The 101532-nt window shown below is 43.3% G+C and overlaps 1 protein-coding gene across 6 annotated transcripts; it reads right to left on the bottom strand.

Moving 5' to 3' along the window:
• Positions 1 to 6692: 6692 nt before the first annotated feature.
• Positions 6693 to 96482, bottom strand: PRDM11 (PR/SET domain 11). 6 transcript variants are annotated; one of them, XM_031942812.1, is made up of 9 exons: positions 80857 to 83681; positions 79688 to 79783; positions 47218 to 47339; positions 45383 to 45486; positions 41610 to 41872; positions 35547 to 35614; positions 19650 to 19837; positions 12507 to 13148; positions 6693 to 8928 (listed from the first exon to the last, which is right to left on the bottom strand). In XM_031942812.1, the coding sequence occupies exons 1-9, from the start codon at positions 81049 to 81051 to the stop codon at positions 6764 to 6766; spliced, it is 3843 nt and encodes a 1280-aa protein (XP_031798672.1). In that variant the 5' UTR covers positions 81052 to 83681; the 3' UTR covers positions 6693 to 6763. The 6 variants fall into 6 exon arrangements, with proteins under 6 accessions (XP_031798672.1, XP_031798676.1, XP_031798673.1 ...); XM_031942813.1 differs by lacking the exon at positions 80857 to 83681 and adding an exon at positions 96024 to 96482 and having other exon boundaries at positions 6764 to 8928; positions 47218 to 47334; XM_031942817.1 differs by lacking the exon at positions 80857 to 83681 and adding an exon at positions 96024 to 96143 and having other exon boundaries at positions 6764 to 8928.
• Positions 96483 to 101532: the final 5050 nt, after the last annotated feature.

Below are 101532 nucleotides of genomic sequence, written 5' to 3'. Positions count from 1 at the left end.
AGATAAGCCTTGGGAAGTCGGCAAGCGGCTCCCTCTCCTCCTCCACCCTGAGGACCCTCCCCACAAAGTCGTGTGGGATAAGAACGTCGCTCGGATCCCAGAGCTCCAGAAGGAGCATGCTTTCTTCCCCCCACACCTCCTTCTGCCCCCCAGAGATAGGCATTCTGCAGGGCTGCCTCAGCTCTCAATAGAATCTATTTTTATATCTATTCAAAACATAGAAATGTATAAATATATAGGATATTATTTATAGATATATAGACACGATTTAATCTGTTCCTCTGCATGTATACATACGGCATATGTCCATATATACTCTCTCTATATATGTATATATATGTATGTATGTATGCACCTATAGTATACACCGATATAACCCCTGCGTCCATGTACACACTCTATGCGTCTCCGAGGGAGACTGGAATTGCATAGGTCTTAAGGGGGTGATACCATTCTAAAGATCTGGGAGGGAAGGCTCTAGAAAAAGAGGCACGTACCATTTCCTCCTTCCCCAAGAGGACATCGTTCTTTAGGTTAACATGCAAAGGCGAACCGCCTGTCCCCTTCTCTACTCTATCCAAGAAAAGCATACTGGCCAATAGGGCAAAGGAACCCCTCCTCCCTCAGAAGCAGGGAGAGGCTCTGTGTGATCTCACTGATGAGTTTTCTTCCACTCTGAGGATTCTGAGTGATAGAATCTCCAGAGCAGCCTCTGGGAGGCTGGAATGTGGCATAGGGCAGGTGGGGAGAAGCACTCGGGTCTCCCGGGTCCACGAAGGACCCTGCTCTTCTCTCGGAAAGTCTGACCTCAGCCTAGGGCATTCTGCTTGGGGCAGGATGGCCAGTCAGAGCTTGAGGCAGAGCCCCCTACCCAAAATACCAGGTGGGAAGGCTCAGAAGAAATGGGGACGGGGGACTAGCTTAGTGTTTAGAGGGGAAAAAAATCAAGACATTTTTCAAACTGAAAAAAAAAAAATATTCTAATTCAGATTTCCAAGTCAGAAACCTGGATCTGATGGTGTTAGAAATAAAAAATTAAAAAAAAATTTAAAAAAGGTGTGTGGGGAGGGAATAGGGGGGAGTGGGAGTTGGATGTTCCTAGTCCAAAAACTGAAGGTTGGATGTAGAACATGAAGAGAAAAGATGGGATCAAACAGAAAAGCCAAGAGGTAAGAAGGTAGGGAACAGAAAAGAGAAAAATGAAAGGAAGGTAACCCAAGTTCGCATTTGGAGTTGCCCCAGCTCCTAATGCTGCTTCTCAGGACAAGGGAACATCATCAGATGTCTTTCTGACATCTTCTCCCACTGAGAGGGAACCTGGCCTCCTGCCTCATTCCCTCAGGCCACCGGGGAAAGGATGGGAGACATCCTGGCCTCCCATGAAGGCTAAGCCATCAACTCCATCATCCCATCCGCTGCTCTACAGTCCCCCATGTCCTTCCTCTTGGTATACTTTTGAAAAAACACACACAAACGCATCACAAAATCAAAATCAAAAAGTCCTTTTCAAAAAAAAAAAACAAAGAAATCGGCACCAATTGCTATGACACTGGCGGGGACACTGGTCAAAGATGACACAGAAGTACATGGCAAGGATCCAAGTCACAGACATGCAACCCTGAACAGTATTAACGGGATGGTGCTCCTTGTGAACACCTTGGAGGCAACGGAACAGGGAGGGCCCCATTCCCAGATGAGGATGAGAGTAAAAGGATGGGAGACCGTGAGGTCTGAGGGCTAGATGCGACCCTGGATAATGGAACATAGAATTAAGAACCAGAAAGAACTTCAGAATACAGAACAAGGAATGTGAAAGCTGGAAGAAAGCTCAGAACATAGAATATTGGATTTTGGAAGCACCTTAGAACATGTAGAGTTGAATAGAACCCCATCCTGCATCAAAAAGCTTAATATGACAATAGGAAAGTCTACAATACATACTATGAAACATATGAACATAGTGACCAGAAAGTCAAAGCCGGAAAGAATTTCACTCCAAAACTAGAATGCAAAATGTCAGAACGTGATGACTCTAGAGAACACAGAATGTCAGAACTGGAAGGGAACCTAGAACTCAGAATTCAGAGGTAGAAGGAATTTTAAAACATAACACATTAAAGTGAAGAGACTTTAGACCACAGACTGTCTGAGCTACAATGGATCTTAGAACCTAAAAAATAGAATGTCAGAGCTGGAAGGAATTGTAGAGCATAGAATCTCTGAGGTAGAAGGGATATTAGAACATTAGAACTAAAAGGAACTTTAGAACATAGACTGAGCTATAATGGACCTTAGAATCTAGAAGACAGAATATCTGAGCTGGAAGGAACCTTAGAACATAGAATGTCTGAGGTAGAAGGGATCTTAGAATATGAAAATTAAAAGGAACTTCAGAACAGGTTGTCTGAGCCATGATGGACTTTAGAACCGAGAAAACGATGTCTGATCTGGAAGGAATCTTAGAACATAGACTCTTGAAAGTGAACATGACCTTAGAATTTTGAATGCCAGAGCTAGACTGAACCTTGGATAGATTATAGAATGTTGGAGCAGGAAGAGACCTTACAAACTAGAATATTCAAGTTGAAAAAGGCTTTGGGAATATAGAATGTCAGAGCTAGAAGAGACCTGAGAACACAGAAAATTCGATCTTCAGAGATCATCTAGTCCAATTCCATCATTTTTCAGATGATGAAACTGAGGGCCACAGAATGGGGGCAGGGATATGATTTTCCCAATTCGTACAGGCCCTTCCATCTTGAAACTTTTGGGAAGAGCTCTTATGAACAACCCAACCTAGAACATCAGTGGGACATTAAAAGACATTGTTTACTTATCTAGAAATTGGGAATCCATCTGGATTTTATCAAGGGTGAGGGGATCATTCAGAGAAGTCGTTTCTCAAGTGCTTCTGCTGAAGACCACATTAGATAGTTCTCCCAACAGATATTCAATGGCAACAACGGACCCCAGTTTAAAAGCACGTCATGTCTCAGTCACTGGGGCTTCTCTCTTTGTCATGTTTCTATTGCACCCACTTGACCTGTTTTCAAATGAAATCGGTGCTCTGAGCTTGCCCAAGCACAAGAGACTGCATTTTCCTCCATGAGCCTAGAAGGAGAGAGGTCATTCTTGATTAGGTAGAGATAGAAGCGCTTAATTCCAAGCCCATTGTTCTCACATGGAAGCCTAAAGCTGGGAGAAGGGTCCTGCTCTGGACTAAAGTGACAGTAACTGGGAGGCCTGAGGCCCCAAGAAAATAGGAGAGCATCGGTGGTGACTCAGAGAGGAGGAGGTCTGAGGATCCGCTTGAATGCATAAGAAATATGGTATTCCGGCGGTTCACCTGAAAGTGCTACCCACCCAAAGACCCCTTTCAAGGAGGCTGAAAGGGAAGATCAGCTTGGGAGTACAAGAATCCACAGGTTCTGGAGGAGGTTCAGACCGCTTGGAACTAAATGACAGGTGAGAGAAAGCCCATAACTCTGAGCTGGGGTTACCCAGGATGCTGCCGTGGGCCTTTTCTGCCAAGGGGTCCACGTCCCCCTGGAAGTCTAGTCTGGGGCAGCCCAAAGTTCCCACTTCCTCGGGTGCCCCAGCACATTCTACTAGCCCTAGGCCTGGCTAAGCCAGGTCAACCCAACAAGTCTGGAGAGACTCCTGTCCCTTGCTGGTATACTGTTTCCACAGGCTGGAAGGCCATTGAAGGAGGGCTTAGGACGGAATGCTGAGCAAAGAATTCTGGGGACACATGTGTCTGCCCTTCCAGAGTCAGAGCCCAGCGCTGCAACCCCAAAGGGTCAGTCCTTGAGGTCCAGATATGGAACCTCCCCTCCCGATTCTACATTGAGTGGTTTCCAGATGAGGGAAAGAACGCCCATCCTGGGGGGTGGGCTAGAAGGAGCATGGGGCCAGTTGGCCTGGAGGCCCGTGCAGCTTTGGGACTACCTTGGCACTAATCTTAGGAAAGTCCAGCCCTGCCTTCATACATTTCTCCCTGTCTTGTCCAGCCTTTCCGAGCTGCCTCCAGGGAAATCTTACTGCCAGATATGCTTGTGGTCTGAGCGTGGTCCAAGTGGGGAAGCGAAGGAATGAAGGGAGGGGTCAGTCTAGTGCTTTCCGGTAGTACCCGACTTGGGTAAAGACCTAGAGCTGGAAGAGACCTTAGAGGTCATGGACTCCAGCGTGCCCACTGGACAGAGGAGGAGGCCAGGAGTGAGTGACTTGCCCAGTCACAAAGGGATTAAGTGGTAGAGTCAGAATTTGAATCCAGGTCTCCCGGCTCTGAATTTAGTGCTATTTCCATCACTGGTTCCTGTCACCGTGCCTACATCACTAACGTAGGGGAGTCAGGAGTCGGTGAGAAGCCAGGTAAGTGGGCCTTCTCTTTGGGGGTAAGGCAGGAAGTGCTTGGGTCCTTAGGTACGGGTCCTGCCCACCTCCCTCCTGGGCTAGAGCAGGGAAGGGCTCGAGGGAGCTGGGGGGGACACTGAGTGAGAGCCAGGCAAGGTTGCTTAGTTTCATCGTAGAAGGCAGCTTATGAGACCCGGCAGTGGAACAAGTAAGTGGGAAAGACTGGATTTTGACAACATGCTACATCACTGTTGAAAACAAACAAACAAACAAAGTTTCAAAAATAATATATAATATATATATATATATAATATATAATATATTTATATAATGAAAAGCTATCGACTAGCAGCAATGGTTCTAGAGTTCTCTTAGCACCAAGACCAAGGGGAACGAGGGATGGGGATGGGGACAGGAGAGAGTGGAAGGACAGGGAAGGGAGAATGTGAAAGGTTCAGTGTTGATGACCTCGACACTATGGGTTCTGGGTGGCCAGCCTCTGGTAAGGGACCAGGTCCTCTGAGATGGGAGAAAGCGAAAGAGGAAATCTTCCCAGCCCCGGCGTTTCTCAACGAGCCAGGCTAAGGATGCTGGTGACCCGACCGGGCTGTTCCCCAGCTGACCCATTCCGCTGCCTAGGATGAGGGGGATGAAATGCGAACGGTTCCCACCCCCACCCAACGTCTGTATTACAGGGAACTGGATTTTGATTTAAATACACATATATGTCATCCTTATAAATAAGTACAAAAGTTTTATCAGCCCACACAATTATTTGTGACTCCCTTAGGAGGTACAGTGGTAGCAAATGAATGAAACAGCCCGAATTTAGACTTTCTTGGTCTAAATTGGTACATGTCGGAGAGGGAAGGTGAGTGGCTATTTCTAAAGCTTATGACATTTCCATTTGTCAGTGTGTGAGTGTGTGTGTGTGTGTGTGTGTGTGTGTGTGTGTGTGACTATGCATCTGTATGCAATCAACTATGTTTTGCTTGGACTCACAGCCAAGCACGTAAGCATGTGAATGTCTGTGTGTCCAGGGCTGTGCAATGTGAAAGTGCATTTGTGTGACCATGTGCGCAACCAGAGAAGTGTGGCTGTGTGTAAGCTAATTCACTGAGAGGCCTTTTGCTTGTTTTTGCATCTCTTTAGAACATTTTTACTCTTCAAAGAAGAAAGATTTCACAGGGATAGACAAAGCATCCAGCTTCCTGCCAGGCTGTGGACTGACTGTGTGATCACCTTGGTCACAAGAGAAAGAGTGAACCTCTGGGAAGTCCCGGATAGGACCGACCAGAACTCACCTTGCATTGATAGCCCCTGCTACTGAAGAAGAGCAGGTATTCTGTGACTCTATTATGAAACAATAATAACACCGTCCCACCCCACCCCCCAATACATCAATCTATGCCTAGTGAATATAAATAATTAAAATATCTTTTTGTTATCATTTTCTTATTTTCAGCCCCAAATCTTTGCCTCTTTTGGGGAATGGATTTGAAGGCTTGTTGGCTGTTCCCAAGGGCGCTGGAACTGAAAAAAAAAAGTCTTACTGTCTTATCCCCTATGACATCACAACAGAAGTGCAAAAAGTTGACCCTCTTCCACTTGGTTCAAACCCCAAGAACTATTGCCACTGGAGACCATGTATCGAGAGGTCCCTGGGTGGAGCCCAGGGAAGGAGCAAGGGGAGATGAACCACTTGGATTTCCTCCTCCTCCGAGGAGATAGATGAAAGTGTCACATTTAGCTGACACTTTTGCTTCTAAGACAATGAGAAACTTAAAATCAGGAAGCGGATTCCCAAATTGAAGTAAATGGAGGAAGGGGAAGGGAGGAAACACTCTGTTTTACAAATTGCCATCGGAAATAAGAAACCCAACTCCAACTGGGTCAGAACCAGCGAACAAAGCCACTTTCCCCCAAAATAAACATACAAATAAACAACAACCTTTCCGACCAACCAGAGGAACCAAAAGATAAACAAACGAACGAACAAAAACAACAACAAAAACACCAAAACCCCAAACGAGAACATACATGAGGTGAGCTACCAGAGAGGTGGTTGACAGAGACCCGTCATTTTAGCTTATACTGTTGGTTGATAGTTAGACTGGAACCCCAGTGGCCCCCAGATGGGCCATGATGAGTAAGAGTGAATTGCCATGGATATTGCAGCTGCCAAGTTTTGTAGATAAGAGGAAAGTGTTAGACATCATCCCATTCTGAAAACTCCAAGTAGCTTCAGTCAGATGCATGTCTCCTTAATTTTTTTTAAATTTTCAGTGTGGGTTTATATATATATAATATATATATATATATTTATATAATATATCAAAGCTTAGGAGTATAGATATTTTTCTTTAAAAAAATTATTCAACAGCTTGGTAAAATCTGAGGCAATGACTTCCTAAAGATCCGAGTAAAATTCTGACCCGTGGTCCATGCTTGGAAGCATTGGCTTCTGGTCCAGGGCAGACATCCTACTGAGGACTTCAGCAGACAGTGTGTAACTATTGCCAGACTTCTCCTCGAACCAGCTATCCAGTGCCCTCTTGGCATCAAAATTGGCAATGGGGGGACCATTTACAGCAATTGTCAAAAGGTCACTGAGCTGTTCCAAGGTCAGGCGGGAGCGGTTGTTTTTGCGCACTCGCTGGAGGGCTACCCGCCCTTTCTCGCAGCAGGCCGTGGAGGTGGGGAGGACCTTAAGGATCTGGATGATTTTATTCAACAGGGGAAACCTCTGTTTGTACTTGCAGATATGGCTGATCAAGTCTTTGAAACCATTTTTGGTATAGTAGTCCGCCTTGAGTTCCCGCCACTCCATCAACAAGCTTCCCCTGGGGTCCATCCCTTCTCGGCAGATCTCCCTGGAGAAGGATGGGATGGCTTCCAGATGGTCGAAGATCTGGACCATGTCCTCTTTGCCGTAGCTCATGAGCTCCTCGGTGCTCCTGGGCCAGGCTGCCAGGTCGAACACCTGGCAGGCTTTCACAAAGGTCCGGCTGCGGGAATCGAACCTCTGGGCCAAGATCACCTGCGTTTTCTGGCAGATCTTCTCCCGGATGGACTGGAATTTGGCTTCGGCCACCCGCAGGTTCTTCACCGCGACTCCGTTGAAGCTCTCTCGGAAATTCTCCTCGAACTCTTGCAGGTACTCCCCCGGAGAGTCGGCCAGCCGACTGATCTCCTGGATGGCCTCCTCGATCTTGTCGTCCACCTGGGACACGAGGAGGTATTCGCCCTGGAAGATGTAGGCCAGGCGGGAAAGCACGGCGATCACATCGAGTAAGAAGTAAATCAGCTTGATGGACTGATAGTCCATGAGAAACTGCAGCAGGGCCAGAGCGATGGCCGAGGCGTCGGCGCGCTGCGTCTGTCCGCTGACGTCCTTGAGGTGGGCCACCACCTCCAGGTAGTCCTTGATTAGTGCATTGAGAACGTTTTGCTCCCCGATGATCCACCTCACGGCGCGGATGTCCCCCAGGAACTCCGTCTCCTCGCAGAGGGTGGAGGCTGTTAACCGGAGCTCGCACATCAGGCGGGGGGAGTAGCGGTAGAAGCTCAGCAGCTGCTTCAGGTTGTTCTCCAGCTCCTCCAGGCACGGGAGCTCCTTTCCGCTGATGGCGTCCAGGATTTCCAGGTGGGGCCGGTGCACCATGAAGGGCAGACAGAGCAGCCAAGGCAGAGTCTTCCTGATGGTCATGAACATGCTGGCGCGCAAACTGGCCGTGATGTTGGCCCCGTCCACCCCCAGGCCGATGGTCGGCTTCTCGTCCTGCAGCCTGATCCCCAGGGAGGAGAAGGCGCGATCCAGCGCTTGGAGGTAACTGTCCGTGGTGGAGAAACCCAGCTCCTGCAGGGACAGGAACTCAGTGGCCGGGGGCCCGTCGCTGCTGGTGTACTGCACGTAGACAGCCACGGTGTCGGCCAGCACGTCGTCGCTCTGCCCGTCCAGGATGATGCTGAGGAACGGGGACTGGCGGATGCGCTCCACCAGGTCCTCCCGCAGAGCCCGCGCGATGTGGTGGATCAGAATCTGGCAGTCGCCTTCGTTCATGTACTGGTCCACCACCTTGAGCTCGCACTTCCTCAGCAGCTCCGCCAAGGGCCGGAAATCAAAATAGGGCCGGCCCTCCAGGGCCAGGTGGTAGGCGGTGTTGAAGAGCAGAGTCATGTTCCGGCACATCTCCTCCGTTTTCTCGGGGTGCATGCGGAGCTTGTAGAGCTGCAGGCATTTCTTGTGCAGGTTGCTTTGGCTGTGGAGCTTGATGGTGTGGATCTTGAACTGCTTGGAGCCGATGATGAAGGCCGAGGTCCGGGAAGACTGCACCGTGTACTGGCGGCACACGTGGCACCACATCTCGTTGAGCGTGGGGGAGTACCGTAGGAACCAGAACTTCTTCAGCCACTCCTGCTTGAAGCGCCGGATGCGGCGCCCCGTGGCGGAGGACATCTTGGAAGGCTCGTCCGTGGCGGCGATCATCTCGTTGGAGACGGACTCGTCGGCCGAGTCCACCTCCTGGTCGTCGTCCTCCAGCATGGTTGGGACAGAGACCACGCTCTCTGAGGCTGCAAGACAAACGGAAAGGGAAGTTTACGACATGTTGGAGCGACGGTAGAATCTCCCAAAGCTGATGCAGAACAAGTTAACGTCTCAAATTTGAATCCCATTTTGGATCTAATTTTATTTTATTTCAAAATTGTCTCGTTAAATATCTCCAAATTACTTTGTTTCAAAACATTTTAAATACTCGTCTTTGGAAATTTTGAGCTCCAAGTTCTCCCCTCCCTTTCCCCCACTCATTGAGAAGGTAAACCATGGGATATCGATTAAGGCACGCAAAACATACTTCCGTATTAATAATAAGGGACACTAGTGACTCATGTCCATCTGGGACATACCTAAAAATACCGACCTGGCTAGCTCCCACCAGCCAGAGCCAGGCCGTGCTCTTCAAATCCAAATTAACTTCCATTATCCTGGCTTTCATGACTAGGTAGCGAGAGGTAACTAAGTGCCTTTCCCCCTCTAGATCTTAACTTCCTCACCTGTAAATCGGGGGTGATAAAGATGTATAGCACTCACCTCTCAGAGCTGTTGTACAGCAAATTCTTAAAGCATTAGGCTCCTGAGGAGTACAAAGAGCTGTAGTTTCTGCAGATCACAAACCTCCCTGCCTTAGGGGACACTGTTTTGTCTATCACATTGTCGAGCAACAACAAAGAAACCTATTGCCCAGAGACCAAACTGGAGATGAGCTGATATGTGGCGAGCAAGGCCCGTCCTCAGAAGGCAGATACATGCCATCTGTTGCTGGGACCAACTTAGGAGACTCTGTCACAGCTAAATCCAATTCTCTTAATCTGTGACAGCCCGAGCTTCTTTATTTAATTTGATGAGATATTAAAGTAGAATTGAGAGAAGGAAAAGAATAGCTAATACATTATAGGCGAGGTAATTCAGCTTGGCAAACTGGATGTCAGTGCACAGAATCAGAGACAGAACAACGACTTCTGGGTGTTCTGGGTCACTGTTCCCTACCATGCCTATGGCCAACTAATAGCTAACAGACCTGGAGACAGATGTTCCACAAGAGCTCGATGAGATTTAGCTAATACTCCATCTCCACCCACCAAATCAATATCCTTTCCACAAGTGACTTTGAATTTATTTTTAAATACACAGCATGGTATAGGGGATCAATATTCAGCTTTAAATCCAGAAGACCCAGAAGTTGAAGTGCTGCCTCTGGCGCGGATTGGCCGGGGGATCCCAGACAACCCATGGAACCTCACTGTCATTTGGTAATTTTCTAAGATTTATAAATAATAAATCAGTTGATATTAGTTAATAAATGCAATTTGCATACTAATCTGCACTGATAAGAGAGAGTTTCTGAAGTCATAAGCTTATACTTATGGCAACACAAATCAGATAAAACCCAACATTTTGCATCTGTATGCATTGTCTCCCCAAATAAAGATAAGCTTCCAGAGAGCAGGGCTTGCTTTATTTCCTTCCTTCTAATCCCCTATAGCTAGCACACAATAGATACTTAATAAATGCTTGTTGACTGACTGACTGCTTATTTCATTGGGTAGGTAAATAGGTACTTCTGGTGAGCCAGAGGTGGCCATTCGGTTGCATGATTAGCCAGGGCTAATAGATAAAGGTATTTAAAGGGAAGAGAAACCAAATTTGGCTACCAGAGGCTCTGCAACTTACCACCCAAGGACAGTCTGACTCTCTTGTCACTTTAATGGATGGATGGAAAGATGAAAGAATGGTAATAGGTGGGAAGGTGGGGGAAAGTTAGGGATATGGGTCAGACAGTTCCCTTGGGAGCAGTATTCTTGGGCCAGCCCTCCATCTCAGTCTCTGGGGTTTTGAAAAGGCTTCATAAATGCATAAATGCACAAATAGCAAACAGCTTCTGCAAACTGAATAAATATGTCTCATACATCTTTACACCACTATTCTATCTGTAGATGCAGATGTATATATATGTGTATGTGTGTGTGTGTGTGTGTGTGTGTATATATATATATATATATACAGATATAGATATAAATATCTATCTATATATATATATCCCTACATATTCATGTGACTGTGATTAAAAAAATACACATTTCTTTCTTTCTTTCTTATAGATTTCTGTCAATTTCTTTTCAGTTTTAAATGTTCAACTTCTGTCAGAGATATTTATTTCAAAGGTGGTTTTCTTTTAACCCATTCTATATCTTTCTTTCTGATGTTATCAATGCTGATTTTAATTATGCAAAACCCTTTAAATTTTATGTAATTAAATCTGTTGATCTTGGCATTTGTGATCTCTCCTAATTCTAGTTATTCATTTTTCCTCTATCCCTAATCATAAGAGATTTAACCTTCCATCATTTTCAACTTCTCAAACAGATAAATGTTGGGTATAGATTCACAGTATCTTTTTGTCAGATTGGGAGTTTTTTTTTTTTTTTTAACGGAACAGCTAGTATCAGATATCTAATGTTAGAAAAAAGTCTTCATGGAATCAGTTACACCCAGAGAAGGAACACTGGGAAATGAGTGTGAACTGTTTGCAATTTTTGTTTTCCTTCCCAGGTTATCTTTACTTTCTCAATCCAATTCTTCCTGTGCAACAAGAAAACTGTTCGACTCTGCATACATATGTTGTATCTAGGATATACTGTAACATATTTAACTGCTTGCCATTCGGGGGAGGGGGTGGAAGAAGGGAAGGGAAAAGTTGGAACAGAAGTGAGTGCAAGGGATAATGTAAAAAATTACCCAGGCATGGGTTCTGTCAATAAAAAGTCATAATAATAATTAAAAAGATTCTTCATATCCCAAAAGCTGGGAACCACTACTCCTACTGATAAGTAGCATTTATGTAGCACTTTAACATTTGCAAAGTGCCTTACAAATATCTCATTTTATTCTCACAAGCCTAGGAGGTAGGTGCTATCTTTATCCTTAGTTTACAGATGAGGAAACTGAGGCAGCCAGGGTGAAGTGATTTGTCCAGGATCACACAGCTAATAAGTGTCTAAGTCTGGATTTAAACTCATGAAGATGAATCTTCCTGATTCCAAGCCCAGTGCACTATCCATTCTGTCACCTAGCTGGGCAGGGATTACTCCTTATTTATATTTCCTCCTGCACTTAATATTGGTGAGTATTAATTCAATATGAATATAATCTTGGTGAATATTAATAGGTGCATGTAGGTTATGCCAGAGGAAACAAGGCAACGTGTCTCCTCACTCTCTGAAGACCCACCCCCCTCTGGGCATAGCCTCAAATTGGGAATGGAGATCGGCTAGACTCAGGGGCCAAGCTCTGGGACAATCTTCACTGGGTTCCACCACAAAGAGGTCAAGAACACAGCACACACCCCCTTCTTGTGGTGGAACTTGCTTTATTGACAAGGGCTCGGGGTACAACGGGAAGTCACAAAGCTGTCCACCCACTGGACACAGCGCTACAGATCTGGAGCTCTCCACCCTGAGGTCCCGGATGCCCTCTGCCCAATGTCCGCCACATTTCCCTTTGGAACGCTCAAGCTGAGGCATTTCTGGCCACCCTCTGTACTGCCTACTGTGCGCTCCTCCCTCTAGCCATCATCTCAACCAGACCAACTCACCTGTGGGGTCTGAAAACTCTGGGAGCTCCGGTACCTGGGGTGGCAGCAGAGGGGGCTCGGGCAGCTTCCCAGACTTGAGCATATCCAGTTCAGCCTGCAGCTCCCTTATCTTCTTCTTCAGGCGGATACAGTTAGGGCAGAAGGAGGTGGTGGGGAGCTCGTGAAGGTCGGACGCCAGGGAAGCCTCGGCAGGGCTGTCTGCCTTGAATGACGAAGGCTCTTCCTCCTCATCCTCCAGCAAACTTGTGTCCTTGGAGGGACCATAGGAAGCCCCTTGGGGAGCCTTCCACTCCTTCTCCCCCTGGTTCCTGGAGAGATCCTGGGGCTCGTGGGGCACGGCCATCCCACACTGATCATACACGTCTTCCGCGTGGAACTTGGGAGCTTTCCTGAGAACAAGGGGGGTGCCTGGGGCCAGAGGGGGCTCCTCTATCTTTGCTGTCTCCAGGGAAGCCTCCAAAACGTCCTTGAAGATGAGGTCGATCTTCTTCTTCTTGGGCGGAGGATGAGCATCCACCTCATCAAAGCCACGCTTGTAGGCGCTCTTGCCGTGCCTCAAGACCGTGAGTTGGAGAGGGCCCCGAAGGTCCTCCGGGTGGTCCAGAGCCTTCTCAGGCTTCTCTCGCGGCAGCTTTTTATCTCCTAGGAAGGAAAACCAGGGTGTGAGGAGGTGGGGAGAAAAGATCAAACGGGAAACACCAAGCTAGATTAACACAACTGTCCTCTGGCCAGCCGTGGCTGGGGCTGGCTTCCAGATCCTACCCAAAATGGCAGATGGATCACCCAGAGGAAGATGGATGGAGGGCCCTAGGAGCAGGTGTGAAGATGGAGGCTTATGGGGAGAGCAGAGTTCTGTAATGGAAAGAAACCCAGAACTGGAATTGGCGGACATGGGTTCAATTGTTAGCTCTTCTACTTACTCTCCACTTATTACAGATAATAATAACAACCACAGTAGTAGCCAGCATTTATATTTATATTCACAAAGGAATATTATCTCATTTGATAATTTGGTCTGAAGAAGTCCTCAGTTTCCTCTGTAAAATGAGAGGTTTACGCTAAATGAGTTCTAAGGTAACTTCCCACTGGAGATCCCAAGACCTTGTGAGTTATTCATTGATTCATTAACAAAGGAAAGAAATAATCTTTAAGATCACTACCAGGCCCAGGAGCCCAGAGGATGGCTCACATGGTCAAGCTAGGGGAAGATACAAGGCCAGCCAAGTGATGTCACTCATCACCCCCCCATTCCCAAGGACTCCTTCTTCCTCCCTCCTCCCACCTTCCCTCCTAAGGACCTGAGGATTTCAGCTTCAACTTGGTAAAAGGTGTCAGGCGCACAACATGACTTTCCTGTTCTCCATTCCAAGACAACCTGTTTTTAATAAGACTTTTCTTATAAATGCCTCTCTAGTGGAAATTCTCCCTCAAAAACAAACAAACAAACAAACAACCACACTGGTTCTGGAGTTAAAGGATTTGGATTCAAATCCTACCGTAGACACTACCCTTGTGACTTTTAGCCATTTAATCCTCTGTGCCTCAATTTCCTCATCAGTAAAATGAGGTCGTTGAACTAGAAGACTTCTAAGGTCCCTTCCATTTAAGATCTAAGGTCTAAGAATCTTTTTCTTGGTTAAAAAGCTAGATGAAATAAGAGCAAGTAAGGTTTTTTCTCGTCCTCATAGCTGTTAGTATTCTTTTTGCCAAAATCCTTCCCTAGAATGTGTGTACACACATATACTCGCTCTCTCTCTCACTTGCACACACACACACACACACATACATACATACACATACAGAGAGGAGGAAAGGAGGGGGAGAGAGAGAGAAGGGGAGAAGTTACTTTAGATATAGTGTGGTGCAGAAGAAAAGAATGAGTATGCACAGATATGAAGAAAAAAAGATGAAAGGAAGGAAAAAAGAAGGAAAGGAAAGAGAAAGAAAGGGAAAAGGAAGAAGAAAGAAGAGGAGAGAGAAGAAACAGAGAGTGTGTGAGAGAGAGAGAGAAAGAAAGAGAGAGAGAGAGAAGAAATGAGGGAGAAGTACTTTAGAAATAGTGTGGTACAGAAGGAAAGGGAGGTTTAGAGCTTGGCCTCTGTATCTGTAAAATGAGGGGGTGGGTTAGATGGACTCTGGGGCCCCTTCCAGCTCTCAATCTATGAAATTTTGTGTATATCTTACATTTACTTATCCATGTTATGTCTCTTTCCCTGGAAAGGAATCATTTCACTTTTGTCCTTGTATCCAGTTTTGCAACCCCATTTTACAAATTAAGAAACTGACTCAGGGAAATTAAATCTTTTCTTTCCCATGCTACAGATAACAAAATTGAGGTACAGAGATATGATGTGATTTGCTTAAAATCCTGTAGCTAATAGGCAGCAGAGCTAGGATTTGAACTCATGACAATCAGTCAATATGCATTTATTTAAAAACCAAATCGAGGACTCATGTATTATGTCCAGGATTAGACACCAGGAATCAAAAGATAAACATTGCTCATTGCCCTTATGGGGGCTTCCGTTGTATTGCCAGTTATCTGACTCCTAATCCAATGTAGTTTCCATTATACCATACTCTAATAGAAGGAATTTTTAACACTCCTTCCAGCCAAAGACATTTGAATCTATGATCCCCAAACCACTTTTATCAAATGAGAGAGTCTGTCAGCAATCTAGCTGTCTGTCTGTTTGTCTATGTTAACATATTGTTATAGATATTTGTGAATGAACATATGCGTGTATAGAAATGTGTGTGTGTGTGTGTGTGTGTGTGTGTGTGTGTGTGTGTGTAATTAAACACATAGATGCGATGATTGTCCTGATAGTGTTTAAGCTGCAACAAGATTTTGGGGATGTCCTGTGTATATACGAAATGGGTTGCATTCTCCCTTGCCTCTGAAACCTTGCTTCACAGGATCACAGGACATTTGTCTGGAACGGACCTTTGTTCCAGTCATTTTTTCAATCTTGTCTGACTCTTCGTGACCCCATTTGGGGCTTTTTTTTGGCAGAGATACCGGAGTGGTTTTCCACTTCCTTCTCAAGCTCATTTTCCAAATGAGGAAATTGAGGCAAATAGGTTGAGGTGATTTGTCCAGGGTCATACAACGAATAAGTGTCCGAGGTGAGATTCGAACTTAGAAAAACGAGTCTTCTGGACTCCAAGCCAGCACTCTATGCACTATGGCACCCCCTAGTGGCCGATGAATGGCCCTTACAAGTCTAGAAAATGTTAAGGACTCCTGCAGTGGAAAGACCTTAAAGATCTTTGTAATCCAGGAGTCCTTAACCTTTTCTGTGTCCTGGAACCCCTTGATGGTCAGCCTGGTGAAGCCTATGGACATCTCAGAAACATGGTTTTTGAATGTTTTAAAATGAAAGACACTGGATCACAAAGAAAATTGTTTCCATTGAAATAGTTATCAAAATATCTTTTTTTTTCCCCCTGAAAATAACAAGTCCAATTTATATTTAAAAACAAGAGGAATGGAATAGAGATTCATGGTTTCATATACATCAAAATAATTTTAAAAACTAATTCATGGATGCCCAAGTTAAGAAATCTTGACCAAAGCAACTTCCTTCACCTTATAGATAAAAGGACTGTAGCTCGGAGATAGGGAGTGAGAGGTCCAGTTCATACTGAGATGGCAGAAGCAAGATTCAAATAAGAGATTCTGGCTCCAAATCTAGAGAGTTTTCTCTGAGGCCACAAAGATAAGGAGAAAGGAGATAGGATTTTTAAGAGATCAGATTCTCATTTTCTTAAATCTTTTCACATGCCTGAGTGACTTCAGAACTATGGGGAAACTGAGTCAGAAGGGAGTAAGGAGAGGTACAATAAGCCTCTTCATAACAGCACCATTCCCTACTTAATGGTCCAGAAGAAACATCTGATTTTATGGGGTCCTTAGAGACCAGGGACTTCTTTCTCTCTAGCTAAACCGAGACTGCATTATCTCTTTCTCTGTCTATCTTTCTCTCTTAGTTCTCTGTCTGTCTGTCTGTCTGTCTCTCTCTCTCCACACACACACACACACACACACACACACACACACACACACATTTTCCCCACAATACTACAGGATCACAACTTTGGGGAACAATGGGACCTCATAAGCCATTTAATCTATGTATCTTATTTTAGAATTGCCATCTGTTTGTGCTGTGGGGAAGTGTGTGTAATAAGTCCCCAGCATTGAACTCTCTCTATTGCCAAGTTGGGGCTTATCTGTTTTTTGAGGCTGTCCCTTCAGCCTTAGGATTACATGAAAAACCACTGTGGTCATGGAATATATCCCCTGGTTATCAGGAAGGCTTAAAACCCCCGCAATAAATCAATAGAATCTTACAGTCAGAAAGGAAAGTGGAAAGAGAAATCAGGTCAAATCTTAACTCCGCCACTGAGCAGGTCATTTTCCCAGCCTGAGCCTCTGTTGGTTTGCTCATCAGAAAAACGAAGGTGCGGGAAAAGATCTCAAAGGTCCTTCTAGTTCCGACATTCTGGGATCTCAGAAGTCATTCTAATTTCTTCTATGTCATCTCCAACATCAGCTCCGACATGTGGGTCATCCAGGTTGAAGTTGAAGACTTTTAGTGACAGGGAACTCACTCCCTTATGAGTTGCTGGGAAATTCAAATAGTTGGAAATCCTTTCTTATTCTCAGCCCAAATAAGCCTCTGTAACTCCCCCTATCAAATGGTGAATGAACTTCGTTGAACACGAAGTCACAGAGATATCCCAGATCACAGAGATCTACAGAGAAAAAGATCCTGACGTACTCAGACAACAATGAGATCTCCAGTTTTCTGATGAATAAGCCAGAAGCTTAGAGCTGGAAAGAGCTTACAAATCATCCAATCCTACATCCTCATTTCAGAAATGAGGAAATCAAAGATGAATCCCATATTCTAGGTCACAGGGTTGAGGAAGAGTTGAGGTGGCATTCAAAGCAAGGACCTCTGAGACCAGAGTCAGATCTCTTTCCACTATGGAACACTGATCAAAAGTCACTAAAAGACAGTGGGATCTCTGGCCATGGAGTGTCTGGTCTCCGCCGACCTCATTTCTAAGAAGCTTGAGCTGCTGTATCCTTCTAAAAGGAGTAAAAGGCTTCCAAATCCGGCATTTAATAAACGGTTGCTGAATTGAAGTGAATTAAAGAGGCAAATCCATGAGGAAGAACAGCCTCTAAGCACATCCAGTCATGGATTATCTGTGTGACCTGTGTCAGCTCCATGGGAATCTCTGCATCCCAATGTGGGCACATCCAGGAGAAGGAGGTTTTAGCCAAACACACACACACACACACACACACACACACACACACACACAATGCCATGGTCCAAAAAAATTAAATATATCAACGCTTCTGGACTTTTGATCCAAGCTCATCCATTTCTTTCATCCTTCCTCTGCAGTTCTTAAAAAATTCAAAATTTCTTTGGTGAAGATCTCCATGATAGGGCCCTCCCTACCATCTTTTGTAGATCAAAGCCTGTGGTTCTCTTCTCTCTTACTGTTTTCCTCTGGATAGGAATATCATCTTGCATTCCCACTTGTCTTTGCATCTTTTCCCATGTGGGCTTCGGGATCACCTTCTACGAAAGCTCTCTCCCAAATGGCTCCCTATCACTCACTCCCTTAAACAAGCTCTTCCCTTATTTCTCTCAGCCTCTCCTCACAATGATGGATATTTGAGAAGCCACCAGGAAAATCTCTCCCAAAACATTGTAAACCTTCCTGGGGGGGGATCCAAGAAAGCTGAAACTGAGAATTGAAACTTTGCTGGCCCCAGACAAGAATTCTCCTTGCGTTCTTTTCTTCTGGCCCCATGCTGCCTTCAGTATTGCTTCACTCCATTGTGTAGCCCCTAGTGCATGACTGATGTTCAAGAGAAGCTCCATGACGATATTCAGGTCTCTCCGAAGGTCAGATTGAATCCCACTGAGGAACTGTTCACCAGGAAAGTGCTAACATCCCCAAACCCAGGAGCTAGGACATTCAGGAAATGAACTTAGCCAGAATTTCCCTTACCAACATCCACTGAGTCATGAGACACCTTTTACCAAGCTGTGTAGCTGCTGCGTGCTTAATGGAATTCCAGAATTTCAAAACTGAAAGGGACCTCTGAGAACATCTAGTCCAAATGTACCTGAACAAGGAGCTTGATGAACCCCAATGAAGTAGGATTCACTACCTTTTAAAGTAGCCTACTTCACTTGTTAACTGCTGTGATGGTTGGTAGTTTTAATTTTTTTTCTTTAAAAACTTAATTTCCATGGATCACTTTCATCCCTTCCCATACCCTCCATTCTTTCATTAGTTGTCAGGTTCATGATCTACTGAGTTTGAATTTATTCCCTATGGTTTGTGGTTGGACCAAATAGACTCTAGATCTACTGGACAAATTCCATGGACTAGGAAGACTAAGGAATTAATCTGAAGGTGATATTGGAAAAAACTTGGTTTTCACAGTTGATCAGTAAGTCCGAATGTGGCTCGACTTGTGGTAATGAGGATATTCTAAATTACTTTCTTGTAGTATACATATTGTCCCTATGGACAGAGACCCATTGCCCTTCTCTCTCTGGACCTCCTTATTTATATAAGTTTTCCCACCTTCCCTCAAATTATCTTTTGGACAGGCTTAATGGCCAAGGAAGAAGAGGGAGCCATTAGCTCAGCAAAATATAAAGCTTGGGAGTAGTGAGAGTTTAGCCTTAGTAGGAAATAGAGAAATAGGTCCTAATAAGGTCCTTTCCCTCTTCCCCTCACTGAGTCTCCATTTCTCCTTTTCTAATATGTGATCAAGGTCTCTGTTCCTCTGGTTACTCAGAAATCTAGAGGATGGGTTTTTGCAAATGTTCAACCAAATAATCTAAAATCTCCTCACTTGGTTTCATTCATCCTTCCTCTTAAAAAAATTAACTTCTCGCTAGTTTCCCATGAGAAATTTATTAATTTTTCCTTTCTTTCATCCCAGAGATAGTGGCAATCTGAGTAGTATATTGAGGTAGTGAGAACTGTGAAGAAGACTGGGACATCTGCTCAGTATCTTCAGTTAGGCAATATTCCATTAACCAGGAAGGAGGCAGTAGGGGCAGGGAGAAGGTCCCTAGGCAGGGAAAGACTCACCTCTGGTCAGATTGCGCTGTATTGTTTCCTGGGACATGCTGTGTAGACGTTTCATATAATCCTCACTGTACCACACTCGTAACCGCTCCCCAGGTCGGATATCACGGCACACTCGGAAGTAGATTTTCTCACTATGCTGGAAGGCCATCAGATTTTGCTCTCTCTCTTCTCGTGAGATGATCACATATCTGGGGAACAAAAGTAAAAATGACACGAACTAAGGCAACAGGTCCTTAACACATCCTCAACCCATGTGCATCCTCATGTACGTACTCACATAGAGACAAAGGGAAAGAACACTAGAATAGGGGCTGGAGGACAAGAGTTCAAATCCCAGATCTCTCTATGTGATCTTGGAGAAGTCAATTTGATTTAGGCAACTCTAGGTAATTCTGGGTTACTCTGAATGCCAAAATACTCATCTGTAAAATGAGACAGTTGGACTAGATTATCTATCTGGTTCTTTCTAGAGTTCTATGAGCTCTAGGCTCTTATCACCAAGTACCTAGTATATAATTCCAGTTATTTCCCTTATAGACATCCTAACTTCAATAGGTTCAAAATCCACTTCCTTCCAAAAATTCCCCCTTTGTTTTGTTTTGGGATTTTTGCACTTAGGAGTATTTTATTCCCCCCCCCCCCATTACATATAAAGATAGTTTTCACCATTCATTTTGGTAAGATTTTACGTTCCATATTTTTCTTTCTCCCTCCCTTCCCTCCCTCCTCCTCAAGATAGCAAGGACTCTGATATAGGTTGTACACATACAATCATGTTACACCTATTTCCATATTAGTCTCATTGTGAAAGAAGAATCAGAACAAAAGGAGAAAACCATGAGAAAGAAAAAAAAACAAACTGTAAAAAGTGAAAATTGTACGCTTCGATCTGCATTCAGACTTTACAAGTCCTTTAGAATTGGCTTAGATCATTGTATTGCTGAAAAGAGCCAAGTCTATCATAGCTGATCATTGCACAATGTTGCTGTTACTGCGTACAATATTTTCCTGTTCTGCTCATTTCACATCTGATGCTGATCAGATCTCTAAGCCTCTTCAGGCATTTCTGAAATCAGTCCGCTTTATCATTTCTTACAGAACAATAATATTTTAAGACATTCATGTATCATAACTTGTTCATTGTTTTTTCCAATTGATGATGTCCCTTTTTGTTGAGGGACTCCATCCTTCTGGCCATTCAGGTTCACGAACGTCATCTTTTACTTCCCTCAATTTCACTATCATTATCTGATCGCTTATCAAATCTGCTTAATTCTAGCTCAACATCTCTCACACTTGTCATCCTTTCTCCACTTAAAGGTCAGCCCTCTAGTTCAAACTTTCATCACCTCTTGCCTCAGCTGTTTTAATGGCTTTAAAATTGGATTTCTGATTTCTGGTCTCTGCCCCTCCAGTCTCTCCTCCATACAGTTGCCAAAATAGTTTTCTAAAAGCTGTCCTTGCCAAGTAATTCCTTTGCTCATAAAATTTTAGTAGCTTTCACTTTCTAGTGCCTTTAGGACAAAATGCAAATTTCTCAGCTTGTCACTGAAAGCTCCAACATCCCTTTCTCGGGTCATTGCATATTATACCTCCTCACATTGTGAACCAAAAGGATACTGGGTATCTCATCTCCCACGTGTACACATTTGCTAGGCAGTTCTTTATGCGTAGAATATACTTCTCTTCTTCTCCATCTCTTAGAATCTCTAGTTCCCTTGAAGATTAAGCTCATATAGCATCTGTAGAAGAGACTTCCTAGTCTCTCCTTCCTCCTCAACTAATGAGGTATATACTTATCTGTTTCTACTGTATCCTCCCAGTGGAAGTCAGCTGACTGATGGGAGTGGCTACTAGTGTTCATTTCCATTATTTCCAAGCCTGACACATAGTAGGTGTTTTATCAATGCTTGTTAGTTTGCAATGGCTTGTAAAATGGGGATAATAATAACTGTCCCCTTGTGCAAAGCAATATGGTATATTGACAAGAACAATGGTTTGTGGGTAGATGACCTAGGTTCAAATTCAAATGGCTCTGCCATTCACTGTCTATATTCTTGGGCAAGTAATTTCTTTCTTTAGGTTTCTAATTCCTTTCCAGTAAAAGGATAGGGTGGCTAAATGACCCCCTTTCAGTCCTAGATCTAGGATCTTGCAATCTCACAGAGGTTTGGGAATAGGCGAGTCTCGCAAAAACCGTGAGTCCTTATTATATCCAACTGTCCTCACATGGATGAAAAAAAATCTTAAAGAGCTAGTCTTTCATAGAGTTGAAAATACAAATGGCCTTGGGACAGAGGGTAAACTGCAAAGAATATTGCCTAGAAGCAGTGGAAAGAACATAGATTGTGGTCAAAGGTCCTGCATTCAAGTTCTGACTATTACTTCTTCCTGGGCTATTTTTAGACAAGTCATTTCCTTTGGATAGATATTAATTTCTTTTTTGATAAAATAAGAGGGTTGCAAGTTCCAGTTCTAAACCTTAGTTTTAAATCTCACATTCAAGTCAGAGGACTGGGGTTCAAATCCCATTTCTGCCCCGATTATTTGTCTGACTGAAGAAAAGTTAATATCCCTCTCTTTACCTTAATTTCATAATCTGCATACTGAAGCAGGACTAGGAGAATGCTAAGGTCGGTTCCAGTTCTAAATCTTCTGGTCTATGAGACATGGAGAGTCATGGGGTTGTCTAAGAAAACTACCCTTTTTATCCAACAACCAAGGTTTGGTATCTGGCCCTCAGGTTCTGGTAGTCAGACTTGGCTCTGACTACTAATGAGGAAGAAAAAAAAAAGAGAAAGAAAGAAAGAGAAAGAAAGAAAGAGAAAGAAAGAAAGAGAAAGAAAGAAAGAAAGAAAGAAAGAAAGAAATCTAAAAACAAATCATAGGGTGAGTCAAAGGATCCAGGAAAGACTGATGATGAAAACTGACTTTCAGGACAGATTCCGGAGCTCTTCAGGATTCCAAATACAGCCTATCAGAAAGAGAATTTCCCTTTAGGGACATTTTAGTCTCCCACCCTCCTTGATTCTTCCTTGATACCTCATTCATCATGGCACAAAGGTAACCCTAGGTATTTGAAGCAATCTCTTACAAATCACTTTACTTCTGTTACTTCAGTTTCTTCCTGTAAAATGGGAATAATAATAGCACCTACCCTGCAGAGCTGTTGTTGGGATCAAATGAAATAATATTTGTAAAGCGCTTGGCATATAGTGGCCATTTTTGTTGTTGCCCAGTTGATTTAATTGTATACTATTCTTTCGGCCCCATTTGGGGCTTTCTTGACAAAGACTGGAGGGTTTGCCATTTTCTTCTCCGGAATATCTTACAGATGAAGAAACTGAGGCAAAAAGGGTTAAGTGACTCATGCAGAGTCATATAGTTAAGTATCTCTGGTGAAATTTGAACTCGTATCTTCCTATATCCACTGTACCATCTAGCTGTCATAGGAGACATTGTATGAATGTTTACTCTCCTTTTCTCCCTTCTCTTCCTGACCCTACTATATCCCATATAATGCCTTGTGTTTCTACCATTCAAAGACCTAACTCACTGAAGGTGGAAAGGCTCGTCACCAGAACTGGTCACCAGGGGACAATTTTCTAGCCCAGTGGCTGGCACATAGAAGGAACTTAATAATGATTTGTTGACTGAACAATTTTGGGCCATTGCAACTCATGGTGCCATCTACTTAGGTCATGGTGGGGGGGATTTCTATGACCTGTGTCTGGAGCAAGTAACTATGGTAATGAAATCATGGGGCTTTCAAAATCCTATAGCATTATTTTAGCCAGATTCATGTTAAAAATGTTCCAAAAGCTTTAGTGTAGTTATGATTTGATGCCTTAAAACTTTTATGCTTAAAACTTGATGCCTTAAGACTTTTAAAGGTCCCTATATTTAGATAGTGCCTTAAAGTATGGAATGGGTACATTATTTCATATCTTTCAAAATGTCTTTTGCTATCTTTTGAGTCTTCTAGGTGTAGCACATACAACAAGTCTCAACCCATCCAAATCATCAGAGTCTTTGCCTTACTATTCCAGATAATTGGGCATCTTCTTTTCAAAGAAGTGAACCTTTAAAAAAAAAGTCTAAAGCATCCGATCAAAGATTTGGGGCTGGAAGGGACCTCAGGGACTACCTAGTCCAATGACCTCATTTTACCACTGAGAAAACTGAACCCTAGGAAAGGAAGGAACTTGGCCAATGTAAGTTAGTCAGGTGGTAGCAGATTCAGGATTTGAATATGAGGCTTCTGACTCTCAAGTAAGTTCTCCTATTGTTTCAATCTGTTTTGAAATACTGGTTCCCCCTTACAGAAATTGTGATTGTGTGAAGATATGAAGACCTTTAGATGTCCAGGTCTCCCCCATGTGATAAATTTCTCCATAATAAATCTCAGATGACTCCAGTCCCCCATTTTGTGCCTGCCCTGCCCTATAAAAAGAACACAGAAAGTAGCAATCTTTCCTGATTATTCTAAGTGAGTGATTCTGTGCAAGATGGCAAGGCCATCTTATGGCAGGTGCCATGTTGGAGGAAGTTGTATCATAACCCTGGAAGAAAGAATGCACGATGGGAGGGGGAAGGGAAAGGACAGGCAAAAACCCTTAAAAAATCCGGATGACCGCCAATAGTGGAAACCTCACTGGCTATTTCTGTCTCATTTGAAGTTAGACAAATCAATAAAATACCAAAGAGTCCTAGACTAGATGTCTCAAGGCAGACTCAAAGTTTTCCCCTCGATGTTGCTGACTCAGACATGGAGCGGCTCCAAGAAAACTCAATCCATTGTCCTCGGACTTTTCTCTAAAGAAAGCAGGTTTCCCAGTCAGGTCCGGAAAGTCCTCAGATCCAACTTAAGAAAGATAAGCCTGGATAGATCCAGTTTGCTGGAAGGCATGAGCAAGGAGCAGTTGGAGGAGATCTCAAAGTCGAATCTTTCTGAAGAAATAAAACTTCTAAGGTATTTGACTGAGGAATGAAAATGGGGGAAGGGAGTTTGGGAGTGGGAAGGAAAGGAAGTAGGTATTTCAAGCACATCAAGGAAAGATTCTTAATCTCCTTCCTGCCCATCAGTAAGAGGTAGATTTTTAAACACATTTTACCATCTCCAACCTGGGTACATAAAAAAAAACAAAACGGTGCTCAAATTTGCATATCTTGCATTTGGGACCTTATATAAAGTAAGTGTTTAATAAATTTGTGTTGTCTAAGACTTTAACAGATACTTCCATTGTTTCATGTGTATGTCACTTCCCTACAGGTACCATGAGCTGTTTGAGAATAGGGAGTCTATTTTATGCTTCTCTTTATCAATCACAAAGCCTTGTGAATAAACTAGATGCATTTTTCATCCATCCATCCATTCATTTATTCATTCATCTAATACTTTTCTACATCATTTTTTTTCTTTTTTCTTGTTTTGAAGCAATTGGGGTTAAGTGATTTGCCCTAAGTCACACAGTGTCTAAGGTTTTATTGAATTAAGGTCCTCCTGACTCCAGGACCAGTGCCATCCAGCTACAGCTCCCACTGCATCCAGGACTATTTCTAGTGGTCCTGAGCTATATGTTGCCATTGGACCTGAAGAGCTCTGGAAGAGAAAATGAGGCAGGTAACTTTGCATAGCCCTCTCTCACTTAAATCCAATTCACTTGCATTTCATGGCATCACTTCCTGATGTCATAGCCCTCTTCCAGAATGAAGGAAAAACAATATCCTCTATATCACTAATTAGGGAAGCCTGGACTCATTTATTCATTTTGTTATTTTTTACATTCACACCATGGTCTATTGGAAAAAGAGGTTCAATTTCCATCCATCCATCCATCCATCTTACGCTTCTCTGTATCTAGAATAACATGAAGAACAAGGGCAAGCACATTCATTCATTTTATTATTTTCTACATTTATATCATGGTCTTTTGCTTTATTTTTATCCATCCATCCATCCATCCATCCATCCATATCTTATGTGTCTCTGAATCCTGAATGACACCAAGAATAAAGCTGGGCACATTCATTCATTCATATATTTCTTAAGTGTTTTACTGTGTGGGGTGCATAGCTAACAGTACTGGGGAAGATACGAAGAGAATTAGATATAGTCCTTGACCTCAAGGAGCTTACAGTCTTTTAAAAGGGATCAGATGAAAAATAAAAATTGGATATTGTGAGTGCATGAAAGGAGTACAAAGTACTATGAGATCAGATCAGGAAAAACTCATTTCCAGTAGGAATTCTATCTGAGAGGTAGCATGAACCCTAAAGAATGAGTCGGATGTGAACAGGTATGATGGGATGGGGACAGTGTTCCAAAGATACTTCCTGACTTGAGTGGTATTAGATAAATCTAAATATAGATTAGAAAGCATTTTATTCCCTTTGGCTTCTTTTCAACCAACTACACTAGTTTCTTAAGGGCTCAAGGACATATTATGGTGAACTGGGTGAGGGTTGGATGGGAGTAGGGAAGGATAGGAAGTGAGCACACACCAAAGAAAGAACTTGAAGGCTAGGTATGTTAGAAGTGTTAGATATTTCTTTTTATTACCATTTTAACAAAAATACTTCCAAAGGAAAATTGTTTGTAGGGAAAGGGGCGAGGGGAAGCATAGCCACGGGGTAGAGGATAAGGGGATTCTCAGCTCAAGTAGCAATGCAATGCTATCTATTCTAAGAGATCAGAGTGGAGAGAGAAGGCTGAGGGGAGGCTCTGAGGCATCTAATGCCTCCTCTCCTACCTCAGGCTTGAGAGCATGGGCTTTATCGTTATGATGAGTCTGGGAAGGACCCACTTTCCAGGTCTAGGTGGGCACAGGGTATCAGTCCTGATTCAGGGGGCTCTTGCTTGGGCCAGTCTTTGGGACAGGAGGCCAAAAAGAACATGGGGCTGAACCCTCCACATTCACGTTCATTAAAGCCACCTCTAAACTCTCTCCTTGACACCATGAATGCAGCTTTCATGCCAGAGGCCAAACACCAAAACAAAACTCAGCAAAAGTTACGGATGTGAGTATTTGTACCCTTATACATGTTAGCTTATCTACAAGACAGCTCTGGACAGCCAGAGCAATGGAAAGGGTCCCGATGTCCCTGGAGTGTCAGGAGGAAGGGAAGAGAATCACTCATCTCAAATGTTCTCTTGTGACTCACTCCTGATCCATTTGGACCTCTCTCAGAGCAGAGTAGAAAGCTCCACTAGACTCCTGAGAAGTCTGCTTCCTCAGTGTCAAAGCCAAGGGATCAGGGTCAAGAACAGTTACAGGAAGGTTGATGGGGCTGGGACAAAAGCCAGGCTCTCATCCATAAAGGGGGATACATCCTCCTCTTCTGTTGCTATCAAAGATTGATCTCCTGGCTGGTGGAAAGGAAAGGATAGGGGTCTAGAAAAAAGAAGGCCCAAATATACCATTTTGGCCCCTTGACAAGTCAAGTCAAGACAAGTCACTTTAAACCTCCTTGGGCCCCATTTTTTCACAAATGAAACTCAGAATCTCTTCCTGCCTCCCAGTCTCAGAAGATGTGCGGAGGATTCAGTGAGACAGTATATTATGAGTGAGCTTTATAAAGTACAGCGCATCAGCTACGGGCAGGCAAGGTTTTAGGGGGATTTCCTTCCACTTTTCTAAGACATCCTGCCCCACCAGAGGCAAAAACACAAAACTAAACTCATGTAATGGCTCTCAAAAAGCAGGCTAGCTGGCTGGGCACAGTGACCAGGCAGGGGCACCACTAGGCAGAAGGCATGGCCAGCTGGTCTGAATGCTGAGCTCTAACCACCACCCCCTCCCCATCTTTCATCAGCAGAAACCATGCCTGAGGCCTGTGCTCAAGAAGGTTGAACCCACCTGCCTAGACCATATGGCCAGTCACCATTCCAATCTCTTTGGAGTGGAAAGTCAGATTTCCCACCCAGACCCACCCCACGTAGGCTGGCTACCCAATAGGATGAAGACTCCGGGGAGTGACTCACTGAAGCCAGCGAGCACCCACAGGTTCCCGACACCTCCACTTCTGGCAGGAGACAGGGAGGAAGAGGTGATGGCTTAGCCCTAAACATGCCTAAGGGATCAACCCAAGACTTTCCTGATGATGTCCCTAAACATTACGAATCGAGATGAGGAAACCCTCCTCTGTAATGAAGGCTCCCCTGCTCAGGGACAGCTAACCCCTTTCTGTATACTTTTCTCTCCAGCTCAGACGGGTTTGGTTAGAAATGGTGTTTTCGCTTCCGAGATCGAGTAGTCCGTACGGTTGGGATTGGCTCCAGGCCGGGCTCTGCTTGCTGGGGCTCGGGCTGGAGTGGTGTTCCTGTGGCGGCTGCCAGGCTGGGTCCTCGCTGGAGTGCCTGGACTCCATCTCGGATCTCGCTCAGCATCTGGCACATCTGGCTGACCCACCCAGTCAGTTCGGCCATAGCCTGGCCTATAGCGTGCATACTGTCTGCCATACCCCGATGGACGTTCACCAGCTCCTGGCAAAACCGCTGGAAGGGCTCGGACTCCTGGGCATGAGAGTGGAAACGATGTTGGTCAAAGCCTGAGAGTGGGGGGCTCTGGGAATGGGCATGTGGGGGTGCCTGGGGCAATGGCTGTGGCACATCCTCTGGCTTTACTCCCACTGTCTCTGACTGGTTGGAGGAGGACAAAGGTTGGAAGAGAGCTGGCCTGGCCAGTTGGGCAACTTCTTCTTGATCTCGATGCAGAGACGTCAGAGGGGGTTGATGTGAAGGTCCAGGAGTCTCCTCGTCTTCATCATCTTGGGAGAGAGAAATCAGAAATACAAAGGATTAGTAAGGCAGAAAAAACTAGCTGTTCCAGAGTATCTACTGCCGGGTCTTTCTTATTTCTGCCGGGGACAGGGGATGGTGGTCCTCACAGAGTTAAACTAAGTAAGACAGCTGCCTCCCCCACTCCCAAATCTGTTATCCTTCCCATATTAGTGTCTGGGACACCCTGATTGAATGGAAATGCAGTCTAGGAAGGAATATCATGCTCTCCGGTAAGGGGCACACCTGGGTAAGTGAAACAAGGGTCAACAACTGTCCTTGGGAACCATTTCCCTGGGGAACATTCTGCTTTAGAGAAAGCACTGAACTAGGGATGAGAATACCAAGACATTCCCAGCCTTGCCACCAGTGACCTATGGGACTTTGGACATCTCTTTGGGCTTCAATTTCCCAACCATAAAATGAAATGTTAGACTAGATGACTTCTAAGGTTCCTGCCCACCCTGATATGTTCTATGTTCTAAGGTCCCTCCCAGCTCTGACATTCTATATTCTAAGGTCACTCTAAGCTCTAACATTCTAAGTTCTAAGGTTCCTCTAAGCTCTAACATTCTATATTATAAGGACCCTTCTTACTCTGACATTCAATGTTCCAAAGTCCCTCTAAGCTCTGACATTCTATGTTCTTAGGTCCCTCTAAGCTTTAATGTTCTTTGTTCTAAGGTTCCTTCTAGCTCTGACGGTCCATGTTCTAAGGTTCCTTCCAGTCCTAAGATGTTGTGTTTGATATTTCCCTTCTAGTCCTGATAATCCATATTATATGTTTGAATATACATTATATATGTATTGGAAGGTCCCTTCCAAATCTGATATGCTATATTCTAAGATCCCTCCCAGTGCTGACATTCTGTATTCTAAGGATCCTCTAAGCTCTAATGTTCTTTGTTCTAAAGTTCTTCTTACCTCTGACATTCTATGTTCTAAGGCTCCTTCCAGTCCTAAGATGTTGTGTTCAACATTTCCCCTTTAGTCCTGATTGTCCATTTTAGATGTTTGAAAGTCCTTCCAGTTTTGAAATTCTATATTCTAGGGTTCCTCTAAGCTCTAACATTCTTTGTTTTAAGGTTCCTCCAACCTCTGACATTCTACGTTCTAAGGCTCCTTCCAGTCCTAAGATGTTGAGTTCAATATTTCCCCTCTGGTCCTAATAGTCCATATTATATGTCTGAAGGTCCCTTCCAGTTCTGACATTCTACGTCCTCGGTCCCGCTAAGCTCTAATAGTCTGTGTTCTAAGGTTCCTTCCAGCCCTGACATTCTATGTCCCTCTAAATTCTAACATTACGTGTTCTAAGGTCCCTCCGCGTTCTGACATCCTAGGTTCTAAGGCTCCTTCTCGTCCTAATATGTCGTGTTCAGTTTTTCCCTTCTAGTGCCGATAGTCCACATTATATGTTTTAAGGTTCCATCCAGTTCTGATGTCTTGTGACTCCGTTTAAAGGCTTACGATTTTCTGGACTCCAAGCCTTGAGTGACCATTCACGAGTTTTTTGGTGCCATCTCGTGGTCACCTTGGATATCGCAGTTTTTAAATGTCAATTTCCATTGGACTTGGGATGGGGAAAAAGTGAAGAGAAGAATTGTTTTTGAAGCTGTGGGTGGGCCCAGAATGGTGAAGGACAGGAGAAATCACACCTCGGGGTCTACATCCCCACCGCTAGCGTTTCCTCGTCACTAGAACAGATCCTGAGACCAGAGGGAGGACTAGGGAAGAAACACACCATGGCTGTCTTCAGCGTGTGGACTAGGGGCTGGACCTTCGCACCCCCTGGTCCACACGCAAAGGCCATAGAGAGCAAGACAACTAGCTAGATATGTGGTCCCTCAATAAGACAACTAGCTAGACATGTGGTCCCTCAATAAGACAACTAGCTAGACACGTGGTCCCTCAGTAACTGGGAGAGGGATTTCCACAGCAGCAGACTCCACGACCTCTCCACCATCTTGGAATGGAAAGCTTCCCAGTGGCAGTTAGTCTCAAGAGACTACACCCCCACCCAATCTCATCTATCACCCCAGAGCTGCTCTTATCTCCCGGGGGAACATGCACACCCACGCACACAGTCCTAGCCCCACGGTCGAGATCTCGGAGACCAGAAAATCCACGATCAATGAATGATGAGGAACCTGCTCTTTAGAATGGGAATTTCATAAGTTGATGGGCCGAGGGAGTCAAGGTTCAGTATCTCCTCTTTGTACCCTGTGGTTGGGCAGGGTTGTAGAGTGCTGGCAGCATGGCGTACTGGATGGAGCACTGAACTTGGAGGCAGGAAGGCCCGGGTTCAGATCCCACCTTGGAAACTTAATACTTGTATGATGATGGACAAGTCAAAGTCATAGCCTCTTTAGCCTTCAACTTTTCCATCTGTAAAATAGGTAGAGCTGGACTCAATGGCCTCTAAAATCTCTTCCATCTAGAAATCTTGGATCCTATTATTTCTAATGTGTCTTACACTAGGAAGCCAGCACGGTTTCAACTGATCGTTCTAAGGAATGACTTCAGAGACCATGAAACATGCAGAATACAAAGTGTTGAACTAAGAATCAGGAAGACCTAGCATTTGGATCCTGGACAAGCCACTTAACCTCTCTAAGATTGAGTTTCCTCATCTGTTTAAAAAAAAAAGGGGGTGGGCTAGGACAGACAGCCGGTAAACTCATATCCAACTCTGGCCTCTTGAACAGGCTCCCAGACAAAATTAAATCCAACCTGGCCCCAAGCCTGCACTCCATTGGCACGGGGCTTCGGGCAAGTGGCTCTGGCCTCCAAAAGTCAACTTCCCATCAGCTGGGCTCCCCGTACCCTAGGCACCTTTGCCCTCACTCTAGTTCCTCAGTAGCTACTTCAGCTTTTAAAGAAGGTTATCCCTCAGCAAGGATGGTGGGGATGGAACAAAGTGGGGCCTGAAGAATTTGGAAGTCCTGTGATGGGAAGAGAGGCAGGTCCCTGGATGGGCTCCCTCACATGCTGAGCAGTTCCACATGATACCAAAGTCCCAAAGGACTCTAAGAGTCTAGGAAAGGATACTCTGCTCCCCCAAACCCTGACCTGAGAGTCAAGTCTGTTATATGCAGGAAGGAATTGTGAGAGAGAGGAAAATATTAGAGAAAACAAGGAGACAGAAGTGAGAGACAGTGGGGAAGTATAGAAAAGAAGGGGGAACAAGAGCAAAAGCAAGAGAAAGAGCGAAAGAGAGAGAGAGAGACAGAGACAGAGTCAGAGAAAAAGACAGAGAAACAGAGACACACACACACACACACAGAGAGAGAGAGAGAGAGAGAGAGAGAGAGAGAGATTGTAAGGCAAAAAAAGATGAAGAGAAAACAAGGAGAAGGCATAGAGACAAAAGCCTAGAGGAGGCTGAAAGAGCCAGGAGGCCCAGAAAAAATAGGGAAGAATCAGTGGGAGAGAGAGAACAAGGCAGGTTAAAGAAGTGATACTTACAGCTAGTCGAAGGACTGTCCACGCCATTCACATCTGCTCTTGGTAAGCCACGGACCGAGTGGGAGGTGTGCAACGTGGACTCAATGGCTCTCTCATGGGCAGTAAGGATAATGGTAGGGGGGTGGCTTCCAGTGCCAGGGCCAGACAGCGACTTCTGCATGATGGCCAGTTTGTCTTTAGTACGCCTCTTCATATCATCCCATCTGTGCTTAATGTCCTTCACTGAGCGGGGGACTTGGCTGACTGAGGTGATTTTCCGAGCTATTCCTTCCCAGATCTTGTCCCTGTCGGCATGGGACAGCCTCATGGTCTCCCTCCCAAACAGGACGGCTTCATTGTGGGTCACCTCAGTGACCAGAATGTCCAGCTCATCCTTGGAGAATTTAGGCTTCCTCTTACGTTCAGTCATGGACGCCATGTTCCTTGGGTTGAATATCCCACAAAGCACAATTGGGTAAATAGAAATCAATGAGGGGTGGGGAAAGGGGGGGAGTCCTGCTCCTACCTACACTGCTGAGCTCCCCAAGGGGGAGCCGACAGGAACTGGCTTCTTGCCCTCCTCGCCATTCCTATCTAAGTTAGCCCCCCTCTATCTTCCCCCAGCAGATAGAGGGGACAACCAAGTCCAAGAGAGAATGGTCAGAAGCGCACAGGCAGAAGGGGGGGTCTATGAATTCTGATAAGAATGCAGGCCATGTAGTATCTGTTGGAGGCCCCAAAGAAAAGAATCTGGCCAGAATCCTTTCGATGCACCCCCAAGGGCGAAGGAGTCACCTCAGGGGAGCTCCAAGCCCACACCAGCCCTGTGGCCACAAGAACGACGCATGACTTCCAAGGACACGAGGCCCACCAAAGAACCAAGAAAGGAACGACCAAAGGAGGAAGCCGCCTGGCTGGAATTCAAGGAAGTCTTTAGGTGACAGAGATAGGGCAAGTTAGCAGGAGGCTTAACTCGGTATCGTTGGATGTCCCGTTGGTAAAATGTGGGCACGCCTGAACTTTTGCGCCAAGGTCCACATTGACCAACTTCTCAAACCTAAGCCACATCTGGGAGGCTCCATTCGGCAAGCAGACACTGAGTGGATGGGGAAGGGGCATCAGCAAGCTCACAGTCCCTGACCTCTCCTGAATACTCATATGGAGACCAGGCTCCTGGGCAATCCTGCTGAACCTTCTACTAACCCTGAGATCTCTACCTAAGAAAGGCTATTGAGGAAAACAGTGAAAAGAGGGAACCAATGTTGAGTCCACAGCTTGGTTCATCTGGAGAAACCATTCTAGAGGACTAGGTGGATAGGCTCATTCACTCCTCACAGAATCAGTCAGGCACTGCATTTATTAAGCGCTTACCAAGTGTCAGGCACAGTTGAAGCAATGAGTTGGAAAGCAGAAGTTCTGCCACTTGCTTCCTGTGTGACCAAATAAGCTGGTTTTCCACTCTGGCTTTGCCCCTTCTGATTTAGCATGGCTGGGTAAATCACTCACCTTGATTTTGGGACTTCTTCCCCCTCTAAACCTAAAATCCTAATCCTGTGAGTCATCCTCTCTCTCTCTTGTAAAACAAGAGGGTTGAATAAAATAGCCTCTAGGGTCCCCTCTAGATCCTACATATGACTCCAAAGAATCTCCACTCGCAGCCACATTTGAGGGTACAAGGAGAAAGTGTAGGAGATTTGGCAACCTGGCTCTTCTGAGTGACCTTGTTTCTCTGAAAGGGACCATCTCATCCCCATGGAACTGGATACAGGACCCCTGGCCCCTAAAACTAAGATCTGTGGTCCTGAGCCACTTTGGTGATGGAAAGCTGTTTGACCACTTGTGGGGAATATTATAGAGCACACAACTGGTGAGCAGAGTGGGCGGACTAAGAAAGACCAGAGTCTGAATCTTGCCTTAGACTTCCTAGCTATGTAACCTTGGGAAAGATATTTAATTTCTCTGTCTCAGATTCTTCATCTGTAAGAAGGGGACAATAGCACTTATCCATGTTGTAATGAGGACCAAATAAGATTATATATATAGGTGAGCACTGATCTAGCCATGCATCTATGTATGTATATATATCTATTCATCCAATCATTCATCCATCCATCCATCCATCCATCTATCCATTCATCCATCTATCCATCCATCCATCCATCTCTTCATCCATCCAACCATCCATTCATTCATGCAACCATCTAGCTAATCTGTCCATTATTCTGTCTAAATGTCCATCTACCTAACAGAGTCATACACAGATATTATGAATTCTGGTTAGTAGGCACATATATGTATATGAAGCTTTTACACACCTTAAAAAATCAACATCATGATTATTTGCATGCTCAGGAAAGCATATAAACAGGAGCATTTTTAAAGGCTGAAGAAGGATTTCCTAACCCTTATCACCGATTCATCCCACCGGAGTTCATTTTTATTCATTCTGACAGCCCGGAACAGTAGCCATTCCACCGCAGCAGTGCTCCTGAAACCAGGGAGCTTCTAATTCCCCCAACAGTCTCATCTCATTTGTGTCAAGCCCATCCCTGACCCCTCCCCCAAATCTCCCTTGCATTTCTCCAGTGGTTCTCCTTCTAGGTACCCCCCTACGCCCTTGAACAAAGAGCAGCTGGACCACATGAGTTTGTCCACCTCTCCCCTGCACACACAGGTCTACACGTGTATACTTTGGCCACTGATGCTCTACCCCCAGCCTGAGAGGTCAAGTTCACTGCTCATGTGCCAGACACCATGGCTGCGTCTATGGCATCCCATGGGTGAGTGGGGATCTCTCAGCCTGGGTTGGAATCCTGCTTGAATTCACTTAAGACTGTCGGGGAACATGGCTCTGACACACAGTCCATAACTACCCAAAGAGCCACCTTTCTACTCCCCACCCCCACCCCAGCTACCTGTGTGTGTATAGGTATAGATCAAGGGTTTTGGAATCAGAGGTTCTGGGTTCAAATTTCAGTTCTGCTATTTAGTATCTGGGTGAACGGGGTGGGGGAGAAATATCGCTTGACCTGTTGATTTTGTTTCCTTAGTTGTGAAATGTAGGGGTTGGTCTAGTTGCTTCCCAGCCCTGACAGTAATGGCCCATCCACAGCGAATATGCTATGAAAGAGGAGGAACCCAGTGTACCCCACAGGATACTAAGTTTCAGGACAAAGATGGCATCCTCTTGGGGACCGAAGCGATCTAGGAAAGGTTGGGAGGCTTGGGGACGTAAGCAGAGAAATCCACCCGCTGCCCTTGTCCACAGTTTCCTAGAGTCCAGTCCCTCCCAAGCAGGATACGGACAGTGGAGTAGCACGTGGCCCTGGAGAGCTGGGTGGAGGGCCTGCCCCATCCCTGGTCCCAAGAGGCCCGAGCTTCCACTGTCTGGCAGTAGCCCTTCAAGGAAACCCTTGTGGAAAACCAGTCATGGGCCAATTTCCTCTCTATTCTCAGGGTTCCCATGGCATCAGAGTCATTTCTTCTGACCCTTTGGCTGGGCAGCGGCAGGAAGTCGAGTCACACTGAGTGAGATATTTCCAAAGCATGGGAAAAGATGAAAGGATGGAGGCTGCCGCCCTCTCTCCCATGGTCGCTCCCTCCCATGCCCCCCACTCCCTGACTCCCTCATTTGGGGGGCGACAAAGAGGTGCCCGTGACAGAGCAGGACTCACCTCATCCAATTGGCTTTGGTTTCATCTGTCCCATCGATAGACTTGTAATGGTTATTCTTATCAACAATCTGGAAAGGCAGAGAGAGAGAGAGACTGGCAAAACCAGGGCAGAACCGGACCAGCCAAGCTGAGGGTGCTTCCTGCCTCCCCTCACACTCAGAATGGGGGAAGAGCCCTCCCCACCCCCACCCCCCAGGCTCAGCTCCACAGGGCCCTTTCCTGCAAGCAGTCCCCAGCACGGCTCCATCAACATTCTAATCCCTTCTCCGGATGAACGAATGAAAGCATTTTGTTAAACCTTTACTAGATCTCCAATCCGGACAACCAGGTGGCACAGTGGATAGAGTGCTAGGCCTGGAATCAGGAAGATCTAAATTCAAATCTGAAGGAGCTCACTAATGGTGACCTTGGACGAGTCACTTAACCCTGTTTGCCTCAGTTTCCTCATCTGTAAAATGAGCCGGAGTAGGAAATAGCAAGCCACTCCAATATCTGCCAATAAAGTTCCCAAGTAGAATCATTTCTGACTGAAATATCTGAATAATAATAACAATATGTCTCCAATTCCTGCTAGAGATGTAAAAAAAAAAAAAAAAAGCAGAAGAATCATGGGAGTGGTGGTGAGGGATCTGGGTTTGGGTCTGGGAAGTCCCAGAGAAGCTGAGTAGTACACAAGGAAGCAGCGATGGTAATGTAAATCAGCTTTTATACAGTTAAAGCTGTATAATGTTCTACCAATATTATTTTATTTGATCCTTATAACAACCCTGAGAGGTATCCCCATTTTATAGATGATTAAACTGAGACAGAGACTCAGGGATTTTCCCAGAGTCATATGGTTAGTAAGTATCTGAGAGAGGGTAAATTTGTATTCAGATCTGCCTGATTCCGGGTCTGAAGTTCTATCCACTGCCCCACCTAGCTGCCTCAAATGGCATATCAACGAGCTGATTATGGTTCCCACAGTAAGAAGCTGAAAAATGGGGGAAAGGGATGTTTATGTGGACAGCAAAGAGATCACAGGGTTAGATAGGGTTTAGATAGGGTATGACCCCTGACCTGGCCTAAACCTGGTCTGCCAGCTAATTGCCCTCTACTTTCCCATCTGTATGATGGGGATGGGGATGGTATAAAGCCCAAATTCTAAACAGTTCTGACGTTCTCCTCCTTTGTTCATAAATATGCTCCCAGCTGCTCTGAGGGCCAGTGATATGGGTCTCCCTGCTGCCAGTCACATGAGACACTCCAATTTCTAACGCTGCATTTCAGACGGGGTCTCCCAAATCTGGAATTGTCTCCCTCGTCCCTCCCTGCCTTCTGGCTTCTCTGGCTTCCTTCTGATCTCGGCTCAAACTCCCCTTTCTCCAAGAAGCCTTTCTTAATTCCCCTATGCTGGATGTGTTTCGTCTCAAACTTTCTGAGTGACCCTGAATAAATGATTTGTACGCACTTGTTTGCATTTGCCCTTCCACAACTGAACTCCTAGAGAGCAGGGATTGGTTTCTCCCCTTTCTTTGTAACCCCAGTAATTAGCACAGTTCCTGGCACACAGAAAATGAATAAAAGCTTGCTTACTTGACTCTTTCCTCAGAGATAACTGCAGTGTTGGAGCCTAACTCCAGACAATAGTGTATACCGGGTATGAGGAGCCTGGGTACTGGGAACCTTGGAAGATCTCTGACTTGAACAGGACAGTGTGACTTATTTGCTATTCCTTTTTTCCTCTTAAAAGGCTCCCCCACATGGCTATGAGTAGAAGTAGATGCTCCTTTGACCAAAGCCTTTTGGGTAGGGAGAAAATGGCAGCAAAGGTTCTGAATGGGAGGTTGGGGGAGAGAGGCTGGAACTGAAACAAGGGGAGTGAAGGGGAGTGAAGATCACAGGGTCATTGATTTGGACCTAGAAGAGGCCTGAGGAGGGGAATCATTTCCACTTCTCCCGTCCTTCCTCTTGATAACACAAGAGATTGTGGAAAGATCATGATGTGGTTGGTGATTCCCCAGTTAGCTCCTGGTCATGGATCAGACAGCCTGGAACTGGTGTCCCAGCTCCCCAGGGCTTTGGTGGTAATGTGGTCCTCAGTGACTCGCTTTACAGCACTGGTAAATGGGATAATAATATTCTTTGACTTACAAGGTGTCCTAAGGAAAGCACATAAGAGACCTGAGGATGCTATGGAAATTTGAGGTTTTGAAAACTCTGTGGTATGATGGGAAGAGCTCCAGATTGAGAGTCAGGACACCTGAGCTTGCCACATGTTGACTTTGTGACTCTGGACAGGTTGCTTGCCTTTCTGAGTTTCAATTTCGCCATGTGTAAAACAGAAGGGCTGATACTCTCAATTCTTGCCACACTGGGTTGGAAAGAAAGGGATTTAAAGCATTCAACCTCTCTGTGACTCAGTTTCCTCCTCTGTAAAACGAGGGAGCTGGACTCAATCACCTCTAGGGTCCCTTTCAATTTGACACAATCCTACAATTCTATGTCACAAATGTGACATTATTATTACCATCAACATCATCATTAAGTAAGCGTTTGAGAAGCTCTTAGAGAGCACAGTCCACTGCTCTCATAGCCCCTTTTCCTGACCAGTCAGGCCCTCCCGGGCTTATTCACCTTATTTTGGTGAAAGATCCAGGCCAGTCCCGCTTATTTTTCTTTCCTTTCTGAGAGCCTCATCCTGTTTTCTTTCTCCAGCATCCTTGTCCCGAATCTTCAACTTTCTCTCAAGTACTATCTTCCCCCATTTGAATGCAAGTACCTTGATAATAAGAACTATTTTCTTTGGCTAGTTTTTGTATTCCCTGCTTGACTGGTACCCATTAGGCGCTTAAGAAATGCTTTTTGAGGGGCAGCTAGATAACTGAAGTTAGGAGAATCCGAGTTCAAATCTGATCTCAGACATTTAATACTTACTGGCTGTGTGATCCCGAGTAAGTCACTTAACTCCAATTGCCTCACCAAAAAAAAAAAATGCTTATTGAATGACTGGAAATATTTTAAAAATGATGATACATGCTATTGTGTTGGGGATGTATATGGTAAAGAAGGGAGGATGGAAAATTTGGAACTCAAAAGTTTATAAAAATGAATGTTGAGGAGGTAGCCAAGTGGCGGAGTGGAAGGAGCACTAACTCTGAAGTCAGGAGGATCTGAGTTCAAATTTGGCCTCAGACACTTAACACTTCCTAGCTGTGTGACCCTGGGCAAATCACTTAACCCCAGTTGCCTCAGCAAAAACAAATAAACAAAGAAATAAAAATGAATGCTGAAAACTATATGTACAGGTAATTGAAAAAATAAGATACTCAAGTGGAGAAATAAAAATGCTCTTCATCCTCAGAGAAAGAACTGATGGTATCTGAATAGAGACTGGAGCATAGTTTTTAAACTTTCTTTATTTTTGTCTACGTTTTCTTTCATACCATGATTAAAATGGAAATATTTTGCAAGACTATACATGTATAACCTATATCAATTTGCTTGTCTTCTCAGTGAAGAGGGTGGGGAGGAAGAAAGGGAGAGAATTTGGAACTCAGTTTTAAAAATGAAGGCTAAAAATTGTTTTTACATGTAATTGGAGAAACAAATAAAAAAGAGGAAAGAAAATTGTCTGCGTATAACTGAAAAAAAAACTATTTATTTTTTAAATAAAATATATTTTAAAAGAAATGCTTGTTGATAATTAACAAAGGTGAAGCTTCAAATATTTGTCTCCATATAAAGTAGAAAAGCATTGTGATATGGGGGGAAGAAGATTGGACTTGGATGAAGAAAAATGGGGTTGAAATTTGGGTTCTGTTCCCTGCTAGCTAGGTAACTTCAGATAAATCTTTCCCCCCACCCAGCCCCTTTGGGCCTGTTTCCTTCTCTGTGAAATGAAGGGGCCTGGACCAAATGATCTCATCTGCCCCAGCAACTGATATTGGGAAGCAGGTGTCAGGCTTTGATTCTACAGAGACAAAGGCTCGAATTCTGCTCTTACAAACCAAGTGATCATGAATGCCTTTATCTCTCTGAGTCTCAGTTTCCTCATTTTTAAAACAAGGGCAGCCATTCCCAAAGTCTCCATCTCACAAGGGATCCCACAGAATGACATTAAAGTGCTTTGAAAAATTTAAAGAGTCACATTAATGACCATTCTGGTGATATGTCATCTTGCGGGGAAGAGAGGAAGCTCTCTGAGGGCAGGGCCTGTTTCATTTCTGTCACTCCAGCCTTTAAAAGGAGATGGGACTTCAAAAGTGTGAACAACAGGAGCTAGTGGTTTCCTTGGAGCACAGATTGAGAGCCACGAGGGGTTTCAAAACCAGGCTTCCAATCTCCTCTCTTGACAGATGAGGAAACTCAGGCGCAGAGAAGGAAACTGCCCAAGAGCCGGCAGCAGGGACTCAAAGCCAAGTCTGTCAGTACTGAATTCAAGGTCAGCCCTGACACCACACTGGCCACAAAAGTGGGCCGTTTTTGCCTCAGTCGCTGCTTGACGGAATAGAGGCCCAAATTCACCAGCCCATAGCCAAGAGAGCTGCCTCTGTCATCCCAACACTCTGGCTCCAGCTTCCTGGGGGACGCCCTTGTTCTGAAAAAGTCACAGCGTGGGAATAGCTCCAGACTGGGTAGACAGGAAATCTAGGCTGGAGTCATGGCTCTTTCCCCTCTCCAGCAATGTAATTCTGGCAAGTCTCTTGTCTCTCTGGGGCTTGGAATCAGAAGATCAAAAATTTAGAGCTGGAAAAAGCTTTTTGAAAATTTCCTATTGCACACAAAAGAGGAGTGGGACTAGTTCAAATAATATCTAATCTCCCTTTCAGCTCTGATATTCTGTGTTCTAAGGTCTCTTTTATCACTGATATTTCATGTTCTAAAGACAATGCTGGCTTGAACATTCTATGTTCTAAGATTCCTTCTAGCTCTGATATTCTGTGTCCTAAGGTCTCTTCTAGCTCTGTGTTCTAAGGACAATCCCAGATCTGACATTCTGTGTTCTAAGATCCCTCATATCACTGATATTTCATGTCCTAAGGACATTCCTGGCTTTAATATTCTATGTTCTCAGATTCCTCCTAGCTTTGATATTCTGTGTTTTAAGGCCTCTTCCAGCTCTGTGTTCTAAGGACAATCCCAGATTTGCCATTCTGTGTTCTAAGGTTGTTCCCAGCTCTGACATTCTATCTTCTCAGGTCCCTCCATCACTGAATTTCCATGTTCTGTTTCAAAATCCTCACAGCTCTAACATTCCATGTTCTAAGGCTTGCCCAGCTCTAACATTTACATCCTGAGGCATTTCTATGTACTAAAGATCCTTTCAGATCTGACATTCTCGGATCCAAGGTCCTTTGTTCCTCACCACCGGAGCACCGCTGCCAGAGGGATCTCCTTTTGGAGCTCTGCTTTGCCCTCTCTGACCATACCCACCACCCTTTCTCCCACATCAACTTCAGTCGCTCCATCTCCCCTTAATCTCTTTGACTAAGATGTCCAGGCTTTTGCCCCATCTTCCTGGCACAATTGGTAAAGACTTCTATTGGGAGACCAAAGGAAAATATGAAAATTTGCTGCAGAGGGTCCACTACATCCTCCTGCTTTAGGCATCTTGCATCCCAGAAAGCATGCAAGAAAGAGGAAATGCAGAGGGCTGTAGCATATCTATCCGACTCTGACATTTTTGGTCCTAAAGCCATTTTGTTTGCACCAAGCAGGTCTGTATTATGAGCTAAGAGGGACCTTAGAGATCAATGAATCTAACCCCCTCATTTTACAAATATGGAAACTGAGGCAGAAAGAGGTCAAATAAGTTGTCACAGAGGTGATAAATCTGGATTTGAACCCAGGGCCCTTAAATCCAAACCCAGCATCTTTGCCAATCTACCACCATGTTTGCTAATGAATTCTCCTACTGCAGGGTGAGCTCCTTAGCCACCGTGGACCTCTGTGGGCACAGTAGGATTTACTACCACTCACATCTCTTATGTTATGGAGGAAGGGTCTATGAGCTGAAACCTAGGCTTTCTGGCACTGAATACCCCTGGGAGGCCCCATGTGAGCAGCAGAGGGAAGACTCACCAACCAGGAGAAGAAGCCGGCCGATTTATCCTGTGTCGAGATCTGCCCTTCGTACGGCCCGAAGATGTGCCCCTTCGGGATGACCTCATTCATGCAGCGAACGTCATTCTGCCCACTGGCCTCCTTGACCACCTCCATGCCAGGCGGGATGGTGAGGGCCGCTCGGTCAGGGATGCCCATGGGCACGGGCGTATCGGACACAAACACGGGGGGGCCATGGTTGGGGCATTCATCCACAAAGTATTCTTGGCAGGACTCACAGACTGCAGGGGCAGAAGGTAGAAGGAGGGAATTAGCTTTTACAGAGGACACTTCTCCATGGCTTCACCTGGCTGCCAAGGGAGGAACGGCAGGGACCAAACAATTGGGGATGGGAGGTAGCACAGTAGAGTGCAATTTCACACCTGACACTTACTACCTGTGGGACCCTGGATAAGACACTTAACCTCTGCCTGTCTCCTTTTCCTCCTCTGTAAAATAGGAATAATAGCCTCCATCCTCCCAGGATTGTTATGAAGATCAAAGGATAGAATATTTGTAAAAATCCTTAAGCACAGGGCCTAGCACATAGTAGGTACCATAGCAATATTAGTTATTATTTTTTTTTTGTTGTTGGTGGTGGTATTGTTTAAATCAAAGAGTTGGATTTACTCTAAAGCTGGTATTGGGGTAAATTCAGATCCCAACTGTCCCAGTTTCTTTCTTTGGGATTCTGGGTAACCTCACTGGACCTCAGTTTCTTCATCTATAAAATGAGAAGGTTGAACTCAATGTCCCAGGTTCCTTCCAACTCTAAATTTATGATCTGTGAATGAGATCATCTTCCATAAGAAGGCATTCCCAAGCCCTAGTTCCCTCCCACCCAATCCACAGCACACTCAATTACATTGTATTTATTTGCAGTTAGTTTGTAGGCATTTCTAGAAACAATTGCTCTCTACCCCATTAGAGTCAGGAACTTGAGGGCAGGGATTGGTTCTTTCTTATTATTTGTATCCCCAGCACCTGGCCTATGGCATATATATAGTAGGTACTAAATAAAGTTGTATTAAACAACGGGCAACCACGATTCTAAGAATTCCTAATTAAATATGTCGCCTAGCTCCTGACGGAGAGGTGAGAGACCCAGAGCCTAGGTGGGAAAGCACATTTTGTGGAGGTGGTCATTGAGAGAATGTGTCTGCTTGCTATACACGTTCATTACAAAGATTTTGGTTTTGGTTTTCTCTTTTCAAAGGGGACAGAAAGAGGAGGGATTTTAACAAATAATAATAAATAAACCAATTCTTGATAGATCTATGGGTCTTCCCATTATGCTCTCCTCTAGCTCTGAGATTCTTTATCATCAGGTCCCTTCCAGCTCTGACATTCTATGTTCCATGGTCCCTCCTGGCTCTAATATTCTTGGCTCTAAGACCCCTTCCAGCCCTGACATTTCATTTTTCAAGGTGCCTTCGAGCTCCCATATTCTGTGTTCTAAGGCTTCTTCTGGCTTTGATATTCTATGTTCTAAGACTCTTTCCAGTTATGACATTCTATGCTCTAAGATCCCTCCAAGCTCTAATGTTCTTGGTTCTAAGACCCCCTCCTCACTCTCATATGCTGTGTTCTATTCTTCTAGCTCTAATATTCTATGTTCTGAATTTCCTTCCAGTTCTAACATTCCATTTCCCAAAGTCCCTTCCTGCTCTCAAATCCTGTATCCTAAGGATTCTTCTAGCTCTGATATTCTGTGCTCTAAAATTCCTTCCAGCTCTGACATTCTATTTCCCAAGGTTCGTCTAGTTTTCATATTCTGAGTTCTAAGATTTCTTCCAGCTCTGATATTCCATGTTCTAAGATCCTTTTTAGCTATGACATTCTATGTTCTAAGATCCCTCCAGGGTCTAATATTCTTGGTTCTAAGACTCATATTCTGTGTTTGAGGGCCTCTTCTAAGCTCTAATATTCTAGGTTTTGAATTTCCTTCTAGCTCTAACATTCCATTTTCCAAAATCCCTTTCTGCTCTCAAATTCTGTGTTCTAAGGTTTCTTCCAGTTCTGACACTCTATTTTCTAAGGTCCCTCCTTGCTCTGACATTTTTGGTTCTAAGATCCCTGCCAGTGCTGACATTTCATTTTTCAAGGTTCCTTCTAGCTCTCATATTCTGTGTTCTAAGGCCTCTTCTAAGCTCTAATATTCTCTCTTTTACATTTAAAGGAAGGCCATTCCAAGATTCTGAATTCATGCCATTTGAGATCAGCTAAAGAAACATGTGGCAGTTAACCAATCCACTGAAGGAGAAAAAGCCCAAGCAGAGACATGGTTCCTGTTGTCTGACATTTAAAAGGTTATTAGATACAGGAGAGAGCAGACTTGCCATGCTTGGACTCTTTTATTAGGAGCAATAGGTATAAGTTTCCAAGAGGCAAATTTAAGCCTGTTGTCAGGAAAATCTTCTTCATAATTGCAGCTACCCAAAAGTGCTGCCATAGGATGTAGGGAGCTCCCCATTCAGTGATGGCCATCAAGCTAAGTCTAGAGGACCACTTCTCTGGTACTTTATAATACAGTTCCTTGTGCCAGCTATGATGGGTTCATAGGGCAGCTAGGGTGGTGCCATAGTGCAGAGAGGACTAAATCTGGAGTCAGAAAGATTTATTTTCTTGAGTTCAAATCTGGCCTCAGATACTTACTAGCTGTGTGACCCTGAGCAATTCATTTTATCCTGTTTGCCTTAGTTTCCTCATCTGTAAATTGAGCTGGAAAAGAAAATGGCAAGGAGCTTTGCCAAGAAAGCCCCAAATGGGGTCACAAAGAGTCAGACATGACTAAAAAACAATTGAACAATGACAGGTTTGACTAAAAGCCCTTGGGGTTCCTTTTACCTCTAATTAATTTGTAATTAAGTTTTCAAGGTTCCTTCTAGCTCTCATATTCTGTGTTCTAAGGCCTCTTCTACGCTCTAATATTCTCTCTTTTACATTTAAAGGAAGGCAATTCCAAGATTCTGAATTCATGCCATTTGAGATCAGCTAAAAAACATGTGGTTTTGTAATTAAACCATTGTATTTGTAATTAAAACATTGTATAAAGCTAGAGTTGAATGGTCCCTTTCACCTTTTCTTTTCTGATGTCTTTTCTCCTCTTACTGCTAATGTCTTCCCTCTGTGATTACTGCCTATTTATTTTGAAAACACCTTGTAAGGTCATGATTCTTTACATCTTGTTTCTCCCATTAGATTGTATGCTCCAAGAGGGCAGGGATTGCTTTCTTGATTTTATTTGTATCCCTTGACTTAGGCCAGTGTCTGCACATAGTGAGCACGTAATAAATACTTGTTGAATAAGTGATTGATTGACTTTTTCTATCATCACTCTGCATATGGAAGACTGGGCTCACTTGTAGGTAGAACGGGGTGGCTTGTGCTTCCCATTGCTTGAGAACGCATGGAAGGAAGCCTGTTGACCATGATTCCAGATTGTCTCCTTGACATGGTCTCTGGCCCCACTCAATCCCTCCAAATGTTCAGGCCCAGAGGAGGAGTTGGGAACTCTTCAGTTCCTCAGTTCTGAGTCTCTCTTCTCCTATCTCCTAAGATTCTAAGGTTCTATGTTCTAATAGTAATTATCAATGACTACCATCTCACTATAATCTTCTAGGGTCTCTAAGAACTTACTTGAGCATGTCATCCTGTTCCAAACTTGAGGTCCCTCCTAACCTCCTTCCCCAGTGGGCTGGAGGAAAACTCATAGAAAGGGAGCAGGGAATACCAGCCCAGGCCCCACTTACACCAGAAGTCTACTTGCTGGAAACTCTTGGTCATGATCAGCTCTCGCTTCCCCTTCGGTTTCTTGGGTTCCACTTCCATGGATGAAGGGTCAGGCCTTCCGGAGCTGGGAAGGTCAGGCAAGGAGACAAGGAAACAGAGAGGAGAAACTTGGTTGGGCCAAGCACTAAGGATAGTGAGAGAAGCTAGAGGCTGGGATGGCTATCCTAGAAGGACATTCCCCCTGCATCCACCCCCTCTAGGTCTCAGCCTAGCTTCCCCATCACCTTTAATTACCCAGTTAATCAAGCTAGACCCACCCCATCTATTGATAAGGCAGGTCCTGTGTGCCCCGCCTACCATAAATGTCCCTTGCTTGATCAAGGACTGCCTAGATCTTTAAGCTAATAATAATCCTCTATATAGCCTCAGTGCAAAATTGGACAAATATAAATATTAAGGCAGTATGGGAAGATTTGGGAGAATGGGTTCAAGACTTGGCTCTTTCAATGTGTTCTGGGAGCTCTTTGATCTTAGGGTATTCCCTGTAGCTCCTCTGGGCCTTTTCTTGATTTAAAAAAAATTAGGAGAGGGAGAGTATGAACAACATGATTTCTAAAATCTCTTCTAGATCTCAATCTATGATGTTGTGATCTCTCTAGCATTAACATTCTATGTTCTAATATCTTTTTGTTTGTAAAATTCTAGGTGCAATTTTCTCAGACTCTTTTTAGCTCTGACTTTCTATGTTCTGTCATCTAAGGACCAAGACATCTCTAACATTCTATATGCTCTCTTCTTAAGTCTATTCTGCTTGAATATGTATCATCCATTCCTTACTTTTTATGTTTTAAGATCCCACCTAGTTCTGAAACTCCATGTTTTACATTCTAAGGGCCCTTCTGACTCTGACCTTCTTTGTTCTGTCTTCCAAGGACCAAGTCATCTCTAGCATTCTATAAGCACTTTTCTTATGTCCATTCTGTTCTAATAGGTACCATCTACTTCTTAAATTTTATGTTCTAAGGTTCCATCTAGTTCTGATCCCATGTTCTAGGTCCTAAGGGCCCTTCCAACTCTGACCTTCTATGTTTGAATGGATACAACTATTTGGCTAATATCTCAAAGAGATCAAAGAAAGAGTTAAATGTAGCAAGGTTTTTTTTTTTAATAGAAGCTCTTTTTGTAGTGTCAAACCAAACCAAATTTAATCTGGAAATCAGGGGATGGTCGATTAAACTGGGGAAACAGTGAATAAATTAAAAATATAACCGAATACTATTGTCCCACAAGAAATTGTCCCATGTCAAAGAGTATGGTTTCAGAGAAATGTGGAGATTCTTATGAACTCCATATGAACTGGTCACTCAGATCAGAACCAGAAGAACAATGTAGTCAATAACAACATCACAAAAACAAAGAACTTGGAGAAACTTAAGAACCCTGACTAATGCAATTTGGATGAACCACTACTCTAAGGGGACAAATCATGGAGCTTGCGCCTTGCTTACTGACAAAGAAGTGGATGGACTCAAGACAAAGAATAAGACCTGCATTTCTGGTCTTGGCTAATTCAGGAATTTGTTTTGCTTGATTATGCACATGTTACAAGTTCCAGCGAAGAGGAAGAAAAAAATTAAATGCTTAGAAATTAGCAAAAATAAAATTTGAAAAGAAAATCTATATTCTAGGTACTCATGGAAATTCCGTATTCTATGTCTGAAGGTCCCTTTTGTAATCTCTCAAATCCAATGATTCTTATGACTTGAGGCTTTTTTCCTTATAAGTGAAATGAACCCCAACCCAGATACTACCCCAAATGCCCTCTCTGGCAGCATGAGGAGAGAAGATGCCTTACCAGGGCTGGCCATATTCTTGGTCCTGTCGGGGTGAGCAGACCTCTGTCTTCACAGTCACCATCTCCCCCATGGAAGCCTGGGTATGAGCCAAGCAGGCCTTCAGGTTCTCAGTCATTCTGTTCTAGGGACAGGGGAAAAGGGGATGGGGGAAAGGAACAAAGAAGGAAGGGGAGAGGGATGAGTGATGAAGCAGGCAGGGTTGGGAATGACTGGGGGATAGGAATCAGTTTCTTATTACCCTTGAAGCCAGTAAACCCTGGCCATTTCTGGAGGAAACTCTAAGAACATCAATGACAAAAACAGTTGTATCTTGGCCAAGAGGAAATGCCATTTCTATCCCAAGCCGGTCTTGGGGTTGCCTGAAGCCATGAGAGACATGGGGTTGGAGGCAGAGTAGGCACGAAGCAGCCTAGGCTAAGTAGGAAGTTACTCAGAGACATCAAGGCCCAGTGGTTGGCCAGGGTACAAGGAAAGGTTGCCCTCAAACATGCCCCCAGTCCAGGTCATAGAGTTCATGGCCAAGAAGACTCCACTCAGTTCCTGAGCATGTAGCAGAACAGACTAAAAAGGGGATAAAAACAAGGGGAGCAGCCTTAAATTCAAACCCACAGCCCTGAAGTTTTGACAATCCCACCTCTTTTGTGCCCCGCCAATGGATACTTATGGTTTGAGGACCAAGAGTTTAATAATGATAATGATGATGATGATGATGATGATGATGACCATCTTCATAAAGCTAGCATATATGTAGTCTTTAATTTATATTAAATTATTTTATCCTCAAAAATCCCTGGAGTATGAGGGGAAAGTAAGTATTATTATTATCCCCATGGGGAAAAGTAGATATTGTTATTATCCCCATGTTATAGATAAGGAAACTGAGATAACAGAGAGGGTAAATGTTCTTAGTCCAGGGTTACACAGATAGTAAGGTCCAAGACTAGTTATGAACTCTTCCCGAGTCGAGTCCCACTTTGCACCTAGATGCTTTAGCTCTGAGAGGGACTAGAGATCACAGAGGAAAACCCTCTCATTTCACAGATGAGAAATTTAGGCCCAGAGATGCTAAATGCCTTGACCAGAGTCAGAGAAACATTTATAGGAGGTTGTTCAAATATTATTGCAACCATGTGACCCCAGTGGATAGAGCACTGACCCAGAATCAGGAAGGCTTGAATTCAAATCCAGTCTTCAGCACTGGAACAAGGCACTTAAACTACTTGGACTCAGTTTCTTCAACTCTCAAATGTAAATGATATCAACACTTCTCTCCCAGGATCCAATGTGATAATATCTCTAAGGAGCTTAGCACAGTACTACAACACAGTTGGTGCTTAATAAATGCTTGTTCCTAATACCAGATTTCAATGTTCCTTTATGTATTATAGACAAATTATAGACAAGTTTTAATACAACTCCCTGCCAATAAGCAAAGCTCCCTACCTCTCCTCCATAGAGCTTTTTCTTCAAAAACAACTCAAAAACACCACCCAACATGGTAACTGTGACTGGAAGCACATGCAGGTTTTTGCTACTTCTTAACAGAAAGGAAGAAAATGTGCTTTGTTCTCAATCCTCCAGAACCAACCCTGGTCACTACTTTTAATCTGAATTCTGTGGTCTTGTTTGTATTATTGTAGGCACTGAATGTATTTTTTCCTGTTTTTCCTTTCTTCCTTTGCATCAGTTTAGATAAATTTTTCCATGTTTCTCTAAATTCTTCATATTCATGAATGTTATGGAATATTATTGTTCCATAAGAAATGACCAGCGATGATTTCAGAAAGGCCTGGAGAGACTTACACGAACTGATGCTGAGTGAAACGAGCAGGACCAGGAGATCATTACATACTTCAACAACAATACTATATGAGGATCATTTCTGATGGACCTGGCCGTCCTCAGCAATGAGATCAACCAAATCATTTCCAATGGGACAGTAATGAACTGAACCAGCAATGAAAGAACTCTGGGAAATGACTATGAACCATTACATAGAATTCCCAGTCCCTCTATTTTTGTCCGTCTGCATTTTTGATGCACAGTCTAATTGTATGCTATTTCAGAGTCTGATTCTTTTTGTGCAGCAAAATAACTGTTTGGACATGTAGACTTATTTTGTATTTAACTTATACTTTAACATATTTAACATGTATTGGTCAACCTACCATCTGGGGGAAGGGGTGGGGGGAAAGAGGAGAAAAATTGGAACAAAAGGTTTGGCAATTGTCAATGCTGAAAAATTACCCATGCATATAGCTTGTAAATAAAAAGCTATAATAAATTAAAAAAAAAAAAGAATGGAGCCTTTCTCATCCATATCAATGGAAAGACAACTGATGGAGAGGAAATAATAAAATTGTTCTGCTCTGCTAAAAAATAACTAAATAAAAAAATTCTTCGTATTCATTTTTCCTTTGAAGGGGAAAAGGACTCTAGAACTATCATTAAATCAGTTTGGAAAAACTGATGGGTCCCAGTGTGGAAATTTCCTCTAATATACAGAGAGGCAACTCCTCTTCAGCTTCTAGTAGCTGAACTTTGTCTAGTCTGGGACTTCTTAAGCTTTTTCCACTCATAATCCCTTTACACCAAGAAACTTTTGTGCAAACTGAGTACAGAGGTGTGTAAAAGAGTTACACAAATCAAACACTGGCTGATAATAAATCAACATTTTGCAGCCCCCACATTTAATAGTGACCCCATATGAGGCTGTGACCCACAGTTTAAGAACTGCTGACCAATCGGTTATCACTGACCAACTACTAAGGCTCTGTGTATTCCCTGGGGATACAAAGAAACGAAGGAAGCCATCCAAGACGGAAAAGAGTTTACAATGTAATAGAGTAAGCATCAAGTAAACAAATGTATCAGACTGTATACAGAGCGAGTAGGAAATAATTAACAGAAGGAAGGCACTGGAATTGAGAGGTCAGGGAAGTTCAAGGACTTGCCAGTGGTCATGTGGCCAGAGGCAAAGCATGAACTTAGGTCTCTCTTGCCCCTCCCCCCTCCTCCAGGCAGTTGTCTGTTTATAATCTCCTCCTCCTCCTCCTCCTCATCTTCAACTTTGCTGTTCCTTGAGTTCAGTGACCATGCAGTACATTCATTTTCTCCAGTTTCGGTAACCACTTCCCTCAGTCATTGGGCACCCAGCTAGCCTCAGAAAAATGCTGCTGTGGATGATTTGAGGCAAATGGAGTTTTTCTTTCTGCCATTGACCATCTTAAGATAAAAATCCCAGGATGGGAGTATGAATTATGAATAGATTAGTTGCTTTTTTTTTTCAATTAGTTAATCCATCAATCAATAATTGTCATGTTCCAGGCATTGTGTTAAGCTCTGAAGATACAAAGAAATATAGGAGGGGGGGAGTCACTGCTCTCAAACATCTCCGAAACGTTTTCCAGAATGATTGGATTCATTGAGCTCCATCCACACTGTATTAGATTCTGTCATTTCCCAGACCCTCCAACAATGGCTTTGTCCCTCTCTGCCCATCCACGTGAGATCCTTCTCTCCCTACAAAGTATAAGTCTCAGGTAAGGCAAAAAGAAGCTAAGGGGAGGAGATGGTGCACTTGCATGGAGAGAAGAGCTTAGAGTTTATGGTTAGGCTGCACATCCCTGATTGCCACTGCCAGGGCATCTCTCTTCCCCCAGGTTTTTAGCCTCTCCAGGATCCTGTAAACTTTTTAGGAAACATGGGGTTGGATTCAAACTCAAGGCCTGAAGGATGGATCACAGGCCACCATCTTCCATCTTTTTTTTTTTTTTTTTTTTTTTTTTTAGTTTCTAAGGCTCTTTTTATTTTTTATAGCTTTTTATTTACAAATATATGCATAGGTAATTTTTCAGCACTGACAGTTGCAAATCCTTTTGCTTGTTTGTTTTTTCACTGTCTTCCATCTTGTGAAAGAGGACCCCCAGCACCTCAGACATAAAAAGTCACTCCTGTAAGCCTTGCCTGGTTATATCCATTTCAAAACAGCCAAGTCCCTTTTAGCCACAATATTGGGGTCGCCAAACCCAGCTAGGCAGCTGGCTAGCAGCCTGACTCTGGTAAACGCAATAACTACATCTTATCCCCTCATCTCCAACTTTTTTTATAGTTTGCAAAGCACTTCCCTCTGAAGTAGGTAGTGAAGGCAGTATTGGTCCCATTTTACAGAAGAGAAAACTGAGGCACAGGGCAGAAAGTGGCTAGTCCATTCATTATATGACCGGTATGGTCATGTTCCATCTCAAGTTCCAATCTCAACTCTCATATATATATATATATATATATATATATATATATATATATATATATGTGTGTGTGTGTGTGTGTGTGTGTGTGTGTATAACTTGTGTGGCTGTATATGCTCATTAATCTTCAAGGTCTCTCTGAGTCCTAAACCTTACGATATCTTAGAATGAGACTCAAGCTTTGACATAAGCAGGTAATTATGGTCCTCCTGGGTCCAAAACAGGGCAGAGAAGTCCCAGCCCAGCCCAAAGCCATACAGGGTGGCAATCTGCCACATCAATGCAATGTCACTGAGGAAGCATTTATTCTGCACTTGTTGTATATAGGAGGCTTGTTGTCAGGGATACAGGAGAAGAAAGCAAAAATAAAGGCTTCTAAGTGAGTCACTTCCTTCCCCTCTCTGGACCTTAAAATGAGGGGTTTACATCTGAGATCACTTTCAGCACTGGATCTATGATTTCCAAAAGCAACTAATATAACATTTTCATTTTACATACAGGGAAACTGAGACCAGCTGCTGCTGAATGGCTTCCCCAAGGCCACCCAGGTAAGGAGCAGATGGTGTCAGATTTTGGGCTGCTCCCATTCTCCCAGTTGACTCTCCGCGTCACTGACCCCAGGCAGGAAAAGGGAAAGAAAAAAGAGGCAAGAAAAAGAGCTCGGAGAGAGGCCGGGCTGAGGAGACTGACCTAGGAGGGGAGGAGGGGGTGCAGTTCCAGGGGGAAGGAGGCCGTAGGGGCAGCAGAGCGGGGAGAGGGGGAAGCTCCTTTGCTTTTTACTAACCTTCCCAGCAGGCAGCAGCGGGGCCACATTCTTTGCAGGGACATGTGCCTTCATGCTGGCCTTGGGGGCAGGCAGTTGGCTGGGGTTTCGGGAGGGTGGCGGAAGCCGGGAGGCCGGGGAGGGGGGCAGCTGGGCTGCTGTGTGCCCAGGAGGGGAGAGAAGAGGGGGAGTTCCCTCAGAAGCTCAGCTCCCCCTCCCACCCTCAGTGGAGCCCTTTTGGAGGCAGGCCCAGCTTGAGAGGGGCCCCTTAAGTGGGCCACTTTTGGGGCCCCTGGCTTTCTTCCCAAGGAGTGTGTGTGTGTGTGTGTGTGTGTGTAGGGGGAAATCAACAGAGCTCCTTTTGGGGGCCTAAGCCTCACCAGGACACACAGGACTGGAAAAAGGAGGGGAGGAAGGAGGAGGGGGTGGAGGGGGATGGTGGAGGAAGAGAAGAGGAGGCGGGTGTTTGGGTGTCTGGCTCTGTGTGATAGGTGCCGGGGTGGGGGCAGGGCTGAGCTCGGGGCCCAGCGCTTGAGGATGGGGGAGGGGGGCAGGGGGCCTCGCTCAGGCCCTGGGGACCAGGGTGCTTTGGGCGGAAGGAGAGGGAGAGCCGGCTTGCCTGCCTGCCTGGGGAAGCCGCTTCTTGTTAGCCTTGGGCCAGTGCCCTGAGCAGTACCTGGCTGAAACTCCCCTGGCTCCCTTCTCCCTTCTGTTTGACTCTGGCAAATGGAAACGAGTGCTCCCCATCCCAGAGGCTTTGTCTGCCTTCCCTGTAGCTTATCCACACAGCCCAGAACTGATGCAAAAAGAGGATGAATGATACAAAAAGAATAGCCGGCCTTTATGAAGCGCTTATGAAACACTTTTCAAGATCGCAACATCGCTTTGTGGTAGGAGCTATTATTACTACCATTTTACAGATGAGGAAAACTGAGACTGAGGCATATATCCGAGAGCAGGATTTGAATTCAGGTCCTCCTGCAGCCAGACCTAGGGCTCAGTGGCCTCTTAGGTTTTTCAATGCAGTTCCGTTTCTCTACTCCCATCCCCAAGATAAACCACATGACAATCTCTGGAAAGTTGAAGGGGCCTTTTTTTTCCCCTCTCAGATGAAGATGCTGAGTCCCAGAGAGGGCAAGTTCAAAAGATGAGAGCTGAGGGCAGCAAGGTAGCCCAGTGTTTAAGAATGCTGGAGTCTGAAAGACCAGAATTCAAATCTGACTTTAGATACTTATTAGCTGTATGACTCTGAGCAAGTCCCTTAATCTTTGTCTACCTCAGTTTCCTTAACTGTAAAATGGGGATAATAGCCTTTATCTCAGGGTTGTTGTGTGAATCAAATGAGATAATTCTATAAAACATTTAGCATAGTTTCTTCCTCTCTTCCCTTCCTTTCCTTTCTTTTTTCTTCCTCTCCTTTTTCTCTCTCCCTCTCTTTTACTTCCTTCTTTCCCACTTTTTCTCTCTCTCTCTTTTTTAAGAAAGCCAGGATTAAGTGACTTGTCCAGTCACAAAGCTAGTGTCAAATGTCTGAAACTTCATTTGAACTCAGGTCTTCTTGAATAGAGCTATTGCTTTGTGCCATCTAGTTGTCCCTTCCTCTCTTTTCTTCCCCTTATTCCTTCCTATTTCTCTCTCTCTCTCTCTCTCTCTCTCTTTCTCTCTCTCTCTCTCTCTCTCTCTCTCTCTCTCTCTCTCTCTTTCCCTTCTTCTTCCCTCCCTCCTACCTTTCTTCCCTCCCTTTCTTCCTCTTTTCCTTTCTTCCTCCCTCCCTCCCTTCTTTTGTTGCTCCCCTCCCTTCCCTCTTTCTTTCCCTCCCTTCTTCCTTTTTCCCTTCTTTCCTTCCTTCCTTTCTTTCTTTCACTCCCTCCCTCTCTTCCTTCCTTCCCTCCATCCTTCCTTCTGTCCCTAGTTTTCTCATCTAGATCGAATGTAAATAGTAATTGCTATTATTTGCCAGGGTCTTCCCCTCCCAGATTGACTTTTTAAATCTTAGATATGAGGCCATTCTCTGCCTCATTTCTTACCTGGCCTTAGTCACTGAATGGGCATTTCCTCAGTCAAACTAAAAGCTGTTAAAGACCTTAGCTTAAAAGATCTGGGTCTCCCTCTTCATCTGGGGCCATCTCTAGTTCTGATCTATATCTGGCCACTGAACTCAGATGGCTCTGGAGGAAAAATGAGACAGGTGACTTTGCCCAGCCCACCCTCTCTCAAATCCAATTCTCTTGTATGTCATGGCAACATCTCCCTGACGTCATGGTCTTCTTCAACAATGAAGGACAAAGAACAACAATAACAACCGCTTTCCTTCCCCAGTTTTCTCATCAGTCAAGTGGGGATAAATAACATATGGCACAGATTGGATAGAAGGCTCCAATGAGACAATGTGACAAGCCCTATATAAACGTGAGTTGTATACTATCTTGGAGATCATCAAGTCCATTCTCTTCACTTTATGAGGAAGCTAAGGCTCCCAAAGAGCTGGTGCTTTGTGCGAAATCACAACGACAGGAGCAGAGGCAAAATTTGAATCGAAGTCTTTTGACTTCAAAGTCAAGGTTATTTCCACTGTACAGCACTGTCTCCTATGGGAAAAATCCTTATTTTCCACCTCCCATCCATTCCCCATTTAAGACATACATAGATATTTGTGGAATAGTCAACTTCTCTTCCTTCTTGAGGGACTCTAGGGTTGAATCTGGGTCTTGGCAATTGCTTGGCCGGCAGAATGGGCCAACACTGAGCTAGGATCCCTGAGATTTCAGGGAATGACACAATCTGTCAGGTCACTTTCTTTCCATTTGGAGCTTGACTTGGATTTTAGAGCCTAGAGGGTCCTGAAAGATCAGACCTCTGTCCTCTTCACTCTCTTTAGAAAGATTAAGGATTCAGGTCAGGAAGTCATTAGTCCAAAGTCACTCTGGGAATTAGTGGCAATACTTGGTCATACTCTTTCTGTATGTGTGCTATTTTTGAAAGTAGGTCCCTCTTCTCTCCAGACCTCTACAGGGATGGTGAAAGAGGATGGCAGATGAATGAACTCACTTGAACTCAACTCTCCCCCCTCCTTTCTCTCTCTCCTCCCTCCTTCCTCCTCCCCTTCCCCCCCATCTCTCTCTGTCTCTGTCTCTCTCTCTCTGTTTCTGTCTCTCTCTCCTCTCCTCTCTCTCTCTCTCTCTTTCTCTCATCTCTTCTTCTTCTTCTTCTTCTTCTCTCTCTCTCTGTTTCTCCTCTCTCTCTCTCCCCTCTCTTTTTCTTCTCTCTCTCTCTCCTCTCTTCTCTCTCTCTCTTTCTCTCTCTCGCTCTGTTTCTCTCTCCTTCCTCCTTTCCTTTCTCTCTGTCTGTCTTTCTCCTCTCCACCTCTCTTTCTCTTTTTCTCTCTGTCTCTTGTCTGTCCCCTCCCTCCCCACACCACTCTAATTCTATTCAGAGAAAACCAGTCTGAAGCCTTACTGGCGGCTGTTTCATTGCTATTTGCTGCCCCAGCCCACTCCTACATCAAGCTGCCCAACCTGCCACAACCGAAATTATTAAGGGGATAGATTTATATTATTGACTACAATCTTGGAGCCATAAGGATAAAATGTCAGCATTCAGAAGGAACTTAGAATACTGAATGTCCAATCTGGGAGGGACCTTAGAATGTGGAATGTAAAAGAGGGGGCCTTAGAACATGGAATGTCAGAGCTGAGAGGGGCCTCAGGACAGAGTGCCAGAAGAAGGAGGGACCCTAGAATGCAGGTTCTGAGATAAATAGCTTCCAGATGCCTACCGCCTGAGCTAGTACCTTGTGCAGACTTTTCATGGATGTGAAAGAAAACAGAAAGCTTGGAAAGGGAAATGATGGATGAATGTCACAGACTAGATATTGGGAAAGACAGGATTTGAATCCAGATCTCTGGATCTCCAGTCCAATGCTTCCTTACTCTAGCTGAGGTTCCTGCCTGGAGCGTCCCTGCAGAGAAGTCTGAGGTCACCTAGGGCTTGCAGAGAGGTGGCCTGCAGGTGCTCCATTGTGAGCACGGGACTCAGTGCCAGCTGGCTGGGCATGCCATGCCAGCTGGCTCCTCAAAGTCTGGAGGCTTAGAGATTAGTCAGGCTCCAAGTCCAGCAAACAGTAGGAGCTCCAGGAGGCCCTAGCGGCTAGAGGAGACAACTGGCCCCACCTCAAAATCCTGGAGCCCAGTATGGGTACCCGGCCCAACCCCAAGGGATCCTGAAATGCCAAGTCTTGTCTGACCAGGGGGATTGGAACTCCAAGAAATGGGAAGCCCTCTGTGCTGGTGAATGCTGAGGTGTGTCTACCCTTGTCTCTGCCAGGAGCCCTTTGACGGGAGCAGTGTATCATCATTAATAATAATAAATAATATAATACAGTAACTTATGCACACTTTTCACCCACCCTTACAGCAACCCTGCGTAACTTGGAAGTGGACCTATTGTTAACCCTTGGACAGCGGGACCTGTCGATAGGGAAAGAATTTAATCCAATCTCTCTGGAAAATAACTGGCAAAAGTGCGTAAAATAAACTAAATTATTCATATCCTATGATCCAGCAATCTCACTATGGATCTAAACCTGAAGGATGAATGACAGAAAGATAGGTGATGTGTACACAAAATTATTCAACAAGCAGTGTGGAGAAGTAAAAAGACACCAGATATGGGGTTCAAATTCTTTAGTTTCCAACCTGTGTGACCTTTGACATGTCACTTAATAATAATAGTTTGCATTTACATAATACCTTAAGATTTGCAAATTGCTTTACAAAGATGAGCTCATTTGAGCCTTACAACAATTCCATGAAATAAGTACTATTATCAATCCTATTTTCAGTTGAGGAAACCATGATGCAGAGAGGTTAGGGGTCATCCACTTAGTGACTGAGGCGGAATTAAAATTTAGAATTTCCTGACTCCAAGAAGAATATTTATGCATCATGATGCACAGCAAACAACTAAATCCTTTGAACCTCAGTTTCTCCACCTGTAAAATTAATAAGTGGGATGGTTGTCATTCTAAAGCAAGGATTCTTATCTTTTATTATATGTTATGGATCCTTTGGGACATCTAGTAAAACCTGTGGACCATTTCTTATACTTTTCTTATTCTATTCTACATATTTCTTACTTCTGCCTTTTTAAAAATTCATGTTTGAAAAAAACCCTAAATTTCAATTAGGAATTAGTGAAAAAAAATATACATACACACACATATGTTATGTGTATACATACACATACACATTTACATATATATACACGTGTATATACATATACACTTACAGATATAGATATATAAAGATATTTTTCCCCATCCAAATTCACAGACCCTCCACTAAAATCTATCCACAGACTCTTTGCAAAGCTTTGAGCCCCAGGTGAAGGAACCTTGAATTAAGCAAGACTCCTTTCTATTTAAAAATTATATTTCATGATTTTACTTATAGTACTCAAAGGCTAAAAATAAATCAGGTATTCAGAGATTGGAAGATGGCTGAACAAAACAAGACATAGTCATTCATTCAATAAACAAAGCACAGTGCTAAACAAAACCAGGAAGTGATGCCTTTCTTCAAGAAGCTTGCATTCTAATACTTATTTTGATGTGAAAGCAGGGACTAGAGAAAGGGACCTGATGAGGGATTTTACTGATTCAGGGAATTCTTTCTCCCAATGCTAACTGGCATCTTCTCTGACAATTATAACCTTGTCCAGATCATGTAGTCAACACTCAAACTCAGGTTTTCCTCCTGCAAGTTGGAGCTCTATGTACCACCTTATGCTGACTTCAATATTACTGAGCTGCAAGTGAAATGAGGGAAGACTCACAAAACATGATGCTGAGTAAAGTTAAGAAAGCCAGACCTGGGGAATTGTATAGCTAGGAGAGCAATGCCAAAAGCTAAATAGTCTAATAGGCAGATTTCTGATGAACCACAATGGCTAATGTTGATTACTAATTGAAGAGGAGAGAGTTGACCTGCATCATCAATCACAAGGGATACAATGTGATTTTGCTTCTTCTATTTTTTTTCTTTAGTGGAAAATACTAGGTGATACCATATAGAAAATGCCTGGCTTGAAGTAAAAAATATTCATCTTCTTGAGTTCAAATCCTGCCCTCATTATTTACTAGCTTTGTGACTCTGGACAAGTCACTCAGTTCTGTTTGTCTCAGTTTTCTCATCTATATAATGAGCTGGAGAAGGAAATGGCAAATCAGTGTCTTTGCAAGAAAACCCCAAATTGGGTCATGAAGTGTAGAACACAACTGAAAATTACCCAACAACAAAACAACTAAAGGAATCACTCTGTACCAAAAGAAACTGTATGGCCAGGTATGACAGTGTACATCAAGCTTCAGCGAGAAGATTATTTAAACTCCAGAGAATGACCATATTAAGAAAACAGATACTGATATGAAAGATTTCCTGAGAGGAGAGGGCAACCAGGCTGTCTAAGGAGGTTCAAAGTTCCTGGGCCAGTTACCAAAGGGATCTGGTCCAATAATAGTCATTGCATTTTCAGCCTGGATGAGATCCAGTTTTCAAATAAGCAAAAAAATAAACTATATAAAAATTGTTTTAAGAAAATGAGGATCTAATAAGTTCATAGCTAGCTAAACCTAAGCGAAGCTCACTAGTCTTCCAACATATGATTCCCTTCTTAGGATAATGTTTTAAATAATTGGAAGGAAGAAGATATGTTAAATTTCAATTAGAGGTTAGAGAAAATAAAGATGCGGATTTTTTCCCTCAACCAAGTTGCTAATGCCCTGAAACCTATCTATGGACCCCAGATTAATAATTTCTGCCTAACCCTCTTATTTTACATATGGGAAAACTGAATCCCAGGGAAATCAATTGCCTATAGTCAAGCAACAAATGGCAGAGCTCTTAAAAGTAAAATCCATGAATCCTTCCCTTTCCAATGTACTAGGTTGCCTCTCTTCTGACATCATCATTCTCAGTAAGCCCCATGTCAATGGAGGACACGTCAAAGTTACACAGACTCTAAGAGATTTGTCTTCCCACAAAGGGCAGTATGATATTATGGAAAGAACATTGAACTTGAACTGAGTTCAAATCTTAATTTGGTTATCTGGATGGTGGTAAGGAAGCTGCTAAAATTTTCTGAGCCTCAGTTTCCTCAACTGTAAAATGAGAGAGTTGGATTAGAATCCCTTATGTTTTCTTTTCCCTTTTTAGGCTTGTCTTTGGACTTGATATTGGAGAACAATTTTTTTTCAATTCTGTTCTCCTTATGAAAGCTTGAAACTCTTCCATTTCATTGAATGACCTTTTTCTCCCCTCAAATTATTATGCTTAATTTTGCTGGGTAGGTGATTCTAGGTTGTAGTGGTAGTTCCTTTGCTTTCTAGAATATCATGGTCCATGAAGTCTGATCATTTAATGTTGCATTTGCTAAGTCCTGTGTAGCTCTGATTGTGGCTCCCTGATATTTGAATTGTTTCTTTCTGACTGCTTGAGTATTTATTCCTTGACTTGATAGTTTTTAAATTTGATTTTAATGTTCCTTGGAGTTTTTATTGTGAACTCTTTCCTGAGGTGATTGGTGGATTCTTTCAAGGCTATTTTCCCTCTGGTTCCAGGATATCAGGGCAGTTTTCCTTGATAATTTCTTGAAAGATGCCGTCCAAGTCCTTTTGATTATAGCTTTTAAACAATCTAGTGATTCTGACACTGTCTCTCCTGGATCTATTTTTCCATGTCAATTTTTTTAATGAGATATTTTAAATTCTCTTCTATTTTTTCATTCTTTTGAATTTGTTTGAATTTTCTTGATGTCTCATAGAGTCATTTGCTTCCACTTGCCCAATTCTAACTTTTAGTGAGCTTTTGGTACTCCTTTTTCCACCTGGCCAATTCTTTTTCAGTAGTTGTCCTATTTTTTTCCAAGCTGTTGACTTTTTTTTCATAATTCTCTTGCATCACTCGCATTTCTTTTCCCAATTTTTTTTCTACCTTTGAGATGATTTTAAGATCTCTTTTGAGCTTTTCCAGGAGTTCTTTCTGGGTTTGAGACCACTTCCTATTTTTCTTTGGGTTTTGCTCATGGGTGTTTGTAGTGATCTTCTGAGTTTGTGTCTTGATCTTCCTTTCACTATAATAACTTTCTATGGCCAGATTGTTTTGGGTTTTACTCATATTTTTTGGCTTTTTCTCTTTCTTTTAAATTTGAACACTGCTTCTAGGGTGGAAATAACACTCTCAGGCTTCTTGTGCCCAGTACTGGCACTGATGTTTCCCTGAAGCCCAAAGGGGACCCTTGTGTCTGGTGCTGCTCTGATGGGATGTTGTGGGACTGTGATTGGCACTGCTGACAGCTGTAGAGATCTGGCAACGTACCTGGTGCTGAGCCAAGGTCCTAGTGCTGCCGTCTGGTATGGGCTGAGGTCTGTAGGGTGTACGAAGGGCTACACCGAGGCATATAGCAGCCTGGCTACTTGAGACTGCCTGCTTGCCCTTGACTATCCTGAAGCACATGGCAGGGGCCCAGCCCTGGCAGCTGCCTATTTGCTTAGGCACTTGTAGGGCTGGCATCTACTTGTTTGCTTGAAGCTATGCTGAAGCACAAGGAAGTCTGGCTGCTGGAGGCTGCCTGTTTGCCTTGAGCTGTGCCAAAGCACGGGGAGGTTCTTGGATCTGGAGTCTGCCCATTCCCCTGGCTCTCCTGGGGCATGCAAGAAGTTTTGGTGTGGGCATTTGCCTGTGCCACCACACTGGGGCTCAGGATCTCCTGATGTTTGCTGAGGTGGGGCTTGTTGCTGGCTTACTGGGATGTTTCCTATCCTGTACTGGGCTCCCCTTCTGCCTAAGTAAAACACATCTTTTTTTGGTCAATATTCTAAGTTTTCAGGGCTAAAAGACTACTTCCCCATATTTTTGCTGGTACTGCGGTTCCAAGTCTTGTTTCAGGGTGCTATTTTATGTTTTTTTGAAGTGAATTACTGTTTACTCTGTCATTTTGACTCCTGGAAATCCAAGAGATTTGAATTAAATCAAGGCTTCTTAACCTTTTTTGTATGTCATGTAGTCTGGAAATTTTTATGGACTCCTTTTCAGCATGTTTTTAAATGCATAGGGGTACAAAGTAAACCCATTATACTGAAATACATTATCTAAAGATTTTTAAAAACAAGTTCTCGGGTCACAAATAAATCTGACATTTGTTTCAGCTCCAGATTTAGTTTCCTATATAATCTCCAAAGGCAGGAGATCTTGGACTCCCGGGGGATGGAGGGGAACACTTGGGTTATTAAGTGCCAGGCTCTGGTTAAGGCAGGGAGGTGTATCAGGCAGTGAGAATGGGTAAGGTGGGGAGAAAGACTTTCTTGATAAAGGCTTACTAGCCAGAACGTGGTCTGGAGGACACAAAGAGGTCACTTTGTCTCTGATAAAAGCTTATTAGCTTTTGGCACTAGCTCTGAAGTTTTGGAGTCATGGGACAATAAGATTGCAAGGGACTTCAGAGGCCATTGAATCCTTTCACAAATCGGGAAACTGAGGCATAGAGTGATGAGGAATATGAAGCTACTATATACCTAAGGAAAGATATAAATTTAGGTCTTTCTAACTCCAAGTTCAGACGTTACCCACTGAGCCATCTAGCCTCCGAGTCACTCATCCTTAACCACCTGGCAGTTCCATCATCCATCTCTCTATGAAACTCATCACCTGCCTGTTTCTGTTCCCCCATGCTTGGCAAGCAACTTCTCCACAGTCTCCACTGCTGCCCAGAACACCGACTCCAATCATTCGAGGCAATGCTTTGAGAGCTGAGGAAAGTGAGACTTCCTTTGCCCATGGAGCCACAGGGGCATTGGGACCTTGAAGGAACCTACTGCCTGCTCCTTTTGGAAATCATATAGACCAGTAGAAAGGGCACTGGTTCTGAAGCCAGAGAGAATGGGTTTGAATCTAGGCTCTGATACCTGTTCCCTGTGTCTTTGGGCAAATCCCTATACTGCTGAACAGCAGCTCCCTCCTCTGTAAAGGAGGAGATTTCAATGAGATGATCTCTAAGGTCCCTGGTAGCTGGAGAAGAGTCTAGTACATAGGTGAAATGAAAATATAATGTATTACTCTCATCTTTATATTATTATTAATACAATATATAATTTGATATATTAATAATAAATTATTGTTATTATTATTAACTATTCATTATTGTTATTCACATTTCTAGTGACTCAAGGTTTACAAAGCACTTTCCTCATACCACCACTGTAGTGGGAGGTTATATAAATATTACTATAGCAAGGTGGCTCAGTGGGTAGAGCTCCAGGATTGGAATCAGGAAGACCCCACCCGGTTCATTTGTGGTCTTTGGCAAGTCACTTAACTGCTGTCTGCCTCAATTTCTTTATCTGTAAAATGGGAATATTAATAACACTTCAAGTGAGATGTTTGTTCTCGAGAGTTTGTTGGTAAACTTGTAGTTTGCTCCTCCATGGTCATTAAGACAAAAACAACTAGAAAGGAAGATGTCTTCCCCCATCCCCTACCCAGACACCTCCTCTGTCTGCTTGGTTGCATGACCAGCCCCAGTCTTACCTATCACCAACTCCTCATGGCAAACTTTCACTAAGATTTATTATTATATAATATTATTATAAATTATAATATAATTACTATTATGATTATTAATATATTATACCATTATAGTCATTATATATTTGTGAAATGCTTAGCACAATGTCTGGCACATAGTAGGTAGGTAACAAATGCTTGTTCCTATCCTCATTTCACAGACCAACTTTATAAAACAGAGTTAAAAGGGACCTGGGAGATGGATCTCATGTCTAAAGTGGTGAGGGATTTAGTCCAATTCCTTTATTTGAGAGATGAGAAAGCTGAGGCTTTGAGAGATTAAGTGACTTCTTTCTGTCCCAAGGTTAGTGAAATGTCATAGAAGGAGCTTCCCAATTCCAAGCCCAGCACAGAAATATTGCCTCTGCAACATCACCCTGCATTTTACAGATGAAGAAACTGAGGCAGACTGAGATTTTTTTTTAAGTGACTTACCCAGGAACACACAATTAAGATCACAGGATTTTGAATGGAAGAAACTGGAAAAGCATCTAGTCCACCTTCCTTTTGTGGATGAGGAAAGTGAGGCACACATATTTAAGTGGCTTGCCCAGAGTCTTATGTCAGGGTCAGAATTGGAATCCAGGAGTCTGGTATTTTTACCATCAAGCAATTGTCAGAGCCAAAAATGAATCTGGGGTTCCAGATACAAAGCCTGTGCTTTTTCCCAAGAACAGAGTTCAATGGACTTGACATCCCCCAAGTGACTGGCCCAGAGTAATAGCCTAGATTACATCAATCTTCCAGGCATGAAGTCCACAACCTCCAAATCAACTCTACACTTTCACTTATTCCAAGGATCCCATCAGTGGCCAAATCTTGTCATTTTAGCCTTTATAATGCATTTCACATCCATTCCTTTCTTTCCACTCATATGGGCACCAATGAATGGTGTAGTGTAATGGGGGTAATGGTAGAATGAGGAGAGAGGGAGTCTAGGGAGAGGACAATAAGAAAGAAGGGGAAATAAGAGAAAGAATAAAAGGAAATGAGGGAAGGAAGAGAAAAGACAGAGAGGGGAGAGAGGGAGGGAGGGCAGGAAGGGAGGGAAGGAGGAGGGAAGAAGAGAGAGAGAAGAAAGGAAGAAAGAAAGAAGAGAGAAACAGAGAAAGAAATGAAGAAAGAGAAGAAGGAAGGAAAGAAACAATCTCTGCCTACAAGAAGCTTACATTCAAGGGCCCAGGCAAGGGCCTCCTGGAAACTACTTGTACACCAACTCTAAGAAGACTGGGGCTCGTCCTGTAACCAAGCTGGGACCAGAAGACTGGTCCTTTAGCTACGAGAAGTAGACAGAGGAGGCGTCTGGATAGGGAAGGGAAGGAGGCATCTCCCTTTCTAGTTGTTTTTGGCTGACAGACCACTGAGGAGCAAAGTCCTTGAACCACAGGTAGGAAAGTCCTTCAAAAATGGCAGTCATAGGGTGCAGTGAATAGAACACTGGGCCTGGAGTAGTTAGATGTGAGTTCCAACCCAGTCTCAGACACTAGCTGTGTGACTTTGGGCATGTCAATTAACCTCTGTCTGCCTCAGTTTTTTCAATTGTAAAATGGGGATAATAACAACACCTACTTCCCAGAGTTGTCATGAGAATCAAATAAAATAACATTTGTAAAATATTTTGCACTTAATAAATGTTTGCTCCTTTCCTCCTTTCTCACTGAAGCAAAAAAAAAAAAATCACAAGATGTGATTGTGATTGTTAAAAATCACAAGATTTGATTATAGTTTTGTCTCAGCCACTAAGGGGGTCAGTTTCTTTATATGTCAAAGAATGGCTTTGAATTAGAGCTAATCCAATCTAACCCAACCATTTCCTAACCCCTACTATAAAGCAAGTGTGCTGGGCAGTTAGGATATTGAATACTTTTCTGAGCCTTAATTTTCTAAACTCTAAAATTAGGGAGCTGGTTCAGATGTCTCCTCTTACAGCTCTAAGGCTATAAGCCAATAAATTTACTTCAAATTCTGGCAAAGGTTATTTGCTAGCTATAGGTCCCTGCACACTCTGAACCTAATCTTGTTCATCTGTAAAATGGGATAATAAAACTTGTTCTGCTGTCCTTTCATGGTGGGTATGGGAGAAGTGCTATAGAAACCCACAGAAATAGAAACTTTCATACCATTTATTTCTCTGTCCTCGAGGAACTTACACACTACTATGACAATATCACATATAAAATGAGGACCATATGCTTAGATCATGAACTTAATTTTGGAAGAGACCTTGGAGAACATGGAGCTCAGGTGGAGATTAAGAAGGTTCAATCCCCAGGATAATACACTATGACCAAGTAGGATTTATATCAGGAATGCAGGGTTGGTTCAATATTAGGAAAACTATTACCATAATTGACTTCATCAATAATTAACAAAAATCATATGATTATCTCAATAGGTGTAGAAAAAGTATTTGACAAAATCTGACACCCATTCCTATTACAAAATTAGAGAGTAGGGGAATAAATTACATTTTCCTTAAAATGATCAGTAATATCTATTTAAAATGATCAGCAAGCATCATATGTAATGGGGATAAACTAGAACCATTTCCAATAAGATCAGGGGTGAAACAAGTTTTCCCACTATCATCATTCCTATTCAATATTGTATTAGAAATTCTTGCTTTGGCAATAAAAGTAAAAGAGGTTAAAGGAATTAGAGTAGGTAATAAGAAAACCAAATTATCACTCTTTGCATATAATATGATTTTATACTTAGAAAACCTAAAGAATCAACAAAAAAACCCACTAGAAACAATTCACAACTTTAGCAAAGTTGCAGAATACAAAATAAATCCACATAAATCATCAGCATTTTATCAGCATCATCACTGACAAAATCCAACAGCAAGAGTAATTCCATTTAAAATAACTGTTGATAATATAAAATATTCGGGAGTCTACTTGCCAAAGCAGTCACAAAATACATGAACACAATTACAAAATACTTTCCACACAAACTCAGATCTAATCAACTGGAAAATTATCAAGTGCTCATAAGTAGACTGAGGTAATATAATAAAAATGGCAATACTGCCTAAATTAATCTGCTTATTCAATGCCATACCAATCAAACTCCCAAGAAATTACTTTACAGAGCTAGAAAAAATAATAACAAAGTTCATCTGGAAGAACAAAAGGTCAATAATTTCAAGAGAAATAGTGAAAAAGTACAAATGAAGGTGGCTTAGTTGTACCAGACCTAAAACTATATTATAAAGCAGCAGTCATCAAAACCATTTGGTATTGGCTAACAAATAGAGTAGTCGATCAGTGGAATAGGTTAGGTTCAAAGGACAAAATAGTCAATAATTATAGTAATCTAGTGTTTAATAAACCCAAAGACCCCAGTTTTTGGGATAAGAACTCACTACTTGACAAAAACTGCTGGGAAAACAGCAAATTAGTATGGAAATTGACCCACACCTAACATCCTATACCAAGATAAGGTCAAAATGGGCTCATGATGTAGACATAAAGAATGATAGTATAGGCAAATTAGAAAAACAAAGGATAAACTCTCTCTCACATCTGTGAAGGAAGAAATTTGTGGCTCAAGAAGAACTGTAGTACATTATTGAATACAAAATGGATAATTCTGATTATATTAAGTTTAAAAGTTTTGCACAAACAAAACGAATACAGAAAAGATTAGAAGGGAAGCAATAAACTGGGAAAAATTTTATATTCAAGGGTTCTGATAAAGGCCTCATTTCCAAAGTATATAGAGAATTGACTCAAATTTATAAGAATTCAAGCTGTTCTCTAATTGATATATAGTCAAAGGATATGAACAGACAGTTTTCAGATGAAGAAATTAAAACCAGGGGCAGCTAGGTGGTAGGTACAGTGGATAGAGTACCAGCTCTGAAGTTAGGAGGACCTGAGTTCAAATCTGACCTCAGACACTTAACATTCCTAGCTAGTCCTTGCCCAGGACCCTGGGCAAGTCATTTAACCCCAGCTACCTCAGAAAACAAACAAACAAACAAACAAAACAAAAAAAATTAAAATAAAAAAAGAAATTAAAACCATTTCTAGTCATATGAAAAGATGTTCTAAATCACTATTGATCAGAGAAATGCAAATTAAGACAACTCTGAGGTATCACTACACACTTGATTGACTAAGATGACAGGAAAAGACAATGATGAATGTTGGAGAGGATGTGGGAAAACTGGAACACTAATAGATTATTCGTGGAGTGATGAACTGATTCAACCATTCTGGAGAGCAATTTGGAACTATGACCCCCCAAACACAGTTTGATAGTACTGTGTATGCCTTTTGACTTAGCAGTGTTTCTACTGGGTTTATATCCTAAAGAGATCATAAAGAAGGGAAAGGGACCCACAAAAATGTTTGTGGCAGTCTTCTTTGTAGTGGCAAGAAACTGGAAACTGAGTGGATGCCCATCAATTGGAGAATGGTTGAATAAGTTATGGTTTATGAATGTTATGGAATATTATCGTTCTATAAAAAAACAATCAGCAGGATGATATCCAGAAAGGCCTGGAGAGACTTACATGTACTGATACTAAATGAAATGAGTAGAACCAGAAGATCATTATGCATGACAATAGGAAGATTATACAATGATCAATTTTGATGGACTTAGCCCTTCTCAACAATGATATGATTCAGGCTAGTTCCATTGGTTTTGTGATGAAGAGAGCCATTTGCACCCAGAGAGAGGACTGTGGGAACTGAGTGTGGATCATAATATAATATTTTCACTCTTTTTGTTATTGTTTGCTAGCATTTTTTTCCATTTTCCTCCCTTTTTGATCTGAATTTTCTTGTGCAGCATGATAATTGTGGAAATATGTACAGAAGAATTGCACATGTTTAACATATATCAGATTACTTGCTATCTAGGGGAGGCGGTGGAGGAAGGGAAGGAAAAAAATTGGAATACAAGGTTTTGCAAGGGTGAATGTTGAAGATTATCTATGCATATATTTTGAAAATAAAAAGCTTTCATTAAAAAAATAAACACAAAAACATAAAATAAAAATTAAAAGAGTAGGTTTCTCCAAGACCAACTAGCTCATTCTTTCCAATTTTCAGATGAAGGAGTTGAGGACTTGAGGTTATTGACCAAAAGCATGTTAAACAGTTTAAGTGGCAATGATAGGATTCGAATTCTGGACCTCTGCTTTTCACTCCTACAACTGCTCTGCTATATTCTACTACCTTAACTATGATTGGAGGAGACAGGAGAGAATGCTAACAATGAGTGAGATGTGAAGAGATTCTCACAGGAGGTCACATTTGTTTTAATAAAAATAAAAAATCAATAATAATAATAGAACTTATATAGCATTTAAGGTTTGCAAGCACTTTATAAATATTATTTCATTTTATTCTGACAAAAACTATGGGAGGGAGATGTTATTATTATCATCTCCATTTCACATATAAGAAAACTGAGGCAGATAGAGGTTAAATGGTTTGCTCAAAGCCACACAGTTAATAAGTGTCTGAGGTCATATTTGAACTCAAGTCATCCTGACTCTATGCCCAGTGGTCCATTCAGTGAGTCATCCACCTGCTAGGGATTGTAAAAGATAGAAGTGAAGAAGAAGGACATCCCAGGCAGGGGGCATGTACTCCCTGTGGTGCTACAGAAGTGTATTCTAAGGTCTCTTCAGGTTCCAAATCTCTGAGCTATACTTAATCTATATTTTAAGGTCTCTTTCCAGCTCTAAAATTAAAGGCTTGCATTAAAAAACCAGACAATGGTTCCAGGTTCCTGCATCGGAGGGCAGTTTGGGAAGTACAGAAAATAGTAAGGTATGAAGAGTAGTGTCAGATGCTACTACCCATCACTTTTGCTTTAATACATACACACTTCTTCCTGCTCCTCTTTTGTGTGCTTATGGCTAAAAGGGAAACTCCACATCCTCTCCAAGAAATAGTCTCAGGATTTGCTAAGCCAAGATAGCCAGAGCATGGGGTATTTGGGGGCATCATTTCAGAGGGATCTGCTACTAGGTTAGAAAGGTAATGGTGAGTTCTGGGCAGATATAACTGATCTTCAAATGGGCTCATGTTGAGCCAGAGGAGAGAGGGGGTAGGGGGAGAGGAGAAAGAGAGAGAGAGAGAGAGAGAGAGAGAGAGAGAGAGAAAGAGAAAGAGAGAGAGAGAGAAAGGAGAGAATGAGAATGAAAGAGAAAGACAGCATGAGGAAAAAAAATGAAAGAAAAAGGAAAGATGAAGAAAAGAGAATGAGGGAGAATGAAAAATATGAGAGAGACAAAGAGAGACAGAGAAAGAGAGAGAATGAAAGAGAAAAATAAGAAAGAATGAGAGAAAAATGAGAGAATGAGGGGGAGAATGAAAGAGAAAGAATAGGAGAATGAAAGAAAAAATGAGAGAGAATGAAAGAGAAAGACAGCATGAGGAAAAGAAAATAAGAATGAAAGAAAAAGAAAAAGGAAAGATGAGGAAAAGAGAATGAGGGAGAGTGAAAAAAATATGAGAGAGAGAGAGAGAGAGAGAGAGAGAGAGAGAGAGAGAGAGAGAAAGAGAGAGAGAGAAGGAGGGAGGGAGAGAACACAAGTGCAGCAAGAAGCTTAGACTGGCATGCATGGCCCTTCCAGCTGGCAGGGGCTGCTTCCACTTCTCACACACCCGCCCCCGGATGGGAAATGATTCATGAAAACGAAGAGGGTAAAATTAGCCAGAAGGCAGCAAAATAATTTATGCGTCCCAACAGTCCCAGGCTGGCCAGCCCACGCTCCCAGCTCCACCTGGCATCCCCTATTCCCATAAGGGATCTGCCCAGACGGTGTCTTCTGTCTCTGGACTCAGCCTCTTCAGGAAGATGGGATTGGGGGGAGGAAGGCTCTCTTGAAAATAGGTCTGAGAATAAGGATTAAAGCTTTGGGCATTGGTTCAGTAGAAAGAACCACTAGTTTTGGAATCAGGAGACCAAGACTCAGGGAATCGTAGGTCTTTGAAGCACTCCCATTGGATGCTACCACCATCTCTCCACTGCCTTTCATAGTCAAATTCCTGGGATTGGGGGAGGGGGGGGTAGGAAAGCTGGCTACTCCTGCTCTCTCTCCTCTTACTAACTTGCAGACCTTTCACAATCTGATTTCCAAATTCATCATTCAACTGAAGCTACTCTTCTCCAAAGTTATCAATGATCTCTGAAGGTCTTTTCTCAGTTCTTGTCCTTCTTAATCTCTTGTGGTAGCATTTGATGCCATGGGACACAATTCTCTTTTGAATGCTCTCTCTTTATGAGACCCTTGACTCTTTCCAGGGTCTTCTCTTATCTGTCTGACTATACACCACTCTATTCTGTGGAGTCTTCATCCAGGTCAAGCCCATTGGCTGTGGATGTCCCCTCGAAGCTCTGTCCCAAGTCCCCTTTTCTTCTATTTCACTCTTTCACTTGGTGATCTCATCAGCTTTCATGAGTTCAATGATCCTCTTCAGGCTAATGATTCCCACTATTGGGCATTTCCAAACTCATCAAGTTCCAAAAAGAACTTGTTCTATTTCTCTTCAAAGCTTCATCTCTTCCTAACTTTCTTGTTTGGGAGGCACCACCAGCTTTCCCTTCTGCCTCTCTTCAACCTCAGTGATTCTTCCCTGCTCACTCTCCCTCCACCTCATCTCTAATCGTTATACTTTCACATGGAGCAGTTCTAAATCAAAAGTTCTTTCTATAGTACATACCCAATTTTTCAGATGGGTGGAAGGCAGTGCCCAAGACCCTGGGATAACCAATCAATAGCCTGATCTGCCTCGTACAGATTCCTGTCTCCCTCCATTTCTTTCCTGCTAATATTCTCACTATCCAGATTTTTATATTTCCACCCCAGCTGCCTTCTTACCCTAGAGATGCTTTTACCCCACCTAGGTCCTTCCTCCAATTCATGAATTCCTGTCCAGTAGGCATTTTTGCCCCCATGGAATATAAGCTTCTTGAAGGAAGAGACTATTTTTTTTTTTTGCTTGTATTGTTCTCATACTGGAACATAAGCACTTGATAAATACTTATTTACTCTATATCTATCAATCCTTTGTATCCTTCCTTTCTTCCTCTCTATTCTTTTTCTTTCTTCATTCCATCCTTTCTCTCTTCCTCTTTCTTTCTCCTCTTCCTCTTTCTTTTTTCTTTCTGTTCTCTTTTTCTCTTTCTTTCTTTGTCTCTCTTCTTTTTCTTTTGTTATTTCTCTGTCTTTTCTTTTTCTCTCTCTTCTTTCTTTCTTTTTCTTTTCTTTTCCTTCCTTCCCTCCCTCCCCTTTCTTCCTTCCTTCTTTTTTTTCATTCTTTTCTTCATTCCTTTTTCCCAACCTTCCTTTCTTCTTCCTTCCTTCTTTCCTTCCTTCCTTTTTTCCTCTTTTTTTTCTCTCTCTCCCTGTCTCTGTTTTTCTCTCCATTTATCTATTTGTCTAAATCCTGGGTTCATACAGGTTTGCAGTGTGGAACTGAGTTAAAATTTTTTTTAAATTTATTTAGAAAATCTGGACTCAAATTTCACCTTTGAGATTTACTTCAGTGTGGGACTTGACAGGCCAGGTACTACTAGCAAGCTACTTATCTTTTCCTAGTCTCAGCCTCCTACTCTGTCAAATAAGGGGGTTTGTGTCATGGATCCTTTTGTTGTTTGCTGAAGCCTATGGCCTCCTCTGAACAATGTGCTTAAATACATAAAATAAATAGGATTACAAAGAAAACCAATCATATTGAGAATCAAAATATTACACATACATATACCTACACATATACACATACACAAATGTTCACAGACCTCAGATCAAGAAGCCTGATCTCTTAGCATCTTTCTAGTTCTAATACCCATGAGTCTGTCACAAAGAAGGGGAAGAGCCTTGAACGCTGGCCACTACAAGCTTTTAGAGTATGGTTAAGAGGCAGGTCCCCATCTAGGGCAAGCCAAGGTTAGCAGAGGTGGACAGAGTGGCCTTCTCAGGCCAGCCAAGAATCCAGGCCTGGCCCATTTCTTCCTCAGTGCTCCTCCCATGTGGACAGAGATAAAATCAGCTGGTACAACAGGCCCCATTCAAAGCCAGTAAATCTGTCTGCCATCCAAGATTCAGGTTACTGTATTCCAGCGACCAGGGCCAAGTGAGGGGGTCAGTTTGACCTGCTTCCTTTCCATTCACTGGGCCTGGAATCTCCAGGGCTCAAACGTGCCAGGAAATTCAATCTCTACTATCTGCATGCCCTGGGAGGCAGCCCTTCATGGGAACATTCCCTTCCCAGAACCCCCTAACGGAGGAGAGGCATAATTCAGACCCTAGGCTCTTCCTAAGTGGGCTGGATTCTTTCCATTGGGTCATGGCTCTAAAGTTAGAATAGAGCGTGGAGGTCATTTTGTCCAACCCTCTCGTTTTACAGATGAGGAAATTAAGACCCAGTTAAGGAAAATGTGAAGCCTTGCAATTCAAGACTTGTCAATTTGACAAACATTCACTAAGCACTTAATATGTAAAAATAAAAAAACAGTTAATTTTTCTATAGTGCTTATTATGTGCCTGGCACTGTGCTAAGTGCTTTACAATAATTATCTCATGTGACCCTCATAACAAGCCTGACTCACTGAAGGGAGGAAGGGTTGAGGGAGGAATGTATTTAGTGATGGAGGGGATATAAAAACAAAAGATACATATACATTGTATTGTGTTACATTAATATGTTTTATATTACTTATTTTTTATTTATATAGTATTTCTTTAATATAATACAAATATGTAATAATATTATATAATATTGAAATCATTGCAATAATGTATATAATAATATTGCTATATAATAATAATATAATAATATATATTTGAGAAGCAAAGGATTAAAAGCCATTACATCCGGGCAGCCCATACACATTCAGTCATCTGTCAGTCATGTCCGACTCTTTCTGACCTCATTTAATGTTTTCTTGACAAAGACACTGGAGTAGTTTGCCATTTCCTTCTTTGGCTCATTTTACAGATGAGGAAACTGCCACAAACAGGGTTGGGTGACTTGCTCAGGGTGATAACACAACTGGTAAGTGGCTGAAGTTAGATTTGAACTCAGGAAAATGAGTCTTCTTGGCTACAGGCCCCGCTGTCTGTGCACTATAGTGCCCCTTAGCTGCCCTATCTAACCCATATATAATAAGCATGTTGACGGATTAAACTTTCTGGACCCCAGTTTCCCATCTGTTAAGATGAGGAAACCTTTAAAGCCCCTTTTAGCCCACAATTGGTGTCCCCCTCTGCAAATTGGGGATAATAATCTACAAAACCCATAAGGTTATTTTGAGGGGAGCACTTTGTAAACCTCCAAGTGCTATAGACATATGTGATTACAACAATGGGATGAGACTCTATGGGAAATAGTATCCATTGGCTTGCTAAAACAGTGTATTTTTTTTAAAATGAAAAACTTGGATTTTGTGAAACTTTAATGACAAGTCTGGCCTCAGAGTAGAGAGAAAAATGCACCATCTTCCTTTCTTGGCAGAGAGGGGAGACTATTGGTTTGGGATTCTGCATATGATGAGGGGAGCGTGCAATGTGAATGTTGGTCAGCTTTACTCAATGTTTTTTTCTCCTCTTTTTTATTTTTTGTTAGAAAGGATGGTTGCCTGGGAGCTAGGTGGGGAAGTGAGTAGTATATTGGAAAATGTACAAAAAATGCCAAAAATGTATCAATGAAGACCATTTTTTACAAAAAAAAAAAAAAAAAAAAAAAAAAAAAAAAAAAAAAAAAAAAAAAAGAAAAGAAAAAGAAAAAGAAAAAAAAAAGGAGTCCAGAAATCTAGCTATAAATCACTTTCCCCCCCAAAAAAAATTCATTCATAAATCACTTTCAATAACAATCCTAAAACCAGAGATTTTTCTATCACTGTAGTGTAAGGAAAGGAATTTAATTCAACTCAACAAGCATTTATTAAGCACCTACTTTACTTAAGTGGGAATATGACAAAAAACAGTTCCTGCCTACAGAGCTTGCAGCCTGCTGGAGTGGAGTGGGGAGAAGAGGGCATAGCATGTACACAGATAAGTAAATATCAAGAAATAGCACCAACGAGTACAAAAGAAAGAGCTACAATAAGAATACAAAGTCATGTCAAGAAGGAGAAGGCACTGGTGCTGCTCTGAAGGGAGGAGGAAGTTCCCAGAAGCCAAGGTTAGGAGATAAGTTCAGGACTCCTTTATTACTAGCAAGGATCAGCATAATCCTGTTGGTTAACAGAAGTAACAGGGTTTTGGGGGGAAAAATAAAGCATTCTACAGATATATAGGATGTGGCATGAGAAGGGAACTCAGAGGTCATCTGCTTCAAACCTGTTTCTGAACAGAAACCTCCAAGATCAAATCTTCAATGAGTCTGGAGGGAGCCTTCCAGAGACAGTCAATTCACTGTCTCCCTAGGGACCCATTTCCTGTTGAAGAGTTCTGGCAATGTCATATGGAGATGATACACCGGCAAGGTGTCCAGAGTGATGAATTTTACTGAGCTAGAAAGCTTAAATAACCACCTCACCATTCTTCACCAGGTCCCATTTGAGAAGCAAAGCAGAGTTGTTTTTTTTTTTTTTCTTTTTTTCAGATAAGTGACCTTGTTTCATTTCCTATAGGAAGTTGTATATCTGAGCTAAAAGGAACTTCACAATTTATATTTGCTTTGTTCCTCTACTAGACTAAAATCCATAGGATCTTCTTTTATCTCGGCTTTCAGTATTTCTCAGCACTAGTAATCTACATACATGTAGTTAATATTTGCTAAATGAAATGAGTTTGGTAGCCCATATGCAGTAGGTATTTAATATTTGTTTAACAAGTCAGGAAGAACTGAGTTCAAATCTGTCCTATATATAGTTGGCACATAATATTTGCCTAATGAAACAAGTTGGATAAATGAGTTTAGATGAGAGGATCAAATGAGAAAATGCTTGTAAAGCACTTAGCACAGTGCCTGGCGCATAGTTGGTGCTTAATAAATGCTTGTTCCCTTCCCTCTTAATGAACGATTGTTTTAAATGAATGAAATCAGTAGTTGACTTTCAGCCCTTTTGTCATGACATTCCAAGGGTAGAGTATATAGAGTAATAGCTAATAATTGCTTATTGATGGATTGATAGCAAAGAACTTTCTCTCTTCCTAACCATATTACAAACAAGTGAGCTGAAGAGATAGATGGCATGATCTCTAAGATTTCTTCAACCTCTCAATAGATAAATCTATAAAGATCAGAGAGTTTATGCTATTTGTTGAGAGCCACAAAGCTGGCAAGTGTCTGAGATAGAATCTGAACTCAGATCCTCCCAACTCCACATCCAGTTATGCCAGTATGCTGCCTCTCTGCAAAACATGTCTCATGTAACATTCCCATAATGTAGCTAGTATATGTATTATTGTGCCCATTTGACAGATGGAAAAAGTTTCAGAGAAGCTTAGTGACTTGCTCAGAATTACACAGCAAATAAGTAGCATTTTCTTAAAATATAATACTTTACTTAAAATACTCTAATTCTAAAGCTTCCTATCTAGATGAGATGATGGTTTGTCAAACTGCTATTTTTAGACCTCTCTGAGATATCCTCTTCAGCAGGGAAGGCATCTAAACCCTGAACTTCCCTGCCTATCATTCTACTAACCAAGGGGCCAACCAAGAGTTAGGATCCCTGGAGGGTCCTGGGGAGCAGCACTGGGGAGGACTCTACATGGGTAGAAACCGAAATCATCCCACCATTGGCAAGGCTCTAATTTCATCCTTCAGGTAGCTCCTGGTACCCTGGAAATCAGGTCCAGAGGCTCTGTCCTTACAAAGGAGGGTTCTATTGGTTCAGAAAGCAGCTTCCCAGCATAGCAGAAATTGTCTGCCTGGCCACAATCATAGATGTGCCCCGAACCCTCACATTCACAATCTCATCCAGCCATCCCACAATCACACTCTTGCTCACAAAAATGATTAAAAAGATAATTCTCATCTTGCTTTGGATTTTTCATGGGCCCAGATCTGACATTTCACCGGTCTAGAGAATTCCCAGTGATTCTTACCGATGTCTCTGGGCACCTGCACTGCAATTTATGGTATTAAATAATTTCCCTGGGAGAATCATAGCAAATCTGTATCACAGGCAGCACTTGAACTCATGCCTTCCTGGTTCCAAAGTCATCTTTCTACCCACTAAGAACCCTGTCTTTCATTTCAGATATCAGATATAAAAATCATAAAATGCTAAGTGTGGCAGGGACCACGGAGGGTATGATAGCTAAGTCTCTGCCCTTAACCACCATTTCCTGATGCGCCTCGGCCATGCTGTCTCATCTTTATTTGAATCAATGATCAGATTTCTCCATCTCCTTAAAAACTACCTTGACCTTGCCCCAGAACGTCTCCTACTTATTTTCCAGGTCCCCTTATGTGCTGTCTTCCAGAGTTAGAGAGAATGTAACCTTCTTGACAGTATAAGTTTGTATTTGTATCTTTGTATCCCAGGAACTTAGCTCAGTGCCTGACACACAGTAAAAACTTAATACATGATTCACCTAATATATTCTCTCTCTCTCTCTCTCTCTCTCTCTCTCTCTCTCTCTCTCTCTCTCTCCCTTCCCCCTGTCTCCCCCTTTCTCTGTTTCTCTCTCTTTCTCCCTCTTCATCCATCCATGTGTGTATGTATATATGTATGTATGTATCTATCCATCTATATATCTACATATCTATCTAATCATTACCACTCCTTATATATCTATCTTCATTATCATTTATCTATCCACCCATCAATCCATCCATCCACCTGTCTGTCTGTCTATCTATCTGTCTGGCCACCTATCATCTAGTCTAATTCTCACATTTTACTGCTGAAAATACTGACGAGGAAAAGTGATTTGTCCATGAAGACACAGCTAAAATGTAGTAAAGCCAAGTCTTAATCCTTTCTTCTGATTTCCTATATGCTGCTATTTCTTAGATTCAAAAAACTAAAATCACACAATCTAAAGTATAGGATACTGGAAATAAGAAGATGTGGGATATGGTCTCAGCCCCTCCACTGAGCATTTTGTGACCTTGGTCAAGCTAAATTAATCCTTCTGATTAATCCTTAATCCCTCAGTTTCCTTTTTTGTTAAATGCAGCCATTGGAGTAGATGATGCTGCAATTTCCTAACAGCATCCAAAGACCTAAAAGCTTTGACTTCAAGAGCATTCTAGCCTGAGAAGCCTCAGAAGGACCTTCAAGATGAACTAGCATCATCCTCTCATTTAATAGAAGTGAAGGTTCCTGGATGGTAGGTGAGAATCACCGGTGTTCTTGTTTTTTTCAAAGTTAGGATAGTTAGGTGGTACAATGGATAGTGTCAGGCCTGGAGTCAAGAAAACTCATCTTCCAAGTTCAAATCTAACCTCAAACACTTCCTAGCAGCATGACCCTGGGCAAGTCACTTCACCCTGTTTGCTTCAGTTTTCTCATCTGTAAAATGAGCTGGAGAAGGAAATGGCAAACCACCCCTTTATCTATGCCAAGAAAACCCCAAAAGGGGTCACAAAGAATCAGACATGACTGATAAAATGACTGAACATTAAAAAGCAAGGGTATGTCACTTGAAAAGATAAAAAATGCATTTTCTTTTTTTCTTTTTGGAAGTACAGGACTATGGGTATAGAAGAGTACATATGCTGACACTGATGTATTGGTTAGTCTCGCTGAATTGACCTTTCTTTTTCTTTTGTTCTTCCTTTTTCTCTTCTGTCTTTCCTTCTTTCCTCCCTTTTTCCTTTCTCTTTCTTTCTTTCTTTCTTTCTTTTTTTTTTTTGCTGAGGCAATTGGGGTTAAGTGACTTGCCCAGGGTCATACAGCCTAGAAGTGTTAAGTATTTGAGCCACATTTAAACTCAGGTCCTCCTGACTTCAGGGCTGGTATTCTATCCACTATACCAACTAGCTGCCCCTTTTTCTTTCTTTTCTTTTCTTTCTTTCTTTCTTTTTCTCTTTTTTTCTCTCTCTTTCTTTCTTCTTCTCTTTCTGTTACAAGGGATAGACTGCTACATAGGGCAGGGGAAGGAATATATGTAGAAATAAGGGTGATGTTAGAAAGGTATCAATTTTTTAAAATGTCACTATTTGGAGGTCATCTTTGGCCTGATTCATAAGAGTTTTACTAGATTTATCTCATGCTCCCCTTAAGCCCAACCTCGTCACCAGAGGATTTCTTTCCGAAAAGGACCTTAGAAATTGTCCGGTGATTCTCCCCTCATTTTACAACAACAGAATTTGTGCCCAGAGAAGTCAGTCTCGGACTCAGCTTCCCTACAGTGTGCTGTTATCCTCACACTAACATGCCCCTGATGCTTGGCCCCCTGGCAAGCCCCAGACTAACCCCTCAGGAGAAAACCAGAAGGGCCTGGACCTGGGAAGCTGAACAGCATCTCCTGAGGCAGCACAGTCTATAGAGGCAAGAAGGGGGAGTCTGGTCTCAAACAGCAGCTTTGACTGTTCTCATCACAGAACCCCAGGATTTGGAAGTCTAGAGAGACTCTAAACTGTCTCACAGGCTTATTATGAAGAAAGCATTCTGTAAATCTCAATTAAGTCAAAAAGGCAAGAAATGGAGGTGGAGGGAGAGGGAAGGAGGTACACTATCCCAAGCCAGCTAGGAGAAGCACTGTCTCCCAAGGTCCCAGAGCTCCGGGACAATCACCGTGTCCAGGAGATCTAGCCATCCCTGATCTGCTGACTACCACCCAGTCCTGGCAGGAGAGGTGAGAAGGGGAATAGGAAGGTGTGGTTTGTGAAATAACCAGCTTCTTTTGTCCATTCCCCAAGCAGAAGCTGAGGGAAAAGGGAGAGGTAGAGATCTAGGGACGAACACTGGCCTCCCTCGGCCCCAGTCATATGGATCACAGGGACACAGAGACAGAGCTGGAAGGGACCTCGTTAAGTCCCACTCTCTTAATTCATAGTTGAGCAAACTGAGGCTCAGAGAGGTGAAGGTGACTTCCTTGAAGTCACAGAACCAGGCAAGTGCCAGGACCCTTCTCGCTTGGGTTTGATGACTCTAAATCTCCTGGATAGAGGAGAACTTTGGCTGTCTGTGAGCAGCAAAATTCATCATCTTTCAGGAGGAAAGGAATAGCATGTACCCACCAAGCCTAGAGAACTCTGAGATTGAGCTTGACCCTTCCCTCCACACATACATCCCCCCCTTTTCCAAGGTCTTCCAAAGAAGCCGTGGAAAGAAGCTTAGAGATCTGATCTTTTAAAGAGGAGGAAATTGAGTTTCAGAGAGATCAAATGATTTGCCCAAAAGTTGCCCAGGTTAGGGGTGAGATTTGAACCAGGGCCCCTGATTCCAAAGATGCTTCTCTAGAGCTATCAGCTACAGACATTTCTGTTTTTATATCTGTCCTTGGACTCCTGAGGGCACAGCCCCACCCAAAGTCTGTAGGAAGATTAAGCCCGGTTAGGGAATACGGGGAATCCACCAGAAGGTCTTCAATCCAATGCTACTCTCCAGGCCCACAAAAGGGCTCCCTACCAGGACAGTGGAATCAAAATATAACAGAGTCCGCAGTCGGGAGATTGGGTTTGAATAATGGCTCTGCTACTGATGGACGGTGTCACTTTGGGCAAGTTTCTTTGCCAGTTTGAGCCTCAATTTCCTCATTTAAGTAGGTTAATTAACCACTAAGGTCCTTCCGAGCCCTAAATCTTATTGCGACTGATTTTAGAAGCAGAAGGTGCATTTAGGAATTGTCCTTCTCTGTTCCCTCCTTCTTGTTCTTCCAGACCCTGCCTCATCCACCACTGACAGCTGAAGCAACAGACACAGCCAGCCCCCCCAAGGCGTCCACCAGCAAAGTCTGACTCACCGACCCATGGGCCCCGGGGACCCTCGTAGCGCCAAAGCCTGGAGGGAAGACCCTGTTGCGGCAGCTCCTGGCGCTCCCAGATGCCAATCCAGTGACCTGGACAGAATAGGGAATGCTGTGTGTCGCTCACACCCTGGGAGGCCCAACTGCCGAGGAATATTAGCTCACCGAATGACTCATTGGGCAGCAGGCGAGAAGCCGTCTGGCTTCATCAGAAAGAGCCCAGCTCTCAATAGGGGAAGGAGCAAACAGCTCCATTTGCTGACACAATCAGAATATGGAGCCTTAGCCATGGGCAGTGAGGAACAGTAACTGATAAATAATAACAGCCCCAGTATTGCCTCATCTGTGAAATGGGGGGGAGGGGGAGGGAGGGTGGCAGAGGGCAGCATGGCCTCTGTGGGGAATGATAATGATGTTCAAGGTTGCCCTAACATGTAATACTCAAAGTTCTATGGTCCCTCCCAGCTCTGACATTCCATGTTCTAAGGCCCTTCCCAGCTCTGACATTCCATGTTCTAAGGCCCTTCCCAGCTCTAACATTCCATGTTCTAAGATCCCTCCCAGCTCTGACATTCCATGTTCTAAGATCCCTCCCAGCTCTGATATTCCATGTTCTAAGGCCCTTTCCAGCTCTGACATTTCCTATTCTAAGGTCCTTCCCAGCTTTAAAATTAGGGAAACTGAGGCACAAATAAGGGCAGAAGCAGGATTTAAAACCAGATCTTCTGACTCCAAAGACAGTATATTCTTTCCATACCACATCCTTTTTTTCTTCCATGTGTGCTTTTGCCCTTCTTCCCTCATTCTCTTCTTTTCCACACCCTTATCTCCATCCCCTTAATCTCTCCTCAAGTTCCCCACACTTCCCTGATTTCTTCCCTTCCCCGACTCTTCCATCTATTGTTTTCTAGAGACGATGCCCTCTGCATTGGGCTCTGTCTGCCATGCAGCTGGTTCTGGGGAGGAGAAGGGAACTCAGTCAGCCTTGCCAAAAACCAGCCCAGACTTGGGGGCCGGAGCAGCTTTGCCTTCTCCCTTCTCTCCCTAGGGTGAAGTCTGGAAATATCTACCCCAAGCCAGTGGGAGCTGGCATTCCTTTTCCTCGAGCCCTCCTTTCTCGCCCAATCTGCTGCCCCCGGCACACCGGGACACTCGGGATTCTGTACCTGGGAATGAGGCAAGGCTGAGCCAATCCAGGAGGATCCTACCTGGGGCTCCCCCAGGTGCTTCATCCACGCCAGGGCCGGGAGCTGCCCCTCTTCAGGCAGGAGCGGGTGCTCCCGGATCCATGACAGTAGGTCCATCTGCCTGTTCTGGAGCCCTCTGCTTCCTTCCCCTTCCCCCCCCCCCCCCCCCCCCATCCCTCTCCTTTTGTTAAAGTGCAGAGATAGAGGAGCCGCTTGGGGAAAAATGACATTGTGGGGGTGGATCCATATATATTCCCTCAGTGACGTCCAAACCAGCCCTGCTCAGGCTCCCGAGTCAAAAGTTAATCCGCCCGGCGACTGGCACCACACACGGCACCTGGGATCAGGGCAGCCCTTTAGGAGCTGGCTGATTGTCCCACCGGGAGGAAGTCTTCCCAGGGTTATGGGGGAACACCACCGGAGACCCAGGACCTGGCTGAGCATAAGGGTGACCCAGGTGGGATGGGTAGCCTGTTGGGCTGGGGGGCTGAGGGACTCAGATTCCAATCTAAGCTCTGCTCCTGACATGCTAGGATAACGTGGGCAAACCAACCAGGCAGCCCCAGCTTCCCCTTCAGAAAGAGAGGAAGCAGGATAAAACGATCTTTAACATATCTCCCAATTCTGACTATTCTGAATTCTAAGGGCTTTCCAAGCTCTGGCATTCTGTGTTCTGGTGTTCTTCCTAGCTCTGATAGCCTATGCTCTAATCTTCTTCCCCAACTCTGACGTTCTATGTTCTAAGGTCCCCTCCAATTCCGGCATTCTATGTTCTAAAGTCCCTCCAGCCATGACATTCCATGTTCTAATGATCTTCCCACTTCTGACATTCAGTGTTCTAAGGTCCCTCTCATCTCTGACATTTTCTGTGTTCCCATGTGTTCGAGGTCAGCCAGATTGGTTCTGATGACTCTCACTTTATTCACTTTTAATTAAAATTTTGTTAATATTTTTTGTGAATCTCTTCTAAATATTCCCATGAACCTAGTACCTTCGAGTTTTCCCTTGAAAAAAAGAAACACCTAATCAAAACTAATGGCCCCGTAACAATGCTTGACAATATATGCAATAATCTGTGATCCCCCACTTCTACAAGGAAAGAGGAAGAGAAATGGATTATCTCTCCTCCATCATGAAACTGGTCACTGCAGAGCATTCAGCTTCAACTGTCCTTGTTCTTCACATCACTATAGTCATTCTTTGTATATACTCTTTCTTATTTATAAACTATTTTATAAAATACAATGGAAAATCCCAATGAACCAACTGGTAAACTCAATTTTAGTTTAGTTAAGTTCTTTTCCCCCTCTCACATAAAAGTGTTATCTGTCTCTATATAAGTTACCCGCTTGGGACCAAAGAGTATCCAACTTCCAAAAGCAGGTCATTTGACCTTTCCACTGGACAATGCCCAACATCTGCCAAGACCTCTCCCACCTTCCCCTGTCTTTCCTTCCACTGTGTCTCATCAGGATTCCCCCTCTGCCTCCAGAATCCAACTCACCCAAGGAGTGCCTGATCTTGCCATGAGATGAGGAGGAGGAGGGGCAGATTTCCCCCAGCTCTTGATGTGGGGGGCTGGGAGCCCCACAGGGATAACATTCTGTTGGGATGAGGAGAGGCTGGAAGCTTACACAGCAGAAGAGAGGGACAGAATGAGGGAGTGAAAGGGGACAGGGGAAAGTGTGACTACACTAGAGATAAATCCCAAGATTGGCTATGGCAGCAAGGGTGGGATACAATCTTTTTACCCTTAGATTGGTGGATGACATCCCCTTGGGGTCAGTCTACAACCCCCCTCCCCTCTAATCAGTCTGTCTCTTTAGATCATAGAAGGCTAGATTTTAGAATGCGGAGGGTTTTAGAGGCTCTTAGATATGCCCAATGAAGTCAAGGGGAGTTTCTTAGATCTGTGCAAGGGAAAAAAGGCTACTCTTTTTTTTCCCTGAAGATAAACTCTGAAGAGAGTAATTTAGGTTTCTAAATCTCCTCTTCTTTAGGTTAAACATCATCAGCTCCTTCAAGCTGGTGTTTCTGAGCTCTAGCTTCTGGTTTCCCACTATGTTCAACTACAAAATGAGGGGGATTATACCGTATATTCCCTAATCCTGAATTTATGGGGCTGGGGCGGGGGGGGGGGAAGGGGAGAGAGAGGAAACAAATGCAAATTAATTGAAAACTTTTAATTAAAAAAGTTTTTGATGCTACAACTCAAAACCAAGTCTTCTAGATAGAAAAACTGAGTTCTCCCCACTAAACCATGTGCCCTTGCTATCCTTAGCCTGTCTAAATATGGCCAGGGGGCCACTTCCCTTGTATCTAAGAAGAAAGGCTGTCTCTCATTTGGATTCCAGGATTTACAGGGTAAGCTTTCTCCGCTCCCACATACCCCACCCCAACGCCAACCCCTTTCCTATTAGTCTTAAGATCAACTTGCCATTTCCAATTGGGGGCACCAGTTGCTGCTCCAGCGACCCAAACACCAGTGGAGAGCAATATGGGGCTCTATAATGTGGGGAGGGAGGGGAAGGGAGCCTCTGGCACCTCTAACAGGTGCCTAGGCTGGAGGTCCAAATCCCAGCTGCCCCTCCCCACGTCAGCTGTTTAGCCCCAACCCTATATATGCCACACCCTCCTTCCAAGGTCATTTGCCAGAGATTTTGCTCAGGAAGTCACCTTTATTGGGATTTTTTTTTGCAAACATTCTCATTTGTATCTTTCAATGTAGATTTAAATCTGTGGGAAGAAAGGTGCTTCTTCAAAATAGTAGCACTTCAAAACTTTGAAGGGGTGTAAGAGAGAGAGAGAAAGAAAAGAGAGAGAGAGAGAGAGAGACAGAGAGAGAGAGAGAGAGAGAGAGAGAGAGAGAGAGAGAGAGAGAGAGAGAGAGTCTGTGTGTGTGTGTATATGTGTGAGAGAGACAGACAAACTCTGTGTGTTTCTGTGTATGTGTTTGTGTCTGCATCTGTGTGTATGTGTAGGAGATACAGAGACAGAGACAGAGATAGAGACACAGAAACAGAAACAGAGACAGAGAGTGTGTGTGTCTGTGTGTCTCTGTGTATGTGAGTCTGTGTCTGCATTTGTGTGTATGTGTATAAGAGATATTGAGACAGAGACAGAGATTGAGACAAACAGAGAGAGAGTGAGAGAGAGAGAATGTGTGTTAAACAAACCAGCTTGTTTCCTATGGCACCTGCTACCATCAGAAGAAGATACCTATTCTATTTCACTTGTAAAATTCCCACAGGGCAGGTGGACAGGGTTCCAAGAAAACTAAAAGACAGTAAGAGAATGACATAGGAATAAGGGCTATAAAATAATGGCTAAAAGAAGTTTAAAGCCCCTTCCTGTTTCCAAAGTTTATTATTTCACTTGAATCCCACAATTCTGTGAGGTAGATACTACAGACATCATTATCTCTATTTCACAATTGAGACTGAAAAGTGTATTTGACTTAGCCAGGATCATATAGTGAGGAAGTGACAGAATCAGGTTTTGAACCCAACAATAAACTGAAAGCATTCATCAGGTGCCTGTTTTTATTTGGGAAGAGACAATTTGATGCCTTGGAGAAAGAGGCAGCCCTGAGAGTCAGGAAGACTAGAGTCCAATTCTGTCTCACCACAGATTGGCTTAATCCCTTCATGTCCCCAGACTACTCTAAAATACGATCTGTGGAGAAGTAGAAGAAATTGAAGGACTTATAATGATAGGAATACCGGCCTTGGATTTGGAAGATTTGAATCTTAGTCCCACTTCAGATGCTAAGGGGACCTTTGTGAATCACTGGATCTCTTAGAAAAGTTAGATTTCGATTTAGAGATCAGAGCCCACCTTCACATTTTAAAAATGAAGAAACTGAAGGGGTAAGTGAATGACCAAGATTATAAAGATTGTAAATAACAGTGATCTCAGCCTGGAGTATGCTGGCTAAAATTTAACACCTGCCTCTCCTTCCCACCCCCCCAAAAAAGATGTACCTTTAAATTTAATCCAAATTATTAGCATTTTCTCCATCACTTTCTAAGTCTAGACAATAAATACAATAATAAATCCAATCTGGATTCATAGTGTTTACCAATTTCTGGGGTACAAATTCTCATGCTGAAATTTAACTACCTCAGTATGAGCTGACTCAGTATTTGCTTGCCTGTAGCAGGAGTTGTGGCAAACATCAGGCAGGAAAACATAAAGAATGCCCATGAAATGCTATATAAAATCAGCTATTTTTATTATTATAATGAGTCATTGATTAACATGCTCCTGGATTAAACAGGATCAAAGATTTAGGTGTGAAAAGACCCCTAAAAGCCTTTCTTTGTTACTTATATTAATTAGTCAGGATTGAAGATAGAGGTATTGAGTTAAGGACTTCCGATACAAAGTCAAGACAAAAGCAGGCCCTGTCCTCAAGAAGTTTAGTTAAGGGGATGTGCCAGGCCTTAAATATAAAATATATTCAAATAAGTTTCAAGAAGAGCTGAGAAATGGTCACATCAGAAAAGGTCTTAGAGAGGAGGAAGCCCAGGAGCCTTGAAAAGAGCTTTAGGATTCTAGGAGATGAGGATAAAGAAGGTACTCTCCAGGTACTGGAGAGAAAAAAACACAGGGAGAATCATGGCCAGTACAAAGGCAAACAATCTTCCCTGACTCAAATTCTGCTTTCTATTAATCAACCAATCACTAAACATTTATTAAGTGCCTACTAAATATTAGACACTGTTATGTGGACTATAACATGCTGCTTCTATAAGACCAACAACAAACTTTTATTAAACATTATGTACTAAACTATGAATATAAGAGTGACAGATATTAAGAAAGAGATAACAGTGATGGGAAAGCAGGTATGCTAGAATCCATAAACCAGCTGTATCACTTTAGCCAAGTCAGAATTTGTCTGTTCTTCAGTTTTCTTCTTTGTTAAATAGGGGACTTGGGAGAAGAAAAAGACAGACAGACCGACAGAAAAAAAGAAAGAAAGAAAGAAGGGAAGGAGAGAAGGAGGAAAGAAAGAAAGGAGGCAAGGAGGGAAGAAGAAAGAAAGGAGGGAAGGAAATAAAGAAAGAAAGAAAGAAGGGAAGGAGGGAGGGAAAGAAAGAAAGAAAAAAAGAAAGGAGGGAAGAAAGAAAGAAAGGAGGGAAGGAGGAAAGAAAGAAAGGAGGGAAGGAGGGAAGGAGAAGGGAAGGAAGGAAGGAGAAGGGAAGGAGGAAAGAAGGAAGAAAGAAAGGAAGAAAAGAAAAAAGTAAGGAAATGATTTCCCCAAAAAATAAAACAAAACTGTACACAAATCCTTTAAGTTGAATGTATATTATTGACATTTTCTCCATCACTAGACAATCCAGTCAACAAAACAACAAATAAAATCCTAATCTGTAGGATTTGATGATTTCAGAGGTGTAAATGCTAACAATAAAATTTTAACAAGGGGCTTGCCTTTCTAGCTGGCCCTTGCATAGAACTGTTTCCAAACACCTTTTCTAGACCTGCAGTTGTATGAACTCATTTTGAGAAACTGCAGGGGGCAAAGAGCAATTTCAGCAGGAAAGGTAAGAAAGTTATTGGGGGCAGGGAGAAGGGACGGACAGGAGGGCTTCCTGGATGAGGCAGGACCTCAGAAGAGCTCAAGAAGGTTCTAAAAACCAAGCAGATTTCCGCACTGGGACACCTACTGCCCAGACCTCAGAGGGGACCTCAGGGGTCATCTGGTGTGACTCCCCTCATTTTCCAGGTGTCCCAGTAGAGCTTTCACATTCAGAATGAGAAGCCGTGTGCGGAAAAAGTGCTTTGGTTTCCTCATCTATAAAATGAGCCGGAGAAGGAAATGGCAAACCCCTCCAATATCTTTACCAAGAAAACCTCAGATAGGGTCACAGAGGGATATAGAAGACTGAACAACAACAACAAAGATTATTTGCTGTTGGGGTTAAATCCTGTTTCAGGAGCAAATCAGAGCCCTGCAGAAACTCCCTTTCTGCAAACCCTTTACACCACATTTCATGTTTTTTTCTGCTAATGCTACAGGGATGGCCCTGCTTTTCCATGAACCTCACTATAGTTCTGCTGTTTCTTCCCTCAGCGACTAAATCATGCTGGGCTTCAATTTATCCACTTGTAATTTGAGACACTGGACTAGTTCAGGAGTTCTTAATCTGGGACAGGTGAACTGCAAAAATCATAATAATAATCGCCTTCCTTTAGTAACTTTATGCATTTTATCTGAGCTTTAAAAATCATTCCTAGAGCACAGAATGTCAGAACCAGAAGAAAGCTTAGAATAAAGGCTGTAGAACATTGTAACTGAAACTGACCTTTAAAAACCTCGAGTCTCTGGACCCCTTTGGCAGCAATCTAGGGAAGACTATGGTCCCCTGCTCGGAATGTTTTTAAAGGCAAAAGATAAAAGAAGAAGGAGGGCCTTTTCTGAACCCCACAGCTGGTAGAGCTCTTCCCACCAAGAACATCTTGTCTAGATTACAGATATAGACCGTCCCAGAAGTCTCAGTGCAGCCCTAAGCTTTAATAGCTCAAAATAGCTGCAATAACTTAAAGTTGTACTACAACTTTTGGGATGTCCTGTACATGAAATATCTACTGCCTACTAGTTATCTAGCTATCTGGCATGTAAATCTATAAATGCATGTTGTCTCCCTGGACAGACCGTAAATTTGAGGGTAGATACTGACACTTTTGCCTTTGGATACCCAGTGTCTGGCACATAGTAGGCATTAAGGCTTATTGATCAATTGATTGCATTAGATGGATGATCCTTCCCATGGAGGAACCTTCTATTAATGATATTGCATGTTCTAAGGTTCTTTCTTTGCTTTAAGGTCCCATCCAGCTCTGACATCTAATAATCAATAAAAAGCATTTGTATTATGTACTATGTGCCAGGTACTGTGCTAATCCTGGGAATACACACACACACGCACATATATATATATATATATATATATATGAACATATGTACACAAACATATACATACATGTATATGAATGGATATATTATTTCTTTGTGTACATACATTTTATTGTATATTGTATATATTATATTGTGTCACATACTACATGTATTTATATATATTATACATATGTACATATATTCTCTTTCTGTGTCTGTGTGCACACACAGAGAATGAAATAATCCCTAACAAAACCTTACATCTGGCAGGGGATATACAAGTAAATATATACAGAATAAATATAAAGAGAATAAATACAAATCAATTAAAAAGTCATGATTTACAAGACAGAGTGGGATGCAAGGAACAAGGCACCTGGAGGAAGGAAGAAAGGACCCATATAGTGAAAGGCTTCGTACAAAAGCATATATTCTAAGATTTTCTCCTGCTCAGATATTCTATGTTCTAAGGCAAAACTTCTTAAACTGTGAGTTATGTGTAACTGAACATGGAGGTCATAAATTTTTGGTTTAATCTCAATAAATGTTTTATTTTTGTGCCTATTTTCTATACCTGGATAGCTGGAGGGATGTAAAAATTTCTCGGGCAAAAGGGGGTCATGAGTGGAAAAGGTTGAAGAAGCCTTGCTCTAACGTCCTTACTGGCTCTTTTATAATTCCTCAAATATCACTAGGCTGTAGCTCTGCCAGGTCAGAGACTGCACCTTATTTAATCTGGGTATCTCCTTTAGTGAACAGAGTCACTGTCTCTCTGACTCTAAGTTTCTATATCTGTAAAATGAGAATAACAATGTGTTCGCTACCTTCTTCATAAGTCACCATAAAGTAAATGTTTTGCAAACCCTCAGAGCCTGTAGTAAAATGAGCTGAAACTGGCTGTCTTTAAAATACTTCTGCATAAACAGTCAACTCTCTGCTCACCATTGTAAGGAAGGTGGGAGTCTGGGGAACTCAAACAAGTCTATTCACAAAGCCAGTGGATATCTGAGGTCCGAACAAAGGTCTCTGATGATGAGTCTTCCTCTCTCTGTTACTAATGTTGGATCCCAACTCTCCTGACCAGTCTAGTTTTCATTACTAATTTAAGGAATAGCTTCCTTCCCATCCACCAAGACTTTCTAGAAAGAGAACATCAGCACAGGAAGGGAGCTTGGGACATAAATTGTCAGATCTAGGAGACATTAGAACATGGGATGTCAGAGCTGGAGAGGAATTTAGAGCGTGGTACTAGATCTGGGAGAGACATTTGAACATGGGATGTCAGAACTGGAAGGGACATTTAGAATAGAGAACGACATCTGGAAGGGACATTAGAACATGGGCTGTTAGAGAGGGGAGGGATCTTAGAATATGTAATATCAGAGCTGGGAAAGAATTTAGAACATAGGAGGTCAGTGCTCGGAACAGAGGATGTCAAAGCTAGGACCATCAGAGCACAGACCATCAGAAGTGGAAGAGAATCTTAGAAGAGAAAGTCCGAGGTAGGAGAGAACTGAGATCATCTAATCTAAGATAAATGGCAGTGCTAATTATTAGCCAGAGATTTACTTCCTTGGCTTTGGTGCTGGCTGGACTTTCCAGGTTCTACTTTTACAGTGTAAATGTCCCTCAGGGGAGAGCCCAGAACACTTTCAACAGGGCTTCTTAATCTAGAGCTCCTGAACTTGATTGTAATTTGATGTTTAACATTTTAAGGACTTAATTTCATCCTAATTGGCTTCCTTGGCAATCCTATGTATTTTATTTTATTCATTTAAAAACATTATTCTGAGAAGGGGCCCATAGGTCTCACCAGACTGCCTATGGGGTCCAGGACATAAATGAAATTGTGGTTAATGAGTTCATTGGATTCTTCAGTGCCAAGGGAGAAGAATAGCAGGAAAGCAATGCCCAAGGCACACAATAAAAACGAAGAGGGGAAGGGGGCAGAAGCTTTGCTCAAGACCAATTGCCTATTTTACAATCCTGCCAAAGGCTGGTCCTGCCAGGAATCCTTGTAATGACCTGTGAAGGCCTCTAAACTTGCTGCCAATAATCCTTGGGAAGTCATACTGCTATTATTATGCCAAGTTCTTGGTCTGATCACCGATGTAAGTAGAGAGATAGAGAGAGGTAGATGATAGATGATAGATAGATAGATCAACTCAAATCACCGATTCAAGCTGCACTGCCCCTGCTAGGGATTTAGAGTCTCAGGAAGTGATGAGTTCTCTATCACAGGGATGTTCACACAGGAGCTGGATGACCAAGCTTCCTTACATTTTTAAATCCCTTCCCATGGAGGAACCCTCTATTAATGATATTCTGTGTTCTAAGGTTCTTTCTTTGCTCTGTGATTTTTATGGTCATTTACCTCCCAAGATGGTTGTAAGGATAAAATACTTGTATAACATTTAGCACAGTGCACTTAATGAATGTTTTCGTCTTTCTTTCTTTCCTTCCTTCCTTCTTTCCCTTCTTCATTTCTTTCCTCCCTCCATCCCTCCCCTCCTTCCTTCTTCCTACCTTCCCTCCTTCATTCTTTTCATCCCTCCCTCCCCCCTTCCTTCTTTCTTCCTTCCTTCCTTCTTTTTTTCCCTCCTTCATTCCTTTCCTAAATCCGTCCCTCCCCTCCTTCCTTCTTTCCATGACTTAAAGTCCAGTGGTTTTCCCACTATACCATCCTCTCTTCCTATGAGGAGAGATCTTTATGAACCATAAATCATGTGTGTTTGTGTGTGTGGGGGTGTTCTTTGATATTCCTTGAAATTAGTATCCTCTTCAATCCTATTTTAGCTCATCATTAGATAATGGCAGTTTGATGTAACTGAATGATGTCCTGAATTTTAATTCTAGCTCCTTCCCACCTAGATGACCCTGGCCAAGTCACAATGTTTAAAGGCCTCATTTAATTTATTGGTAAAATAAAAGTGTTAGAAGAGATGCTCTTTTAAGCTTGAAACCTCCCCTGAATCCCAGCCTCACATCACTACTTACTGGACTTGCTGAACTGGATATCTCAGAGATGTCTCAACCCCAGCACGTCCAAAACAGAACTCCTCACCTTTGACCCCGAACCTTCCCTTCTTCTCAGCCTCCCCATGACTGTTACAGGCGGAAGCTCTCCCTGGAGTCATCCCCAACTCTTCATTCTCACTCATCCCACCATCCCAATCTCTGGGTGAATCCAGCTGATTTTTGCTCCAGTAGCACCTTTCTGTTCCACACTTTCTCTCTACTTGTGAGACTAACTCCTACCACATCATTTCTCACCTGGACTATTTCAACAGATGGCTAATAACTGGATCTCATTTCTCAAGTTTCCCTCCTTTTGAATCCACCCATTTAGGCATTCCTAAAGCTCAGCTAGGTGCTTCAGTGGATAGACCGCCAAGTCAGAAGGACTCATCTTCCTGAGTTAAAATCCAACCTCAGCTACTTCTAGCTAGGTACTCTTGGGAAAGTCATTTGACCCTGTTTGCCTCAGTTTCCTCATTTGTAAAAATAAGCTGGAGAAGGAAATGGCAAACCACTCCTGTGTCTTTGCCAAGAAAACCCAAGAGAGCATTAGAGTGCCATAGTCTGTGGGATCATCAAGAGTTGGAAGAAACTGAACAACCACAGCAAAGCCATCTCAGACAACGTTATTCTGCTGTTCAATAAACTCTGCTCTATTAAGCACTAGGCTCAGACACAAACTTCTCTGTTGAGCATTTAAAGGCTTTTCCCACCTGGCAGTGGCCTCCTTTCTCTACCTCAATTATACACCACTCCCTTTCCCATTCTGCATTCAGGCCACCACACAGCCTCATTTGTCCTTCCTCTGCAAGGCCCTGAAGTTGTCCCCCATGCGCTGAAGGCACTCCCTCCTCACCTCCGAATCTTAATTCCCAGATTCCTTCAATTGTAGCTCAGAGGTTACTTCCAAAATGAGGCAAAAAATCCAGTCCCTGTGCTGCTTTCTTATGTCTCCTTCCCAATGTATGCTGTATTGGTCTTGTATATACTTATTATGTATGGGTGATATCTCCCAACAGACTGGAAACTCCTCAAGGGTAAGGACAATTAATTCTATTTTTGTTTTCATATCCCTAGTACCTAGCACAGTATCTGGCACATGCTGTTGTTCAGTCATCTCTGATTCTTCATGATTCCATTTGGGGTTTTCTTGGCAAGATATTGGAATGGTTTGCCATTTCCTTCCCAGCTCATTTTACAGATGAGGAAACTGAGGTAGAGTAGAGTGACTTATCCAGGGTCACACAGCTAATAACTGTCTGAAGCCAGATTTGAATTCAGATCTTCCTGACTCCCAGGACTAGGGCTTTATTTGCTGAGCTATAAAGCTGTCACACATATCAACACTTAATAATATTAGCACTTGTAGATTGATTGATCCTGTGCAGTAATGTGTTGATAAATGTTTAACAATGGACTTTTTAGAAAATCCCAAACCCAAATTGCAAAGTTTAATTTGAATTATTAATACTTACTCCATCTCTTTCTTAAATGCAGGCAACCAAAAAACAAACAAACAAACAAAAAAAAAAAACCCAAACCCAAAACAATAAATCAACCCTTGATTTGTAGCTTTGTTGATTTCTGAGGTGTAAATATTCGCCCTGAAAATGTAAAAATTTACGGAGAACTGGTTTGAGTTGGTTCCAACACAACTCTGTATGTCTAATAGGGATTATCCAGGGTTCTTGAAGGCTGTATCAGCAGAATATCACCTCTGTCAGTTCCCACAAATCTGGAAAGACTTTAGATGTGAGCCCAGAAGAGCATAGAATCCTGACTCTGAGGATCAGCTTGGCTAAGTGGGGAGAGGGTCGTCCATCACTTGATTGGCCAAGACGTGATGGTTTCTGTCCAAAGCAACTCATGATAATCACAAATGAATAAGCTGTGGGGGGGGGGGGGGGGGGGGAGAAGGGTTGGGATCTACATCAATAGTATCCACAATGATGAAATCATTAATCCTTGAAATAATCTATGCATTGCCTGCACGTGTATAATCTATATCAGATTGCTCGCCTTCTCAAGAAAGGGAGAGGGGAAGGAAGGAGAGAATTTGGAACTCAAAATTTTAAAAACATTAAAAATTGCTTTTTACATTTAATTAGAAAAATATATTAAAATTTCCCCTCCAAAAATAGTATATGTGCACACATGTATCTGTGATTGACTGGAGGCAATCTGATATAGAGGTTAGAAAGCAAACTTTGAAGCTGGAGGAACCTGGGTGCAAGTCCTGCTGCTGTCTCATGCCAGCTGTGTGACCCTGATCATCTTAACGCTCTAGTTAATTCTCTGAGTGGCAGAGAAAGTGACAACTTGCTTTGGTAGAAGAAGTTTTCCATTTGAGAATCCCTTAGACTGATCACCTATGAACTATCACTTTACAGACATGCCAGTCAAGTATCATTCCCCCAGCAGAGCTATCAAGGCAAAGGAAGGACCCTCTCAGTTGCTCGTAAGAATGTGTCCAGGTATATGGAAACAGCCAGAGACCTGATCTGAGAACCTCCCCAGAATCCCCATGTTCATTGTTCATTGCCTAAGTAATCTTGAATAAATCTCCATCTTCCCTGGTCCCTGATTCTTATCTGCAAAATGGGAAGTTGAACTAGAATGTCTCCCAATAACTCTACTTCCAGATCTAGATCAGATAAGTTGCTTAACTTTCCTTGGCCTCAGTTTCCTTATTTGTAAAATAAGGTGATTAGTCTAGCTCAGAGTTGTCAAACTCACAAAACTCCCCAGCAGTAGTCCTCGCCATTCTAAAACGTAAATGAGAAATGTTTAACAAAATAAATAAAAATACAAGACAAGACATAATGTTGACTTGTGGTTTTTCAAGTCAATATGAAGCCTAAAAGGATTCCATTCTATTTGAGTTTGACCCCAATAAACTAGATGATCTCAGAGATCTTTTCCAGCCCTACTGTGGGCTCACTGAATTCAGGCAAAACACAAACATCCCAATTTCTCCAAATTCTCTGGAGACGACACTGCATTTTGTTCCCTCGCTGCTCTGTCTGGTTCCTTGAGATGTTCAAATTTGTCCCGTACTTCCTAAAAATGTAGTTGACAAAACTGAACACACTACACTGGAGATTTCAACGATGGGGTTTCTTCCAAGTTGAGTTCTATGATCACAGGTCTGACCTAAGTCTAAAAAGCTAAGGTCCTCACTCCAATCCCCTGGCAATGTACATTGTCGACCCCCTGCCTCAATGATCCACAGGCTACTGTGATTATCATCCTGGGAATTCTATGGCCAAACAGTCACACCTTTGCTTTCTCTACTACAGCCCAATGCAAGGAATGAATACTAAGGATCCCAAAATCTATGGAAGGTGCTTTTGACAAGGTTTAGACAAAACTTGTAAAAGTGAAAAAAGAGGGACTCATTATTACTCCGCCAGTACGGTAGCCAGGGAATTGGGTGTATGTCCCCTTGAATGTATATGTCATTGTCCATATAGATCTGAACAAACATCAAAACAACTGCCACTGGAAGTACGATGTTTCCCCAGACTCTTAGGCAGGAAGCAAGCAAGCTTGGATTTCCAGTCTGAGCCTATGTGTCACCTCCACACGGGGAGCCGGGAACACCTGGGTTTATGTCACACCCTTGGTACACACGAACTGTGCCACCCTGGGGAAATCCCCTTCTCGGTGCTAGGGGCTCTCTAAGATTATGGATTTCTGAGAAGGCGCTGACCTGCACTGCATGAAAAATTAGCTCACCTGGAGTTCTCCAGACCAGCAAAATCACAGGCGCAGGTCTGATGCTCACCTAGTTTGTATATATGTATCCTTTCTTCCACAGTAGAATATATGCCCCTTGAGGGCAGGGATAGGTAGTTCTCTTTGACTCCAAATCCCTAGTGTGGTCAGCCCAGGGCTTGGTACGCTTCATAGATACTTAATAAATGCTGGTTGGCTACTTGATTGACCGGGGTTAGACTGTGAGCTCAGCTCCTGACTTCCCGTGTGACCTTGGAGTAGGGGGCAAACGGAAGCGCCTTTGGAGTTCCAAGTTCAAATTCTTCCTCTGTCACTAATTACCTGTATAACCTGGGACTGATCGCTTCGTTTAATGACCTCAGTTTCCTCAATAGTCAAATAGGAAAGTTGGGCTAGACCTCCACGGCTCTTCCCACTTCTAAGTCTATCATCTCAGGATCCAGATTACTTTTCCTTCCCGGATTTCCCCCGTTTCTTTTTCCGTAGAACAGGCAACTGAAGGAGAGGACTAGCCTGCTTTTAAAGGGCTTGACGCCTCCTCCCCGCCCCCGCCCCACGATCTGAGCTCAGAGGGGCCGGGAGAGGGTATCCTTCCCCAACTTTTCCATCTGTGCATCCCACCAGTGACAGCTTTCTTTTCCCGGAGTCGACCTGCATCCGTGGCTCCCCGGGCTCGAGGGGAAGGTCACCCTATGACAAAGTTTCTGCAGTTTCTGCATCAGAAAGTACCTCGGGGCCTTAGGGAGAGGCAGGAGAAGGAGGGGGGTGGACATTCGGGAGGGGGAGATTTCCTGAAGACTCAACGCTCGCAAGTAAGGTGAAAAGCACCGCCCGCTGCTTGAGCTACGTGAAGCGGGACCGCCAGAGCGCCCTTAAAAGAGGCCGCGTTACGGTTCCCATCGAGTCTCCGAGTCCCCCAGGCCGAGGGCGAGCCCGAGCCGAGCCAAGAAGTGAAACTGACCAGGAGAACTAGGCCAGCGGCAGCTGCGATCCCTCCAACATTCCAAGCTCCGCCCAGCTCATGTCACCGCGTTCTCATTCCGAACGCTCGGCCCCGGGGCGCCGCTGCCATTGGTCGCTGCGGACGTCCGTCAGAGGAAGGAACGCAAGGAAGGGGGGGGGGGGGGAGGGGAAGGCTACATTGTAACAAGGAGAGAGCGAGAGTGGAAGAAGGAGGCGGAGGCAGCTGCCGCCCCGAATCCCGCAGCGGTAGCAGCTACCTGCCGAGGGTTAACCCACCTCGGAGCGGGGGCCAGGCTACTCCCCCCCGCCCCGCCTCAGCCCGATCCCAGTCCCCTTCCCCTTCCCGGGCCCCCGGCCGCCCCCGAGCCCGGCCGGAGCCAGTCCCGCGCTTCCCCCGCCAGCGATCCGGCCCCGCGGCCTCTGCACCAGCGGCCCCGGCTCTCGCTGGCAAACTGCCGAGCGCTCTTCGAAGCCATTTTCATTGGCCACATTGGCGACCAGAGGGGCTGAGCTGACTCACCTTCCCCGGGAATCCGGCGGCAGCCCGGCTCGGTGGACGCGGGAGCGGGGGCGGAGGGGCGCGCGGGGACGGCTCGCCCCCCCTGGATGGCAGCCCCCGGCGGCCGCGGGGAGCGCCCCGGCTGCCGGCTCCCTAGTCCCAGGCGAGGGAAACTTTCACAGCCAGCCTGGGAGCGGCGGCGGCGGCGGCGGCGGCGGCGACTCGCTGCTTCTCTCCCTCCCAGCTTTGACCACCATCTTATTAGTACAGGAAATGACATGGAAAACGGAAGAAAGCGGCGTTTGGGGCCGACGCGGACCCCCCAAATCAGGGGCCGGAGCTGGGACACACCAGTCACTTCCCAACTTGGCCCAGAAGGCGCCTCCCGAGTTCCCCGGGCTCCCACCCGGCGCCCTCGCGAGCCGGGGGGAGGAAGAAACTCTCTGATCCCGGGGGCGGGCAGACTTTGATGCTGTCCCGGTCCGGGGGAGGGGACGGGGGGGGGGGGGGCCGCGGGGGGGGCGGGGGGGGGGCACCCTGGAGCGGGGGAGAAAGGTGAGCCCAACTCCGGGAGCGGGGCACGTTTCCCGGAACGGAAAGTTATTACCGAAATGGAATCCCCTGAAACGGGTCGTTTTTCCAAGTCCTTCGGACAGGGGCTCCCCTCCGTCCCGGACTGCCCGTTTGCGAGGACAACCCCGAGACCTTGCAGGAAAAATAAACACGGTTATATTTTTAACCCTTTCGAAACCCGAACAGAACACCTGTGCTCCCAACCCCTTTACCACCGGCCTCCAGTTTCCTTTAACCTGTGCAGTGCTGGGCTGCGTGGCAGCGGAGGCGGTTTCGGGGGCTCTCTTCGGGAGCCCAGGGGGAAGCACAGAAGATTAACTATTTCGACGGGACGAGAGGGCGCAGCTGCAAAATCGCGAGCATCCTTCTCTCCCCCTTCCCCTCCCCCCCCCTTTTTTTTTGCTCCTTCTTACTGAAATCCTTGCAAAGAAGTTTTTCTTAACGCGTTTGATTTTTTAGCCTGATTTAGACGAGCCGTTAAAGCATTTCTCCGTCCCGTGCCTCAGTTTCTCCCAACTGCAAATCCCAATCCCCAGGTAACTTGGGGGAGGGGTGGACTGCTTGAATGAAAGTAGTTCCCGTGAGTTTCTCCAGCTTTAGAGCTGGCTTTTCCTCTCCACCCTACGCGGGCGAGTGAGTTACCATAAACCCCCGCGACCCTCCAGCCCCGCTCTGAGCAGATGAGGAACCGGATGCCAGGAGACGTGAGGTGACTTTCGCAGCCTCCTCTCGGGACGCAGTTTTTTTTTGTTTTTTTGTTTTTTTTCTTTCGAATTCTAGAGTAACTGGGTTGGAAACTCCGAGGTTTCTTGCAGAACTGAATCGCTGCGATCCCAAGCGGACGAGCCAGAGCAGACAAAACCAAGAGCTTTCGTGAAGTTCAGAACTCGTCCTTGCCAATTACAGGAGGACGGCTAGGAAAGGGAAATGGGCCCAGCTTCATAAACGACAGCAAGCTTTTTCTCAGAAAATAAATTTCGCTTGGAACCAGCTACCAATTCTGGCCCCACTACAACGGATGCTGCTGCGGCTTCTGTCTATGTGTTTTCCTCCTCGAGACTCAATGAGCTTTATCCTCATTTGATAAGTTAAGAGTTTATGCAGAGTGCAACAAAGTAGCTAGATCTGAAAAGGAGCACAGAATATAAAAGCCAGAACTGAAAGGCACCTCAGTCCGTTAGGCAAATCCCCTTATTATTATTATTTTTAAAGAAAAATGGCCCCAGATCACAGGGCTGGCTATGATTATGTAGCACTGATGATCTGAGGTCCTGAGGAGTCACTGCCAGCTTTACCTGGTAACCTTGGACAAAACTCTTCATCTCCTTGAACCTTAATTTCCTCCCCTTGAAAAATAAGGAAAACATGAAGGTGGAAAGAATACTCAATTTGGGGACATTATAAGATCATCACTTGAGAGATGGAAGGAACCTTAAAGGTCATCTAATCCAAGTGCCTCATTTTACAGATGAAGGCCGGTGGAGGTTGTGATTTGCCCAAATTTCCTGGGGTGTAAGTATGAGAGGTCACATTTGAATATAGATCTTTACAAACTGAAGTCAGTTAATGCTCATTCCACTGCATCATAAGAAAGCCAGATTTAGGTTCAAGCTGGACATTTGCTGGTTCACTGACTTAGAGTACTCCATTTCTTTGTGCCTCAGTTTCCTCATGGGTGATTTAGGGATTATAACACTTATGGGAATTTTGGGAGAGTGTGGTCTATTTTGTATGCCTAAAGGTGCTATAGAAATGAAAGTGATTATTATAATCTGTAAAATTAAGATAATAGTTCTTGCACCACAGACCTCACAGGGCTACTTGGACGATCAATTAAGATAATGACCTTGAAATTATCTATAGTAACCATAAAATGCTATATAAACATTAGCTATGAAGTGAGTGGTTGCAATTAGAAGTAACTGTGCTGGGTAGAAGCTAGGTGGCTATTTCTGCTGCTGTCCACACTGACAATCCTGTTGCCTCCCCCACCTACCCAGGGAACTTAAGTGGAATTAGGGAAATTTGGCACATCTCACACTGAATCACTGTCAAGATGTCAGCAGTCCATTGGCATCAATGAGTACTGTGTAATGAGAGAAATAGAAGCTTGTAATGGATGGCCTCGGATATTTGGCTTTGGATAAATGGAAGCACAATCACCATACCACTTCATTTGTTTTCTTGGCTTCCTGGCAAGAAAGGCATAAATTAATTCTGGATCTTTAAAATGAAACCAGAACGGGGAACGTCTGAGCTGGAAATGAGAGTGTTGTCAGAGCTAGGACAGACTTCCATTCTAATACAGAATGTCCGAGCTGACAGGGACCTTAGAACATGGAATTCCAGAGATGGTTGGGATTTTTTAGAATATGGAATTTCAGAGCTGGGAGGACCTTCATAGAACATGGAATTCCATGGAGGGACTTTAATTGGTGTCTAAGAAGATGGGTTACTTTCAAAGGACAAAGGAAGATATAAAAAAAGTTTCAAGGTATTGAAAAGTGGAAAGAGAATGAAGTCCATAATTTCAGTGGCTCAGGAGGCTTGTTGATGTCATTAGTATTTTGTTTTATAGCTTTTTTGTGCATTACAAATAAAATATGGTAATCACATCCTCATCTGCCTTATCCAATCCGTTTCCAAATCTAGTAGATTCTTCATCACACCTGTCTTGTTTGCCCCCTTCTCTTCTATGGCAAAGATGTCACCCTTGTCATCTTTTAATCTTCCCTCCCACTTCCTACCTCACCCCCTCCCAAAATTCTTTACAATTTGGCTACAGCCTACTTACGTGGCTCCCTGCTCATTATTCCTCTCCACACTCCCTTCTCACAAACACGATGGATTTCTCTAAATTTGGCATTCTCTGTGCCACAGGTGCTCTACCTAGGCTGTCCCCCTTACCTGAAGCATGTCTTCCTCCCTTTTGCCTCATAGAATCCTTCATAGAAGTTTCATTCGAGTTTGATCAGAGCTGACCAAATTCAGATCCCAATCCTCTAACTTCCATCCTGACGCCAGTGCTCTCCTCTTCAAAATTTCAAATAGTATCCTTTTTATTCCTCAGAGAAAATGTAGCATCTGCTTCCTCCCATTCCTGCCAACCTCCAACTGCCCTATAAAATCTTTCAGAACATTGACTTTGTTTCCTTTTCCTTCTTTCCCTTGTGTCTAGCGTAGCATCTGGCACACATAATTGTTTATTGGATTGAACATGAAATATCTTTTCTTCTTTCCACTAACCAATATTAAGTGCCTATGTCCTAAGAGAAAAGGGTGTTGCTTAATGGCTAGAGGGTCATCTCTGGAGATTGACAATCTTGGTTCAAGTCTTGGCTTTGATCTAGACTGGATTTATGAATATGGGTGAGTCACTTTAAATTTTTAAATGGGTACTCTCTGGGACTGTCATTTTTACAAATAAGTAGATAAAAGGAAGTTTTATCCACACTGAATTAGTTTTCCACATTTAATTAGTTACAGGTGTTGAAAAAGAAAATAACATACAAGGCCAGTATATTGTACCATTTTTACAAAGATAGAAATGACCCAGAATTTACTTTTGAGGAGCTTATTACCTAAGAGGAGGGAAAGATTGTCTAGCAAATTACTGTGGTCCTATAAGCTACGGTGAGAGAAGTACAGTGAAGTCGGGACAAAGATTTAAAAGAAGTTTCAAGAAGAAGGGCTATTAAAGCACAGAATGTCAAAATTAATTGGGATTTTAGAGAGCGTTAAGAAATTCAACTGCGCTGAATATAGAGTACTGGAGCTAGAGTCAACAAGACTATATGAGTTCAAATCTGTCTTCAGATACTTACTAGCTGTATGACTCTGGGTCAATCACTCTTACCTCAGTTTCCTCTTCTGTAAAAGGAACTGGAGAAGGAAATGGCGAACCACTTCAGTATCTTTACCAAGAAAATCTCAAATGGGATCGTGAAGAGTTGGATACAGCAAGATACTCAATTTTTGGTAGGAGGGAATCAAAGCCAAATCCCTCCTCACCCCCACCCCCAAAAGTTTTGTCTATAGTTTTATGGCCTAAAGTACTAGATTTCAAGTCCAAAAGACCTGGATTAAAATCTTGCCTCAGATACATGCGATATAAGCAAATCACCTGATCTTTCTGTCACCTGTTACAAAGGGAGTTCTTATGAGGATCATATGAGATATTATAGGTCCAATGCTTTGTGAACCTTAAAGAACTTATACTATATGGCTTATACTATAATTCCCTGTGTTTAGCATTGCTTTTCTAAGAGATTCTAGCTGTAGGATATAACCAAACACAATGGGACTTCAGTGGGAGAAGGTTCAATTCAATCCAATTCAAAAGACATGCTTTAAACACTATGTTCAGAGCCCCATAGGTAGAATGAAGTGAGCTCTCCTCCACCCCGTTCCCCCCCCCCCCAACAGATTGCAATCTAGTCTAGCTTTTTGTGTCTTAGTCCTCTTGGGCAGTCAGTTTGGGAGAGTCTATGGATCTCTTCTCAGGATTCCATAAATGTATAAAATCAAAATTGTAAAATTATAAAATTAAAAAGTAGGATTCCCCCTAAAATTATATTTTAATACAGCTATCAAAATATTTAACAAACAAGTTCATGGACCTCTAGAAACCAGACTAATAAGCAGAAAACAGTTTCTTAACAAGACAAGATAGTTGTTATTTGACCTTTTTTTCCCAAAGAGAACCAATGATATGATGGGGATGATATCTTGACTTTCAAGTGAATTGGATTTAAGTGAGGCAGAGTTGTACAAAGTCATCAGTTTCACTCTTTCAGAGTCATCATAGTCCAATGGCAAGACAAAAGTCATGATGACTGGCACTGTTCTGGGATGCAGTGGATGACCATGTCATCTTCTATATCTGACTAAAGTACAAAAAAAAAAAAAGCCGAGCTAGAAATATTGGTCTCAGATAAAATGAAATAAAAAATAGACT

The sequence above is a fragment of the Sarcophilus harrisii genome, chromosome 6 (assembly GCF_902635505.1).
Source record: "Sarcophilus harrisii chromosome 6, mSarHar1.11, whole genome shotgun sequence".
NCBI classification, from domain to species: domain Eukaryota; kingdom Metazoa; phylum Chordata; class Mammalia; order Dasyuromorphia; family Dasyuridae; genus Sarcophilus; species Sarcophilus harrisii.
This window is presented reverse-complemented; position numbering and strand designations above follow the sequence as displayed.

Bases quoted from the DNA above. Each gene is read 5' to 3' on its own strand.
- PRDM11 (XM_031942812.1), bottom strand. From the start codon at position 81,051: ATGGGGGGGGGGGGGGGGGGGGAAGGGGAAGGAAGCAGAGGGCTCCAG. The intron at 79,784-80,856 runs GTACAGAATCCC...TATTCTGTCCAG, and splicing joins CAGCCTTGCCTCATTCCCAG to GTCACTGGATTGGCATCTGG. The intron at 19,838-35,546 runs GTGAGTCCTGCT...TTTGTTCCCCAG, and splicing joins ACCAAAGCCAATTGGATGAG to ATATGTGATCATCTCACGAG.